The 144,179-nt window shown below is 35.0% G+C and overlaps 5 protein-coding genes across 8 annotated transcripts; 4 read left to right on the top strand and 1 right to left on the bottom strand.

The window, feature by feature from the left end:
- Window positions 1-64,341: 64,341 nt before the first annotated feature.
- On the top strand, window positions 64,342-76,643 carry LOC123551194 (monocarboxylate transporter 9-like). 2 transcript variants are annotated; one of them, XM_045339942.2, is made up of 9 exons: window positions 64,342-65,278; window positions 66,778-66,894; window positions 67,102-67,245; window positions 67,788-67,951; window positions 69,690-69,790; window positions 70,500-71,161; window positions 71,539-71,774; window positions 74,809-74,917; window positions 75,538-76,643. In XM_045339942.2, exons 1-9 carry the CDS (start codon window positions 65,002-65,004, stop codon window positions 75,684-75,686), a joined length of 1,959 nt encoding a protein of 652 aa, XP_045195877.2. In that variant the 5' UTR covers window positions 64,342-65,001; the 3' UTR covers window positions 75,687-76,643. The 2 variants fall into 2 exon arrangements, with proteins under 2 accessions (XP_045195877.2, XP_053380996.1); XM_053525021.1 differs by having other exon boundaries at window positions 64,342-65,331; window positions 66,780-66,894.
- Window positions 76,644-77,317: 674 nt separating this feature from the next.
- Window positions 77,318-108,262, top strand: LOC123555100 (sec1 family domain-containing protein 2-like). Of its 3 annotated transcripts, none has more exons than XM_053525018.1 (16): window positions 77,318-77,405; window positions 93,465-93,656; window positions 94,087-94,191; window positions 94,922-95,047; window positions 95,351-95,500; window positions 95,842-95,919; window positions 96,613-96,744; window positions 97,531-97,703; window positions 100,391-100,484; window positions 101,400-101,527; window positions 102,179-102,385; window positions 103,061-103,160; window positions 103,612-103,675; window positions 105,764-105,869; window positions 107,471-107,626; window positions 107,952-108,262. In XM_053525018.1, the coding sequence occupies exons 1-16, from the start codon at window positions 77,397-77,399 to the stop codon at window positions 108,175-108,177; spliced, it is 2,046 nt and encodes a 681-aa protein (XP_053380993.1). In that variant the 5' UTR covers window positions 77,318-77,396; the 3' UTR covers window positions 108,178-108,262. The 3 variants fall into 3 exon arrangements, with proteins under 3 accessions (XP_053380993.1, XP_053380994.1, XP_053380995.1); XM_053525019.1 differs by lacking the exon at window positions 77,318-77,405 and adding an exon at window positions 88,778-88,882; XM_053525020.1 differs by lacking the exon at window positions 77,318-77,405 and adding an exon at window positions 88,922-89,062.
- Window positions 79,557-83,035, top strand: LOC123551243 (PI-PLC X domain-containing protein 2-like). The gene is made up of 2 exons (XM_045340024.2): window positions 79,557-79,906; window positions 81,440-83,035. The coding sequence occupies exons 1-2, from the start codon at window positions 79,819-79,821 to the stop codon at window positions 82,315-82,317; spliced, it is 966 nt and encodes a 321-aa protein (XP_045195959.2). The 5' UTR covers window positions 79,557-79,818; the 3' UTR covers window positions 82,318-83,035.
- Window positions 108,263-113,118: 4,856 nt separating the features above from the next.
- On the bottom strand, window positions 113,119-133,423 carry LOC123551237 (mitochondrial-processing peptidase subunit alpha-like). Its single transcript, XM_045340012.2, has 12 exons — window positions 133,326-133,423; window positions 127,803-127,950; window positions 126,076-126,225; window positions 124,303-124,385; window positions 121,983-122,085; window positions 120,190-120,282; window positions 119,391-119,669; window positions 118,323-118,534; window positions 117,564-117,654; window positions 115,682-115,744; window positions 115,185-115,329; window positions 113,119-114,500 (listed from the first exon to the last, which is right to left on the bottom strand). Exons 1-12 carry the CDS (start codon window positions 133,379-133,381, stop codon window positions 114,331-114,333), a joined length of 1,593 nt encoding a protein of 530 aa, XP_045195947.2. The 5' UTR covers window positions 133,382-133,423; the 3' UTR covers window positions 113,119-114,330.
- Window positions 133,424-134,524: 1,101 nt separating this feature from the next.
- LOC123555032 (uncharacterized) lies at window positions 134,525-143,538 on the top strand. Its single transcript, XM_053524183.1, has 13 exons — window positions 134,525-134,663; window positions 135,173-135,240; window positions 136,225-136,346; window positions 136,632-136,796; window positions 137,054-137,100; window positions 137,618-137,729; window positions 138,094-138,261; window positions 139,251-139,307; window positions 140,043-140,176; window positions 141,134-141,177; window positions 141,444-141,556; window positions 142,426-142,590; window positions 143,381-143,538. Exons 1-13 carry the CDS (start codon window positions 134,661-134,663, stop codon window positions 143,482-143,484), a joined length of 1,302 nt encoding a protein of 433 aa, XP_053380158.1. The 5' UTR covers window positions 134,525-134,660; the 3' UTR covers window positions 143,485-143,538.
- Window positions 143,539-144,179: the final 641 nt, after the last annotated feature.

Below are 144,179 nucleotides of genomic sequence, written 5' to 3'. Positions count from 1 at the left end.
ATTTAGGCTTCGGCCTCCGTTTTTAATATGCATTTCACACCAATTTCTATTTTTAACATAAATAGATATGGATTATCGTTCTTGATTCGTTAAGTCCAAAGTCAGTATTAGAGAGTTTGAGATTTCAAACTTCGCCTTCCCTTTCAACGTCTCTCATATATATTTTGGGTAAAACGTCACCGATATGCGTGTATTTCATTTATATCACACGTTACTACTAAAGTTTTCCATGTAATATCACGTAAGCCTAAGACTTCCCTTTATTACTATGCGAAATAAAAAGCTTAGTTTCAGGATTTCTGCTTATTAAGTTATTTGGTTATCCATATATATAATTAGACTAAATTTGATGCGAAACACTATCAATAGGTATAAGAATAATGAAGTTTTGTATGGCTAATGATTTTAACTAAATACATTGAATTAAACCTGGAAGTATGAAGTTATCAACTGATTTTGAGGAACTTTGAGATTTTGTTCAAACTTTAACTTCTACGGCATATTTGTGTCCCCAGGCGGTATCGATTATACCAGATGGGCCTTTTTGTCGTATGAAGTGAAGTTTTGAACGTCCGAAGATGTGATATCACGAAAGTCGAAACTTCATTCTTTTTACATCTACTCTGTCCACATACTCGGCACCAAAGACTGAAATCTGGATGGAGGCACATGGCATGACAGTCATTTTACTTGAAAAATGAATAATTAAGCGCGATTATCATTTGGTGGAACATTTTATTTTCACATCCAAATAAAATCAATCTGTTTCTGTCGGACACTTAATACGACAATTGCGTTTTAATCATAAACATAAAATGGTACTAGTAAGACGGAAATTCTTTTGAAGTATCAGACAATTTCAAATAAATGATATCATGATGAGAGACGTTTCCTGTTAGCCGTATGGGATAACTCCATTCTTTAAATGCACGAAACCAGAGCCTGGCAGAGGGACATTGTGGGTTAATTCCCCCTTTGTTTCTTACATTTTACAAAGAAAGTAGGTCTTGAAACTCGGGGTGACCCTACCCTACCCCTCCCCCCTCACCCCCCTGAAATGGGTGACCCCCTCTTTAATGTTGGTGTCCCTCTTACCAAAATTCCTGGATTCGCAGATGCTTTACTTATAAAATAGTATATTAAAATCATATTGTGCTGTCTGAGAGTTTGGCGTTATACAGAGTCATACAGGGTGTCATTATCACTTTGATATGATCATAATAGGTTATCAACTTTGTATGTGGATATATGCACGAGTTCTGCAGCGGTAATATTGCGCGACTTAGGAGCGCAATATTGTCTGCGAAAGAACGAGTGCATATATCCACATACAAAGTTGATAACCTTTTTATTACATATCCACTATCAAATGATTAATATATATCTAAATTATCGTTCTGTCACGAAAGACAGGAAAAAATACGGAAAAAAATTCTCCGAAAACGCAATTAACAAATCAAACTGACGCGCATTAATATTTTCCGCGAAAATGACGTCAACTTTTTGTCGCAACGTGCGCGTGGACGCCATGGACGTCACGCGATTCTTTCCATTACAACGTTAAGAAACCATTCCATATTAGTCCAACTCATGACGTAATTATAACTTTCATTTCATTTCAGTCTGATAAATTACTACATGCCAGTATCTAATAGGTCAGATTAATCAAAGTGTAAAAGTAAACAAAATGTTGCATAAATTACAAATTAAACAAACACACAATAGCAACAAAAAATCTAAAGAAACGAGATCCGCAATGGACGCACCGTCAGGGGAGGTAACTAGAGTCACGGATTGGGACTAGTCCGATATAAAAGCGTTCAACGTCATGATATGGAAAAATATTGCACGATCGCGGTCCATTGAAACCCAATGGAAAATAATTTTAGGTATGTAATAATCATTTTTATTTCCTCTCATGTATTATTTACAATCGTGCATTGTATACTGACTATACTGACATAATTTTATATAAAACCTAAATGTTTGGAGCAACACTAACGATTTTTTACATTGTTCACATTGTTTTATCGTCTGATTTCTTTTTCTTTTTGGTAATCGCTCTAATATCCATGCGATGATTATATTAATTGAAATGTTTTTTTTTATTTAATTTTCATTTTTTCAATTCTAAAGCCGCATGTAAAATTCCTGCCCTTTCGGACAATTAGTATCAAAATGCACGAAAAAAACGATCATAATTACGGATAAATTGAATGGGCGGATTAAAAGAAGTAAGGTTCATTCTAATGTTTGAAATCTCAAGGAATTTTAATCGAACTTCAACTTTATACGTTAACTTCGCAAGAGACGTTGAAGGGGAAGGCGAAGGTTGAAATCTCAAACTCTCTATTAGCTCGATGTAACCTTGATAGGGGGTGGACGATAACACCTAAATACATAAAATAGTGAAGTCGATAGATATCGTCCACTTTAAAGGTAACCTTTCTAAATTAATTAATTGATTGGTTAGTGCAACACGGTCGTAACTCATTTTTTGAAAACTTTACAGGAGAAGCAAAAAATATTTTGTATTCAAATGATGTAATGAAAAACAATACAATCTATATTATTTCTATCAAATAACAATAATAACTACAATACTATGGGAAAAAATGTCAAAAAATGTTCACTGAGGAGTTATTTGAAAGTTTTCCAGTTACGACCATGTTGCGCTGAAATGTGTGGAAATTGTGTCAAAAACTTAGTGCAACAAGGTCGTAACTAAATGTTAACAAAAATTTATTGGAGATAATTCATAACAGAGATGTTTATTCAAAAGACTATTAATTCAATATTTTTAAGCATATCCATTTATCTTTTTCTGTACTTTCATTGACTTGTTTTACTCGCAAAAATATCAGAAAAATCATATAATATGTAGAAATAAAAATGTACTACTACAAAAACACATTTTAAATTATTTAAAAGTATTTTACTGTAAAAAGACAATAAGAGCTTGACCTGGGCTAAGATATTTGCATATTTTACTGAATATTACTGAGAGTTTTAGTATTCAATGTTGTTTCAGTATTTTACAGTAAATGGACATTGTAAGAGCTTGACTGGTCAAAGGTACTTGAATATTTTAATGAATTTAGGCACTGGGAGCCTTTATGATCAAACTTATTTCATTATTTTACAGTAAATGGACAATAGAAGCTTGACTGATTCAAAATATTTACATATTTTACTGAATATAGGCTCTGAGAGCTTTTATGGTCAAAGTTATTTCAGTATTTTACAGTAAATGGACAATAAGTGCTTGACTGGTCCAAGGTACTTGAATATTTTACAGTATGTAGACACTGAGTGTCTTTAAAGTACAAGATATCTGCATATTTCATAGAATATAGGCATTATGAGCCTTTAAGGTCTAAGGTATTTGAATATGTCTGTGGTTAGTTATTAGATTTTCATCAAGAAATATGCACTGGTTCTGCAGCATAAATAATGAATGCAACAGGAGCACAATACTATTCTGCAAAAGAACATGTGCATGCTTCTTGATACAAGTCTAAAAGTCTTTTTATGCCCCCCGAAGGGAGGTATATTAGTTTTCAACTGTCCGTCCATCCGTCCGTTCATTCGTTCGTTAGTTAGTTAGTTCGTCACAATGTTAACTTTCTGCATGAAGGCACATTTTAATCGCGAACCACTGCACCCAGGACCTTCAAACTTCACATGCTGATAGTACTTTTTGAGTACACGACCCCTACTGACTTTGGGGTCACCAGGTCATAAGTCAAGGTCACCAGGTCAAAGGTCAAGGCGCTGCGGGGACATTTGTCGCCATTAGTGACAGCTCTTGTTATTTATAATACATAAAAATCTACACTTAAACAATAATCAATGGTATAAATTTGCTCTTTAGCTTGAGTAAAACTGAAAATGTTATAATTAAAGAACATGATAAACACAACAACACAGTCACATGAAACTAACATCCAAAATGATGCCATACACCAGTCCTGATGTAAAATTTGAATGTCAGTATGGTCTGTTCCTGGAAATTTTGTAATATATGTATGAAATGGCAGCCTCTGATGCATGTTTTTTGTCTAAGTTTTCAGGTATTAAGAGGGTCCCCACCTCCTGTTAGGTTGGTCAGGGGAGTCTCCCTCTGGAATATAGGTGTAAAATGGAAGCCTCTAGTGCCTTTTTGGGTCACAACTTTGACGTACATGATTGGATACCTCCCTCCTGTTAAAGGGATCAGGTGGATCTCTCCCTGGATTTTCTTTTTTAATACAGGTATGAAATGGTGGCCTCAGGTGCAACTGGGTTTAAATGTAAAGGTAGAGAAGGAGATACAAAAATAGAGAAGGGGTTCAGAGGGTTTCCCCCTAGAATTATTTTAAACGTTCTTATAAAACTACATATATTATAAAACGCTTCTTGTGCATTTTTGGGTTTGAATTTTGAGGTACAAGAGGTTAGCCCTCCCTTCTGTTAGTGAGACTCAAGTGAGGAGAGTGGGGAGAGGCTCTCCCCTGGAAATTTCTGTAATTTAGGTATGAAATGGTTGCCTCTTGTGCATTTCTGGGTCTAAATTTTGAAGTAAAGGAGGGGAATCAGGGGATTACTCCTTCCTGTTTGGTATAATACCTCCTTCCTATTTGGGGAGGGGGAGAGGGTGTCCTCTGGAAGTTTTTGAAATTTAGGTATGAAACTAGAGCTGCTTTTGAGAAAAGCGCATGTTTCCCACAACTGCCAAATCATCTGAATAGTAGTATAAGATCGGACGAGAAATGTTCAAGCGTAAACCCTACACCCTATATATTCTTAATTCCCAATCAGACTTCCAGTGCTTTAATTATCAAAAAACAACCCAATCAGACTTTCAGAGCTTTGACACAACCTAATCAGACTTCCAGTGCTTTGATTATCAATACAATCCAATCAGACTTTCAGTGCTTTGTTTATCAAAAACCAATGTTTCAAGGGCCATACTTCCAAAGTGCCTGGACTGATTTGGCTAGTTATCAAACTTGGCTGAGGACTTACTGGCAAACACATTTTTTTCAAGTTTGGTGAAGATCGGATGAGAACTGTTCGACTTAAGAGTGTGGACAAGATTTGTGATAGACGGACGGATGGACAGACAGGAGTAAATCGCTATGTCTTCCACCACACAGTGGTGTTGGAGACATAATAATGGCCTCTAGAGCATTTTTCGGTCTATATGTTGAGGTATAGGAGGGGATACTTCCCTCCTGTTATGGGCTCGGGAGCATCTCCCCTCCTGGAAATTTTGAAATGCAGGCATGAAATGGTGGCCTCTGGTTCAGTTTTGGGTCTATATATTGAGAAAATATTATTTTGTTTGCATGCGACTTCGATGAGTTTAAGTTACTAGGGGGTATAGGGGGAGCACGGGCTCTCTTGGTCATGGCCCTTGATCACCAGGCCTTTATGTTTGTGTTTCGCAACATAAGAATCAAGAAAATCATTCATTAAATTTAAATGTAAATGCTGGTCAATATATTTATGTTTTAGTGGTTTAACGACTTATACAAATATTCGATATACCCAACAAAATCTTCTGTATATCCAAATAAAACTTATCGGAATACGAGCTTCACAGGCACAAGACCACTTATAGCACAGAAAAATTTCCACCTTTAATAATACCATTTTGTATTTTGCACAATTCATGGAAATATGCATACAGTAAGGAAAAATGTTATTTCATTGTTATCCTTTCACAGTTTTACATGAAACTTGCATAAAGGAAAGTTTATTTGATAATTACAAGTATAAAAGGGTGCCTTTTTTCCTCTTAAAATTAAGTCAAGACATTATGAATAGGGCTTCTGATGCTAAAAAATATTGTATTTGGAAGAAGTTTTGCTGAGAAATAGTTAACAGAGTATTTTTAACAGAATAAGTGTTTTGGTAAAATCCTAAACATGTTGGTCAATAAATTCTTAACACCACTTTGCATTGATAAAATATGAAATAAGGTAACAATATTAATTTTGTAGTATAAATACCATTTTTTAAGTTGTTCAAAAACAAAAATCATCCTTATTTATCGTTTAACTATTGTAATATGTTACACTTTGTGAGTTACAACCATGTTGCACAGAAATTTCAAAGTGAAATAGCATACTAACTCTGTGCAACAAAGACGTATGTTGAGTTACGACCATGTTGCACTGACTGGAAGTGTCTTCCTATTATACAACCTTTTGACAATTTTACTTTTTTCACTTTAATTTTAAGAATGTGATGTAGATATTTTAACAAGTGATGTTTTTATGTTAAATAAGGCAAATTATGTAAAAAAATGTATTTGGTAAAAAAAATTAAGTTACGACCATGTTGCACTGACCCATCGACATGTTTGTTATCTATTCCAGGCCTTATCATGTCGCAGCAGTTATCGTTACCAAGAAAAAGTTATTCGCCTGCCAAAGTGGCATTAGCAATAGAAATGGTTAGAAATTGTTCGATGGTCAAGCGAAAGGCGGCTGCAGCATACCATGTTCCAAAGAGCACTCTTCGCTATAAGTTATCAGGAAGAACACCAAAAGAAAGGGTGCAGCCTGGTCCATCAGCTGTTCTTACTGCATTCGATGAGAAAGTGCTTGCTGATTATTGTAAGTAATGGCATCCATTGGCTATCCGCTTAGTCGCCAAGAACTTTTGATTGAAATAAAGAACTTCCTGATCGATGGCCGTAAGACCCCATTCAAAAATAATTTACCAGGAATGGACTGGTTTTATGCATTTAAAAGATGTAACCCAGAATTAACGGAGAGAAAACCTTTGAATTGCGGCCATCAGCGTGCGGTTGTGAACATGGACATGGTTGGTGGTTGGTATAACGGGCTTTTCAAGTTCTTGGGAGACGAGTTCATGATTATGAATCTCTAATAAAGAATCCCCGTAGGCTGTTTAACGCCGATGAAAGTGGATCTCATTTATGTGTGAAGTTCGGTAAAGTTCTCGCAGAATCGGGGGCAAAGCACGTGTACCAAGTTGCTACCAGTAATTAAACTCAGATAACTGTTATGGTGTGCTGCAGTGCTTACGGCAACTTTGTCCCACCTTTAATTGTTTACCCAGAAGAACGTTTCCATGACATTGGTTTGAGCGAATTTCCCGAGGCCATTTATGGTCACACTGCATCTGGATGGATGGATAGTGAGCTATTTGTCTCATTATTGCATCAGTTCCCTGATAATGTTGATGAACATGCCATCCCTATGCCTGACATTCTATTTGTAGATGGACATTCATGGAGTTTTGTGCAGCGAACAATATTGTATAATATTGTTTGTTGCCCAACCCACACATATTCTTCAGTCGTGTGATGTTGGTTTCTTTTCACATATGAATGCGGCTTGGAAACAACAACTTAAAGCTTGGCAGTTAACAAAGAAAAATTTTCCTGGTGTCTTTAAGGCTGCCTGGGACTCTGTTGCAATTCTTGAGAATGCAGCACATAGCTTCAAACGCGCAGGACTCTTCCCGTTAGACCCAGATTGTATAGAGAAGACCGAACTAAAGCCATCTCAAGTAGCTAATCCATGCATTTTATAGGCAGAAAGCAGCTCTCCAGTTCCGGTTGCGTCTGGTGGTGTCAACGTACTTAATATGACGATGATATCCAACAACCGAGTGGCGCAGCTTTGCAATCTGCACACCAGTGTACTGACAGTCAGTGAGATGATCCGCAGCCTGTTAGTCCAATAGTGCATATAGTACAGACAAGTTGCGTGATGTGAAGCCCCAATGCAATTTCTCCTGCGTTTTCAAAGCTGTAACCAAAGAAAAAAAACGCAACTAAAAGAATTAGTCAGAAATTACCTAAAGCAATTTCAGGAAAAGCTGCAATTAAAATGTTTCAAGAAATAGAAGCAAATAAGGCTGCTGACCTGATGAAAAAACTCAAGCGTAAAGAGGAAAGAGAACAAAAAAAGGAAAGGAAAGGAAAGGAAGAAATGAAAGAAAAAAAAAGAAACTCGAGAGAGAAGAACTTAAGTAACTTAACTTTGTCGAGAGTAAGCTGTGCCCTGGTTGTCGCACTGATGACGGTGATGGTGAGGAGTGGGTACACTGTACGGTCTGTCCAAGAATGTGGCATATACTGGAGATGATTAGCTTACAGAGATCCCACTTGAACAAATAGAAAATTACCCATTCCAGTGCGAGTTTCAGTTTAAAATTGTGTTAAGTCTGTGGAAATCGGATGTTTTATTTAAGAAATAATATATCTCAGTTAGTGATTTGTCGCTGAATAAATCATTATTTGAAGTTCAGATGCGAAGGAATTATATCACGAGGGCGCAGCCCGAATGATATAATAATACGCATCTGAACGACAAACAATGATTTTATTCAAGAGCAAATCACTAAATGAGATATATTATTTCGATTCTAACACGTTACCAAGGACTTTAAAGTACATCCTTGACGGCATTTATTAAATATTTGCCCGTTTTCAATCGGTTTCTTTTCCAGCGCGCCGCTATGCCGTTTGACGCTATGACATAATAATTGTGACGTCAGAACAGTAAATTGTTGTATAATAATTCACTGTTTTCAGCCTTCTTTGATTAATAGGAAAATGAATCGGATCGTTTTAGAATTGCTTTTAACATTGCATTCGATAGTATTAAAAGTAAGGTAAACGTTCCGACTTAGCCTTTAGCAATATAAAATATTAAAAACATATATTTTTAAAAAAATCTTTCTGCCGGTCGATAACTGCCGGAGGTGGTCGATAACTACCGACAGTACCGCGAGTGTTGCATAAAACTATTTCTATATACTAGTATAGGTCCGGAAAAGATGGCATTTAGAACCTACAATATAGTGACATTTGACCGTGTAGCTAACATAGGTTAAGTCCACTAAATTTGTGTGAGTAGGCATTTAATGGTCGCACTTCTTATGTTAAACGCTCGATAATACCCGACTATGCATCTGAAGGACAAAGAATGTTTTTTATTAAAAACCATTTTAAGAGCTATTTTATGTAGCTCCTTGACGACATCCATCAAATATTTGCCTGTTTTCTGAATGTTTCTTTTCCAGCGCACCGCTTTGCCATTTAACGCTATGACGTAATAATTGTGACGTCAGAAAAATGTATTGTTGTTATAAAAACACACAGTTTTCAGCCTTCTTTGTTTAACAAGAAAATGATTCGGGTCTTGTTGGAATGTAACATTTATCAAAATTTTAATTTTCATCCACTGTTACACTTTTAATACACCTGTATATCTCATTTATACCTGTTTTCTACTTTTGTTAAATAATTTATTGTGTGGTGTAAATTTTCTTTGTTCGAGCCAGATTATAAGTATGCCTTTGGCAGTCTTTATTTTCATGATATTTTCTTCTTTTGCATCCAGTCCGTGATATAGACATGCTGTGCTTTACCACATCATATTTATAGAAGATGATATGTAATATCTTATCAAATTCTAAGTACAGATACTGGCGTAAGGATATTAACCTTTGGATAAAATAGAATTAAATGTCACACCATAAACCTGGAGGTCTTTTATTATTGGACAACCCACATGAAGCTTTAAATAGCTTATTTATGAATGCAAAAGAAAAGTATTATGTGTTAAACTGAAACCGATTAATTTGATTAAACGCCTATGTCGGTTTTAGGTCGTAATAGATTTACACTGCTATACTTTTGTTAGTTAACTTTCACCACAACTAAAATTGTAGAAGTCATTGCAGCAGTTGTTATATATATCGACGGTTTATTATCACAGATGATTTTTGTAAGAAGTATAGTTAATATAAAGCTGAGCTGCTTTTGAGGTAACTTGATCTTTAATATTCGAGAGCAACATGGTACAACAACGATTCATTCGGTCTAGCTTCAGTCCTTGGACAATCCTTTGTTGGGTTGATTGTAACTTCGGTTAATGTAGGTAAAGTTTTGCTGAACATATTACATTCATTTCTTCACTGTTGTCAGCAACAATGTTTACGTAATTTATGGCCTTTCCAGTATTTGTTTTTGATACACTTTTGTTAGTTTAATACACGGTCCCTTACTTATTACATTGGCTTTTGCGCTTGGACGTTGCGCTTGACGCAACTGCCTTGTTGTAGCCGCGTAAATCTATAATAGCTTATAGATAGAGCCAAGAGGGTTTCAGTTTATTTGTTCTGGTTTTAAATTGTTCACAACCATTCACAATTTGTACTTAAATGTAACGAATAGTATATGTACACTTTCGTCACAAACGTACAAAAGTACTGCTTTTCACGTAGTGTTTCGTAATTTCGGCACAAGATTGTCGGGATTTTATGACACAAAACATTGTCTTCGCTATAGAAAATAATTGGTGTTAGCTGCTGTTTTCATGAATCTTATGTCTATATAAGTGCCTGTTTTTCCAAGAATACATTTCAGTGTACATAAACTTGATACAATGCTGTTTAAAGTCTCTCGTTAATTACCTCGTTCAATACCTCTTTCACCAGTACATGTCAGTAAAATTGTCGCCCATCCTGTGATATTTTCTGGTTTTAATTTATGCCTTTGTCGGCCTCACAATCTTAATATTTGACATCATCATCATCATCATCTTCATCATCATCGTCATCAACAACAACAACAACATCATCATCGTCGTTGTCATCACCACCACCATCAACCTTTTATATTTGGAAGTGCAGAAGCCAAGTAGTGAGTTTGTGCGACATCTAATATCTATAATATAAGTTTTATACATATTGCACATCAATTCAAGTGAATCGTGTTGAGGTTGTGCCAAACTAGCTTCAGTGTAGACAAAAAGATCAAAAAAGCATATTCTTTTCCGAAAAATAGCTGCAACCACGTCTTAATATGTGCTGAATATGTATTGACATATACGGTTATGAAATCCAGTCCTATGCCGCCAAAAAGCGTGCGGAACTAACAGAATAAGCATCGTAATATACAGAAAAAGGCTAACACAGAAACTAGTCAAACACGACTCTGTTAATTATTTTTGAATTACATATGTTGCACTTGATACAGAAGGTGAGGTATTTTGCAATATCTGATAGCACCTGTCCAGACAGTTGTAGTAAACCCAGTGTCTTATCAAATATTTAGCCGCCAAAATACGGAAACATAACCCTTGAAAGGAGATTGCATATATCCGACAAAAACAAAATCTGTAAGACAATATTTACAAAAGATTTTTTTTTATTTGGCACTTGCGGAATTTCTGATGTTTGTACGTTATGGGTATGAACGTTAATCTGGTAAACATTCTACTGTACTAAAATCCTTACATAGCAAAACTGAAACTGATACAAGTTAGTGCGTTAGCGACTGCTAAAACCGTTCCCCGTTGTTGCTTTGTTAATTAAATTTCCATTTGTGACCGTAAGCCATGTCAATTATTCGGTCAGCTGCTTGGCTTACATGAAACATTTGAAAGTACCATACAAATAAGAAAGACTTTCGAACAAAGCTGAATTTTACGACTCAAATGTCAATACTTTTGCCCAGAAAATGATAATTAAGGCGAAACCTGCAGGGAGATATAGCATATTGCTTTAAGAAATAAAATGTTTATTCTTTTATCATAGTAGTTTAACGTTATTACTCATATCTTGACAGACAGCAGAAAACCCGTAGTGCTGTAACGTTCTTTCTATATCGTTTTCCAGACTTGTTACTTGCCGGAAATAGGCACATCTCAATCAATGGCTACCTTATATATATAGGCGTTTAGTAATTTGTAAGACATTGAATCTATTACAACCGTCTGGAGAAAGTGTTATCAATCGTTGCGTTATTAAGTTCATCTTTTACATACTTTGCATAATATGACACACAGCTTTTTTTCTTCATTTCATTTAATTTAGATGCAAGTTTCATGTTTTTTGTCTGTGTTAGATAGGACTAATTCTACTTGTTTGAAAGGATAAGGCCACATAGAATTGGATTCCAAAACAATGTACCAAGACGTAACACATAAATATTTGGACAAAGGTGCACCTATTTTCTACAACAGTATGCAAAATCTATACGTGAGCTATTTGGCACTTTTCATCACGTTTCGACTAGAATTCAACTGTATTATGCATTATCCTTTTAGCAAGTTTCTTGTCTCTCTGGGGCTATTAGATGGCGCTCAAGCATGCTGCTCGACTCTTACAATTCATTTCATCTGTCGAGAAACAAAAAATGCATGTACTTCAGCTTGGTTAAAGATAATGCAAAACATAATAGATATAAATTTTGCGGCAAAACTGAACGAACAAATACCATCAAGGGAATCCTTACAGCTGAAATGTACATTTTTTGGATTGACACCGGCATAACTTAAAGTTTCGCAAAGGCGATAGTAGAGCGGCTATAGATAATGAAATATCGGTTGTAACAATGCTTCTTTAGCTGCTAGTATACGCAATGTCTATCATTATGATGACTTTGCCGACGACGATGAAGACGACGCCAATATTAAGTAATGGTGATCATTCTAATGATGATGATGATGATGATGACGATGACGATGACGATGACGACGACGACGACGATGGTGATGATGATGATGATGATGATTGTGGTGGTGATAATGATGGTGATGATAATGATAATGATGATGATGATGGTGATGATGATGAAAATAAAGATGATGATGATGGAAATATTGATGAAAATGGTGATGATTAAGACAATGCGACAACCTGGATGATGATGAGAATGAGATAAAGACTGGAACAACATCGATGACGATAATGACAATGAAGATGCTCTTCTTGTTTATGTTGATTATTATAACTAAGTATCATCAGAATGTCGACGATCCTTTTATCAAGTATAAACAAAGATGATAAAGATGGAACAAGGCTTAGAAGAAATCTATGAGAATACGGTGGGGAAAATTCACAGATTGTATGATAATTTTTCTTGACATGTAGTCTCTTACCTCTCTTGAACAAACACAATCAAACCGAGTCTTCTTTTCTTTTGCTTGGTTGCATTCTCTGTCTCAAAAGGATCGCATTATAGATCTTATTATACAATTATACATATTACATGTATCTGAGGTCAATTGTTCTCCAACAAAATGTCCGTGTAGACCTTACATTTACCAAGAGTCCAAGACCAATTATCTTCAACACTTAAGGCCCTATCTTATGTAATGATTTGAAAATAGTTGCTTTAATTTCATGATCATTTATACAATTAAGTAAAGGATCGTGCAGTTACACGTAGATGCTCATATGTGCCGTCAATAAATGTCTATTTAATTTTGACAGGAATGATATAAATATATAAATAAAATATCTATTTATGTCTCTGGTTTTGATAATATTTAGTCTCACAGGAAAATAGTGTCGGTGCAGGTGACATTATGTCGGTTGAAATGCATGAAAAACACCAGTACAATCAACACAAATTTGGATAACACATTTGTAGCCTTTAGTGCTAACAGCAGTTATGATCCGAATGTCACGTGATCATCAGAATGATCGTGGCTATTATTTGGACTTAAAATTCAAACTGACCAAGGACTGACTAGAACAAATGAAACATTTAGAATTAATGATTGTTCTATCTGGTACTTTAGAATTAATGTGTTTCATTGTGATATTAATTCAAAAAAGTTAATGGAAGTGGATACCCAACGCTTGTAATCATAATGTCACTTGTATTGGGGTCTTAAAACATCTGAGAACAAATGTCTTTATCACATATGTTTGACGTCGCGGGAGTGACAGTTAACACTAAGGTTAATGTAAAGTTAGTGTAATAAAGTTTTGACGTTGATGTCGTTTAAGTATAAAAGACGTTGGTCGAATTGACTTAGTCTATATAATAGATAAAGAAAGAAGAAATTTTGATATTTAGCAGGATAAGCTAACAAGTGATAAAAATAATATAACATTTGTGTCTTTCCACAATGAGAGTCTCGCATTTGATTATTTTATTCAACCCGTTTAATAAATTCAATATGAAAAGGACACTCATGTAATATCCTCTATGTAGTTAACCGGGAAATAAGATATAAAATGAATAAATGTAACTCTCGCACATAACTACTTTGAATAGATTCAATAACGGTCGTTTAAGTTCATGCTTAATTATGCCAGCGTGTATATATTGATAGTAATATGGTCTATTGTGATAATGTAATATGCATGACGTTAAAACCATTGCATATTGATTTATCGCCTAATCAGTTCTAAAACCTGCCGCAAGAACTGTACCTGTTGGAATGTGCACGACTTTTTCTACGAAACATAGTGTCTGTACCAACACTGTCTTGCATTTGTTCTTATTTAACAATAAACAATGCGTTTTGCATGAGAGTTTGTGACAAAACTGTACTATATTGTGATGGTGTCGGTGCTCTTAAAAGCATCTTCACCTGCAGCCGGCATTGTAAAGTCATCATAAATATTGTATCAGGATATTTATAACTAATGAGAAGGTTGGAATTCAACCTTTTCAGGTTAACAATGGTGTAAATGATGTATACGATGTGTATTATTAAGCATCGGGTCTTTTGAATCAATCAAGTCCAGAAGGGACGATACCGATTCCTGGGTGAGTAACAAGTTTTTATATTAAATATAGATTTGATTCCAGTAAAAAAAAGAAGAAGTTCTAGCTCTGTTTTATATATTCTGCGATAAACAACAGTTAAAGCACTGACAGGTAAGAGAGCATTATGACGTCAACTATTGCGTACAATTGCCACATGACTTCCAGTTTATTACTACTTGGATAAATGAAGCCAATCATAATTTTTATTAAAATATATCAATGAATATGTAAGAATGAAAACAATCAATGCCTTCTCGTGGTTTGTCGACTAATTTCAAAACACAATTCATTGCTCAGATGCTTTGATATTAAAGCATTCAGACTAACATCCTCGTGGTTCAGTCCCTGCGGATCTGAACTCCGAACGTGATAAATTAGACGTCAAACCACTAACATAACGTAAAACGTACATTTTAGAGAGTAATTCGGATGTCGTATTTTGCACGAGAATAAGCGTTTGCAATATTTATTGCTATTTCTATTTAGTTATAAGACTGTCGTATTTCTTGCCGTTGAACTGTGAACAACGTAGTTTATAAAAGGCAAGCTTGAAACAAAATTTCCGACAGCCAACTAGTTTGGATATTTTCAGAATGAAATCTTTTTATCATGACAACTAATGATTTCTAATTTTGGTAGTATGAATATTAAGTAAAGACAAGAAAAAATATATAACTGATATCATAAATGACGAAACATTATTTAAGCAAATAAAACGACGTGTTTCGTACATCCTCGGTAAAATGGATGTTTTTCTTTCAAAGTTTAAATACCGTATACAATCCAGTGTATAAGTTCACAAATTGTCAATTGCTTGTGTCATTCCAAAATTTTCTTCTACCTTTTCCTTTTATGTATATAATACAGTCTTTTAGTCATAAACAGGAAATACTGTAGCCTATTAGTTGCAATATCACTTAAAGTCACAGCTTTTTACGACTGGACTTTGAATTAGTTTTGAGAACAACTGCTGTCTCTTTTGTTACCTTGAAGGTGTCAAGTTTAACTGCATGTATCATTGTGACTGAGTTTGTGTTTTAAGTAAACTTGTTATAAAAGATAAAAATTAAAAGTAAAAAGAATTTTAAGAAAATCGTCAAAGAAATGTGTTGAAAACAAATTGGTGCGTATAGGTTATTACATTAATCTTATGGTTTTATGATCAACCAAAGAGTGTGTTTGTCAGAGGATATATTTCAGTGGACACATTTATTATGCTATAATGACTACACTGTCGTATATAAGTCACTCGTCCAGCAACAGGGTATAAATTTTAAACCTGACATGGCAGAAAATAAGTCTCTTCTGTTGTGTTACAAATATGAGCCGTGCCATGGGAAAACCAACATAGTGGGTGTGCGACCAGTATAGATCCAGACCAGCCTGCGCATCCGCGCAGTCTGGTCAGGATCCATGCTGTTCGCTTTTAAAGCCTATTGGAACTGGAGAAACTGTTAGCGAACAGCATGGATCCTGACCAGACTGCGCGGATGCGCAGGCTGGTCTGGATCCATGCTGGTTGCACACCCACTATGTTGGTTTTCCCATGGCACGGCTCATATACTATTCAGACATTAAAATCGTCATCATGGTCACCATCATTGTCGTCTTAGTCTGCTTTTAAGTTATGTCTTGATATTTTCATTCGTTTTTCCATCAAAATCATCGTTATGACATCAACAACATCATCACCAGCAGCAGCAGCAGCATCAGCATCAGCATCAGCATCATAAACAACAACTGTTACATCAGCAGTATCAGCAGAGGAGTTAAAAAACCCAAAGCTTTAAATCCTCGTTTTCGACTATTTCTGTCACATCTATAAGTCTATCACACACTGGTCTGATACATCTCTAAAATCAAATAAAGGTAGCTTAAGGATAAATGTTACTTGTAATTCTACCCGTTATTGCAGTGATTTTTGTATTCACCATAATCATTTTTGAGCTATTTTTTGTCTTTTTGTGTTATTTTCATCCCTTTTCGTTATGTTGAAGATCATTTGCAACAGACCTAACAGATGAAGTATATTGTGATATTTGAGTAGCGTGCAAGGTTGTGATTTACTTTACTCAAGGGAAGCGTTAATCTTGCTCTAAAGTTAATATGATAAATATTGCAAATACATGTGGTTATTACGTGATAACTTTGGGTCAACCTGCTCTAGTTCAGAATGATTTCCTGCAGAAAACTGGCGCAACTTTTTGTATGGTTAGTTTAGATCAGTAATTTGCATCGAATGTGTGTTATGCTTTGAATAAAAGAGAATACTCTTGACAGGAAATTAAAGAGTTTATCTTGACACAAAATGATACAATATATCAGCTAGGAAATGATAGTTACACTATAAATAGCTCACTTTGACACAATGTGATACAAATATCAGCAGGGAAATGAAAACTACACTATACACAGGTTATCTTGACACAACTAATACAGTCTATCTTGATAAAAATATCAGTGGGGAAATGAAAGCTACATACTACAAATAGCTTATTTTGACACAAAGGAATACAAATATCAGTGGGGGAATGAAAGCTACACTGCAAAAGCTTCTCTTGACACAAAGCGATACAAATATAATATCAGTGGGAAATTGAAAGCTACCCTACAACAAGATACAACAACTACAAAAGCATACAAAAATAACATTTATATATCTATTGCTGTTTCACGAATTGTTTTATTGTGCGTTACTTTTAACGGTTAGACCTAATAAAACAGTTGAAGAAAATTGAACAACAGGTATGGGATACTTTTGTTTGAACGTGTAAATATCATGAAAAGACGGACAATAACTTATAATTATTTCCCCTAGCAGTCACAAAAATTGCCTATACTTAGTTCCTCTTGCAGTGAGAGACAATAACCCATACTTTTTCCACTGAAAGTTACAAACAATATCATATTCTTTGTTTCTCTGGCAGTGACAATAATTATTTTGTTTTTTATTTGTTTTGTTTTTGTTTGGTTTAACGTCGCACCGACACAATTTAGCTCATATGGCTACTTTCTAGCTTTGGGAACCACCGACCTTCCGCAAGGCAAGCCAGCTGGATGGCTTCTTCACATGAATAATTCACCGACCCGAGTGATGCTCGTATCCACATCGGTGAGGGTGACGAAAATTAATCCATACCCAGTAAATCAAAAACCTGTATTTTGTTCCTCTGGCAGTAACAAACAATGCACATTGCATTGGCAGTTCTGACTGTAATTATCCTGGTATTTTCTAACCATCGGACTGAATGATTACGTGTGCATTGTTGAATGCATGCTTGCCGCTGTATCTTAGCAATAAGATAAAAAAAAAGTTTGAACTGTTCACGTGCTAGAAAAAGAAGAAAACCGTGAATCTTATTAATTAAATATTCGTTATTTTAAGTCATAAGGATGCTACAGTGTGCATAAATAAGTAAGCGCGTGCGCACTTGTCTTGACAATAATTGCAAATATGAATTACGCCTAGAAGCATTGTTGGCATGAAAATGAAAAGAGTAACCCCTGCATCTTATAAATGAAAACTTTCTTTATATATGGTAAATAATTTAAGCTTGTTACACTGTGCACGCAACATATCACAGTAAATGTATTGCGATGCTCGGTTCGGTCGGAGCACTTGTTCAGGCGGTTATTGCAGACCGCATTTGTTCATATGAGCTAACTCCTGAGGCTATTCATATTTTGTTAATTGTTTTCCTTCACAAATGTAACAAGAGCTCGAAGAAAATTTGCTGTGATAGTAAAAGCGAAAAAAGAAGAGGATAAATCTAGAAAAACGTTTTTAATTGCAAAAGCTTATTTAGTCGGTTGCCAAACTAGTCACCGCCATACGAATAATTCTTTTCCTTTCCTACTTCGACGATCTGAAATTCTAGAAGACATATATTTTGAGGTAAAGCTTATTTTCTTCTCACCATTGGACTTCTGTTTCTTGTTAAAGTATGAATATGGAAGTCAAATCGACAAAAAATGAAATTAATATCCTTTTACTATGGTAAGCACGCACAAATACCAATTTTACAATAAAACGAACTTCAGCATTCCCAGTGACATGTGAAATACTTCATCTTGCACATGCTGCCTTTATATTAATTTTCATGGCACAGTCATTGTTTTTCTTTCCAATTTATCTTTTTTCAAAGAGAGTATAACGAAACAAATTACTACTAAAAAGATTGCAACAAATTGTGTGTAATTAAGTCTGCATTTTGCATACCTTGCATGAAATTTGGTGTTAACTGACATTTTCTACAACGTTGCATCAAGCAAGGAAAAGTTTCACAAAATGTCATACATTTGTCTGACATGGTATAGTATGAAGCCTATAACATGACCACTAACAGGTATTCTTTCCGTGAATATTATGGAATTTCCGTGAATTTTAAACATTTTACATCTCGATAAAATAATGCAACTGTCTGCATAACTTTTATGAACATTCTTTACACCCTATAAATGCCCACGAAAAAAAGAATAATACTTCTTGTTCTTTCTGTGAAGGAATCTGCATATATCCGACAATCAATATGTCTGTCTGACAACTTGTATAGAACGTTCTTCTATATGAATATTCTATAAAACTGTTTTCTATTAAAAGCTGGCGAATATAAAATGATTTTTGCTTCCCAGGTTTTGCATCAATGATCATTTTCATTCCACCGATAGTAACGTTTATGTTCTAATGAGTATACAAACCTGAATTGTGTGTGTAAGTGCAGACATTTTCCGAAGACAAAGGTGACATATTGCTTTTATTGTTTAATTGAACATTGTGTAACGGTCTCATTTTGAATATGGCATTTCGCTGTGAAAATAAATAATCTTTATAGCTCATTCTATTAATCTAAATGGCTGCATCAAAACTAAAAAGAAAAGAGTCTTTTCTTATGGACGAGTTTCAGCGGACATATTCATTATACACTTTCACTAAAAGGTCAGTCTTTCTATAACTTTTATCATGTACAAGAATGTAGTTCGTCAAACCTAACGAATAAGGTGATATGGATTCAGAAAACACCGCCTCAATCATAAAATAGGATGTAGATCTATAGGTTGGTATTTATATTTTTTGTTAGAAAGGACTGGAAAATGACATTTCAACGGCAATAAATATTGCGGAAGAATTCTGGTCAAACCGTGATGTACCAAATTTCTATAGTTCAGTTCGTTACCTTGCAAAATTTATAAAAATATAAAAAGGTACACAACACACCAGAAAACGTGTAGTCCTGTCAGATTTTCTGTCATATCTAAATAGGTTTAAGACATTACCATGGTTGCCGCGACCATCATTATCATCATTATTAGCATCAACATCATCATCATCAACAACAACAACAATATCTAAATTGTCATTTGCAACGCTGCAATTAACGTAAGTTAAACGCCATTAACATAAACAGTACTGTACAAGTAATAGCAGCAGCAACTTTTACTGCGCTTCTTAAACCACTTTAACTGTTCCCGTAAGTTCATCACTTTTCCAGCACATTAACGTAGGTCTATCTCACGAAGCTCTCAAATTGTCATATACTGAAGTGCATTCCATCAGTAAGGATAATACCCGATGATTGTATAGGTTCACCTACTTTTGCTACAACATTCCTATATTACTAGTAAATATTTCAAGCATAAAACTGCACTGCCAACATGTATTCTCTGCATACAAACTACATGATTTTTTTTATTTCCCGAAGCACCAGATCAAAAAGATGAAAAGTATCATAATAACAAAATAGCGTGATTGGGTATCATCTAGAATGCACCAGTGACACGTGAATCTTGATCAAAGAACCACACATATTGCATAGAAATTCTGTTATTGCCGAGGAGCTTGAGCAGAGACCAAAATATCAATAAAGCTTCTTTTGTATAGAATGGCTGCAACTTCGTCACAATATACACGTGTACTGCATTTCTATTTCTATAATGTTCTGGAACATATATGTTTTGGAATCTAATTCAATATAGCCAATAACGTGTGGAACAAATGAAATACATTTCTTCTAACACATAGAAAATAACTTTCATTGAAATTAAATATACTAGTAGTGAACAAGGTTCAACGCGTTATTTTGGTGTCAAATTAGGCCACAAACAATTAAGCACTTTGCAGTGTCTTGCAAAATTTGAGCTGCTAGCATATGAGCTGCACCATGAGAAAACCAACATAATGCATTTGAGAACAGCATGCGCGCAGTTTGGTCAGGATCCGTGCTGTTCGCTAACGGTTTCTCTTATTGCAATAGGCTTTGAAAGCGAACAGCATGAATCCTGACCGGTCTTCGCAAATGCACTATATTGGGGATACGCGGGCTGGTCTGGATCCATGCTGTTCGCAAATGCACTATGTTGATTTTCTCATGGTGCGGCTCATATGTAATGCTAAGCATTGAAAGGAACGCCACTATTGTCATGACAGCAGGAGCTTCATTAAAGCCGCTTACTTACTTAAAATTATACTCGATTTCATGATTTCATCACGCTTACTATATATTTTTATATTATCCATCTTATTTATAATTTCTAATTCTTTGTCAAAATAACGCAAGCATTTCAGCTATATGAACCCTGACAGTTGTAATAATTTGCTGAATTTGCTGAAAACACAACGGTTTTTCACGGTTTAAACGGTGTTGCAAGTTTGTATTCTTATCGTTCTCTTTCATCAAACAAACAATATGAATTTCCTATTTCCCGAGGCAACAAGGTGTAAATATTTTGATAATGTAAAGTAATTATTGAGTACTTTCCTTGAGCGTCATGAAGGATGCACTAGAGAGATGAAGCTATTGCTCCAATGGCACTACATATAAAATGCTGATCAAAACAAGATGAACTTGTGTCAAGTTTCTTTAATTCATACCAAATTCTTGCAGGAAAAGTGATCATATCTGGTTTATCATTTCATTGACATACTTTCTTCGAACATTTGTCCTCCCCCTCAAACAACCATGTGGCCAAGAATATGTCAGACTATTTAGATTCACATAGAAAGACTTTTCCTTTATTTCTTGATAAATATATCAGCAGTTGAAGTAATACCGCCCTCTCTATTGTATTTACTTTCTAGACAAAAGACTTGCAATAATAGTACCTGAAGAAATTATTAGCCACTGAAATATTAATAATGATCTTAATAAAGAAATGTTTGAAAGATATTCAATGATTTATTGGTCTAGAAGACAATTCTTAGAGGAAAAGATCATATTTATGGTATTTCTGTTTTCCATATCACACTAATGGGAAAATACCAATTTAGTCAATGTTACAGAGGCAGTAGTAAGTAATTTGTAAGTCACATTATGCTGTTTATGCACCAGAAATAGCATCTTATATATAGCACCTTTTTATTTCAGACGATCATAATAAACGATGTATCTACACCAATCTTTGCCATTAACATCAATTATGCTTTTAAAAATCGATAATCCTTGACAACTAACTGCATTCCCAAACAGATTTGATTTTCATTGTGTTTTCTGTTCTTTGTTACAGAATGTGAATGATTGTCAAATTAAATTGAAACATACACATATGCACCATTTATGTACGTTTCCATCTAAGATGTGAATCGATGTACATCTTCGTGTGATATTTGACCTTAAAAATCAGTTTCTTGGTAGGATAATTAATTAGTTTAGCTTTGTTTGAACGAGGTTGTAGTTATAATAACATCATGGACAATTACCATTACCTAATCTGTATCGAAAATGAAGTGTATATCAAAGGTGAAACGTACATAGCATATCAAATGTGAAACATGTATCAAAGGTCAAACGTATGACACGTGCATCGAAAATTATGGAAAATTAAACATGTGTCAAAAGTGAAATATGCCTCGTAGGTGAAACATGAATAGAAGGTGAAACATGTATATGTGTAAAAGATGAAACACATCTCAAAGGTGAAATATGTATGGAAGGTGAAACAATGCAGATTACAGTGCTATATCAAAGAGTGGTATTGTTACGGAAGTGCATATAACTTATTTTGTACAAATTTCCTTATATACAATGAGGAACCAGATGCCACGCAACTCTCTTCTTACAAAACTTAATTAGACTCGATCAATCACATCTAAGCTAGATACAGCTGTTGCGTCGCCTTATAATTGTTGACATATATGTTGTTGTTATTCTATTTATTCATAAAAATGATCTGTCCGAATTAAATTATAGATTCAATCCAAATAAAAAATATAAATACATTTCAGCTGTAAGGATTCTCCCAATGGTAATTTCGCAGTCAATTTTGTTGCAACACGTGTTTTTTTATCCTGTTTCATTTAAATGCATGCACGACAGATGAATTGTATCACGCTTGAGTGTCTAATAAGCAGAAAAAAAATACAACTTGCTCAAAGAATAATGCATATTGCATCAGAGTTCTAGTTAAAACTTTATTTGCTTAGGTCAAATAGCTCTAGAGCAGACTTTAAGCATATTTTCGCATATAACGGCAACAACTTTGTCTCCGTGTCTGTTGTATCTTTACATTTATATAACGTCTTGGCACATCGTTTCATGAATCCAATCCCAAGCGGCCAATAGAGTGTTAAACAATTAGAATTATTTTCAGCTAACACAGACTAAAAGGCTTGCATCTGAATTAAATAAAGGAAAACCGAAGTCAGTAAGTAATTTGGATGTCATATTGTAAGCTGTATATACAAGATGAAGAACTTCGCAATATCTTATAACACATTTCCAGACGATTGTAATAGACGTAATGTTTAAAAAGAATATTAGCCACCGAGTTAGGTTTCTAAGAAAAGTTGGAAGGAAATTGCCTATATCCTATCAGACAATTTACGAGTCTAAAAGATCGAACTTTTTTGTATTGGTACTATGAGTCTTCAATTGTCTGTCAAGGTACTAGTAAGAACGCCAGAACAGTCAAAAGGAAACTGACAGACACTCTACCACCTTCGATACATGTTTCTCTTTTCTCTATACATATATCATTTTCGATACAAACTAGAAAACAGGGAAAATGTTCATATATGTTATTATAACTACAACCTCGTTTAGCCCGCCCGCTTAGCTCAGTAGGTAGAGCGTCGGTCTACGGATCGCGGGGTCGTGAGTTCGATCCTCGGGCGGGGCGTATGTTCTCCGTGACCATTTGATAAACGACATTGTGTCTGAAATCATTAGTCCTCCACCTCTGATTCATGTGGGGAAGTTGGCAGTTACTTGCGGAGAACAGGTTTGTACTGGTACAGAATCCAGGAACACTGGTTAGGTTAACTGCCCGCCGTTACATGACTGAAATACTGTTGAAAAAAACGGCGTTAAACCCAAAACAAACAAACAAACAAACAACCTCGTTTAAACAAACTTAACATTTATCAAAAACATAAATAATTTCGATGGGTATAGTTGGTGAAGATACGTCGTCTATTATAGCCGTCTGAAAAAGTGTTATAGTATGCCTTTTCTGGTGCATAAATAGCACAATATGACTTACCAATTACTTACTACTGTCTCTGGTGTAACATTGACTAAATTAATATTTGCACATATAGTGTGATATGAAAAACAGAGATACTAAAGATATGAACTTTTCTTCTATACGAATTGTCTTCCAGACTCATTTATTATTGGATCCCTTTCAAGTATTTCTGTATTAAGATTACCATTAATATTTCAGAGTCTAATATTTTCTTCAGATACTATTACAAATTAGAAGTCTTTTGTCTGGAGAGTAAATACGAAAGATGGGACCGGTGTTACTTCAACTACTGTTATGTTTATTCTGAAATACAAAATAAAACCTTTGTCTGTGAATCTATATAATCTGACATAATATTGGCCACATGATTACTTGTGGGGGAGGGCAAATGTTCGAAGATAGTATATCAATGAAAAGATTAACCAGATATGGACACTCTTCCTGCAAGATTTCAGTGTGAACTAAAGAAATTTAGCGCAAGTTCATCTTGTTTTGGAAGCATATCATACATATTGCCATTGGAGCAGATGGTGCATCTCTCTAGTGCATACTTCATGACGCTCAAGGAAAGTACTCAACCATTAGGTTACCATATTAAATTATTTATCTCTTGTTGCCTCGGGAAATAGGAAATTCATGTTGTTTGCTTTGGTGAAAGAGTGACAAGAACACAAACGTTTTAACCGTGAAAAAGTCACGATATTAGACATATATTTTCAGCAAATTCAGCAAATAATTACAACCGAAAATATTTCTTAGAGCTGAAATGTTTGCGTTATCTTGGCAAAGAACTAGAAATTATAAAGCTAAAATATTTTGCAAACGTGATTAACATATAAAAGCGATTACTATAATAATGTGTAAGTAAACTGATCCCGAGGTGCTGCTATTATGCTGATAATGTGTGCGTTGATGTTGGCTAGAACCCATGGTACCAAAGCTAAACAAAGGTTTTTTTCTGAAATTATTGTCTACTAGTTATTTGTCTAAACACATTTCTTTCATTGGTTTTCTTTTTGTATATTAGAGCTAAAGTTTTGTTAGACAAGGCAATTTCATTTTTTCATTTTGTTGGGTTTAACGTCGCACCGACACAATGTTAGGACATATGGCGGTTTTCCAGCTTTGATGGTGGAGGAAGACCCTCCGTGCATTATTTTATCACGAGCGGCCACCTGGGTAGAACCACCGACCTTCCGTAAGCCAGCTGAATGGCTTCCTCACATGAAGAATTCAACGCCCCGAGTGAGGCTCGAACCAACATCGATGAGGGGCAAGTGATTTGAAGTCAGCGACCCCCTAGACAAGACAAAGTGCTTCTTTTGTGTACATAGTGCATATCTTGACATATAAATAACTAACTGAATCCTGCTCACTTTGTTTAATTTAGTTGCAAATCTTTTTGTCTATGTTAGGGGAGACTAATGTACTGGTGTTTGTTCCAGACAAGTTGCAGCAATTTTATACAAGATTATGCTTAACTGATATTTTGATCTGTGCGCAAGCAGTTTGGCACTGATTCACCATATTTTGGCCTGAATTTTTATTCCCAATTGGTGGTATTTTGATCAAGATTTACGTCTCACTGGTTCATTCTAAATGATGCTAAATATTATCGAAACAGGCTACTCTGTTTTTACGATACTAGTCTTTTTTTTCATCTGATGTTTCGGGAAGTAAAAATATCATGTACATGTAATTTGTCTTAATACTACAAAATACATGATGACAATACAGTTTTATGCTTAAATATATCAAAATGGAAATGATGTTGCAAAACTGAGCGTACACATGCAATCATCGAGTATTATCCTTACTAATGGAATGCACTTCATTATATGACAATTTGAGAGGTCAGCTATAATGGTTGAGTAAGTCTATTACAGGTAGTGCTTATGTTCATTGCCCTTTACTTATGTTAAGTATAGCGATGCAAATTACAAATATTGTTGTAGATGATGATGATGATGATGATGATGATGATGATGACAATGATGATAATGATGGTAGCGGTAACAATGATAATGCCTAAAATCTCGGAAAGGACGATGCTTTTCTGACGTGCAGCTTTTCACATCTATACATATCCTTCAAGGTTACGGTTTAAACTATAGAAATTTGTCACACTTCTTCACGTTTTAACCAGAATTCCTCTACAATATGTATTGCCATAGAAATGCCAATGTGTAATAAATTTTGACACAATGAATATGTCCGCTGAAACTTATTCATTGAAAAAAGTATCTAAGCATTTAAATTAACAGACTGAGCCACTAACATTAGTTATTTTTCATCGCAAATGGCCATATCTGCTACAAGATCTCACTTTTAGATCAAAATAAACGTAAATTACCTCTTTTAATACTTACCGTGCTAAATTTCTATAATGAACTTGTCCAGCTTTCAATTTCGACAGTACCATTAACTGTTAAAATGGGTGTTTTCCAAAGAGATACTGACTAAATTGTGAATAGTGCAGATCTTGACCAGACTACTGTTGTTTTATATACTCTGTTTTAAGGATGCAGAACCAGGTGAAGGGTCAGGACCACGTGAAATAGAAAACCAGACCAACATTTAAATAGTTTAATATATACCAACAACATTAACATAGACGTTGTTATTAATGGAATGAATATGACTATTAATGCAAAAACTTGCCAGAAGATGCATATCGCTTGTCACTGTGAAAGCAAAATTCATTTTATATTTGCCAGCTTTTTTATTAGAAAAACGTTTTATCAGGATTTTTTAATGAAATTTTCATATACAAGAGTGATCTATACAAGTTGTCTCACAGATTTATTGTTTGTCGAATATATGCAGATTCCTTAATGCGCATTCTTTTCGGGGTATGTGTGTGGGGTGGGGGGCATTATTAGGGGTATGTGTGTGGGGTGGGGGGCATTATTAGGGTGTACATAAAGTTTATTTCGGTTGAGCGAACAATTATTTTATTTTACCGAGATGTAAAAAACAATAAGAAAAATCCATAATATTCACTGAAAGACTACCTATGATCCTGTTATCATGGTGGCTGATTTCTAACATGCCTTGTTGGCGTGTTGGCGAGGCGAAAATGTTATGGATATGGATTTCTGCTATTGTACTAATTCAGTGAATGCATGGCATTCTGTGAAAATTTCTCCTTTATCATGCAACGATGCAGAAGATGTTATTTTCACTTAATTTCATTTGTTTTTGTTTATTTTATAGCTGCTGACATCATGATGTACAGTAGTTGAAGATCTGAAATACAATAAGAAAAGGTAAAGTTTTAGTCGGCGAAAGTCCTACCTGGAATGGATGGATCAACTTATTTCCAGCCTAGACAACGGCAGGCGTAATTTTTACATTCCCAGCATCCAGTCAAGACCGACACTGCTGGAAACAGTACCAATTTAAGTAAATCACCCAGCATTGGACACTAATCGGAATATCAGTCGCGACCGGGAATCGAATCCGGGCCGCTGCCGTTGTAGTCCAACCTGCTAACCACGGTACCACTGACAAAAATGGTGTTATAACGAATTAAAGCAGCAAAGTCTTTTCATTTTCAAGTTGAATATTTTGTTTTTACTTTCTTATATAGAATAAATAGTATTTTTCCAACATGAAAATCTGAAAGTATCATAAATATGTCAACATATCAGTATTTAATATGACTTAAAAATATACATGTCTGACTTTCCAAGTTTTCGCTCTGCTGGTTTACTTTACCATGTTCCAAGGTTACAGAGCAGTGTATTTTTGCCTCGGTCAATATTAACCTTTCCTGGTGAATTTCACATTATACATATTGCCCCAAGTCTCAATAATAATTTATCTTCTATTGATAATGTAGATATCTCTGTAGCTCTTGGCTTTTTTCAAACAAAGGTATCAGGGTCAGTGGTGTGACTATCCTTCCAGGTCTCGTCAGTTTCTTCAGAAGTACCAGTCTTAGATCAAGCACTGAAAAAATACTAAAATTATGTCAAGGAGCGACTACTTGACTTACAACAGAAATTAAGAAAATGCCATAGAATACAGAATGAAAATGATTTATGCATAGCCCCTTTTGAACAAAGATAAATGAAAAAGAAAAATAATGGTTGTACCACGAAAATTGATATAAAGATTAATATGTACCAGATAATGTATTTCGCAAGGTACTGGGGATGTTGAAGCTCATTTTATTGTAAAATTGGTATTTGTGAGCACTTACCATAGTGAAACGATATCAATTTCATTTTTGTCGATTTGACTTTCATGTTCATACTTTAACAAGAAACAGAAATCCCATGTCGAGAAACAAATTAAGCTTTCTTTTTTTTCAGTTAATAAGTGAGATCATGTAGTACAAACTTTATGCTTTGGTTTTTTTGTATGTATATATGTATGTGTGTGTTTTACAAAATAAACGGGCCATATCTTATGGTTCCAAAGAGAGAAAAAAAAAAAACAAATTAAGCTTTCACTTAAAATAATTGTCTTTCAGACTTGTTGATTGCCCGATATAGAAAGGGTTGTTATCTATTACAAAAAAAAATGATTCCTACATCGGCGATTAGTCTGGCTAACGACTAGATAAACATTTTTTGATTAAGAAATAATTCTAAACTTTTTACTTTTTCGCTTTTACTATTTCAGCATATTTCTTTTGAGCTCTGGCTACATTTGAGAATAAAAAATATACAAGTTATAAATAGCCCCATGAGTTATCTCATATGAATAAATGATAAGTCTGAAAACAAATTGGCTTAGTCTGCAATAACCGGCTGGACAATTGCTCCGATCCTGCCGTGCATTGCAATGCATTTACTGTGATATGTTGCGCGCACAGTACAACATGCTTATTTCTTACCACAGCTTAAAGAAACTCCCCATTTAAATGATGCAGGGGTTACCATGCAAGTGAGATATTTATTCTCTTTTCATCTTCATGCCAAGAAAGCTTTTAGACATCATTTAAATTTTGCAATGAAAACTGAGACAAGCTCATATGCACCTACTTATCGTGCACAGTGTAGCATACTTACGACTTACTTCAGGTTTATAAGATTCGCGGGTGTACCATTTGCTCCTTTTGTAGCACATAATTAGTTCAAGCCCTTTTTTTATTGCTAAGATACAATGGAAGCATGCATTCAACAATGCACATGCGATCATTTAGCCCGTTGGTTAGAAAATACTAGTATGATTTATTCTTTCGTTAATTGTGATACTTACTGCGTAATAAATGATGATCATGGTCAGAGCTGGCGGTATAATGTGTATTGTTTGTCACTGCCGGTGGAATTGTTTGTAACTTCAATGGGAACTAAGTATGGATTAATTTTTGTTACTGCCAGAGAAACTAAGAATAGGTTATTGATTGTTACTTTCACAGGAACTAAGTATACGTGATTGTCTGTCACTGCCAGGGGGAACAAAGTACAGGCTATTGTTCCGTCTTTATACTGTATTAACATGTTTAAACAGAAGTATCCAATTCCTGTTGCTCAGTTTTCTGGTGGTCATTACTGTTTGGACTTAAATCGAAAGATCACCCGGGCTCATTGTTTTATCAGGTCTAACTGACGGCTATACTGTATTTAAAAGGTACTTTCTTATGACGCGCAATAAATAAACTTGTAGTGTTTAGTGAAACAGCAACGCATAAAGAAATAGTAAACATGTTTGGTTTTTGCAGTTGTTGCATCTTATTGCAGTACAGCTTTAATTTCCCCACTGATATTGTGTCATCACTTTGTGTCAAGTTAAGCTATTTGAAGTGTAGCTTTCATCTCCCCGCTGATATGTTGTGCCATTCTGTGTCAATATAAGCTATTTGTAGTGTAGCTTTCATTTTGTAATGCTACTTGTATTACTTTACGTCAAGATAAGCTATTTGAAGTGTAGCTTTCATCTCCCCACTGATATGTTGTGTAACTTTGTGTCAAGATAGGCTATCTGTAGTGTAGCTTTTATTTCCCCCGCTTATATTTGTCTCACTTTATGTCAAGATAAGCTATATGTAGTGTAGCTTTCATTTCCCCGCTTATATTTGTCTCACTTTATGTCAAGATAAGCTATATGTAGTGTAGCTTTCATTTCCCCGCTTATATTTGTCTCACTTTATGTCAAGATAAGCTATATGTAGTGTAGCTTTCATTTCCTAACTACTATTTTTATCACTTTGTGTCAAGATAAGCTATTTGTAGTGTAGCTTTCATTTCCCCGATAAGCTATGTGTAATGTAGCTTTCATTTCCCCACTGATATTTGTCTCACTTTGTGTCAAGATAAGCTGTTCGAAGTGAAGGTTTCATTTCCTCGCTGATATTTGCATCATTTTTGTCAAAACAATCTACTTGTAGTGAAGCTTTTGTTTTCCCGTTAGTATTTGTATAATTGTGTTAATACAAGCTTTTTGTAATGTAGCTTTTATTTCCCCACTGCAGCATTTCTCTGCTGATATTTGCATCATTTTATTTTAAGATAAGCCATTCTAATTTCCGCCAAGAATATTCTCTTTTATCTAAAGCAGTATATATATATTTCAACGTAAAACAATTGATTTAGACTATACAAATATAAAGCTGGGCTACTTTTTTTACAGAAAGTCATTCTGAACTAGAGCAGATTGACCCAAGCTTATCACGTATTGAACACATTTCTTTGCAATATTTATTATATCACCGTCAGGGTAAGTTTAATGATTTCCTTGAGAAAAGTAAATCACAATCTTGCACGCTACTCAAATATCACAATACACACAATCTGTTAGGTTTGTTGCAAATTCGTGATGTTCAGCTTAATGAGTAGGAATGAAAATAACACAGAAAGACAAAAATAGCTTAAAATAATTACGTTTAATAGAAAAAAAAACGCTGTTATAATGGGTAGAAATTCCTAGCAACATTAATTCTTAAGCTTACCTGCTTTGACTTGAGAGAATAACGTTGATGTTTTAATAAACCAGTGTATGATTGAATAAATAAATTAGATAGAAACGTCGACAAAAACAGAATTTTAAAAGATGGTTTTAATTCTTATGCTTTACTACACTTAGTAACAATTGTTTTGCAGTTGAGCCATTTATAGAATTACTTTTACACGACGCTTTAGTTTTATCTTTCGTAACAAGTTTACTTTAAACACAAACTCAGTCCCAGTGATACATGCAGTAGACAACTTGACACCTACAAGGTAACGAAAGAGACAGCAGTTGTCAACAAAACACATTTAAAGTCCAGCGACTTAAAGTGTTAGTGTATTGCAACAAGTAAGTTACAGTCTTTCTTGCTCATGACTTGGTTTATAGACTGTAACCCATACATAAAATTGAAAGGTAAAAAAACCCTTAAAAACAAAACCCCACTTTTTATGCGACTTTAATGCATAATTTGCCTAAACTCTGTGATCTTATACATTGGATTGTATACTGTATTAAAACTTTGAAACAAAAGTATCCAATTCCAGTTCTTCTGTTATCACTCCATTAATTAAGCTCTTTATTTTAACAAGTTGTATCAATGATGCAATATGTAATTTCGGGAAATTAATAATGTCTATCGTCGGCGAAATAACAACAAGATCTTATCCCAGTAGTTGCTTTTCTTTATTTTCTTGTTGTACTTTGCCGAGATGAAAGTTTGTACGTTTTGAAACGAGACCACTAATTCCCTGGTTTGATATCCGCCTCCTGTATTTTGATTAGCATGAGCCGTAAAACAGATGATTTTACAGCATCTATGCCATCACAACTTATCCCCAACAGTATCATTTTAGACAGAGCGCTGAACATCTAAAGAAAGTAATCGGCAAATTGCATATTTGCCGTATTCAATTTCGGCATTCTTCGGTTTTACGGAATGTCACGGGCGTGTAAGTTATCTTTAAATCCGAATTGCTGAGCATAATTACTTAATATAAAAAAAGAGAATATCTGATGTATAAAAGACAAAACTATATGAACATATCAATAGAAGTGCCGATAAAATGATGATTAAGATAGAACTCGAAAAATGGTGTATATCTTTTGTTACTGATAAAATAAATGTCACTTTAATAACACGTATGTTATTTACTAGTTTTCAACCTCAGATTGCAATCAATATCATTTTTGCTGAATTGACACTCGCGCTCGCGTCGTCACTGGAAACACCAATCTCACCATGAGGAAAAAGATAAAGTGAATACGCAACCAAGATCGGTTTGTTTTTTATTTTTAAGATCAGTATATTAATAACTTATGATCTAGTGTTTTTGTTGTGTAACAATGACATAGACAATTTGTTTTCGTGGGAAAAGTTTGCCAGTATTGAATATGCAAAAGTAGCCCGTGATGAAATAATACATGGACAAATGGTTAATCACAAGAAGAGTACCAAGAAATGAATGATTAAGGTGAAAGGTGCTAGAACAAGCATACCGCTTGTCACCAAGGATGTACGAAACAAGTAATTTTATTTACACAAAAAATATTATGTGTTTTATCATATTAATATTATTTATCAGTTTTTTTTTTATTTAACATTCATTTTATTCCAAAAACAGAAATCATATATTGTCAAAATTAAAAGATTTCTTTCTGAAAATATCAAGACTTGTTGGTTATAGGAAATAGTCTTTTTTTCAAGGGTTAACAATACCAAACACATACTTCATTAGTCTGTGGCAAGAAGTACTGCCATCTTGAAAAGTGTAGTAAATATTGTTAATGCTTCTTCTTGTGCAAAGTATGACAACCGAATTCCTAACTTTCCTAACTCAATTTTCGCTAACTGTTTTACGAAAACAAGAGTAACTATAAAATTCTGGATGTGTTTTGACATCATTAAAATTATTTCTCGTTCGGGAAATAATTTTACCAGTTTTCGATTTGGTTTATTCAAAGGACCATATACATAACAATACACATCATATCATGTAGACCATTGTGAACCTGAAAAAATCTTAATTCCGAAATTTCTGACTTGTTATAAATACCTTATACTAGCTACTAGTCTGATAGTTTATTTTGACATATTCATATTTCCTATTCAGTAAGCTTTCGGCAGCAGGAGATAACTAGGAAGGAAAGAAATTTAATATAAAATGTAAGAAGAGACCATGATTAGCAATATCCTTATACGATTAATTATGTACATAAAATGACTTTACAATGCTGTTTGAAGGTGAAGATGCTATTATTACAAGAGTACCGTCACCATCTCCATATAGCACAGTTCTGTCACAAACTTTCATAAAAAATACTGCATATTATCTAATAAGAAGAAATGCAATACAGTGTTTGTACAGACCTTATTTTTCTGCAAAGTCCTGCACATTCCAAGCTACAACCAGGTACAGTGCTTGCGGCAGGTTTTAGAACTGATTAGGTGATAAATCAATATGCAATGGTTTTAACGACATGCTTATTACATTATCACAATAGGCCATATTACTATCATTATAACATTATATGCACGCTGGTATAATTAAGCATGGGCTGGAATGATCGTAATTGAATCTATTCAAAGTTACCATGTATATGTTCTCTAAATAAAATATCTGAATGAACATTATTGACAGGTCTGTAATTAGGGAGAGTGACATTTATTTATCTGGACTGTGTTGTCCGAAACTTTTAACAGTCGGATAAGTTAACGATCGGTAAACATTTAAAGCTATATGTCGACATTTTAGAAGCCTTTGAAAAACAAACGTATGAGTTAAAGACAATGGACAATAACAATCCTTCACTGTAAAATGAAAAATCGTATTTGTCTTTCCCATCAAGACAAATATTGTGAACCAAAATTTAACCGGCGGTTAAAGTTTGGAAAAACAGGGCCCTTATTGTCCAGTTAACTACAGATATTTATACTCATATGTTTTACGGCCCAAATACAAATTTCAGTTTGGTTACAAACGCTGGGTATTCACTTCAATCAACTATTTTAAATTAATATCACTGTAAAACACATTACTTTTAATGTATTAGGAATGTTTAGAATATACAACAAATAATAATTCTAAATGTATCAGCCAGTTCTTGATTGCTTTGAGTTTTAAGTATAAATAGTAGCCATGGACAATATGTGTTAAGTGCTGATAATCACGTTATATTCAATTCTTAACTGTTATTAGCACAAGTCGATATGTGTCTTATTTAAATTTGCATTAATTGTGCTGATATGTTTCATGCATTCCGCCCCACCCACTGTCAGCTGCAGCGGCACTCTTTCCTTGTAAGACTAAACATTACCAAAATTAAAAAGACATTTATTGACGGCACATATAAGCATTTACGTGTAAACTGCACGATCCTTTGCTTAACTGTATGAATTGAAGTTACACTAAAGCAACTATCTTACTGCAGCCACGTATATCTTAAAATATAACTCCTTTTACACAGTGTTTTAATTATTACATGAAATAGTGCCTCAAATGTTGGAGATGATTGGTATTGATAAACGTAAAGTCTACATGGACACTGTGTAAGATTATATCGTTAAAGATTCGCTCGTTCGCTATGAGCCCAGATACACGTTATAGGTATAATTGTATAATAAAATCAAAAAGGGATCCTTTGGAAACATGGAATGCGACCAAGCAAAATAATAGTAGACTCCGTCAGATTGAGTTTGTTCAAGAGAGGTAAGTGACTACATGTAAAGAACAAATCTTTGCACAGCCTGTGAATTTTCTCTACCATTCACTCATAAATTCTTCCTAAGCCTTGTTTCTTTTCCTTCAGTCATCCTCATCATCTTTTTTTTTTACTTGATATAGGAATCGCAGCCATTCTGATGATATTAAATAATCAAAATAAACAAGAAGAGCATCATCATTGTCATTATCGTCATCGATGACGTTTCACTCATTATCTCATTCTCATCATCGAGGTTGTCTTATTGTCTTCATCATCATCTTCTTCATCATAATAATCATCATCATCAGTATTATTATTATCATTATTATTATTATCATGATCATGATCATCATCATAGTCATAATCAACATCCTCATCTATATTATTATTATTGTTATCATCATCATCATCAACACCACCACCATCAGCATCATCATCATTACCATGATCATTATTACTTAATATTGGCATCGTCTTCATCGTCATCGGCAAAGTCCTCACAATAATTGACATTGCGTGTAATAGCAACTGCAATAGAAACCGCATAACAACTGATTGCCGCTCTCACATCACCTTTGCGAAACATTTAAGTTATGCTAGTGTCTATCCAAAATAATGTACATTTCAGCTTTAAGGATTCCCTTGATGGTATTTGTTCGCTCAATTCTGACGCAAAACTTATTCATAATATTTTGCATTCTCTTTTACTAAGATGAAGTACATGCATTTTATTTTATTTCTTGGCAGATGAATTGAATCGTAACAGTCGAGTAGCATGCTTGAGCGCCATCAAATAGACCCCAGAGAGACGCGAAACTTGCTAAAAGTATAATGAATTTTAGTCAAAACGTGATGAAGTTGTGCCAGATAGTATAGATTATGCAAACTATTGCGGAAAATAGCTGCACCTTTGTCTAACTATATTTCTGTTACATCTTGGTACATTGTTAATCCAATTTCATCTGGCCACAACCTGTCAAACAATAAGAATAAGTCGCATCTGACACAGACAAAAAAACAAACTTGCAACTTACATCTAAATTAAATGAAGTAAAAAAAGAGCTGTGTGTCATATTATGCACTGATTATTAAAAAATGAACTGATTGATAACACTTCTCCAGACGACTGTGATAGATTCAGTGTCTCACAATTACTAAACGCCAAAACATGAATAATGCTTACTAGAAAAGATACCAATTGACAGGACTTTGCCTTTTTGTAGGACCTTTTTGGCACTACGGGTTTTCTGTAATCTGTCAAGATATAAGTAATAACATAACCGTACTATGGTAAAAGCATAAACATTTCATTTCTGAAAACATCCCGTATGCAAGCAATATCTTCATGCAAGTTTTGGCCTAAGTTATTATTTTCGTGGCAAAATTATTGACATTAGTATAGTAAAATTCAGCTTTGTCTGAAAGTATTTCTTCATTTGTACGGTACTTTCAAATTTATATTGTAAGCTGTCTGAATATTCATGACATGGCTTACGGTCACAGATATAAATTTAATTAAAAAAACAAATACGGGGAACAGTATTATCATGGTTGAAGTAGCTAACGATCTAATCTGTATCAGTTTCAGTTTTGTTAAGTAAGGATTCTACCACAGCAGAATGTGCACCAGTATAACGTCGTTACCCATAACGTATAAACATCAGAAGAATATGTACATATTCAATTTCTGTAACTAAAATGAAAATCAACTGCATATCCTACATGTCAAGCGATATACACCTTCCAGTAAGGTTCGGTCTCAATTATCATTTTCTTGACAAAACTACTGATATGTGTTCCGTGTAATTTTGACTTCGATGGTACTGTTCAAATTTTCACTGTATGCCAAGCAGCGGAATGAATGATTATTCATTGCATTATACAAACATGTAGAAATGATACTGTTGTAGTCGCCCTGGTGGAATTACGTTATTGTTATCCCTACGGTCACAGATGGAAAATATTGTATTTAAAATAAAACAACGAAATAAACGAGAAGATTCTTTGGAAACATAACAATAATGTAATAACAGACTCGGCTTCACAAATGCATACATCTCGCTTAAATTAAACAATCATTTTAAGTTTACTACTGAAAACCTGAAAGCACTACAGCTAGCTATGCGCAGACTCCATAGTGTATTTTTTTCGACCCAAAATATGCCACTACACTTTTATATTATTACTTATCATTAATATATTATCAGTTTACAACTGTTACGAGGGCGAAGAACAAGAATAATCATTATATTTTTCCAAGAGGTTTTAAGTATCGTTATAGTTGAGTAACATGCTTCATTGCACAAGTGATTTAAACTAGGACAAATATCCAATAGAAATAGCCTTGTTCCAAGAACGCAGTCCCAACCCTACCCACCCCCTCCCCCCAACTAAATTATACATCATTGTATGTATGGATGCATATATGATTGACATTTACACATAAACATGTGGACAATAAAACAAATTAGATAAAAATGTACAATGAACAGTGGAATAAACAGTGGACTAAAACTAATTTGACGAGTCCAAAACTAGATCAACAGCAGAAATGTGAAAAATTTGAAACATTATAATGTTTTTGATAATCCACGAAAAGTTCCGTCCCTTCTTTTACATAAGAAAAGAAAAACGTTACCTCCGAGTTTCAATCAATTAGACAAAGAATTTATTAGCATCCCGAGGGATTCTGCAGAGGTTATGACACAAAACAAACAAGTGTTACACTGTGTTCCTTTGTTTGGTCGTGTTGTCCTCGTGTGTTGGCTTTGTGTGTATGTATGTGTGTGTTTGTGTTGTGCACGTCTGCGTGCTGTAGGTTTCGTTTTGGGGAGGCTGCGATTTTGGTACGTGGCATTCCCTGTTTGATATTTGTCTTTGTTTTTAAGGCTATTGTAGCATAGCATAAAACGATGACAACAGTTTTATGCCAGTATTCTAGCTTACTCTAGTTAGAATCCTGCAAGTCATATAACACGATAAAACATACGCTATCAACACAATAAAATTGAAAATAAAAAAAAAATGATATATATTCGATTAATGTTTTAAAACGTAAACTCAGCGAGAAATAAACTTTTAATACTTGCAACATTTTCTGCTGTCTCAGCGTAATACTACATTTGTTATAACAAGACACTCCTAGGTCATGATTAATGGCACTTTATAATAGACCATATGGTCTGTAGTGTTAAAGATAACCGGCATTGGTAGTGTATTACATTAATTATATAGTTAGCACTTATTTCTTTCCTCATGATAGGATTTCTGTTTTCAAGTTCCAATGTAAGAAAAACAAAACTGATAGCAAGCAAACATGATAACGGCGCTGTCCCAGAATATCATATGTGTAAATAGAATGAAATATTGACCCATGGTGACAAATGATATACACCATTCTGCAAGCTGGTGTTTAAATGTCATTTTCTATATTGATTTAGCTTCTGTTAATAAAACAACTGTAAGATAATATCATAGACTTCCATAAGTTTTATCTGAGTTTATTTTATAAGCCAGGCAACCGTTCCTATGAAATATAGACCTACATTACTCTAGCTTTTGTTGCGGAACATGAATAAAAGTAATAAATAAATAATGATCTTACGGTATGTATTGATTAAGACATTCAAAACTAATATTGAGATCATGTTGAAAGTGGTTGCATAGCTATAAATCACTAGAAGGGAAGATTGCTTTTCAAGAAAGTTTTAAACAAACGTTTATTTTTTGTTTATCCTGTCATTTATTGCAGGTCCTAAAAGTGACATCTTACACTTTTAATTTAGATATTACATTCCTTTATTCTTTTCGTAGAAATGCAAAAGATACGAAGTACTTGTTCGTAGTTAGGGAATAAAAAAGAATGCAATGTATAAAATAAATGTACAGTATTTCGTAATATTTGGACTTCTGGCAAAGACATCCCCAAATACTGCTGTAGTTTATACTTGTCTAAATCTACAAAGCTAGCATTCAATCTTTAAATGACCATCATGAACAACTTCGCTGTTTTAAGTACGTCCAAACGTCCGTGTATTTATCATCGTAGCCATTGTTATCGTCACTTTGAATCATCTTCACATCTTAAAATTTGCCTCACTGTAAAAATCACCGTCATAACATCTTTATCATCATCCGTTATAGATAACACCTGTAACATCAACAATAACGACACTAATACTTTAAATGCTCATTCGACCATCATTTCAGCCACATGTATATGCCTGTTACATATTTGATACCTTCCTCAAGTAATTATGTGTTAGAAGCAAAACTAGCTGAAGGGATAACCATTGGAAGCATTTTCCGCTCGTAATTGAAACATATTTATTCATCATAATTACTTTTTTTCAAGCTTGCCTAATCTAATTCATCTAGGTGAACAATATGACATGTCTATCTCTCATAATGCCAACCGTGTATATAAAATGTATTGCGATATTCGAGTAGCATGCTAGATCGTCATCTACTCCGAGGTCAAAATACTACACAGAGTAAAGGAATCTGGACAAAGCATAGAATGCTTGGGTCAACACGCTCTGGAAAGAAAACCATCTGACAAAAATGTGTGTAGCGTAATATTATAGTCTTGGATTTTTATATAGGAGTCTAAACTAGTTACCTACTGAAGAAATATTAATTACGTCTTTAATAAATATTACTTTTAACGCACCAAATTCAAAACGTCGCTAGAATTAGACACAGAAATAGTAAAAGAAATTAGACATCATTTCTTCTGATATCCTTTACGATACAAAAGGGAAATGTAGGTCTAAACCTAAGTTGACAATAAAATAAAATAGTACGTATTTTGCACGTGCTAAAACAGATAAAACGTACAAGAATGTTACACTATGCACATATCGGTCACACTTTTTCAGACGGCTATACAAAACTAAGCCAATTATTCATCATCGAGTGAGGTAAATTGGCCTGAATGCTACTATTAATTGGGCTCCGGTTTTTACAGATCAAATATTCAGCAATTAAAACGTAAGGGTAAAATTCCCGGAAGCATAGAAACAAAAAGACATATTAAGCATCACATAAATCTCGTAAGATTTGATTACTCTATCCTTTGTGTTAAAGTGTCTGTGATTCCGCCGCAGTCCGCTGCAACTAAACGCATCCATAATTATAGTATTTTATAATTTCAGTATTTTAGGCAACGAATTAGATGATTTTAAAACTGGTATAAGTGTATAATGAGATACATTTCTGTCTGGAGCTCATAATGTCAACAGCAAATCAAATCAGAGGTTTTAAATCTCATACCGAAGACAAATATGCTACTGAATTACATAAGGTAATAGTTACGTAAATTATAGTGCATACTGTACACTTAATAGAGCAGGTAAGTATTACTTTGCTATATCTAAAGGTACTTTTCGTCCAGACTATGATATTAGACAGTTAAGCCAACGAAATATGAAATAGAAAATCTACGCATTTAATAAGAGAGAACCCTTGGAAGGAATTTGGCTATATCAGACAATAAGAGAGTGTGGATGTCAATCTGTCACGTTTCTATTCTAATTATGGGTGTAACTGAAAACACTCGTCTACAGAAAAACACCACAGATATCATGGGCCCATTGTACGAGTTTGACAATCGCACTGCTTAGCTTACTAACCACCCAGATTGTAACGGATGCTTGTTACCGAGTGTTTGGTTCGTATACTTAGCAACTGTAAAATATCTCATGTCCCTATGGGCCCCATGTGGTTCTGGGACAATCTATGTATGAAAAGAATTGGAACCACTATCTTACCCTTGCATGGTCGTAAGAGGCGACTAAAAGGGTTCTTAACACTTGGTTTTGCTGTAACTGTGATTCCAGCAGGTATGCAAATTTTGGTTCCATACCTTATGTTTTTATTTCGATGTAAATTAGATGTGAAACCAAAATTTGTAGTCCTGTTTGGCGCCATATAACCTATACTGTGTTGGTGCGCCGAAAAACAAATTAAGAAAGACTTGATATAAATAATTTTGCCGAGAAATGATGTATTGTGCGGTGATATGGAACGTAAAGCGATTTCCGTTTACCAATATGGAATATGTATGTGTTTGCTTAGTAGACTGTTTAGCAGTCTCACTTGTGCTTTTAAAAGACATATACATCTCATAACAGATAGAAATCACCTACTGCGAGATAGAAAATAAAAATACACATATTGTCGTCCGGTGGATGCAGACAAATTCATTTTAACAGTTATCGTTTTTTAGGAAAATCCATTTTTGTCGGCGGGAGGTAATTTGTTTATACACAAGGTCTTATACAACTGTCTGGAGAGGTGCTAGCAGATATTGCAGAACACTTCATCTTGTATACACAGCACACAATATGACATCCAAATTACTTACGAAATCCTGTTTTACTCTATCAAATTGAGAATCAAGGGTTTAAGATGAGACTCAGTCTATTTGTTTAATTCACTATTGGCCGCATGAGACTTGATTCAGAAAACACGTGTGCGATTACGTTACATAAATGTCAAGATGCAATACATACTGAGACAAAGTTGCTACCAATGCACAAAGGATCGTTTTTGTCTGTATTAGCGCTACTTGAAATAAGTTCATCAACTTTCACCAGAAGGTCTTATTTATGATCACTAGAACAAGTTTTACGTCTCACTTGTGCATACGTTACGATACCAAAGCACGCTTATCAACTATTACAATACAATTCATCTGTTGGATCAGTTGCTACAGGAGAGATAAAATTCATTAATTGTAAGCTTGAAAAAAAAACGTCATCGTAGACAGAAATTATGCGCCAAAAGCTGTTCGAACAAATACAACCAATCGTTGTCTTTACAAATAAAATGTACTTTGTACAGTATATGCACTGTTTTGACAGACACTAGCGTGATTTAGATGTATAACAGAATATGATGATGTGAACATATAAGAGCGACAATAATGAGTGAATTCACATGTAAAGCGTTGGTTGTTACTCTGCCACTGCTACTGTTGTTGCTGTTTTTCTTCTTGCTGCTGCTGCTGTTACAATAGGTACTATAATTGTATAGTTAAAGCTATATGTAAGAAGATCCTTTTGAAACATAGTATGCAACCAAGCGAAATAACAGAAGACTCGGTTAGACTGAGTTTGTTCAAGAAAGGTAAGAGACTACATGTCAAGAAAAAATCATCATACAGTCTGTGAATTTTCTCCAACGTATTCTCATAAATTCCTTCTACGCTTTTTGCTAAAAGGATAATGCATATTACAGTTGAATTCTAGTCGAAACGTGATGAAGCTGTGCCAAATAGCTCGAGTATAAATTTTGCATAGTATTGAGAAAATAGCTGCACCTTTGTCTAAATATATTTCTGTTACATCTTGGTAGATTGTGTTTGGAATCCAATTCCATCTGGCCATAGCCTGTCAAACAAATAGGATGAGTCTCATCTGACACAGACAAAAAATTGCAACTTGCATCTAAATTAAATGAAGTAGAAAAACTATGTGTCATATTATGCACTGTATGTTAAAGATGAACTTAATAACGCAACGATTGATAACACTTTTCCAGACGATTGTGATAGATTCAGTGCCTTACAAATTACTTAACTCCGAAATCTGAATTATGCTGACGAGGAAAGGTAACTATTGACAAGAAAATATCCCATATGACAAGCAATATTCTGTATCGTCCTGCAGGTTTTGGCCTTCGATATCTGTTTCGGTGTAAAATTATTGACTTTTGTATCATTAAGTTCAGCTTTGTCCGTAAGTCTTTCTTAATTTGTATGGTATGGTACTTTTCATTGTATGCCAAACAGCTGACGGAATGTTCACGACATGACTTACGGTCATAGATAGAAATTTAATTAATAAAGCAACAATATATAATTTGCGACTACTGACAAAGCTACTGATATGTGTTTCGTGTAATAATGAGCATAAAATCACATCGCAGTCTTTCGCGGTACTAATCAAATTTCATTGTACAGCGGAATGAATAAATATACATTGCATTATACACATATGTAGAAATGGTTCTGGTCCGGTGTGATCTATCCTAGCAAAATCCACGAGAGCCGAATACAAAATCCCAGATCTAGCTACTGTTGTAATGACCCTTTAATTATATACCTTCACTTTTTTGTTTTTCTAGCTTACTCTAGTTGGAATCCTGCAGGGCATATAAAATGATAAAATCCGACATAAAAAGCAAATGATATATATTTGATCAATGTTTTAAAACGTAAACTCAATACTTGCAGAATTTTCTGCTGTTTCAGCGTTTACACTACCTTCGTTATAACAAGACACTCCTAGTTAATGATTAATGAAATTTTATAATAGAGCGTTGAAAATAACCGGTATTGGTAATCTATTACATTTATTATTATATTTATTATAATTATTTTCTCATGAGTGGATTTCTGTTTTTAGGTTTCAATGTAAGAAAAACAAAACTGATAGCAAGCAAACATGGTAGGAGCACTGGAAAATTATATGTGTAAATAGAATGAAATTTTGACCCATGGTGACAAACGATATACAACATTCTGCAAGTTGATGCATTAAATATCATTTTCTGGGCAACTCTTTTGACATTTCTATATTGATTTAGCTTCCGTTAAACAACTGTGTGATTATATCATTGATTTCAATGAATTTTATCTGAGGTTATATTATAGGCCAGGCAACCGTTTCTATGAAATATGGACCTACAGTACTCTAGTTTCTGTTGCGGAACATAAATAAAAGTAATAAATAAATAATGATCTTACGGTTTGTGTTGATTAAGACATTAAAACTAATAGAAACACATTGCAATTGAGATCCTGTTGAAAGTGGTTGCATATCTATAAATCACTAGAAAGGAAGATTGCTTTTCAAGAAAGACTTAAACAAACGTTTATTTTTGTTTATCCTTTCAGATATTGCAAGTTCTAAAAGTGACATCTTACACTTTTATTTTAAATATTAATTCTTTTATTCTTTTCGTAGAAACGCTATAGATACGAAGTATTTGTTCGTAGTTAGAAAATAAAAAAAGAACGTAATGTATAAAAGGAAAGTACAGAATTTCGTAATAGTTGAACTTCTGGCAAAGCCATCCCTATATACTGCAGTAGTTTATACCTGTCTAAATCTACAAAGATAGCATTCAGTCTTTATATGATCATCATGAACAAGCTTGTTGTTTCAGGTCAGGTACATCCAACCGTACACGACAGAACGTCCGTGTATTTATCATCGTAGCCATTGTCATATCTTCACGTCGTCTTGAAAATTGCCTCACTGTAAACATCATCGTCAAAACATCATAATCATCATCCATCATAGATAATACCTGTAAAATGAACAATAACGACTGCTCATTCGACCATCATTTCAGCCACTTGTACATGCCTGTTATACATGTGCTCTGTACCTCTCTCAGACAACATGGTGTAAGAAGTTAAATTAGCTGAAGTGATAACGATTAGAAGCATTTTTATCCATCATTATAACTTTTTCAAGCTTCTTTTTGTCAGTTAATCTTATTCATCAAGATTAACAATATGACTTGTCTATTTCCCAAAGCCATAAAGCCGACCGTGTAGATAAAAAAGTATTGCGATATTCGAGAAGCATTGTAAATTGTCATCTACTAGCATTCACTTACTTCCAGGTCAAAATAATACACAAAGCAAAGGAATCTGGTCAAAAATTTAGCTTCAGTCAACACGCTCTGGTAAGAAAACAATCTGATAAAAACGTGTGAGTGACCGTAATATTATAGTCTTGGCTTTTCACATAGAAGCAGTCTAAATTAGTTACATACTGAAGAAATACTAATTACGCCTTTAATAAAGATAACTAAAGGAATTTGCTCAACTCATCCTGATACCAAAGTGTTTTGGGATTTGTTGCATTATATGAATGGGAACTTTAACTCATCAACTTCAGAACGTCGCAAAATCAGATTAAAAATAACAAAAGCAATAAGACAACATTTCTGTAAAAAAAATGTTGTTAACTTTCTAAATGACAAATGATACATTCTGTTCGTAGTATTTATTTTTCACAGTGATACAGTGATTCTTGCATCAGTGGAATTTTTATTGTAAAACTGCGGGATGCTCATACAATATTGCATACACCTATGTCACCACTCCGATCTCCTCTATACTACTAAAGATAAATGTAGGTCTAAACCAAAGTTGGCAATAAGACAAAAAACTGTATGAATATTTTGCACGTGCTAAAACATATAGCAGTAAGCATGCTACACTGTGCACGTAGCGATCGAACATTTCCAGACGGCTGCAGCAAACTAAGCCAATTACTCATCATCGATATATGAAATATTCTTTTTGATAAAAAATAACCCTTTTCAATATCCAACAATCAACAAGTCTGGGAGACAATTATATTAAGAAGGAACTTTTTTTATTTTCTTATCATGGGATTTCTGGTTCTTGTGAACGTCAGTTCGACAAAAATGAAATGGATCACATTTTACAATGATAAATGCACATCATACGATTTTTTTCTAAAAAGAGTAATCTTTAACATTCCTAGTAAGATAAAATGTACACGTTTTGAATTAAGTTATGTTTGATGGAACAATAATTGTTTGCTTGTTTTTAGATTTCATCGTTGTACAAGTAAATATATAATCATAAAATGTCCTCTTTTTATTTGTATAATTGTAGGTCCTATATGATGCATAGATCTACAGTGATATATCTAAGACGACGTGTACTGTTGAGGAAGGTAAGTTGACCTGAATGCTACGATGGATTGGGCACCGGCTTTTACAGATCGAATACTAAGCAATTAAAGAGTTAGGGTAAAACTTCCAGAAGCATGGACACACCAAGACATATTAAGTAATACATAAATATCGTAAGATCTGATTAATATATCCTTTGTATTAAAGTGTCTGTAATTCCGCCGCAACTAAACGCATCCATAATAATCTTTTCTCATTTTAGTATTTTAGGCAAAGGATTGGATGATATTGCAGCTGGTAATAATGTATAATTGAATATATTTCTGTCTGGAGCCCATGATGTCAACAGCAACTCAAATCTGAGGTTTTAAATCTCATACCGAAGACAAACATGCTACTGAATTACATAAGGTAATAGTTAAGTAAATTATAGTGCATACTGTACACTTAATAGAGCAGGTAAGTATTACTTTGCTATATCTAAAGGTACTTTTCGTCCAGACTATGACTTTAGATGCAGTGTCTAAGACAGTTATGCCCCCTAAATGTGAAATAGAGAATCTATGCATTTAATAAGAGAGAATCCTTGGAAGGAATTTGGCTATATCAGACAATAAGACAGTCTGGATGGCAATCTATCACGTTTCATATCTAATTATGGGTAAACTGTTCCCATTTGAATAAAACTGAAAACACTCGTCTACAGAAAAGCATCACAAATAGCATTGGCATGTTGTATGACTATGACAAAGGCATTGCTTAGTTTCAGAATCATTCAGGTTGCAATGGGTGGTACATATACTTAAAAGCTGTAAAAGATCTCATGTCTTAAATGGCCTTTTGAATGATGCTTTTAATATGTTCTACATCAAAAATGCAAAACAGTACTGATACAGACGCTGTTTTAAGTGTGTGAATTTCTGTATATTGCAAGATTTACAATCATGTTGAGCCTTAAAGCCGGCCTCAACAGTACAGCTGTAGAATTGTATATTACAGTACAAAACGATGTACACATCTATATACATTCAGTTAACTTCTTGACCTACCATAAAAAATTGGAATTTACTTCACAAATTTAGAAAGACTTAGTATAGACAATTTTGCTGAGAAACGGATGATTAAGCCGAAATTTATAGGACGACATATATTGCGGTCATATCAAACATAAAGAAGTTTCATTTACCCAAATAGAATGTGTATGCGTTTCCTTAGTAGATTGTATATCAATTTTACTTGTGCTTTAAAAGACATACATCTAATAACCTTAGGACGGCCAGCACATATTTATGCAATCTCGCCAGGCATATGTATGTTTTTGACAACACAGAAAATGACGTCACTCGACCTTCGGCTATTTCCGGAAGTAACTAAAATGAAAGTAGAAATGCTAAACTTGAAAACGAAAGCCGCATTTTGATTCGTAGATAGTCAGGGGTCACGCGCAGGGGTCACCTGGTCTAAATGTATGCGCGTGGACTTCTTCTTTTTTTTTTTTGGCCATTGGGGAGCCAATTTTCAGCATTTAATTACGAATTGAAATTACCTGGGCTTTAGTACAGCATGTCAGCTTTTAATCTATGAAAAAATATTTGAGCTCTGGATAAACACAAATCCCACAGGGGTCCGTAACGGACCAAGGGTACATTGATAATTTTGGAACTTCACCAAATCGCTCAAAATGTCATTTTTGATGTTGTCTGAGAGTGTCAGTGTATGCCTCAGATGTAAGACATAACTGTATTTGAGAGTTGCAGACCTAGACATTTCAGAAATATTTTCAAAATAAGTTTCATATAATAAATGTTGTTTCTACGGAAGCGTGAAAGGGCCATCAGACGCTAATACGTTTTAGTACGTTAAGGCTGCGGAAAGGATAACAGACAGAAATCACCTACTGCCAGAAAGAAAAAAAAATACACATATTGACTTCGATGTAGACAAATTCATTTCAACAGTTATCATTTTTAGACATAATCCATTTTTGCCGTTGGCCAGTAATTTGTTTAGACACCGGGTCTAAGACGACTGTCTGGAGAAGATCTAGCAGACATTACATAGTACTTCATCTTGTATACACAATACACAATATGACATCCAAATTACTTACTGAACCTTGTTTCACTTTATTAAATTGAGAAACAAGATTTTTTTTTCGTTTTAGATGGGACCCAGTCTATTTGTTTAATTCGCTGCTACTGATTGTATGGATTCAGAAAACATACATGAGGATACGGTACATAAATGTCAAGATGCAATGGATATTGAGACAAATCTGTTGCCAATTTCTGCAAGAGAATGCACAATTGATCGTTTTTGTCTGTACTAGCGCTACTTGGTATAAGTTCATTACATTTTACCAAAAAGTCTTATGCAGTATTTATGACCACTATAGCATGTTTTAAGTCTCACTAATACATACTTTATGAAACCCAAGCACGCTAATCAACTATTACGGTACAATTCATCTGTATTATCAGTTGCTTCAGGATAAACAAAAACCATATGGGTTTAAACTTGAAAAAATGGTAGACAGAAATTATGCGCCAAAAACTATTCTAACAAATACATCCGACCAAAAGTTGTCCTTATAAATGAAGTATACTTTGAACGATATTTGCACTGTTTTGACAGACACTATCGTAATTTAGATTTATAATAGAATCTGATGTGATGAACATATATGGGAACGGCAGTAATTAGTGAATAAGAGCAGGTGAGCTGTTACTCTGCAGCTGCACGTGCTGCTGTTGTTTCTGTGATGATGCTGCTGTTGCTGTTGCAATCAAAGGTACTATGCATTATTAAGCTCTGGTGATATTAAGACGATGCTTATACCTTGTAATGATGATGATGATGATGATAATGATGGTAATGACGAAGATGTTTATATTAAATGTTGATAATGTTGAGGCTGTTGACTGTGTTGTTGTTGTTGTTGTTGTTGTTGATGATGATGATGATGATGATGATGATGGTAGTGGTGGGGATGGTTGTGGCGGCGACGCAAACGGCAGTTCTTAAAGGCTTTTTAGATTTGTCAGAAAGAAATACACACGACAATAGTTGTTTCTCATTTATACTCATTAATTGAATATTGGGCGAGATTGTATTCAACTATTACAAAACGAAAGATTTGCTATTAGTTTGTTTTGTAATGCTAGAAACATGTAAATAAGTGGTTTGTATTTATAATTGATTACATTCGTCTAAGCTGAATATATGCACCTTCAATTTTCTTGAATATACCTTTTAGAACCTATTATTACAAATCAAAATGTTTTGGTAAACAAATGTGTTTTATCAAAGACATATAGAGGTAAGCAGTCCCCTTTTCTATTGTTTCTTAACTGTCAGTGTTGAACTGTGACAGTAACATGTACGCTTTTTTTTCAACTTTCATTCAGAAAATAGGAAAACAGGCAAGTGCAAATGTCCGTATAAAACAGTAAAAATGTTAATTAAATGTATGACACATTGTACTCTAAAACGACCCAATTTTATGTCCTGCCAAACAGAATAGACAGAAACGGTGAGGTAATTGTGCAACAATATCACTGTTTGCAACTCTACTCGTAACGTCAAACGTCATATCAGCGCGCTGGAAAAGAAAACCAAGCAATTTATGGCAAATATTTGGAGGATATCGTCAAGGATGAACATTATTATCCTTAATCTCGTGTTAGAGTCGAAATGATATATATCTAAAACGGTCATTTTCTCTTGAATAAAGTAATTTTTCTCGGGCATGCGCATTCGTGATGTAAATCCTGCGCATCTGAACTCAAAACAACGATTTTTGTTCAATGACAAAACACTGTTTGGGATAAACTATTTCTTAAGTAGATATTGTTTTCATATAATTTCTTGATGAATTTCACCTAAAACCATATATGTTACAGCCACATTTTCAAAAATAGTAAACAAAAAATATTAATGTCGAATATTTTTGTGTTGATTAATAAAGAGCATATATATATATATATATATATATATATATATATATATATATATATATATATATATATATATGTTCTGTAATGATAGGTTCAAAAATGTACAGTTTGCACATGCGATCAAAAGGCGGCTGTGAACATGCAACAAAAAACAAATATAATTACTTGTCTTATTATTCCATTGAGCTAGCGGCAGAATGGACACTATATAATGTTTTCCCAGGGATATATTCATTGTATTATTATGTAATTAACTGTCGCCCGAAAGTCAGACGAACTATTATAAATGTGAAAAGCTTTAAGCAGAAATATTTTTTTCTCTGTCTTATGTTAATAGCGAGCGTAGCTCGCGAGCAATTGCGCGAAGCGCAATTGCGAGCGCGTAGCTCGCCTTACGGCAATGTGTAGGCGAATATAACAAAGGTGTGCCGAATGGGGCAAAAGTGATGTAGCTGAAAATTTTTCCTCTCGTCTGGGCGCCGCCATTTTGGGTGCCGCCATTTTGTTCTACTTCCGTCAAAGTCGGGAAAATTGTTTTTGTTTTTTTTTAATTTTATATTTGAGTTACAATCTCTATGTTCATTAGGTGTCTTTATTTTTTAAAAAGTTATGTTATGGAAATAATTTCAGTTTTGCTTTTATTTTACAAAGTGCGTGTCCTTAGAGGACAGGTGCTCACAAGAAATGCTTTGTTGGCAGTGAATACAGAAGTTCATTTGATTGCTGAATATTATCCATCACTCAAAAATAATGCAAGAAGGATTTCCAGTTGGTAGAAAAAAATATGATTTTCTTTAAAAAGATTAAGCATTGACCAGAAAATGGGATAAAATGTCATAAATAAGCATAAAACCATAAGAACGCCACAAACAGGTAATGACGTCACCGTGACACCGGCTTTCCATAAATTTTGCAACGTATGATATTCACTGTTATAGGTATAATGACACTAAATTTTTGTTTTCTTTTCAAGTGAATAGGTTCTCGGAATTGTTTTAAGCAGTGAATAGTTTTTTTGTCGTTTAAGCTACGCTCGCTCAGAGGCTTTGCCTTTTTCATATTAACTCTAAGGCATTGTCAAGGTCGACGCTATTTAAAAATCATCTGTATTATTTCATGTTAACCTTGTCATAATGATAATACTAATGATTATAATAATATGCAACAGCAATAACAACAACAACAGCAGTAGCAGCAACAACAATAACTGCAGCATCATTATCATCATAATTACTTCATATAAATATAGTTATCATCATAAACATAATCATCATAATCATTATAATTATCAGCATTTTTTCTCGTTATTTCAACTTCATCAAAAAACATCATCATCACAAACCGACTTTAATTGCAGAAGCAGCTATAGAAACAGTTTAACAACTTGCGCAATAAACGCTCTTATATTACAATTACTATGCTTTCATTATGTTCATCACAACTGTAACTTGTATTCATAGCAGAGCTTCCGGCGCCGCAAAGCGGCGCCGACAGCGTCGCATTACGGTTAGACGTATGAAAAAGAAAATGAACAGAGAGATCTAACTGTGTATACTATCGAGTTGAAAATTCGTGGTACTTTTTGGAATCGGTGTTGTTCGGATTTTTTCAAGTACACTACGCACATAGTAATTAATCAGTAAACACGTCAGTAGACGCTTACTGTTTACGGTTGACAAAAGCGTCTCGCTTCCTGCTTTGAATATTGAATAAAAATGCAAATGAGCGTTTGATAATAAGAAATAAGTGGTAAATACGTTTTCTACGGAGAAAAAACGAAATGAAACACAATATTTTCATTTTGAAACGACTTTCGTCACGCTGCCATTACTGAACTTTATTATATATACTTATGTTTGTCTTCTTACGTCATAACTCCACGATGGTGTAGTGGTTAGCGAGTTCGCGTTGTAATCCAGAGGTCGTGAGTTCGAATCTCACCTGGACCTGATTTTTTTTTTTTTAATTTTTATTTTTTAATTTCATTTTTTTTTTGTATTATTATGAGTTTTGAAAATATTGTATAACTAAAGCCATTCATGTGAAATTCAACACGTGTTTAGTTTTGATGTCAGGTTCAACTGTAGTGCCTGTGTAGTAGTCAGTAGACATATCTTAAAAAAGAAAAGCTTTAGGATCAAAATATACAGGCATTTAACTGTGAAAAGCAAATAATGCTCTTCTCCCTGTTCGCATATGTTTCATTCATTAGCTTTAAAATCACTGACCAGAGTTTATCAAAAAAAAAAAAAAATTGGCGATGAATTATCAACAAACATCAAAAAGGTTCTTACTACCATCCCTATTCTATAGTGCTAAAAGATTAACCACTTTTGGGTTTAAAACAAGCTTTGTACAGTCATGTAAATGATTGTAATTTTCTCATATCAGGCGTCTGTTATAGCAGTATTTTTGACTGAAAGTTGGACACATTCTTCCTTCCAAAAAGAACCAAAATTTGACAATAATGACATTTAAAAGAATTACAATAGTCATTTCCAGGATTACGTTAATTCTAATTTCTATTAACTTTGGAATTGGAACATTAACTTTTTACATTAAGTCCTCATTGCCCAACATTCACACGCAAAGACACAGAATTCCTTTGGCTATTGGCCTAATGAGATTCTGTTAGGTTTGAAATTTTCAAAGTTCAAGCTTTTCAATTTGAAGCAGTTATCATTTTGGGACTGGTTTCCAGTATGATAATAAGTTATGTAAAATTGTTGATGCAGTACTGTTGTAATAAGAATGATAATAAGTTATGTAAAATTGTTGATGCATTACTGTTGTAATAAGAATAACAGAAATTATTCAAATACGTTTGTTTCTTTATCTTGGTGCAGATGTTAATCTATACCGAACTTTTTTTTGATTATATACAGAATATTTGTGGAGTTTTCACATGTCGAGAATTAATCTTGATGCAGTCTAAAACATGCATTCAGAAATCATGAATTATCATTAATAATTTTAATAGATCTAAAGAACATAAACTTCCTAAACGAATCCATAATTCCAGATAATTCCAGCACCACTCCTTTAATTTTTAACGGGCACTGGTGATTTTTCATGAGAGCTCTGCTTTTTAGGTAGCACCTAATTTCATATTATCTAAACCTTACTAGTATCCGTCAAAATATTGCGGCATATACTCAAGCACGTTTACTCATCAGGATTACCTTGGGTTGTTTTTGTACTGTTTTTACGAAAACATACTATTCATTATTTCATTATATCTGCTCTGCATTCACTTAAACCAAGGCGAACTGCATACATTTTCTCTTTCCCGACAGATGAATTGTATCGTTATAGTCGATTAGCGTGCTTGGGCGTCATCTAGTATGCACCAAGGAGATGTAAAACTTGCTCAAACGAGCATGCATATTGCATAAGAGTTCTGGTCAAAACGTGACGAACTTGTGCCAAATAGCGTAGACAAAAAAAAATCAATCAAGCACACTCTGGTAACTTTGTCTATACACATGTTACATATATTTATTTGTTTTTGTAGCGTATTGGCACTTGCGTTTTTACAATAAAATCCCATGTGGTCAATTGCGTGTGTATAATAACGGAAATGCTTGCATCTAAATTAAATAAAGTAAAACAATCGATGGGAAGTGAGCAGAATTCAGTAAGTGTTGTGCACTGTATGCAAGAAATGAGGTACTTTGTTATTTTGATAGCACCTTTTCCAGACGTTATAGTAACAGGCCCAGCATTCAAAGCCAAACTATAAATTAACCTTGAACGAAAATATAGCCATTGAAAACATATTGCCTATATCCGACAAGTCTGGAAGTATTTAGGTTTAGAAAGATCTGTTTTTATTTGGCACATTGAGATATCTGCTGTATGTAAATAGTATGAACTTTAAAAAAAGCAAATATAAACTGGTAGACACTCTGTTATGATATACATCCCATTTCCGTAAATTGATTAAACTTTATTTCCTAATATAATACACGTATATCTTCCTGTATTACTTACATTTTCTTCGTGCTATTCAGCTTCCTCCGAAAGAGGAATATTTTGGAGGTTGAACTGTATGAGTATACATGATTATTCAACTGGAATACCATATGACATGATGTAAATGATGTTATCCTTGCGGTTACAGATGCAAATACCGTTTATTTAAAAGATAACGCAACGCAATATAATTTGTGAATTCCGTTCTAAAGTAACGTGATATGAATTGCGAACGGGATACTCTTTTGTCAGGTTGGATATGAATTGATATAATTTGATCGGAAGTAAAGCGATATAATTTTCAAACGGAAGACTTGTCTGAAATAAGGCGATGTATTACACATCTATGTATTTTTTATCTGAAATACAGCATGTATTTCACTAACAATAACAATATCCTGTGTTTAACTCCCATCGGATACGAAAAAATATTCGATGGTGGATCTACTTGCTTTAGTTGTCTCTTCAAACTACTTTTTTCTTTATTATTTGGTCAATTGTGACTGATAAATCTCTAGAAATATGTATATAACAGGAGGATCATTAAAACAGTACCTTGATCTACAGTGATACATTCGACTGCGGTCGAATCAGGCCGGATCACACACGGAAAAAGCGTCCAATTGGATCAAGGTCTGACAAGATCCGCTCAAGCCACACCAAAGTACTGTTATAACAACCTTATTATATTTTGCGAACGGGAAATGGCGTTTCCAGTCCGTAGAGACGCGAGACCACGTCTGCACATATTCTTACGATACTGTGACGAAAAAGAAATTGCATACAGTTTTGTCAACCAACCCATCCAAAATGTTTATTCTACGTTAAAACAATTGTAATGTTTCCAGAATTATGGGGTGTACAAAGTATGCGTGGATGCTTGCACATCGCAGAACATCCCTCCACATGAAATACATTGTTTTGCATATAGTTGTATGAAACACATCCAATGCACCATTTATGACAGTGTGTGACAGAAACTGTTATATGGTGTTAAAAATAATTGATGTTGGAGTTGTTCTCATTAGTGAAATGGCCATATGGACACTGTACATGTGAGATGCAATTGTTTTCATAGCGCTTATAACCCTTGTGTTAATCGTTTACAGCTGCAACATTGTCGTAAAATGTTCATTGCTTATAAGCCTAAGTACAACCGTCTGTGTTTGTACATAATAGTCAACATAATAGTCAATATCATCCAGCGACAGAATTATCATCAATATTATCATCATCATCATTATCATCATCATCATCATCATCATCATCATTATAAATTTCCTTATCATCATACAGCAGTGACAGCAACCTCACATACGACATATAATCAACTACATGAAGCATTATGCTCTAATTATTCATTTCTCTCACATTTACAATAACATTTATGATGTCTAAATCTAAAGCGATGTACACGACTGCAAACAGGTGTTAATATACTTCGGGGCTGTATTTTTTCTCGCTCTACACTTCTACATCATAACGTGTCATAGATATAATATCAGTTTATTATTGAGGTGTAGATCTAATTATATATTTTTTGCATTCTCTTCAATCAATGAGGAAAACAAAAATGTTCTATTTCCAGAAGCATCCCACCCAACAGATAATTTGTATCACAAAAGTCAGTTGCATGAGGCGTATGACATGCTCTAAGGAAAATACATTTTGTATAAGTTCTGTGGTCAAATCGTGACAAACTTTTGCTATAGTTCATAAAATACTGTGGCAAAAAAGGGGCTGCAACTGTTCTATCTTTTTATTTGCATACTGTTTTTAAAGAACACCCTGACACCAATAATAGAGCTGATCTTTAACACAAAACTACCCCTCGATATTATAGAGTAAAAATACTATGTTTTAGTGTGTTATTCGCATTTTTCAATTATATTCGATAACACTTTTCATGACAGCTGTAACAGAGCCAGTGTCTACGCCGAAATACAGAAATTTAACACATTTATAAGTGCACGCGTAATTACAAGTGTATACATGTGCATGTATTTTCGCGTGCACGTCCATATGTGCGTGCAACGCATAAGTACGCGTACACGTTTACTTTTATACGGCGTGCACGTATAGCTTGAAAAGTGTGCGCACGTTAAGTAGACTTTCAATCCAAATTGTACATTATAACCAAGAAGCGTATGCTTACAATGCCATCGCCAATGATTGCATATTTGAAACGAAATTTTGTTTTGGGCATATATTTCTATGTTAGAAACTTACTTAATGACATACTGGATCAAAAATATGTGCCCGACTTCATGTTAGCATCCTTTTAAATGTTGCTTCGTGTTGATTTATCAATCTGCTTTAAACATGTTAAAACACGACCTTTCCAGATATAAATATGTCTTGGATAAAACCTTCTAAAAGCGTAGTCAGTAATGTTTGTAGATTTTTCACCGAAACAAGTCGTCTGCGTCAGCGAGTTACAACATTTTTTGTCTAAAAATACTTCCACTGCATGATTTATGAACTTTTATAATAGATCATATGATCTTTAGTGAAGAAAATAACTGACCTTTGTGGCTTACTCCATTAATGTAATTGCTATCTGGACACTAGAGGTATGTCTGTATTCTAGGCTAAATCTTACTGGCGTTTTCCAATTAAAAGGTTAGCTGAACGTATTTTCTACGCTTTGAAGAGTACATTTGGCAATGCTTATGTTCAGATTTATTAGAATGCACTATTGTAGATAGTTCGATAATATTATACCGAAAATTTTGAGCTTTTAAAACACGCCTCTTTATTTTTCACGCAAGACGTATATTATTATTATATTATTATACCATATTTATATAGCGCCCTTTTCATGATCAATTTCACGTTCAAAGGCGCTTTACATAGTTCAAATGCAGCCACACAGGGCGCATAATTCATCCTCTACTAGTACAGACACAGAGCGATCTGACCAGAGGGACAGAGTGACACAGAACCCCCACGACAGAGAGATCAGAAATCAGATACAGGCTTGTCCGGCTAACTTAGCCTAGCTCGTTGCGAATAGACAGCCTGGTTCTTTAACGTGTCCAGTGTATAGCACTGATACACGCAAGGATTGCCTGGGTTCCTGACCTGTACACCTCTATTTGGGTGTGAAACACTGAAAAGCGTTTCTGAAAATTCCCGAGTAGCTGCCGGGGATCAAACCCCCGACCTCAGGATTGGAAGGCCAGTGTGCAAACCACTGAGCTATCCGTCCACTCGTGATATGATATATCTTTTATATTTTCGTGATATGATATATCTTTTAAAGGGGAATATATACCATGCCAAAATCAAAATCATGTTAAATACGATTTAAATGTAGAACTCCAAGATTCAGAGTATCTAAAATTCATCGGTTATTTTTAAAGCAAACCATTTTTCGTGATATGATATTTTACTAATAAATATGCTATAGCTGATAGAGCTTGGCTCTATTTCAGTTACCTTGAATGAGCTTGTAAATAACAAAATATAGAGGATTACATTCAAGGGTCAGGTATACGGATTTAAAGCTAACAAGAAATGACGGATACATATATCATCCGCACACGTGTTACTACAATAACATATGTCATTAATGCAATTTACACATTAGGTCTGTGTCCATTATACATCCCACATATATAACCATAATGACAAATAAGAAAGATGAAAAAAAGTAACAATATTTGTCTAACATTCATATGAAAAATGTTTTGGTGTCATAAACTGGTTAAAGTTTGGTTGAATGTTTTAAGCGATAATTTTGAATCGACTATAAATATGTCGCCCAGCATACAGTACAGCTGACCGTTTTCATTCAAATATAGAATGAGCAGACATCCCAAAAACCACAGCTAAATCCTGGATCCCTTTTGAATTTCTATAAGTTACATTTTCGAGGAGAACAACTGCGAAAATACTGAACATCAACATCACATAAATTGTATTTAGTTACACTGTCGCTTAGAAACAGAAACTTTATTCATGGTTTATGATCAAAGCATCCCAGTGTAATCATATTATGGAAATGTTCTAAAATATTTCTGCCGCGGGAGTTCCGTATATGACACTGGAATAACAATGAAATGCTCGAAATGCTGGGAACTGTTTAGTGCATGTCAGTCTACTGTATGAGGTAACAGCTTTTTGGCAAACTATGCCGGTTCATTTTGTGCCAACGAGATTTTACTTTGAAATGAACGCAATGATTCCTACCGGCCAGATTACATCCTACTCGACTTAACACGTATAGGTAAAAATAACAAATGATTTATAAAAATCAAGATTCTGTTAATTTGACCACAGTCGTCATATAAGTATGAGACCATTTTATATGGGTGTGTACGTACAAAGGAGGCGTATCCGCGTTTAGTGTAATAATTTGAAGACATTTTTGCTCTGTCTGACACACACTCGCGAGCAGTTCAATGGCCAGCCTCATGTACTTGCTATGAAATGTGGGTGGACTTGTTTTTGACTAGGTCTATAATTCATCTGTCAGCATGTACGTTCGTTGTTTAAGAAACACATTTGCTGTACTCCCGCCCGAGGACGCGTTACTCATTATTGCTAATAGGGTCATTAATCAGGGTCCTACAAGTTCAAAGTGAAAATAAAATGTATGATACGTAAGCACATAAATAGTACAAATACTTCGCATTTTCTATTTCCTTTTTGTCTTTTTTCAAACAAATACTTCAACCTGCAATCCAATTTGCACACCCTTCCAAATCTATTTTTTTATACAATTTATATATTATTATCATTTTTGTCCTTAACTGTACAACATTTATTCTAAAGCGTGTTGTATATTTAAAATATGTTGAGAACTACATTTCTTGCAAAGGCAGGCTGCCATAAAAGTCAATATTCCTTCCGCTGGTTATATCAAATATCTCGTTCATTCTCTCATAGGAAACTGGTTCTCGCATAGTGATACATATTTCGGATATAAAAACTCTGGATTTATGGAGAACAAATCGCTCGAGTGAAGTTTTTAGGTGCTCTAGAATTACTGGAAGATTGCTGGACCAATATTTCATTTACAGAAAACAGAGACTCGGTACCTTAATCACATAAATGGTAGTTTTGCCAAATAAAAAAGCGTCTCGATCAATTTCCTATCGCCCGAAGTACATACAATATCTATAATTAACTTGAAAAGGTGCCCTAGACTGGTCAGCAGAACGTCTGGGAAATAAGTTATTGTTGGGTTGCCAAAACGAGTACCAGTCCGCTCGGCATTGTATATGTAATAGAATTTGTTGAACATTGATCGGGAAATGAATTAAATATCTCTATATCTGGCACATAGTTCCACTGTTTCTGTCCTAATTATAAACGAAGATGCTCTTGATTGTACTTTTGAGAATGACCGAATGCGTCAATGCTTTCTTTTTCATTGTTATGTAGGTATTATGCCCAGTCGTCATGGTGAAAAGAAATGTCTTCAGTAGAAAATTTAGCACTTCCACGTTAGATTAGGTAATAATGTGCAGTATATAGGGACGATTTGCCAGATAAATGTCGAGGGGATTTAAAAATACTATATTCATTTAATTATTGTAGTATAGGAATTAATACATTATTTTCCATTTTGCCATCATCTCACACGGGAAATCTGTTCCTTAAGAATTTTATTTCTGCTCTTCTATTTTTCCGCCAAGAGCCACGCTTGAATATTGATGACAAGATGCATTCCCTGTAATTACCAATAATACGGTTTCTTTCAAAACGGCGACATGCATAATAACTCGCAGCTCATTTTTGAAAATTTCACGAAGTTGCCTCGTATACGTCCGTCTTGTTTGATTGCACCAATTTACATACATCGATTTTTCCTAACAAATATGAACTAAATGAATGGTTGGGTCTAGGAGAGGGTTTGTGGGTTATTGTACAATTTTTGACAGCTTTCTCGTCTGCGACAGGAGTTTCGTGTTATGCAGACAGAGATGCACAGCCGTGTATGAAGAAACTTCTGTTTGAATTTGCAATTTACAATATAAACTGCGTCCCCACTAGATTTAAATATTCCGAACTCTAAGCAATTAGTTCGGGGATGACGATGAAAGCGGAACTATCCTGTTCCAACAGGAAATAACGCAGATAAATGTTATGAAACTGTAGCTAAAACAATACCGTTTGATCACAAAGATCTTTAAAATAACAAATTGCTCGTAACACTGAGAGGATCAAGATGTAAAACTATGCATAAGAGATGGACGATTAAACCGTTTATTTTCAAAGCCCCTCAAAATGACACAAACAATGGTAAGATCTAAGAAAAATATATGCATTAACGCTGTCTTAAGTTGTTTATCAAAATATACTAAATGTATGTTGAAAAATACTGCCTTTTGTTTACTACTAGAATACAACCACAAAATAAAAATGTTTATAAATGAGTGTCTTCAACAATTAAAGTGATGTCATAGCTACATTGTTGCCCGGGGCAACGTAACTACTAATGACAGCTGTCTTCTAGGCGTGGTTTTAGTTGATGATGTTGCTGTGGAATAAGCACTTTGTGACTTTACCTTAGTCACCTTAGAAACACATAAACAACTCTTCGTAGATTACACAATACACGTACTCATTACTAATGGACCAGGTCAACGTTATTTATATATACATGTATAATTTATATAGCATGAATCTTTTCGCATGACTAATACGTGAAAAAAATGACAAGAGATAGAATTGAAGAACAAGAATATTATTTATACCTGAATATTTACTGTCAACCAAACAGTATGTAAAAGTATGGCGGGTAAACGGGACCATTTCGGTAAATTCTACTACGACCAGTTTTTTTTTAGAACAATCGCGGCAGCATTAATATTTTCCTTTGTTTTAGTAAAACTACAAATTTACACTTTGAATTAACATTTTTTAAACCACTATTGTCTTAACTTATGCCCTTAATCATTCTTATTCGACATTTGGAAAGATCCACCTGTGCTTCTTACAAAGTATATACTTCACATAAATGGTCATTCTGATGATCAATTGAAGTTCGTTTCTTCGATAAAATCAGTATCTAACTGATTGCTCTCGAGGTATTTGTACCGCAGTATAAGATATGTTAGCTGCAGAATGTCTGAAGGATGGAATCCACTTTATACAAGGTGTTAGTGGCCCAGTGTTTGGAGGTTAAATAAAATAGTGATATCAATTCTGCGTTAATTATTACTTAAATTTGTATTTAACAGTTTCGTCCTACACTGGGTGCAGAGAAGCTAAGGTGGACCTTTCGCTGACTACCCACATTAAATTATACTAGTATAATTTACCTTCTTTCTATGAGGCTCATAAAGAATGGCCAGCATCTGCGTGACAAAATTTGTTTGGATCTGAGATATCATGATTCAAATGTCATTAACTTTGATGTTTTTGTTGATATTATGAGTATTATTACTGAGCTAATCAGAGGCCTATATTTACCAAGCTCATAAATGGATATCGAGTTTATCTTGAAAGCATGTATACGGCCGAAATAGTGTTACCTTGTCCAACGCGAAGCTTTTCAAAGGACGCACTTTACTATGATATGTGTGTACTATGAGTTAAAAGCACTGTCCACTACCATTGAAGTATTTTCTCTTTTAGCATCAAGGCAAATATACCTTTACAAAATCTTCACTGAAACAATAGTGTACGTTTCGAAGCAAATAAGGGGATATTTGTGAAGAATACTTTTATCTTGCTTTTTACGTTACAATTTACGTATACCGTGAACTAAAACACATTAACTATACTGGTATATATGATCCAAAAACAACGTCATGACATCCGCTTTCTGTTGTAAAATTAATATCTCATATTTGACATTTTACAAGCCGGTTGTTTGTTCTCAGAATATGATATTCTAAGAATGTTAACTGACAGTGCCATAACGTATGGACTTTATTAGGACAATTATTTTTATTTGTCACAGATGGCTTTTACTTAATTATAACGCTATACAGTGAGTATAGTCAACCTGAGAAAAAAATACATAATTATAAACTAAACATAATTGCTTCGGAGACATATATATATATTACACCTAAACATTCTTTGGGCCTATTCTCCTTCATCTGAAGGTGGTATTTGGGTAATTAATTGGACAAGTCAAATGGTTTATCGCGGCCAGAAATTTGTACAAACCGGACAGAAGTTGCGAAATCGTCATTTGTGCAGAAATGAAGCGTTTACCATAATGTCCAGTACTGGACAGGTATAGTGACCATGCACGGACACAGCCAATTTTCTCAGAGGGGGTCCGATCCCCTGCCCCCACCCCCCACCCGCCCTGGAAATTTTGCAATTTGGCACTTCATTTTTTGCATTCTGGGACAGTTTTATGGACTAACCTGTTAAATTTGCGAAAATGATAAAATCAAGCTTTCTTGAAGGTAAAATTCTTAGTTTCTTTTAGATAAATAATATGAATTATGTCGGGGTCGTATGTAGCAGCAGCCGCATATACTTTACATGCAGTCCTAATGTTGCCTTTTTCGAAAAACATTTTCTTTCCTTCTTGTCTTCTTTCCTTTTTTAAAGATTTTCCAGAGGGGGTCCGGACCCCCGGTCCCCACCCCTCATCTGGATCCGCGCATGGTGACATATCATGCTTTCTGTTTATGCAGGTAAACTTGTGTTTGGCTTAATTTCAACAGAGCACAATTGTCTGAACAGTGTACAAACTCATTACTGTTTTTTCAGGCAAGGGTGGAAAAAAGTGGTAGGCAATGAAAGCAGTAACATTTTTATTTAAAAAAAAATAAACAATGAGACAAACATTTCCAACATCTTTGGACGGTTCAAAAATCCCATGTTAAACATACGAAAAAGCCCGAAACGCGTGAAAATGTTCCGAATGTAAATCGGATGAAGTAAACGCTCTATGTAGATTATCATTATGCGTCTAGATTGATTTAACTGGGTGAGTCTACTTACTTATTACTTGAGGATGAAAAAAAAAACGTGTTTTTTAAATGTTGCTCTTAAACAAGGGTGGCGGTTGAACTACTAAAAGTACAACAAAAGTTGATTCACAACAAATCGTACGGTATGTTTTATAATCAGTAGAAGCTAGTCGTATTTACGCTTATGAGACTTGTTTCACCCATAAGTAAAGAACTGACAGGTCCATCATGAAATATTTTCCCCATCGTGCAAATACTTGTCCTATTCAATATGATCGCGGCCTCGCATTCTCTAGTCTTTGCCAACCAGACGTCTGGCGTTTAAGCCGATGAAGCTGTTTATATTGTAGATAAGTCTAGATATTAAGTCATTTTTGTAAAACCTCTAAAATAGAAATTTATTTATGTTACAGTATTGCCTGGCATTGCCGCTTCTTTCCATTATACAGAATAGTGTGCCATATATGACTGATTGTATCAAGTTTTATTTGAGTATAAACAATTTTTTCATAGTACCTATGGAAACATAAATATTGGTATTTGTATGCATAAATGGCTGTGTGTTAGGTTTAGAATAGTACAATCCCTAATACATGTATAGCTTAGCACAGGATAAATAAAATGTATACCTTTTTGGGAAAAAAATGGTATATTTTATAACATATTGCTAGGAGTTCCTTTTCTTTTCCAAACATTTTCCTTACTGTATCCTGTATTATTACCTTAAATTAAGAACACGCTTCAATTTTGTGTCATTTTTTGCAGATGCAATAGTCCAATGCTAGTATCTAGTCTATGTTTTAATTTCAGAAGTATTTCAATGTGTATTGTTTCGGTTATTGTAATCATGCCTTTAGGAATGACCAAACTTATAACCGATACCCTTGCCGGGAATTGTTGACCGCACATAGGTTTGTTGGGCAGGCGGTACTCGAGCCTCTGTTTTGGTTGAAAAAAAAACAACGTATGATCAATGATTTATTATCTAGGACAGTGTTCATAATGCATATATTTCACAAGGCGAGACAACTCAACTCATTTTGTTATGTATAATCTAGTTGAGGTTATACTTCTTTTGGTTCAACTATATCATATTTTTGTTTAGCCTAATTTTCAAGTTTTCTTTAAAAAAAAATTGTTCATGACAAAAATAGGTAGACTCAAAGCTCGGGATAATTTATCAACTAAGGTTGCAGCAGTTCTAATTTAACTCAACGCCATAAAATATGGTAAACTATAAACAGTAACAATTAATCAAAACAGACATGTCAGATGCACAATACTTAAAACGGGTGGAAATGGCCGCTGGATAGAATAAAAAGCAATAAAATCCCATGGGAGGAAATACTCCATAATATACACTCATCTCAAGCGATACCCCATTTGGTTTCCTAACCAGTGTCGAACCACAACATCTTGCACCGACTCTCGTGAGAAACTGATGACGTCATGCAAAGTTAATAACACAGTGGCTATTTGTGAAAATCAAGATCAATGTTTTGTATATTTTTTAATTTTATTGAATTATAAATATAACCATTTTCACACAAAGTTCATGAAAAAAATACCTTAGAAGGTTTGAATTCACAGAATAGATCAATAAATAACGATTTATACGACCTGTTTATTTTCAAAATGAAGAGTACCCTGATTAGTCACAACATGCAATGGCGGCCAAAATATTGCAGACAGCGGTACCCATTTGAAACGTGTGTGTATAATTTGTGTTCAGAATTTGCTGCATGGATTATGTCAGATCAAAAGAAAAAAGGATAAGAAACGTTTTGAAGTAAAAGGTGAGTCCATTGTATTTCATTTGAGGAAATTCGGCACGATTTCTGGTTAGGTTTCAATACGGGATTCGTACAAACATCTCTGAGCTAGCACAAATGTATAATAAGCGATAATCAGCAAAATTTGCACCTGCCAAAAAATGTGCACCTGTATAAAAGCAAATTTGTCATCATTTGAACCAAAACTTACGTACTAGGTTTTGTTCTGTGCTGTGTAGGACCCAGGGCGATTTGGGCATATCACATAGGAAATTAAAAAAAGCTATGTGTTATTAATGTTATTTTGCAGCATGTTGCAGTATATACATCAAGAGATCTATAGGATGAACCTTGAAACATGTTGGATTTTTGCTGTGAATATCACCTATCCTGGGTCAGATTGAATCAATATCGAATATTTACACTTTAAATAAAGCTGTTGCGCTATGTTCAATACACTAAGAAATGATAACATGAATTTAAAATATGTGTTTTAAAAGTTAAAAATAAACTTGTTGGTTCATTCATATGTCCAGCTTCTAATTTTACCAAGAACATTATATGATTATTGTTCGCAGTTTTTGAGAAAGTATCTCATGCAACATGGAAACAATACATTACTTACACTATACTGTGACATAAAATGCACTACACTGAATTTCATGTGCTGTAGTAAATGCATAGGCAATGCATTTTTGTAAACTGAACGCTGAATATATCCATGCGTAATTAACCTGTTTGTACTTTCAGTTAATGTGATTGTTCTTAATTATGACTCATTGTGGATTTAGTTTCCGTTTAGATATATAGAAAATGGAAAATTTAAAGGTTATTTGTAGGACAATGTCACAACATTATCTGTACTATGAAGATAAAATCACATATCATAGTATGTGACCGGAGTAGTTAAATGTTTCTATTTTTACAAATTTAAAAATTGTGTAATAATGGTCAACTGGTTTTATCTTTACACGTGTTTAATCAGCAGTAATTATAAGTAAATAACACATGACATGCCTGATGTAATAGTTAAATTTACATCTATCTAGATACAGTGGAATTACGTTAAAAGCTTTGTCAAGTTACGATAAATAAACTTTAAACAAAACAAAGTGTTAGATATGGCGCCAGTTATTTCTACTACTTCTGAAGATAGTTCTAATAAAGCAAAAGAGTGTGTTCACGCGAACGAAATAGACACAGATTTTATAAGAACGCATGACGCCGAAACAAAATCTCTAGTGGAAGATGGTGCAAAAGAGGACATAACTTTCAGAAGAAAATTTCCTACGAAAGAAACACTCGAGCAGTCAAATGAAAGTGAAACTGATGCCGATCAGCTTGAAGACGATGCTGCCAATACTATCACTGTAGATGAACAGAGGGCACCTGATGGAGGTTGGGGATGGTTTATCGTTATTGGGGCTCTCCTTCTTCGTACAGTCGTAGGAAAGTATTGTAGTAAGGCAGAATTAGACAGGATATCGTAATTGCTCTTTAGTCAGCGCCCCCTTCGACGTCGATGTTTGGTTTAGGTAAAAGGTCTCAAGTACAGTTATCAGTTTCGTTGTATCTTCCTTACTACTGCTCCTTTTATCATCAATACTCTTATTTTGAGTGGCCTTAGTATGGGGGCAGATTTGGTTTGGTTAAGGACCAGGTGTCCAAGTCTTCAATGTAGCTGTGTTCGAAAATGTAATTAAGACCTCAGGGTTAATTTTATATCAACGTTCTCGATTTGACTGTAATATTTTAATCATTATCGATGACTTAGTAGATCTTCTCGTGTAACAGGTCCAAAAATTGAATCTGAAGTCTTCTTTTGACTTAAGTACACAAAACGTCAACGTCACTGAAGATAACTCTCCTCTATAACTCTTATATAGCCATTTAGTCATTCTTCTTCATCTCTTTCTTATTTTATTCTATACTAATTCTTATATAGTGTCCCGCTTAAACATCACGTCTACGGTCACCCCAAATACACACCATCCGCTTCTGAAAGTTTTGTTTAACATAGTCGTATTTCCTTGAATTTCATGTGTTTTTCCCAGTAGCAATTCCCCCATATAAAGCATGCCCTTATACACCACTATTCGTTCTACCTCGAGCCTTATTTCCCTGTTTGCTAGTGTTCTCTTAAATTGTTTCTTATAGAATATTTTCAAATTACACAAATACATCATATATCCACCCTGTAGCTAAATTTCTATTTTGTCATGCAAGCATGTATCGTTCAGCATTACACTAACGCTGACGTGCCACAGTCCCATACCACATTCATACTTACACAAAAACGTATTACATAGTAGGAAAATGTTGAAGATAAACTAAATATATTCTTAGTTTTAATAATACTTAAAACAACCCTGAACCTTCCTGTCTACATTCACTGTGCAAAACCTTTTCAAATACTGTTCTCCAAACAACTCTTGTTTTATTCCACTATAAATGATAGTATGTCATTCCAGGCACAGTAAGAACTGTAAATTTCAATTTGTATTTATACAGTCAAGGTTAAACCACTGACCTTTTTGCAAATACCATATTATCAACTCAAGATAATTAATATGAGCAAAACAGAAAAGCTGTTATGTACTTCAACTACACATCTAGTCAATATCTTTGGGTGAACAAAACATATCACGTTCACAATTTATCGCTCTTATTATAACTGAATGGAGGTATTTGAAATATTCTTAAATTCAATAAAAAAAAAAGTACTCATAAATAGACTTCAACTGTTTTTTCAATTCATTATTAATTGTTGGGTAGGTTATGGGGTTGGCAGAATACTTTTACTGTCTTTAGTAACTGTTTCTATTTTACTAAGTGTGTCTGTTATTCAATATCTTCTTGTGCTATATAATTCGATGTCCGATGATTTTCATATTTAGGAGGTCTTGGCAGATCACATGGGTTATTCTACATTAAGTTTAAGGAAAGATTTAATGGGACCGCAACCTCCACTGCCCTCGTTACGTCTCTGACTGGTTTTATGAGACTCTCTGCAGGTAATAAAAACATTATTAATTTTCCTGATGCTATATTGTTCGACATCGATCTATATTTTTCTTGTTTAAAATTGTTGTAGCTTTTAGTCTGAAGTAAACATAACTTGCTTATCTCAAAACTGGATTTATTAAAAAAAAAACAATTGCTGAAACGTTTATGACTTGTTGTATGAAGTTCAATATTCAATTATTGTTTATCTATTTTAGGTCCAGCAGTGAGTATATTAAGTGGGCGGTTTCGTTGCCGACTGCTGACATTATTTGGGACAGTTATATTATTTTTGGGTCTTATTCTTACTGGGTTTGGCCCAAACCTGCAATTTTTGTATTTCAGCTATGGAGTTGTAGCAGGCAAGTTATTTTGAATTATTTCGTTCTTTATGCTTCTGAAACTGAAGTCGTCGAACACTTGCTGTCGAAATGACAAGTATATGATATGCAAAGGTATCAATAAAATGTCAACCATTTTGACAGGACCAGCATTATTTTACTTTCGAGACTCCATTGCCTTGTACATATCTACCGTCCGAATCATTTACTTTATTGCTAAGGTAGGCAATCTGTAACAATTCTTTCATTACCTTATGGATGACCAACCGGTCACATCGTAACGTATTCTACGGGGCTCGAATCTTAAATTTGACCTTCCGTTCCTGAAACGGATGCCTAAGCCAAAAGACCACGGTGTACAGTAAAATAGATTATGTTGAGAAAAGAAACGAGTCTTTTGAATCAATTTCCGGTAACAGGAGAATCTAAGTTAGTGTACAACTTTGACAAGAGCAAAAAGAAAAATTGAAAGACTGACTAGTTTTGGAGGGTTACTAATAACAATAGTTGATTTAATAGTGTTGCGAAGATTCTGGCAAAGCTATTATTGTTAATAATTTTAGGCTTAGGTCGTGCCTTTACGCTTTCACCAGTGCCTATTTTATTAGGTTACTATTTTAACAAGAGAAGAAGTTTAGCATTTGGCCTGGCCTCGGCTGGATTTAGTATCGGAGGGTTCGCGATCACACCAATGGTGGAGCTGCTCTTTCAACACTATGGCTTTCAGGTTTGTGCGTTAAACTTAATAGAAGTTCCTTCTCTCAAACAAGAGGACCTTGATGGTCCTGAATCGCTCACCTATTCCCACATGACCCAGTGTTGAATTGAGTATGACGTCGTTATTTCTATTATTTGACATAGTGACCTAGTTTTTGAGCACATGTGACCTAGATATCATCAAGATAAAAATTCTGACCAATTTTCATGAAGATCCATTGAAAAATATTACCTCTAGAGGTCACAAGGTTTTTCTATTATTTGACCTAATGACCTACTTTTTGAAGGCACGTGACCCACTTTTGAACTTGACCTAGATATCATCAAGGTGAACATTCTCACCAATTTTCAAGAAGATCTCGTGAAAAATATGGCCTCTAGAGAAGTCACAAGGTTTTTCTATTTTTCGACCTACTGACCTAGTTTTTGACCGCACATGACCAAGTTTCGAACTTGATCTAGATATCATCAAGCTGAACACTCTCACCAGTTTTCATGAAGATCCATTGAGAAATATGGCCTCTAGAGAGGTCACAAGGTTTTTCTATATTTAGACCTACTGACCTAGATTTTGATCGCACGTGACCCAGTTTCGAACCTGACCTAGATATCATCAAGATGAACATTCTGATCAATTTTCATGAAGATCTCTTGAAAAATATGGCCTCTAGAGAGGTCACAAGGTTTTACTATTTTTAGATCTACTGACCTAGTTATTGATCGCACGTGACCCAGTTTCGAACTTAACCTAGATATCATCAAGATGAACATTCTGACTAATTTTCATAAAGATTCCATGAAAAATATGGCCTCTAGAGAGGTCACAAGGTTTTTCTATTTTCAGATCTACTGATCTAGTTTTTGACCACACATAACCCAGTTTCAAACCTGACCTAGATATCATCAAGGTAAACATTCTGACCAATTTTCATGAAGATCCATTGAGAAATATGGCCTTTAGAGAGGTCACAAGGTTTTTCTATTTTTTGACCTACTGACCTAGTTTTTAATCCCACGTAACCCAGTTTTGAACTTGACTTAGGTATTATTAAGATAAATATTCTGATTAATTTTCATGAAGATCTATTGAGAAGTATGGCCTCTAGAGAGGTCACAAGGTTTTTCTATTTTAAGACCTACTGATCTAGTTTTTGACCCCATGTAACTCAGTTTCAAACTTGACCTAGATATCATCAAAGTGAACATTCTGACCAATTTTCATGAAGATCTCATGAAAAATATGGCCTCTAGAGAGGTCACAAGGTTTTTCTATTTTTAGACCTACTGACCTAGTTTTTGACCGCATGTGACCCAGTTTCGAACTCGATCTAGATATCATCAAGATGAACATTCTGACCAACTTTCATAAAGATCCCATGAAAAATGTGACCTCTAGCGTGGTCACAAGCAAACGTTTATGCACGCACGGACGGACGGACGACGGACGCCGCGCGATCACAAAAGCTCACCTTGTCACTTTGTGACAGGTGAGCTAAAAACAGTGAAACATGATATTTAAAAGACAATATAGTAATTGATATGGCAAAGTTAAAAAGGGATTAGGCACATCAAATTTAATCAGAACCAAGTATGATATATTGCGCCAGCCACCAATTTATTAGTAGCATTCTTCGTCGGGTAGCTGGGTAAAGAAGTGACTGTTTATGTGTATTTAATTTAAATATAGTAGATTTTATGGAAAAAGAAAATGATTTATTAATTTTTCTTTTGTGTTTCTTTTGAATCAGGGAACATTTCTAATACTAAGCGGATTTGCATTGAACATCCTCGTGTCGTCTGCACTGTTCCGACCTATAGAATTACACAGAAAACTCACATCTCCAAACAGGTTTTATGTTTTGGATCTTCTACTTTTTTTGTCTTTTTTTCAGATTCGATCTTTCTCATATTTAAGAATTTGTATTTATTTGATTTATTTTAGCAAGACTTTGACATAAGCTTGAATAAGCACTCTTGAATCAATCTTGAGAGTTGTATTTGGTATTTGTAAATGAATCAAATTTGAAATATCCGCCACAACATTTTCTTTATTCTTACAGTGAGTTTAAATGATTTTATCGGCTTCTAACTTCTAAACGGAATAATATTATATGTAAACTTATCATTTTGATAACATATCATCCCTTTTAAAAAAATGTACTGCCAAATTTCTAGTTTATTACATTTATTTTCTGTGAATTGTTGAAATATTACAGTAAAATATATTTGATATTGTCACAGTGAAAAAATATCAGATATTTTTCAGTGTTAAGAAACTATACAATGGTTGATTTTAGTCAAAACATGAACATGATGAAATAAAATTTGTTTTTTACTCATGAACACCACATCTTACATTTGCACACGTGACTATGCCACTTGTGAATATATTGTATCTGGTGTTTATGAGCGGAAGGTTTTCAATATTTACACTGGAACAAGTTAACGTCGTCTATATCTTCATAGAATTATCATGCGAAGCATGCTTTTATATCAGAATGGTGGTGCGGTGAGACATTTTAGCACGTGTAAATCAGATAATGTAAATATGTTTACAGAAATTTCAAAAAGACCGACAGCAGTTCAGACGTTAATTCATTGGTATTTAAAAGTTTGGAACAAATAGAATCGGGGACAGTTCTCGGTTCTTCCACAATTTCCATAAATCGCCTGCATGTGAAATCGAATGGAGCAAATTATTCTTCAACGTCATCTTTGAATAAACCAAAATCTCCGCCCGGCTTTTCAGGGAGACAAATTACGGACCATAGTCAAAGTGTGAATTCACAGAATATTTTCCTGGGTGAAATGCAAAATACATCGGCGGACTCTAAGGAAACTAATGGAAATGGAGTTGAAATGTCCATTCTATCAAAAACACATACTAAATCTAAAAACGGTACAGTTGATATCCATGATGGTTCTCTATGTAGAGACGAACAAGAACACGGTGAAAATAAAGACAAACTTCTACATACAAACAATGATGAAGATACGGGTATTGAGGATTCTGATATAGCACGCAATAACATATGTAAATGGTGTTGCTTCAAACGAAGGACAATGAAAGACCTTGAGAAGAAGAAGAAAACGAAGCTGATATCGTGGTCTGTATTAAAAGACACACGTTTTCAGTGTTTCGTTTTTGCAACTTTTTGTTTTACTCTTCCGAGCAGTGGTTTATTTTTGCCTGCTTTAGCAAAGTCAAAAGGAGTATCAGGTATCTATTTTATTTTTTCATTGCGGAAGTTCTGTAAAAAAAACTGTACACATGCGAAGGTTTTAATTAATTGTAACCGGTTGAAAACGCAAGCGGATTTAAAGTTTGCACTATGCGAGACAGAAAAGCTTGTATTGCTTTTCTCTCAGTTCATGTGTCATAGGTCATGTTTTTTTTCTAGATTATTTTTTTCTAACAAAGAATCAGGCATAATTGTAACGTCATTTACACAAAACTTGTGTTCTGTTTACTTTTCTTTATTTCGCTTACACGCTAAAGTCCTGCCTATTCTATATAAGTATTAGTTATGACAATATACATCTCAACGAAAATATCGGGACAGTACGTTACCCTTTGTTTTTATGGATTGTTTTTAGAAATTCAAGCCGCTACACTTCTGTCTATATCTGCTGGTTGTGACACTGTTTTCCGTGTTCTCTCGGGCATTGTGCTAGATCTCAAAGTTTTCCGATCCATCCGACCTCTCATCTACAATGGTGTCACTTTTTTGCAAGGAATTGTAGCTGCATTATATCCCTTGATGACAAACTATAGCGAGTTCCTGGCTGTTAGTGCGGTAGATGGCGCTATTCAGGGTGTAAAAAATGCTCAGGTATAGAACAATACTTTTTCACGTTTCTACGGATCTATTATGAATCTCATATCAATTAAAAGATAATAGGTAAGGGTAGATTTCTCGGAAGCACAGAGCACCAAAAACACAGCCCCAGTGCCACGCATTTTCTTAGTAGGCCCACAACAAAGAGAAGCTGTAATGGAAAAATATTTCAGACGGGTCGCTTCAAACATCCAACAAGTACATATTAATTTATGCTAAATATAGATGGAGGGGAAGGAAATGGTAAGGGGCAAAATGGAGTCGGGGTGAAGGGGGGTGCGTAGGGGAAAGGAACCTGAAGGGGGAACAAGGACGAATTTACAAGGGAATGCCATGTTCTTTAAAAACAGTCGCACTACAACGTAAACCACACTAGCGCAGACACTCATGTACCAAAGATAAACACACAACTACGATCAACTGAATAACATAAAACACGAACAAGCAACACATAAGAAAACAGTAGGGCACCGTAATAGACTCACAAGCATACAAACGCACCCACATAAGTAGGAATAAACAGTCAAGTACCGTCGTAGGATTCGGCTGCTAAAGCAAGGGGGAGCCAAGAAAACTTACTAAAAGTAAAGGGGGAGGGGATGCAAAAAGTAGCGTAAATGCAAGGGAAAGGAGAGGGCAATAGGGGGAGTGATGCGGAGTAAAAACGCTTACAACAAACAAGAAAACATGCGCAACAGACAATACAAGACAGACAAAACAACCAGCTGAAAATAGGGACACCGCCTTGGAACGGTCAGTAACATATATAAAGGAAACTGGGGGTTTAAACGCGTTTAGGGCATGCCAACCTCGCACTTACCCTATTTTCAACAAGTTAAACAACACAATGTACATGTAAATAGAATCCCCGCTGAGAAAGGCTCTAACATTAGTACAAAAATAACAGATAAATAAAGCAAAACATAAAATTAAGGTAAATTTAAGGTATAATTACAACAATGTACTCAACAACTTGTCTGAAGTCAGAGCAACAAGAGCCTAACTTTTAAGGGCACGACTAAGAAAACTGTAAGACAAAGATCAACTCCCTCCGCGCGTTGTTTGTAGGATTTAGGAGAAAAGCATCATGGAGTCCTACACTTTATTAGTCATCGCACCATTAAATAGGAAAGCGTATCAATTAACTGTAGAGGGGTCAATCACTAAACATGCACTGTGCTTCACGATTTTCGCATCTTATCCTCTTTTGATAAACTTTTTAACCAATTTTACAAATATTTGATTAAAATAAGGGGTATGTTTAATTTTCCGAATTTTATAAACTACATCTCCATAGTATCTGGGTGTGTAAGTCCAGAGAATCAATAATAAGATCGTTTTCATATAATCTAGTCAATCAAACTAACAGCAGACTACGTAAAAAGTAAAGGAGTGTGCAACACTAACGATCTCTGGCAGAGGCTTAAGCGTGATTCTGTCTCACCAATATTGAATGGACTCCGTATTCCAAACGGACCAGAAAATATTCACGACTTCTGTTTATAATTTAACATTTGTTGTAATAGACCAAAAGTCCATTGAGGTATCATAGATTAGAGATGACAGGACAAATCTAACAATATTTTAAAATAAAACAAAGTGTACTGAAGTATCGAATAGATAGCACGAACAATCCATATACATCTGTGTATAATAGATTTTATGCAAGCTCCGTAGCATTAGCTCCATATAACCAAGGTACATATCTTACACCCACTTTATGAGCTCTGTTTGATGATGTAGTAAATCAAATCAAAACCCAACACGTATCTTTGATTGAAATCTGTCATTTAATATCTAAATGACGAATTTGAAAACACAATTAACAATAAATGGTTCTGTTACAGCATCATACATAATATTATGTGATAGGTGACTAATTTTATCAAGAAAAGACAAATATTAACAGTTGATATGCATCATCAAAGATGGGGATCTAACCTTTATGCCAATAAGCAAAGAATGATAGTCTTACATCTAGGAAAATACTGAAATACATATCCATTAATTAACAATGATCAGTATAATATTATGTTGAATGTCAGTCCTATAGTCAAAAAGTAATGGCACAATAACTAGCATAATAATAATAGCACGCTGAATGTCAGCCTTATAGTTAAAAGTAATGATATCAATATATTTATATTTACATGTGAAGTATCAATACAGCATTTATAAATGTATGTTGAATGTCATGCTATGAGAAATATCTATTATAACAATGACTACCTTATGTTGAACATCATTTTTACAATGAAACTGTAATGACATATCTATCAAGACAACAAAAAATGACTGGCACATGTTGAACTATCTACAACTATAGGTATACTGAGCATACCAGGGATGGGAGGCAGGGTTTGAACTTCTTGATAATTTGCGCGTAAGCTTTTCGTGCTCCGCAATTGAATAATATTAAAACCCGTACCGTCCCGTACTTGCATAAATATATTTATTTTTCAATAAATCTGTATTTATGCAAGCTCCGTAGCATTAGCTCCATATAACCAAGGTACATATCTTACACCCACTTTATGAGCTCTGTTTGATGATGTAGTAAATCAAATCAAAACCCAACACGTATCTTTGATTGAAATCTGTCATTTAATATCTAAATGACGAATTTGAAAACACAATTAACAATAAATGGTTCTGTTACAGCATCATACATAATATGTGATAGGTGACTAATTTTACCAAGAAAAGACAGATATTAACAGTTGATATGCATCATCAAAGGTGGGGATCTAACCCTTATGCCACATATTGCAAAAACATAATAAATGGATTTCATTTATTAAGTTATTAGCAATTGTGATAAACCAAAAGTTCGTTGAAGTATCAAAGAAATGGCAGGTACAAATCTTTACTTCTGTAAAAAATAGAAAATTGTCATAAAACAAAAGTCCATTGGCGTGTCAAAGAGATGGAAAGATCATTTAGATATGACACCTGAAATAAGATAGCTCAGAAAGAATTAGCTTTTGACCTGTATTAATATAGCTACTTGAAAGTTGATAATTGACAGGGAGCTGTGGTAATGATGGACTTACTTGGTGTGGATAAATTAGCCAGTTCAATGGCGGTAACCATGGCAGTACAGTGCATTGCTATATTCTTAGGGCCAACAGTCTCAGGTAAGCATTGCTATTAAGCGCATGCGCGCTTTAATTTTCATAACTGACCTTCGGCAACAAAATGTAGGGGAAACGATATGTTATTGTTCAGAGACTACAGTTGAGCATCTAGCCATCACATACACTTATAACACAATAATCTTTCAAAAGAAAATGTTTATTGTATTATTTCCAAGAGTCAGAAATGCATGGTATTTTGCTCTATAATACTGAAAATAATTTACGATTAAAGAATTTACTATTGACTTCTAAGTACCAATTGTTTTCTTTGAAGTAGTATCTGTGACATTTTGTACATAGAATCTATTTGAGCCGTGCCATGGGAAAACCAACATAGTGGCTTTGCGACCAGCATGGATCCAGACCAGCCTGCGCATCCGCGCAGTCTGGTCAGGATCCATGCTGTTCGCTAACAGTTTCTCCAATTCCAATAGGCTTTAAAAGCGAACAGCATGGAGCCTGACCAGACTGCGCGGATGCGCAGGCTGGTCTGGATCCATGCTGGTCGCAAACCCACTATGTTGTTTTTCCCATGGCACGGCTCATTTATACATTTGTATAAAAAGAAATAAATTTCATGTTTTCGCCATTCAATACATAGAGTCTTTGATATATTACAGGGCAATTAATAGACAGGTATGGAAGTTATGACGGGGCCTTCTATTTCGGGGCCGGGGCAATACTGCTTGGCGGACTAGTGATGGCAGCTGGTAACCTAGCAAAACACTGCAGAGACAGAAAAGCAAAGGACATTTTAGACAGCGACTGAAAAAGATAAAATTGACATATTCGCCATTGATCCTTCTAGAGAAAAACATTATCACGTTTTAATATGTGCTTTAATAAAAAATATTAAAAACAAAGTATTTATAATCATTCCAATTTTTGCACACTGCTGACGCCGACTTAGTAACGCTTCATTATTATTATTGAAATTATTTTCTGAAATGTTTTATTAGAGTTAAGGAATAAGAAAGGAAGTGTAGATGTAAGATTTTCAAACGCAGTTCCTTATATATTCTATGTGGCAAATTTCACTGACTTATATTGTGACTTCGCATCATTTGTTACCCTGTCTTTTAAAGATAACAATCCACGGTGGTCTATATCGTCCAGGGATTTCTGACCGCTCTTAAGTAAGAGAGAGAAATGATATCGGTAGTTTTCCCGAAAAACAGGTCAGTTCTCCTTAAATATCATACTTTGCATCCAAAGAAACTATTAAGTGCGAAAATTAACTCGATGTACGCAGTAAAAAAAAAGTGAAAAGCCAGGCGAAAGCGGGTAAGTATCATTAAGGGCTTAAGAAAAGGTCATAAACGTTTATTTCGGGATAGCCTTATAAAAAAGTTGCCCATACTGTGAAATGGTGCTAAAAGCATTGTTTTCTATGAATTTTTAACTTCATATATGACCTAAAATTTCGACTGACCAGGAATATTTCGTATGAAAATGGTATTCTACATATGATTTCACTTTTGAACTCATTTTGTCAGTGGTTTATTTAAATATAACCATAAACTGATAAACTACTGTACCTTTCAAACAGTGATATTATCAATTGCCGTAACTTCACTTAAATGCGAAAGAATATCAGTTGTAAAGAAACGGGAAAAAAAGGAATTGAACATTCTATTACTTGTGTTATTAATCTGCTAACAATTGCTAAATATAAGTATCTGTGAATACATGAAAGTAATTGTGTATAATAAACCTTTCAATAATTCGTGTCTAGTTTACATTGTTGAAGTATAAGAGAAAACAACATGACCACTCTTTCAACAATTAAACCAGTTCACCGAAGAAAAAAACAACAATTTACAATGTCAGTTGTTTAAAAGGAGACGTTTCAGTTGTTGCTTTTTTATCGGTAATATTCTTATCGAAACTGCAAACGCCCCTTTGATATTTTTGATAATATCTGTCATATCTATATATGAGAACATTTATCAATTTTCCTACACGTTTAGAAAATTTCAACATGATCGAGCAGTGCAAAGATATCATTTCATTTACTAGGTTTACGACCTTATCCATTTTTAACCTTTACCCTTATAAATTCCTAAAATGGACTAGCCCACAGTACCACTTATTCTTGCATAAAAACTACTTTCCTCACTGGATCCTCCCATGTATTAAGGGGAGAGAACTCGTGAGCAAACAAGGCAATTCGCGTGCTGTTAATGCTTTCCCTGGGACGTATATGTATTTCTGCGCAGATTGACATCTGGTATATATGTCTTGTTTGTTTCATAAAATCCTCTTTTTGTAGCATAAAAGATGCAATCTAAACCATAGAATGTTTTGCTGTATCACCTACCAACGCCAAATGCGCTGCCCCCAACAATGTTTGTACTCGTTTCTTCCCTTGTTTACTCCCCTTTTAGAACTCTTCGTCGTGTCAGTTTTTGTAGATAGCCGTGAATATTAAAGAATCGCGAGTAATTTGTACGACTGTTTGTTTTCAGGAATCATATTTATGATTTTGGTAAGTATCAGTCGATATGTTTTTATCTAATTTCTGGAAGAATTTATGTAAACAGCGTGAAAGTTTGTCATTACGTTCGTACTCATCCGTACTCTTAATGTATCCGTACTCAAAATAACTCGAATGTAAAGTTATTACTGAAATTGACCTCCTGTTTACCAATTGTTGAAGTTATATGAATATTGTTTTTGGTAATTTCATGTTTGTAATAACTGGAGATTAAAAATTCGTTTAAAAACCTTCAGGATGCACTTCTGATGGTGTTGTTTATTTATAGGCCCTGGCTACGGATATTATTATACATGTTTACCGTTTCCAAGAACAACAGAATGTTAAACAGAAAATGTACCGGAATCGTAAAGTCATCACATATGAAAACAATACATTTAGTCGGCCTCGGTCACAAACAGTCCCGCGGGCTTCTGCAGATGTTAATACACACAAAAAACGTGTATTATCCCTACATTATTCAAAGGGATGTTGACTGAAAATTTACTGACTGGATAGCGAACAGTGCAGACCATGTGCAGGCTGATCTTGATCTGCACTGGTCGCAAAGGAAAATTCATTTGCCACCAACAGGCTAAAGGTTAAGCAGTGAAAAAAATACACATACAAGCAGTGTGTTTATCAAATGAGCGAATATCATTTATACTGATATAGAGATCACATATGAGCCGTGCCACAGGATAACCAACATAGTGGGTTTGCGACCAGCATGGATCCAGACCAGCCTGCGCATCCGCGCAGTCTGGTCAGGCTCCATGCTGTTCGCTAACAGTTTCTCCAATTCCAATAGGCTTTAAAAGCGAACAGCATGGAGCCTGACCAGACTGCGCGGATGCGCAGGCTGGTCTGGCTCCATGCTGGTCGCAAACTATGTCGCAAACCCACTATGTTGGTTTTTTCATGGCACGGCTCATATAATATAAACTATTCATTGATAAATGGCCAACAATAAAATAAAATAACACATGCAAGTGTGTTTATAAAACTAGCATATTATCATTCATACGGATATATAATTAAATATCAAAATTTGAATGAATTAATTCCCAGGATACGGCAGGAAAAATATGTTATTTTGTTTTTGTCACGATTGTTCTGCCCTAAAACGAATTTCGCTCGTTTCCAAATTACATTACTTAATGTGTATTTTTGTGACTTTTTAATTAAAAATGGCCCACCCCCTCCAAAGAAAAAGTAAGATCACTCACAATTTTCACAGAGAAATAAGGTCGGTTTGTGTGAAGTAACGATCCAATGCTTAACAGCTTTACGGTTTTTAAGAATGTGATTGGAGAGAAAATGATCCAACATTGCTGAACTTTGGATAAACTAAGCATGCGTAACCATAAACTAAGCACACAACGGAAAACTTTGTATGTATTCATTGAGGACTTTTTATTAGAGATATTTTTCGACCATATTACAACTATTGTGTCAAAACGTAGGCTGACATGAATTTCAGTCGCATCCTATACCTCGATCACTTAATTCTCATTAACCCAAAACATCCCATTTGACTGAACAGCTACCATAGAGAGATTTCACAGAAGCGGTGATACCGCCACCGTTGACACAGAAACTGTCATCGGCATTTTCTAATGAGTTTGCTATAGCTCTTAACTAGAAACAACAAGTGAGACAGGAGCCTAAATGTTGTCTCACTTCACAAAATCACTTCTGCACTATTAATATAACACTCTTCAATCTGTATAGTTGGACGAGTTAAAAGTTTTCGTAGACTTTCGAATAAATATGATATAATTTTGTACAATGAAAAAAACCATCATAGCATAAGGATGACACAATCAAACGTCCCACTCCCGCCCCCACACACACAAAGAAAAGGAAAAACTGAACGGAATGAAACAAATGTAAGCTCTTGTCTCACTTTTTTCCATAGTAGTGTTCATTTAAAGCGAAAAACATATTGAAAACAATATAAACCACGAAAGGGTGAAAATTTTAGCACTTTGCGGTACTTTTACCGAATGAATTAGTGAATCTATTGCTACGGTTTACATCCTGGTAGGAAAATATTTCCAATTTAAATAAGTTTTAAGTATTTCCGAATGTGAATATATACAGGCGTACTTGAAGCTTTCGTCCGTGGTTTAACCTACTTTTCGCGTTTTTATAATTGTGTAGTGGCTTCTCTTAACAAAATCCTTGAAATAGTACTTCTTTCTAGGATTTAAATAAGCTGTGCAAAAATGCTGCTTTCAGTTATGGATTTCAGCTGTCCTATCAAAATCTGCCTTGGGGTATATGAGTCTCCCTTGACATGATTGATGTGCTGTAAATATCTTATCATGATTCATGGGGTCATCCTATAAATGAATGTTAGATATGAAAGTGTGTCCAGTATAAAAGTGGAATAATTCGGTACTAGTAGTTTAAAATCAAAATGGAATCGATCATGAAATACAGTCGTTGGATGTCAGATTTACCGCAATGGGTAACAAATGTACCGATCAGCTGTTTAGCCATACCAGGTAAGTCTCGTTCTTTATTACTAGTTACATATTTCGTAATTTATTACTAATTACATATTCAATATAAGCATGTATTTACTAATTTCATTACACATTATTTATGTTATTAAAAGTGTTCATAATAGATGACAGATTTTAAAATGTGATGTACACATACACAAATTTTATGCTTGATTCCTTTTATCAAAAAATGATATTTTACATAAATGGGTGTCAACATTGTATGACTCAAGAAATGCTAAATGTGAGAATATTTTAAATAAGCGAAGGACTAGCACACTTTGAAAATAAATTCGGACATTGCATGCAGTCTCGACAACACGCGCTTTTATTATATACCTATATAAATTCTGTAAAAAAATCAGCTTGTATGTCACAATTAAATATGAACAGTCAGACAAAAATTCCGTATTGTACCTTTTAAATGCCGTATTGTACCTTCCGTATTGTATGCTGCCGGACTATTTTCATTAATATGCATGACCTAACACATTTCTATAAATAGCGCACATAAAAACTTCACTAAGTTCCATTTAATATCGATAAACATTGAAGATTTCGTTCAAGAACAAAACAAGAATCAAAATGGTAAAGGTATATAATAAAAGGGTCATTATAACAGTAGCTAGATCTGGGACTTTGTATTCGGCTCGAGTGGATTTTGCAAGGTCGGATCACACTCGGCGCTTGCACGCCTCGTGAGATCCGATTTGGCAAAATCCACTCGAGCCGAATACTGCATCCCAGATCAAGCTACTGTTATAATAACCCTATTGTCCACTCCGTGATGATAATGAATACCAAGTTTCATTTGAATTCGATTGAAACTGGAAATGTTGTCAGAGTAAATAAGGTACACATTTAGTTGTAGTTTCGCCAGGAGCATAAATCATGAAAAACAACAGCCGCAACAACATGCGCGTGTCCAACTTAATAACGTACCAGTATACAGAGTTCCATTTGAATTGGATTGCAACTGAAGGAGAAAATGAGTACACAATGTAAAACTGTAGTTGTAGCAAAGAGAACAAAAATTGAATGTCCACTTTATGTTCTAGCAGTAAGAGAAGTTTAGTACACAAGGTATAGGTGTAATTGTGATATTATTAAATTAAAAAGTAGCATAACTCAAGAGAGAAAATGGGACATGAAAGTCATGTAGGCTTTATGTTGAAGATTAATTTGCAGGATAATTCTCTAGATACATATTTTAAAATCGAACATATTGTAACTCTATAAAGCTAGGAATCCGGCGCCGTACTTTGGAATTGTACTATCGATAAAACGTTGATGTTGTTGAAATCTATATGCACTAAAAGTGCGTAAAATTTAGAAAAAAAAAATATACTTGACTTATCGTACTTGAGATTGGCAAAATATCTCGAGTTTGGTAACACGGCTTTTAGAGATGAAGAGCTCTACTAATACGGTCGCATGCAAATGACTTATCTATAACATTTCTTATGTCAAGATTATTCTGGTATATCTTTTTAATTTAATGGATTATTAAAAAAAAGTTTTCTGTTTTGATAGGGTCTCACAATTCCGGCACCAGAGACCTTGACCCTGCTTTGGGCACTGCCGTGGACCAAACGCCCAGTATACGGAGGCTGGGAAACTCGTGTTGTGGTCAAAGAGTCGTACACAGATGGTCAAAGACACAAAATTTGAGTATTAGCGAGCAGCTGCATGCAGGTGTGCGGTACTTTGACTTTAGAGTGGCGGTACATCCGGACACAATGGAGTTTAGATTCGTGCATGGATTATATGGCGGTCTTGTACCCCTGGCTTTACGGGATATAAACACATTTCTTAATCAAAATCCATACGAAGTAGTCATTTTAGATTTCAATCATTTCTACAACATGAACCAGACTGCACACCACATGCTTCTAGCTGAGGTACGAAATGTATTTGGCCATAAAAGTGTACCTCCGCCCTTCTCTACCCCAAACTATAAGATGTGGGGAACAAGCCTCAGAGCCTTGTGGCAGACACCATACAGGGTTATAACTATATACCATGATGATAATATTGTTCAGTATCCAGAAATATGGGCTGCAAGTACAATAGAATCTCCTTGGGCAAACACGGGTGACCTTGCAGCTCTTATCAGGTTCCTTGAAACGAATTACTCTAATAAACTCAGGTACAAAAATGACTGTCTATACTCGTGGCAAGGTATACTCACTCCGAGTCATAAACACATTGCCTTTAACCTCGGTTCGAGTCTAGAAGGAAACATGGCCTCCAAAGCAACACGTGAGTTTGTCAAATGGTTGAAAAGCGGGAAAGTTCCAGGTCCGCAAGGAATAAATATATGTATCGCCGATTTTATTGAGAAACATGACTTTATACAGACAGTGGTAGGACTAAATCAGACCATTACGGAAATACCGACAACATTTTAAAAAAAATTGTTTATTCAAAGTGCAATATAAATAGTTTCCTTGTTGTGTATTCATGTTAACCTGTGTATATACACCACGGACACATAAAGATCACTATGTTATTGAATGAAAGCTGATTGATATTATTGACTTTCTAAGCATGGTCTTTACATTCAAATCTGTGCAAAACAGCATCAGTGACCTCTAAGGACTACTAGTTTCATATGGAAATGAAACATTTCAGTTTCTTTTATTTTTATAGCTCTTTGGGATAAATAAGAGGAAATATGACTATTTTAAGAGCATCCATTGAACAGTGAAGAATTTCAGTAATCTATCTTGTAGCATGTAAATATAGTACAAGTTACTTTAAAAGATGATGGACACTAACCTAAGGGAGTATAAGCATGAATGGGTCAGTTGTGAAGTTATTTGATAAGAACTTGGAAACAGTACTTGAACACTTGAACGCCTGATTTAACATGCCAGTTTCCCCAATAGTCAAACATTTGTATGCTTTATACAGATAGAAACGCTTAAGACTGCTTTAGCTTTTATTAGAAGTTTAGACATTAAGTTAGTCAATAATGTATACTTATCTTCTTTGCAATGGTAAAGCAAGAAATATTTCATACGTCAAATGCCATTCACAAAGAATTGTTATATTAAAGAGAATGGACAATTTTCTTTTATATGCCGCGGGTTGAGACAGTAGAATAAATAAAATGACACTATAGTATCACTCAGTTGTGTTTAAATTTTATATGTCATTAACAATGTATGTTTCCTAAAAGTATGAAATTTTTCAAAACTATATCGTCAGTAATACGAAAGATATCAAACATATCGAGGGACGTCGTAAGTTTCGTTTTTTAAGGTGTATAAAAATCTCGCAGCTGTATATAAAGAAACCCGGATTAAGAGATCTGTGAAAGACACCATTCTGAGCATAAAAGGAAGTCAGTGGATGTAATTTACAATTCAAATATTTCCTGTAACAGCATGAAAACGCCCAATTCAAAAATCAGCAGATTCAGAGGATTTTCTGCAAAACCATAGAAGGAAAACTTAATACGCTCTCTAGTGGCCGTTATTTCTGACAAATCAAGATGCTGCGAATAGTATAGGGCAAAGAACCCTTCTCTGTTGTGGTCGTGTTTACGACGAATCGAAATAATATTTTTGATGAATTGCGATAATTTGAACAGATGTTGCACAGGCTCTTGCAAGGAACATCTGTGTGAAATTATCTCAAACTAGGACCAGCGATTTAATTTTTACCTCACCTGAGCACGAAATTTTAGAATTATTCCCAGATATCCGTCGTCCTCCTGTTGTCCAAAATTTATTTAAAGTACATCTTCTCATAAACCGCCATGCGAAATACAATTAGGAAATGACATGATTTTTTTCGGTGTTAATGCAAAATGAACGACGGAATAGTATCGGCAAATCCATGAATCGCGCTAGCGATTCATGTTCAATTTGCCGATCCTATTCTGTCGTTCATTTCGCATGAATACCGAAAAAAATAGTTTCATTTCTTATATTTATAGTTCAACCATCGTTTTTATCCAATGACAAGCGAGGGATTTTCAAAAAAGTAACCAATTTATTTTCATCTTGTTTCATAACTGAAGAATCTGATCCACTTAATCATGAAGTAGTTCAAAATTAATGAGTATTCATTGTTCCGCCTATTATGGATTTCCCACATTCTAGGAAGCGGAGCAATTACCAAAGCACGGACTGCATACAAGTAATGTGTCTATGTAATAAACGGACCAAACAGATAAATGAGCTGTGCCATGTGAAAACCAACATAGTGGGTTAGCGACCAGCATGGTTCCAGACCAGCCTGCGCATCCGCACAGTCTGGTCAGGATCCATGATGTTCGCTAACAGTTTCTCTAATTACAATAGGCTTTGAAAGCGAACAGCATGGATCCTGACCAGACGTCTGGCGCGGCTCAAATATTTTAATGCAAGCTGTACTTTCATAGTTCAAGTTTGACCTTTCTGCACATTTCACTACCTCTACTGGTCTAAAAATAAACCAGGGTGCACTTAAATTCTACTTTGTCTCGTTTTATTTATACATGTAGTTGTCTGAATTGTACTGTTAGATCATTACGAGTTAAACCTGCATATTAAATTTCCATTGAATAAGAATATAAAATTGTGTTCCACAAACTACTCGATAAGACTGATGTATTTATGATATAAACTAAATCAAAATCAAGCACTGGATCAACCGCTGTTTTACTAAAGGTTGGCACTAAAATGACATTGTATAAAGTTGTAGTAAACGTGTACTTCTCCACCATGAGTGAAGATAAGACTAGCCAATGAATTAACAGAAGGCGTGGTTAGTTTCCTTCAGAGAACTTTTTACGGTTTTGACCCGTCAGTTAAATTAAACGGGGCGTTAAACTATAAGCCGGTTATAGATACACTTATTGAACTTCTAAATGCATTAAAAGTTCAATAAATGATCTATAACCTATACTAACATTATATTTCCTTTCCATCTGCAAACAAGATAATATTATAAAGTGCACATATTTTGTGGCATTTAACATTAAAATCAGCTTCCCGGCCATTCTGTTCAACACACGGAATAACTGCGAAGTCATCTAAGGAACGTTCTCCCTAACTATAAGCGGACGTCGACAAAACAGCGGTCGGTTATCAATAAGCAGATATGACGTAAATTTCGCGCCTTTCCTTTTGCTGTTCATACGAAATGATGGTCATAATTTTCAATGGAAAAAAATAGGGCGAATGTAAATATTCAAATTTAACAGGAATAATTCTGCGACGTTTCTCTTTCAGATTCTTTAAAAAAAAAGGACGTACTTAGTAGCGATGGAAAAACAAAGGAAAACTTTTCCTTGGAAACCGCTGGCCCTATTGCAAATAAATTAAATTTCCCCTTGTTGTGCTTCAAACCACGTGTTTTGTTTAAAGACATGACCTCTAATAAGCGGGGCTAGTTTCCTCTGTATGGTTTTGTGAAAAACTTCAAGAAATCTTTTTTTCTGAAACTGTTTTTTGCTCAGGTGAGTTTTTGTGATTGTTCGGTGTCCGGCGTCTGTCTCTGTCTGTCGTCTGTCTGTCTGTCTGTCCGTCTGTCCGTCTGTCAACATTTAGCTTGTGTATGCGATAGAGGCTGTATTTTTGAATTGATCTTCATGAATTTTGGTCAGAATGATAACCTTGATGAAATCTAGGCCAAGATTGAAAATGGGTCATCTGGAGTCAAAAACTAGGTCACTAGGTCAAATCAAAGAAAAACCTTGTGATGCAATAGAGGCTGTTTTTTTTTCAATTGATCTTCATGAATTCTGGTCAGAATAATGGACTTGATGAAATCTGGCCATAATCGAAAATGGATCATCTGGGGTCAAAAACTAGGTCACTAAGTCAAATTGTAGAAAACCCTTGTGTATGCGATAGAGGCTGTATTTTTCAACTGATCTTCATGACATTTTGTCAGAATAATTGCCTTGGTAAAATCTAGGTGAAATTTCAATATGGGTCATCTGAGGTCAAAAAGTAGGTCACTAGGTCAAATTGTAGAAAAATCTTGTGTATGCTATAGAGACTGTGTTTTCAATTGATTTTCATGAAATTTGGTAAGAATGATTGCCTTGATGAAATCTAAGTCGAATTTGAATATGGGTCATCTAGGGTCAAAAACTAGGTTACTAGGGCAAATTATAGGAAAATCTTGTGTATGCGATAGAGACTGTATTTTTCAATTGATTTTCATGAAATTTGGTCAGAATGATTGCCTTTATGAAATCTAGGTCAGATTTGAATCTGGGTTATCTGAGGTCAAAAACTAGGTCACTAGGTCAAATTGTAGAAAAATCTTGTGTATGCTATAGAGACTGTATTTTCAATTGATTTTCATGAAATTTGGTTAGAATGATTGCCTTGATGAAATCTAAGTCGAATTTGAATATGAGTCATCTAGGGTCAAAAACTAGGTTACTAGGGCAAATTATAGAAAAATCTTGTGTATGCGATAGAGACTGTATTTTTCAATTGATCTTTATGAAATTTGGTCAGAATGATTGCCTTTATAAAATCTAGGAAAAATTTGAATATGGGTCATCTTGGGTCAAAAACAAGGTCACCAGGATATATTTAAGAAAATACTTATTTAAATTCAAGAGACCACATATTCTTTTCCATTGAAAATTATGACGTTTATTTCGTATGAACAGCAAAAGGAAAGGCGCGAATCTTAATGAAAATTGGCCAGAATATTTGTTTCTATGAAATCACTAGGTCAAACCAGCTTACACTGTTATGGTGTGTTTCTCAGGTGAGCGACCTAGGGCCATCTTGGCCGTCTTGTTACAATTTTATAAAAAACATTTGCGCAAGTTGTCCATGGGAGATCTCTACCAGATAAATTAAAATCATTCCGCTATGTTAAAAACGATGGCCATAAGGGGTCAGGGCTCTTTTTCATATGGTTATATTGTTGTTACTTGTCAAAGATTGCTAACATAAATGTTTTTTTTCGGCTGACCCTACAAGAACTGTTTAAATCAACAACGAAACTTAAGTGAATGAACTAGGGTCAGCATGGACGTCTTGATTTCTAGTTCTAGCTCTTGTGATCCCTATATGCAGCGAAGGTTTTTGAGAGGAGCTGTCGTTCGAGGAACGTTGGATAATCAAACACATCACCTTAAGCATGCTGCACTCTTTTTAGCTAGAATAAGACATTTTATAAAGTAGTTTATATTTAGAAGCCATATTTAAACACCAATAATATTATAAGATTTTGCACTGGTTGTAGGTGCAGATGGGAGTTTCCGGTCTCGAGTGTAACTGTTTAGGCGGTAACGAGGCTCCTGTCGAGTTACCGCATAGATAGTTACCTGAGAGCCGGATATTCCCATCTGCACCTACAGCCAGTGATAGAATCTTTTTCTTGCATGCCTATTCAACAAATGATAGTAAAAAATAAATTCAAAGAAATAATTTTCTCATAGCACTTTTTTCTTATAGAAGTGTATTAACAAAGAGCGGGAACTTTACGTCCGTAAACAGGAAGTACGTCACGACGTTACAAAGACGAAACAACGTAATAGTTCCGGTTTTGTTTTATCATCTGCAGTCATACGTCATGTTTTCTCTGTAAAATGACATTTTTTTTTAATCGAGAAATATGTTATAAGGAACAAAGTGGAACTATCAAGGTATTTGATTTTCAACCCGTTCTAAGTAAAAAATTATTATTACTACAAACATCTGTACATATGTAGTTCGTTATACGTCATTTACAGCACGAGAATCATCCCGGGGTGTAAGATGGAGTTTTCCAGCACCGGTGAAATCACCAGATATCCAAGTCTGGTATGTGGGGAAGTTGGCAGTTACTTGCAGAGAACAGGTTTGTACTGGTACAGAATCCAGAAACACTGGTTGATTAACTGCCTGCCGTCACATGATTGAAATACAGTTGAAAAAACGGCGTTAAACCCAAAACAAACAAACAAACAAGAAAATCAAGGGATTCACTGAAGTCCTTAATACAACTTATGATCAAATTAATATGCAAAAGTGTATTACTTATCCGCTGAGAACCATTCATTGGTTGTTTTTTAGCCCGGGACACTCTCCGGATGAAGGATCGGCTGTGTCGGACATTCACTGCACCTCTGGCTTCTTTCTTTTTGCTTGTCTGTTCTGCCATTCCCGCAGACCTTCCTATAGTCTTCGAACAGCAGCTGTCTGAGGGAACTGAACAGTGTCCATAGTGACTTTATGAGGAAATAACGGATCCCGACTTCAAGAGGATAGGGTACATCCATTCTTTTTATCGGAGCTCCTGGCAAAGCTCCTGCACGAGCTCTGTATACACATTTTGTTTCGTGGGAAGACTGGCATTTCTTCCCAGTGCTTTGTGAATGCTGTCATTATAACAGATTTGTCTTCATTGGCAGTGCGACGATGTCGAGCCAGAATGTTGTCTATAATCCGAAGGTAGCTCATTAATCAAGACGTTAAAGCATAAATACATATCCCCATGGATGCAACAATTAAGTCTTGACAATTGCAGGAAATACAATTGATGCTTTCAAAGTACCGTGAGCCTTATCAAATTGCAAATGTTCGAAGGGAAAACTACATATGCTATGTTTCCGTGGCCGGTTGATTAGGAACAAATTTCTCTGATTTCAAACCATCATGAATTAATGTACGTTTTACATAGGGCAGTGTTTGGAGAAACGGAATCGAATATTGTCTCGTGCAATGAAAGGATCTAGTTGAGCAGATCATGTGCCTGTTTGTGCTGGAGAGAGTATCAGTAAAAGCACCTGGGTCGAGTCTCTTAAATACAGTTAAAGCCTAAATTTTAGAATAAGAAGAATCTAGGTTCTCAGTTGAGATTGAGAAAGGCCAAAAATACAAAAGTCGATTAGATAAGGGAACTCCAGCGTTTTAGAACTTATTCATGAATTAAAAATCAAGCAGGCCAATTATCGACGAAACTACTTAAAAAACAGTTTTTTTATGAAAATCTGGATTAAATATGTATTGAATCGAAGAGATTTTAAAAGTAAAAAGATCACAAACATGTTATCTTTTTAGTAATGTCATATTCCAAAATATGACAAGTTGGGCATTTAAGAAATTAATGTGCTCGTGAACTAGATAGTTTTCGGATAAAAGCCAATTCGGATGTCATTGAGTCTCATTAGGTCAAAGGGAACTAACAGTTTTCCCATAGACTTACATTGTAATGTTTTGGGTTATAGCCCTTGTCTAACACTTTTTATTCAATCTGATTTTTTACCATTGATAATTTATTGTACAAAATTTGCAAATATTTATATATTTCTTTACTGTGATGTAAATTATTTGATAGCAGCTTTTAGCAATGTATTTTTTATGTCACAACCCTGTTAATTGATAGCAAACTTTCAAACCTTGAACAACAAGGCTAATTTTAACATCAATAAAATATTTTACTTTGTAGTTATTATTATCAAAAGTACTTTTATTTTTTCAATCACTGAACATAAACATAGGGATTAAGATATTTTTTTTTAGTTTTGTAACTATTATCAAAAGTACCTTTAATCATCAAAGTCACATTTTCCGTCATTGAACAAACAAATGGATTAAAAGATAACATTGTAAATAACTTATGTTTAAAGTTTATGGTCATCTCTACTAACAAACATCATAAAATATTTTTTAAATGTATTAACCTAATTATAATACATAAGAAATTATTCATACAGCCCCCTCCCCACCACCCTAAAGAAACAAAAACAATATAATCATATTAATAATAAATACAAATAGGGGGTGAAAAGTCTTCATATGCTAAAAAACACCAAAAAGTCTTGGGAGGAAACGTCTTGGGAGGAACAGTCTTGGGGGTGAAACGTCTGACACCCTATTTCACCAATCATCTTAAATATTTGTCTCTGAATACCATATACTTTTTCAACCAATCAAAGGCCCTGTTAGTTATTTCCCTTTGACCTTAATGTGTTCCATGAGTATTAGGTTATTAACTACAAAACACAATGTTGGGCGGTTAAAACTACCCCTGGTTTTAACAGGCAGTTAAAACCGCCCCGGTCAATACTCCCTGAAGTGGCCAATACCGGTCGATTGGTCAGTACTAGTCAATTAGTCAATACTGACTGTTGGGATATTTTGCAAAGTTTATGAACAATAAAATAATGACTATTTAAGAGCATTTGCATGAGGCTTGAATATGGTGAATGCAGGCATTATTATTTAGTTAGAGCAACCTATATAATCAGTACTCCTAAATTGGTCAGAAGTTGATTGATAATACTGGTTGAATTTTTACTGTCATTGAACATTTTCTGTTAGATCATAGATTACACAGACAGATAATATATAAGTAGAAAAACTTTATTTTAAAAATAAGTAATGCAATCAAAGAATTCAATTGAACAGTATTGACCACTACATGTGCTCATAATTTTATCTTTACATAAGGGGTTCTAACTGACCAAAGAAATATAAAATACACAGAATGGCAACTGGCTGTAATCTCACGTGAGCTCGTGTCAGAGCTTGATTCGACGTTATCTTACTAAAAACAAACATCGGCGAGCATGGAGTTACAATTTGTACCTTTAAAACTACATTTAAAATACATGTTAGCTTCTAAAACAAAATTAGTTTAATTTGAAATGGCCTTAAGACACGAAGTACACATTTTTTTTTTTGCCATCGAAAGAAGCGTGGTCATACGGTGATAATTATTTTACCGATGAATAATTGCTTTCGCATACAAAATGGCGCGTGGAGGAAGCGCCACTTCCGGTAAACGAGATCTCGTTTTTTTGTCACAGGAGGTTGGCGAGATTTGCTCTATATGCCTTTCAAGTTGCCAATCTATTTATTTTTATAGCTCTTTGAACTGACCAATCAGAGAGCTGCATTTTCGAGTACCTGCCAGTTTCCACTTGGGTATAACGAAGTATATTTACAATGAACATATAGTGACTTTAGAAATAAATATCATACTATTTTAGAAATCAAATTAAGATTTTTCACTGCACAAGTCCAAGACAGTGCTACTAACAACAAAACTTTAAAGTTTCTTTGAATTAATATATGGATTTAAAACCTTTATTTTAGTTTAAATTTTGAGATTTTACACAGGGAGTCTATGAAAAAGTCCGAGTAAAATGTAATCATTACCCAAGTGAAATTAGTATCATAACGCAATGTTTTGGACATGTTAAAATTATGATAGGGATATTGCATTAAACCACAATTTGAATTGACCAGCACTGTCCAAATTCCAATTGATGAGTGTTATTTATAGAAATTTATTTAATTAATTTAAAATAAAGGCTAAGTATTGTACGGAGATAAAAGCATTGAATAAACTAGCATTGACCAGTCATAAGTATATTGTCCAAAATGGAGCCTGACCAGGACACATTGCCAAGGACCAAAATTGAATTGACCAGTATTGACCGCCGGCCCGGTCAATACTCATATTGACCGGCTTTTTGCTAACATTGACAAAACATGAATAAAGGAAACAAAGTTCTTTTGGAATTATAGCAATTCATTTGACAGTTAACACAATGATCTTGGTCAGCATAATCGAAATGATTAGATAAATTTCAAAGTAAACTAAACCATGGTAGAGAAAATACCAAGGTACCCACTAAGGCTCAAAACCCGGGACCTCATGATCCATAAGCAGACACTCAAACCACATTGCTGAAGCATAATCATGGAAATGACCTATTAACCAACTGTCTTTACACTTCTCCACATTTTACTTTTCAGAGTTTACAGACTCACCAGAATGGCCATCAGGCCATGCTCACTGCATGAGTCTGTCAAATATCCTCATTGCCATTAAATTAAACCTGTGTAAGATAATACCAAGGGCCCCACTGTGGCTCGAACCCCCTACCTTGTGATCCGTAAGCAAACACCACGTCGCTAAGGGGATAACCCAATAGCAAGGCTGTTGGAGGTGGCCAGGCCTATAAACCTACTAAAACTGCTATTTAATGGGGAATAGTTTGTGATACTTGCAGAGAACTACAAGTTTGGATCTGTACATTATGTACATACTCTTGCAGTTGTTTTGGTTTTAAGGGTGTGCATAAGGTTTAAGAAGTACATTGGCAACCTGAACCTACTTAGTAAACCCCAGAAGATTCATCCTCCAAACACCCCACCACTCAATAAATAGACAGTAATTTTAAAATCATTTTATACAGCATCCAAAATTATCTGACTTTCATATTCATTGCTGTTATTAAACCATAGTGACTGGCAATTATTGATCATTTAGCTTTAATAAATGAGCCGCGCCATGAGAAAACCAACATAGTGGCTTTGCGACCAGCATTGATCCAGACCAGCCTGCGCATCTGCACAGTCTGTTCAGGATCCATGCTGTTCGCTAACAGTTTCTCTAATTGCAATAGACTTTGAAAGCGAACAGCATAGATCCTGACCAGACTGCGCGGATGCGCAGGCTGGTCTGGATTCATGCTGGTCGCAAACACACTATGTTGGTTTTCTCATGGCGCAGTTCAAATGTTACCAAAGTAAATTCATTGCCTTTACTACAAATGTATTATAGTATGTGCTTATCAATTAAATGGGTCTTTGATAATAATGTGTCTTTTTACTTGTAGTTTCTGCTTGTAAAATTAAGTTTGGTTCAGCTGTATTTCAAATAAATTCCTTTAAAGGGTTTGATTAATGCTTACTGTTTTTTCAGCATGCATTTTGTTTCATAACCAAGATTAATCAGCACATGTTACAGGAGTTGTGTAATGTGGCACATTTATTTAATTTGATCTTGTAATTGCTCATTGTGTAGCCACTGAAAGTGCAGAAAACATAATTGCCCTGATCTTACAGTCTGAAGTAGTTGAAAACTAAAGAAGTGTTTGTTATAATATATATAACATCAAGTGATTGGAAAAACTGATTTCATTTTAATATTATTAAAATGAAATCAGTTTTTCCAATCACTTGATGCTCATTAGATTTCATGTGCTATATTTGGTGTTCCTCAGTTTATTTATGTTTAAGAAGAAATGCTAGCAATGCGTGAATGCTGGAACAATTTAGATTCAAGTTTTAGGTTAAAACTAAATAATATTTGATTTTTATTTGCCTTCACAAATCAAAGGAGAAAGATTCAAGTACTTCCTGGTTTCATTGTCAACACTTTTTATCCTACAAGTTATTGTTACCTGTTAGGCGTAAAAAAAAAATTGTTTGTTTCCGGTATCCCGACCTACCCTAAATTTTTGGCCCGACCCTAAATATTTTTATGGCCTTGGAGAATATTTTTTTCAACTTTTTAACAAAAAGATGCAAAACTGCACTTTTTATGCTTTAAACATGGCCAGTGATGTTAGAAATAAATTTTCTGATGCTCTAAAGGCATAATCCCCTTATTTTTAATCATTTTTTGACAAAAAAAATAATTTCCGAAAAGTCTCTCTTAATAAAAAAAATGTCCAAAAAAAAATATTTTCCGACCTACCTACCCTAATTTTTTTGAGCATGTTACCAGAAACAAAGAATTTTTTTTTTTAGGCCTTAGTGCTTATGAGCATTCTAGTAGCAGTTTTTGATGACAATTTGATCTCATTTTTCAGGGACACAATATGGCCAATTTAAAAACTATAACAGCTAGTCAACATAGACATTTGGAAACCATCTGCAGTCATGCCAACAGGGCAGTTGTCTTCATTGATACAATATCTGCTGAACTTCTCCACTGGCAAGGGGGTCTGCTTAAACTTATCAATGCTGGAGCAACTGATGTTAAGGAGTTCTCTTCTTTTGAGGTGTGAATCACTCAATATTGTGTGCAAATGAATTAAAATAAATAAAGCTTTGAAAGAAAAACATATTTGCGCCGGCTCCATAGAGGATGTTGCGTTAACTTCTCTGAGGTTGTTCCAAAGGCTGTTTAGCAGAATTGTACACATTGTTGTAGACTGCTTAATGCATTTTGTCAGAGTTAACTGATTTTTTTAGCATTGAGCCATTCTTGCATTCTTATTTATTTTTATGTCTGTTGTTTCAAACAGTGTTTTCTAGACTTTATAACAGAAAAGGGCATGTATCTTGTAATTCCATTACTTCTTATTACCACTTTGATAGATTTTTATTGAACATTGTCAGTAGTATTCTCATATCAGTCGAAAGGTTTGCATTTCTTTCTTCAATAATTGCTGAGTCCAGTTTCCTGTCATATATATTTTGTTTTAACAGAGTGGTTCAGAGGATCAGAAAAAAGGTGTGTTCATAGTCAGCAGCTTACTGGAAGGTGTGACAAGACAAATTTTGCAAGATATAATACAAGAGAGCAACTTCCAGGTGAGATTTGTGAAAACATGAGGCCGTAAAAATGGTTTATACCTGAAATTTCTGATTTGCTCACCTTTTATGTGGGCCAATATTTTTTTTTTTAAAGGGTCCTACTTCATTGCAAAGACCAACTTTTTCCAGTAATCAATTGTCTCTTAACAATGCCATACCCAACACAACTGCAGTCTTCAAATGACAAGTATCAAAGAGAAATTAGAAATTTGAGTATCCTGCTAATTTTGCTGATTGGTTTTTGACTGCTACCGGTATGTCATTTTTGAGCCAAGGAAATTAGGACCACAGGAATTTTGTGCATCCCTTTCACTACAGTTAAACCTGTGTTAAGCAGCAAGTCGAGGGGAGTATCCCAGTCTTGCTGCTTAAGACAGGTTGGAATTTGAACCAGGAAGTTAGCTGACTGACTGCTTAAGGTAGCGGACCCAAAATGACGCTCGACAATTTCCGTGTGATTACGTATTCTTGTTAGATAAGTCGGAATTCTTTGGACATAAAGTAGCTCAGCACGCATATAACTTTTCCGTAAAAGAACTGAAAATGCAGAAATCGCATACGGGAAATATGTAATTTGCTGATAGTCATTACGGGTCCACTACTTTAAGACAAGAGGTTGCATAATACAGGCGGCTGCTAAGGCATGTTCAACTGTAGATACCTAGGTTTTATTAGAAAAATGCCATCAATCTTTTTTTTTTTCAAGTTTAATTTTGATTACTTTCAGTATGTTGTGGTTATAACAAGTGAGAGTGCTGCTGTACATATATTCAGTAGATCAGGTGTTGTTGAGGAAGACTCACACTTCTTTGATCAAGTGGAAGAAAGACTTCTAGAATGGATGGGAAATATGGTATACTTAAATATGTCTTTGTCTTTACCACCATTCCTGCACATTGAAAGGTTACAGTAAGTTCTCTTTCAAATGATTTCCTAGACTTGTATTTATTTATCATTATTTCCAAATACTCACCTGTTTTAAGATAATATAAGAGGGAAGTGGTCTGTGGCAGTGTGGTTTTCATCAATTAATTTACATCAGTATGGATGTGAATAGATTAGCCGTCACTGTTTCTGCATATTTGATAAATACTCTACTTTTTCAGGCAGTCTTAATCAAACTTAGTAAGAAAATATAATTATGTTTATTTTACAGAACTTCACTGCAGAGGTGTTTCATATTCCATTCTGTTCTGTCAGTTTGGGTAACTCTGTATTTCTGACACCAGGATACACCAAGTTGTTTCCCTTGGTTGGCTCAGACCTTCACCAGATTGAACTTCAATACAACAGTAAGCATGGAAAGGTAAGAGTTGTTGTTATAAAAGTTTGTAGGAAGCTTAACTGTTAGCCTGCCGGCGGCAAGTGATTCTGCCTTTGCAACCAGTGCAGACCAAGATCAGCCTGCACATCTGTGCAGTCTGATCATGGTCTGCACTGTTCGCTATGCAGTCAGTATCTTTTTGGTAAGCACCCCTTTTAACAGTTAATGGTACTGTCCAAATTGAAAGATGGACCAGTCCATTATAGAAATTTAGCAGGGTAAGGGTTAAAAAGATTTCTGATAAGAGTTTTATTCTACATAGACTTTTCATTATTTCCATTTGAAAATTGTTGTTTAAATATTGTATATCAATTTACTTTCAGTCAGAGATGAAAGACTTTGGGAGTTTAAAAGATGTTGATTTTGCTTCATTGCCAAAGGATTTACAAATGTTTTACAAGGTAAGAAATAGAATTTTTTCAACAGACACTAATTACTCTTGGACTGTTACTTAAGTTGTTGTCGAATATTTTTGTTTGTTGGGATCAAATCTGTATGACTGTGTACAGTATAGCAGCAATATAGCAACCTGTAATATAACATTACCTCAGTGTAAAAAGTGAATAATTGTATTGATTTAAAAAAGCAGTTTTTGAATTGAAGCCATGAATTAAGTTAGCTTTGTACAGTGTTTTTAGTACTATTAACCTTTAGCCTGCTAAATTTTTAAAATGGACTGGTCTATCATTCAACTTGGGCAGTACCATTTAACATTTGAAGGGGTTTTTACTGAAAATTTACTTACTGAATAACGAACCGTGCAGTCCAAGATCAGACTGCATGGACATGCAGGCTGATCTTGGTCTGCACTGGTTGCAGAGGCAGAATCACTTGCTGCCAGCAGGCTAAAGGTTAAGTATTATGAGGGATTTAACAACAGGTTTTACAAGAGGTGTGTGGGAACTTCTCTTTTTAATTTTTTTGTAAAAGAGTAAAGAGTTACTTTGCATAATTTCTATGAAATTGGGTAAAATAATTGAATCCTTTGAAAATCTTTGTAGAAAATGTAACAGTTTTATTATGTACAAGCCTGTATTGAAGTATGCTTCTTGTATTCACATCATATATACTATCCATTGTTTTATATATTTCAGTGTTTTGTGTCAAGTGTCGATTCGCTGTTAACAGACCTTGGTGTAAAAGAGGACATTTATTCTGTTGGATATACAAGTGCCATTCTAGCAACAGAGCTAGAGGCTTACCCTCCCGCTAAAACTAGGAGAAAAGTAAGACCTGCATACTGAATAATCATATATTTTTGCATCGTAAAAATTTTGCAAATGTCAGATGGTTTATAATAATTGCTAGTTTATCATCAGGTGATTAGATCAAGCTGTCATAAAAACTTTTATGATGTCAGTGCTTACTGATAAAATGTTTTATTTGCTTTGTCAGGGTTTGAGAAATTGTCTCAAACTAAATGTTTTCTTGTTTGATTATAACACTGATTATGAGTAACTGTGCAAAATGACAGTGGTCTGTGCAATGCAGGCACATAGAAATATATCATTTCACTTTCAAAGTAGCACTTTGCTTTAACTTTTGGCATGATTTTAATTTTCCGAACATTTCAAATTAAAAAATCGCGGACATTTCCATGTTGCCAGATTAACCATTTATACAGAAGATTATATGAAATGCTTATTTATAGCATGATTCTGAGGAATTTAAGGGACATGTGTTACATATTTTGGACATCAAAATTCGGCTGCTATTGAAAACTTTGAATTTTGATATTGTTTAATTTGTAAAGTGATGATGACCTTTTACCTTAATTGTTATAATCAGAAATTTTCTTAAGGGATTGTTTGCATTTTTGTGAAAGTAAATATTAATGAAAGGGATTTTATTTATATAATTAACCTTGTTTCACAAGGTGACCATGTATCCCAATTGTTCTACCTCGCAAACAAAATTTAATGCCAGTTTTGAATATAGTCAGCCTGTATGCCTTTGCAGAAGTATAATGGGAGGCCTAGAGAACAGTTTATAGTAAATATTGTTTATTTTAGGCTTTAACAGACAGAGCTTCAGTGGTGTTTATAGATCGTACACTAGATTTAGGCTCAGTGACCTCACACAATACAGAGTGTCTATTGGACAGAATACAGCAGGTGTTGCCAAGGTTACCAGGTCACATGATTGATGTCAAGGTCAACATGTCACCCTTGTGTAAAGTTCACAGGTACTTAGTATGCCTTTAATTTCTTAGCCTGCTAACTGTTGTAAATTAAGTTACAGCAAATTTCTAGCTACATTAGTTTCATAATTTTAATAAAATTTCCTTTTTACCTACTTTTTAGATAGACAGGTAAAAACAAAATAATGTTTTTAAAGTCATAAAGGCAGTATTCAAGTGAAATATGTTCAGATTTAATGCTGCTGCCATCATTTTCTTTCAGTGAATTTATCAACATTTAAATATCAGTATGGTTACTTTGCATTCCATATTTTGAAAAATACCTCAAAAGTCTTTCATCCTTCGCTTCATTTGGTGAAGTTTTGAGCAACTTTTTTAGAACAGGTTACTTGTTTAATTTAGATTTGACATTGTTTTTCAACAGTATTTCAGTTATGTAACAGCAGTTATTTAAACCTAACCAGTGTTCCTGCATTCTGTACCAGTACTAACTTGTTCTCTGCATGTAACTGACAACTTCCCCCACATGTATCAGAGGACAAATAAGGTCTTCTGTCAGATTGTTGTCGAGAACATTCACCTGACTGGAAGATCAAACAAATGTGACTGCTATATTAATTCATAGCCATGTGCCATGTATTATACCTACTGGGCTTACCTGACAGCTTTTTGACATTTTAATATGTGGCCATCTACATGGCTTAGATTTTTCCCCTTGTCACCATTTTTTGGGCAGTCCTCATATAACCTCTTCAGTAGATTAGAGTTTCTCAAATTGCTTTGAACTTCTTTTCTCTGATAAGAATGCTTTCTTTTATTGGTGTTGCCATTGTAATGTTGACATTTGTATGTGAGTATTACAAGTGTCTTTACAATTTTCGAGGAGGAGCTGATTATCTTAACTATCTGTATTACTTATGTAGTATTTGGTCTCTAAAAGTGCTGATATTTATGTCATGGGAGACAAATTTTACAAAATCTGGTACTTTCAAATGTGTAGAAACATTAGATTAAATGATTCTTGTACAAAATTGAAATAAAGTGGAAATATTGTGTAAACCATTACAAATAATAGTACAATATTTTGTTATTGAAATGAAAACAAAATGAAAATACGCTTGTTTTTTAGCTCACCTGTCACAAATTGACAAGGTGAGCTTTTGTGATCGCGTAGCGTCCGTTGTCCATCCGTGCGTAAACTTTTGCTTGTGACCACTCTAGAGGTCACATTTTTCATGGGGTCATTATGAAAATTAGTCAGAATGTTCACCTTGATGTTATCTAGGTCAAGTTCGAAACTGGGTCACATGCGGTCAAAAACTAGATCAGTAGGTCTAAAAATAGAAAAACCTTGTGACCTCTCTAAAGCCCATATTTTTCACAAGATCTTCATGAAAATTGGTCAAACTGTTCACCTTGATGATGTCTAGGTCAAGTTCGAAACTGGGTCACGTGCCATCAAAAACTAGGTCAGTAGGTCAAATAATAGAAAAACCTTGTGACCTCTCTAGAGGCCATATTTTTCATGAGATCTATATGAAAATTGGTCTGAATGTTCATCTTGATAATATCTAGGCCAAGTTCGAAACTGGGTCATGTGCGGTCCAAAACTAGGTCAGTAGGTCTAAAAATAGAAAAACGTGACCTCTCTAGAGGCTATACTTATGAATGGATCTTCATAAAAATTGGTCAGAATGTTCAACTTGATGATATCTAGGTCTATTTCGAAACTGGGTCAACTGCGGTCAAAAACTAGGTCAGTAGGTCTAAAAATAGAAAAACCTTGTGACCTCTCTAGAGGCCATACTTTTAAATGGATCTTCATAAAAATTGGTCAGAATGTTCACCTTGATGATATCTAGGTCGAGTTCGAAACTGGGTCACGTGCCGTCAGTAACTAGGTCAGTAGGTCAAATAATAAAATAACCTTGTCACCTCTCTAGAGGCCATATTTTTCATGGGATCTGTATGAAGATTGGTCTGAATGTTCATCTTGATGATATCTAGTTCAGATTCGAAACTGGGTCATCTGTGGTCAAAAACTAGGTCAGTAGGTCTAAAAAAAGAAAAACCTTGTGACCTCTCTAGAGGCCATACTTTCGAATGGATCTTCATGAAAATTGGTCAGAATGTTCATCTCGATGATATCTAGATCAAATTGGAAACTGGGTCACATGCCTTCAATAACTAGGTCAGTAGGTCAAATAATAAAAAACCTTGTGACCTCTCTAGAGCCATATTTTTCATGGGATCTGTATGAAAGTTGGTCTGAATGTTCATCTTGATGATATCTAGATCAAATAAGGAACTGGGTCAACTGTGGTCAAAGACTAGGTCAGTAGGTCTAAAAATAGAAAAACCTGGTGACCTCTCTAGAGGCCATACTTTCGATTGGGTCTTCATGAAAATTGGTCAGAATGTTCACCCTGGTTATATCTATTTCAAGTTCGAAACTGGGTCACGTGCCATCAATAACTAGGTCAGTAGGTCAAATAATAAAAAACCTTGTGACCTCTCTAGAGGCCATATTTTTCATGGGATCTGTATGAAAGTTTATCTGAATGTTCATCTTGATGATATCTAGGTCAGGTTCAAAACTGGGTCACATGAGCTCAAAAACTAGGTCACTATGTCAAATAATAGAAAATACGACGTCATACGCAGTTCAAAACTGGGTCATGTGGGGACAGGTGAGCGATTCAGGACCATCATGGTCCTCTTGTTTCCTTTAGAGAGTCAGGAGGGGACACTATTTCACCAGGATGCCTAGCAACCCAGTCTGGTTCTCAGTCTCATTTACAGACACTGATCACAGGAAAAAACAAGGTAAACTGTTGAATCTTTAATATCTGGTTGCTAGGAAACATAGTCTGCTTCTCAGTCAGATTTAGAGACACTGATCTCAGGAAAAACAAGATAAAATGATAAGTAAGGATGTGGTTGTTAGCAATATTAACCCGTTTATCTGTGAAGTAATATTGGCAACAGGCAATAAGCAATTTAGTCAGGTTACTGAGATACATCTGAATACTGTGAAATCAGTGTCATTAATATTCGTGGGGGACTAATTTTCGTGGATTTCGTGGTTCAAGTAATCCACCAAATTTAATCCCAACGAACAAGTAAAATTCCCGTTCATTTTTTATTCAAAAGTTGAAATCCACGAATTCATATCCCCACGAAATTACCGTTTTGACCAAAACCATGAAATTTCATGCCCATGAAATTAAATGATTTCACAGTATGTGCTATTGCCAAACCAATCTTTTCAGTAATTATAGTGTAACCAAACCATGTGTTTGGTTGGAACAAGCCCTGAATATTAAAGTCCTGGGTGTGAGGTTATAAAACCTTGTTTTGAGACCAGTGTCAAAATGCAGCTTTGTCATTTTAGCTCAAAATCGGCCAGTTAGATGCTGAAGTTGTGACACTTGTTTACAATTTAAATTTTATAGCCTTGAACCCTAAAATCTTGCCTTTGTGTAGGTTCTTCTCTTGATCTGTTTCTGTTTTCATAAATAAGCAAGTGCTTAGTCTATTTACATGTATTTATTTGTCGTGTGAAGCATGCATGCAATAACTGCCACAGTAGCTCAGTAGTGTCTGCTTTTGATGACAGAAATGTCTCTTGTTATACCTGTTTGAGCTGTGAAAGTCTGCTGAGCAATATAGGACCATAATGGCCCTCTTGTTTAAATGTTATTTTTTATTGTAAATTATTTCCTGTTATAATATATCTAGGAAGCATTAATGGAAGTGAACAGACAGTTAATTGAGGCCGCCTCAGCATGTGGTCTACCAATTAGTCTGACAGGAAAACCCACACGCATCTCTGCTGAGCAGCTGAACTCAACACTTACCCTGTTCAGGTAAGAAATAAATCTGAATAAATTTTACCCTTAAAGCAGTGTTTATGTGTACTATCATTTTGAGTGCAGCTTGATGTAATGACTTTTCATGAACAGATAGTGCACTTTATTTAAATGATATTTTTCACATCTCAGTGTTAGTACTTTTTACATCAAGAAAATCATGCCAAATACTCACAAGCAATTTCATATATGTGTAACAGCCATTTCTTATTAAGACTTCTACTTATTTCAGTTAAAGAAAGTTTTCTTACTGTGTTTACTTATTTGTGGCATTTTAAACCTACCACAAGGTACTGTTTATACACACAAACATGTCTATTTTATGCTAACTTAGATACTGTATCTTTAAACATTGGGGCCTCAGTGGCAGAATGGTTAAGGTCACTGACTAAGAATCACTTGCCCCTCACCGATGTGGGTTTGAGCCTCACTTGGGGTGTTGAATTCTTCATGCGAGGAAGCCATCCAGCTGGCTTACAGAAGGTCAGTGGTTCTACCCAGCAAACCGCCCGTTATGAAATAATGCATAGAGGGGTGCCTGGGCCTTTCACCTACCATCAGTTGGAAAGTCGCCATATGACCTATGAATGGGTTGGTGCAACATAAAACCCAACAAAAAACAATTTTTTTTAAAAATATTTGTTCCAGAGGAAGGTATAAGGAGATATCCAAACATCTTGATTGGTTACAAGTTTCTATGGCAACTTATCAGACTTTGAGTAATCCCACAATGCATCACTGTGATGACATGATCAGTGTTGAGAAAGGCTTGCTGCAGTCTCTGGCTGATCCAGATGGTCCAGGAGCTTTATCACAAGCCTTACAGATGCTACAGAGAAAAACTGAAGATAAATGGTATCTTAATTTGAGCCGTGCCATGGGAAAACCAACATAGTGGGTGTGCGACCAGCATGGATCCAGACCAGCCTGCGCATCCGCGCAGTCTGGTCAGGATCCATGCTGTTCGCTAACAGTTTCTCTAATTGCAGTAGGCTTTAAAAGCGAACAGCATGGATCCTGACCAGACTGCGCGGATGCGCAGGCTGGTCTGGATCCATGCTGGTCGCAAACCCACTATGTTGGTTTTCCCATGGCACGGCTCATTTCTGTGTTATCAAAAACATTCCAAAAGCTGTAATCATATTTCAGTTTTCCCCTCTCTCTACCAATTGCTAGGAGACAAGGTGAAAAACAACTCTTTCAACATCAGTTTCCTAGGATTCTTATGTGCCACATATTTATCGTTTAAAACGGAACATCTCATTGATATTTCAGATTTTGCTGATTGATATATGTTTTTTCTGCTTTAATTGTTTTACTGGATTTCTTTCCATTTTTACTGCTTTTATAAATATATATTGCACATGCAGTGGCTGAAAAGTAAAGAATTGATTGATTAGAAGGTTGTCATAAATCTTCAAACAAGATAACTAAAAACTAGTTTATGTGGGCAGAATTGGCCTATGTACACCTATCTGAACCCTCCTGAAATTTTATTCATTGATTATTGTAAGTTTGTGTATTGAACAGGACATACAGTGTAGATGACATGTTGTGTATTCTGGTATATGTGTACTCACTGGGAGGTACAAGTTTACTATCGCAGATAGATGAAGAAACAGCTTTACAGGTGTGCCTCTTACTATATACTTTCAATGTAGGACTGCCATCCTGCTCAGTTTTACCAAGGTGGGCAGCCACCTGACCCACCTTTGTTTTTGATAGATAGTCTTAAAAATTAAAATAATTAATATTAACATAAATTGGAGGGAAAAAAACAGTTTCTAAGGTTTTAATTATCCATTTTTAAATGGAATAAATTAAATATTGGGATATATTTGAAAACTTTAAGAGTCAGATGGGGGTGGGGGATTGTCTGCTGTGGTTAGATTTAGTACAGGAAATTTTGTTCATATTAATACCTATAGTGTGGATTGGGTAAATTTACAAATGTTCTATTTTTGGCTGTGAATTGAGTGATACCCTAATTCATAAACACAAAGTTATGATTGGTAAAGCAAGTAATAATTCACATGTTTTAATTATTTTATTATGTAGATTAATTATCATGCTTCTTTTAGGAAATGTTGTTAGACAGAATTTTTGAAGAAAAGTCTGAACTGCCACCACTGATCAGATCTATAGGTAAATTATTATTTTTATTTAGTATATTTATTTGTTCTGTCAGGCCTAAGAGCTACAAAATTAAATAGATTCACAACTTGAAAGGCATATGTAGAGCAGATCTCGCCAACATCACATGGGATCTTGTTTTACCAGTGTATGAAACAGACAACAGAAGGATAAAAATTTGCGTCATGAAAAATATTCTAAAATGTTAATGGTGTTTTTTTTAATGCTGTTAGTATTTTTGTATGAGGAGGAAACGAATTTATGATTGGAAATCTGAGAAATCAACAGTGGTCATTTGAAAACAAGAGCTGTCTCCATAGGATGACACATGCCCCCGATGGCACTTTGAATGAATAGTTATGGCCGATGTTAGAGTTTAGGACCTTTGACCTACGGAGCTGGGTCTTGCGCGCGACACGTTGTCTTACTGTGTCACACATTCATGCGTAGTTATTTTAAAATCCATGCATGAATGACAAAGATATGGACCGGACACGCCCATCAATGCACTATCATGAAAAATGACCTTTAACGTCTAAGTGTGACCTTGACCTTTAAGCTACGGACCTGGGTCTTGTGCACGACACGTCGTCTTACTGTGGTACACATTCATGCCAAGTTATTTGAAAATCCATCCATGGATGACAAAGATATGGACCGGACACGCCCATCAATGCACTATCCTTTAACGTCTAAGTATGACCTTGACCTTAGAGCTATGGACCTGGGTCTTGCGCGTGACACGTCGTCTTACTGTGGTACACATTCATGCCAAGTTATTTGAAAATCCATCCATGGATGACAAAGATATGGACCGGACACGCCCATCAATGCACTATCCTTTAATGTCTAAGTGTGACCTTGACCTTTGAGCTACGGACCTGGGTCTTGCGCGCGACACGTCGTCTTACTTTGGTTCACATTCATGCCAAATTATTTGAAAATCCATCCATCGATGACAAAGATATGGACCGGACACGAAAATTGCGGACAGACTGACAGACTGACAGACCGATGGACCGACAGACGGTTCAAAAACTATATGCCTCCCTTCGGGGGCATAAAAAAATGGACCCGATTAGGTTTATTACTTGCCAGCCGAATTTCCAGTGTAATACTTTAATATGCTTCTGTTGATTTGATCACAAGTGATCAAGGCAGCAAATGCTTCAATAAGATAACGCTGGTTAACGGTGATACGTGCTTATGGGAGATTATCTCCAGTTGTGATTCTATGTATCAATACTTCATTGATCAGGCTTAAAATCACACCAGTATCTGGTTTTAATTATTTGCAGAAGCAAGGACATGAAAACTTTCACTTGTATTATTGCAAAGCAAAGAAAAAAAGTAATTTTCATAACATTTGCTGCAGACCTGCCCGAGTTTCTGTCAGGAATGGCATAATCTTACTTCAACATCAGTTACATTTGTGACTTAGTCTGTTTATAGAGGGATGACACTGTCTCTGTTTTGAGGGATGATACAAGTGTATATATTGAGGTATCACATAGTCTATATATTTAGGGATAACTCAGTCTATGTATTGAGGGATAACACAGTCTATATATTGAGGTATCACATAGTCTGTGTATTTAAGGATAACACAGTCTGTGTTGAGGGATGACACAGTCTGTGTATTGAGGGATGATAAGTCTATGTTGAGGGATGACCCAGTCTATGTATTGAGGGATGACACAGTCTATATATTGAGGGATGACAAGTCTATGTATTGAGGGATGACAAGTCTATGTTGAGGGATGACACAGTCTATGTATTGAGGGATGACCCAGTCTATGTATTGAGGGATGACACAGTCTATGTATTGAGGGATGACCCAGTCTGTGTATTGAGGGATGACCCAGTCTGTGTATTGAGGAATGACCCAGTCTATGTATTGAGGGATGACACAGTCTATGTATTGAGGGATGACCCAGTCTATGTATTGAGGGATGACCCAGTCTATGTATTGAGGGATGACACAGTCTATGTTTTGAGGGATGACCCAGTCTATGTATTGAGGGATGACAAGTCTGTGTATTGAAGGATGACCCAGTCTATGTATTGAGGGCTATTACTCTGTAGTTTTCTGTGTTTCAGTGGGTGAAGTTATCACAGACAGATCTATAGTCTCAGATATCTTGGAAGATTTATGGGAAAAACTATCAGCCATTGCTGTGTCAAGGGAGCACCTCAGCCAATTTAAGTTAGTATACACTTATTTTTAGCTCGACTATACAAAGTATGGAGAGCTATCCTACTCCACCTGGTGTCGGCGTCCTTCCGCGTTCACACTTTGGTTAAAGTTTTGATGCACTTTCTCTTTATCTTTGTCATTACTTGATGTAATTACTTCAAACTTAAAATAGTTGTTCCTCATCATCACCATCATATGGCACAAGGGTCATAACTCTGGCACCAATATTTCATGAATTATCCACCTTTTAGTTTTGGTGCACTTTCACTTTATCTCAGTTATTACTAAATGAATTTGATTCATACTTAAAAGTAGTTGTTCAACATCATCACCCACATCATATGGCACAAGGGTCATAACTCTGGCACCAATATTTTATGAATTATCCACCCTTTTTACTTACAATTTCAGTTAAAGTTTTGGTGCACTTTCACTTGATATCAGTTATTACTAAATGGATTTGAGTCAGACTAAAAATAGTTGTTTAACATCATCACTCACATCATATGACACAAGGGCCATACCTCTTGCACGATTATTCCATGAATTATTCCCCCTTTTACATACAATTTCAGGTTAAAGCTTTGATGCACTTTCACTCTAACTCAGTTATTACTGAATGGATTTGATTCAAACTTAAAATAGTTGTTCTGCCTTATCACCCACATCATATGACACAAGGTCCATAACTCTGGCACCAATTTTTCATGAATTATACCCCTTTTACTTAGAGTTAAAGGTTAATTTTGCATTTTCACTATATCTCAAGTTATTACAAAATGGATTTGATTCAACATGACACAAGGTGCATCACCATTCCACCAATATTTCATGAATTATGCCCCCTTTTTGCTAAGAGTTATACTTATTATTTAATGTTTTGATACACTTTATCCTTAATTTTCTTATTACTTAATACTTTTGGCACAGACTCAAGCTGTTATCCAATATTTCATCCATGTTGGAGTCATTAAACACCCAAGTGACAGCTCCAGCTTTGTCAAATGTGCCCAGTTTCACTATCCAGCATAGAAATAGTCGAGCGCACTGTGTCCTGTGACAGCTCTTGTTCAATATTCCTGTGTAAAACTATAACACAAGTCTTAGACTTTAAGGGAATCAAATTTAAAAATGGTCAATTATTTTTTTCATCATTATAACAACCTGTTCAGTTATAATGTGCTGATTTATTAGTGTTTAGGAAACATGAATAATTTTATGGATCACGGTATGATCATGAACAAAATATTATTGATGAATTCTGACATAACATAGACTAAGTTACCTAGAAATTTCTTTTTAAGAATGGCCATTCAGATTAATTAATGTGCATGTAAAATTTTTATCAGGAAAACTTTACTAGGCGTGGGTGTCACGTTAAAAGTCAGAAATTCTTTTGGTCCAAAATCTTTAAAGGTAACCATTTGGACTAAAATTAGTCGTCTGTGATAAACCTGGATTAAAATTCAGAAAGTTTGATAAACTGAAATATCTTTAGGCAATTCCCTTTGAGAGGAAAATATGAAAATAATTAAGCAGAAAACATAATCATTGTAATAACAGCATTCTGCCTTTAGTTCATACAATTAAGTTCTAAATTCTAATTTTAGAAGTGTCATTGACCCTGGCTCAGCTGTTAGTCCAGCTTCCCAGAATTCCCTCCTGAAACAACTTGTAGCTGCCATTTTGGATCCAGACAAACAGGAACTGGTTGATATCGAATTCAAATCTTCAGGACTAAGAGATAAATTGAAATCTGGCTTTGGGTAAGTAACTGATTTTCATAATATCATGCAGAAACCATAATAATCACAAAGTATCGCTACATTGTATACTAGCTTGGACTATAGAGTCAGTAATTCAGTTACATATCACAAAAAAAATAAGATGGCTGTTCTAGAAAGAATGAAAAACAGGTATCCTACAATCCTCAAGATTTTGGTAGGCAATTGCTTTGTGGATGATTTCAGTATTTTGGTGTCTAAGGGGGTGTTCCTGTTAGAGTAAGTTTTTTGTATTGTTTCCTTTAGCATTTTACACATACATTTAGGTTCTGTCTTAGTTGTTATACTCCATTTCATATACTTTCAGATTATTTCGAGGTGTTTCTAAACCACGCCCTAGTGATCATCCTTTGATGATACTCTTCGTGATTGGAGGTGTAAATTGTACAGAGGTGAAACAAATAAAAGACCTTGTAAATCAATACAAACCTGGTACCCAGGTTGTGGTGGGAAGTACAAGACTTTTGACACCGCATGAAACTGTGAAGTCATTGTTGTGTCAAAATAACATCAACCCTTTGGAAGTCACTTAAAGAAACGTTAGAAAGTGAATTGACAAAATATTTATGTTCATTATATTATGATAATATATAATAATAAAGGGTGACTCTCGTGCAATTTCAGAAGTGTTGTTTCAGCTCATGTTTTACTGAGCAGTTGTTCACTTAACACTGTTTAGGTGGAGCAATACTGTGAACTCATCAGTGGATTTTTAACAGACTATGAAATGAATGGGAATTTTACTTGTTAGTTGGGATTTTATTACCAGTATGCAGACTGACTCAATCATGAAATCCACAAAAATTTGTCCCCCTGGAATATTAATGATTTTGCAGTACCATTGTAATGGACGGAAAGGCTTCTAAATCTTCTAATTATGTTATTTCAAAAGAAGTGTGATGTGTGTAAAAATATGTCTTCTTTCAGACTGTTTTTTCAAGAAATTATGATTTAGGTTTGGAAATTGCATTTTTTTCATTCAATTCTTGATCAGTTCTACTAAAGAAATAAATTTGAGTGACATTTAGACTGTAGAGATCCACTTTCTCTTATTACCTGGTACTGTGAAATAACTCATATTCTGGGTGGACTTATTTTTGTGAATTTCATGGTTGGGTCAAGCCACATGAACAAGTTATGTTCTTGTCATTTCCTCTCCACATTAAATTGAAATCCATGAATTCACATCACCCACAAAATAGCCAGTTTGGCTAAAACCATGAAAATTTCATTCCCACAAAATTAAATGATTTTACTGTATTCTAACAACATATTACTTTAAATTCCAAAAACAGAATTTCAAAACATTTTACCAGATTAGATATTGGAAAAGTATGTGCTTGTAAATGAATAAACACCAGGTCCTTTAATAAAATACTTATAGTAAGGGTATTACCACATATCTGGGAACTGTGAGTAGATCCAGAATGTGATACACATCTGAGCCACACCATGAGAAAACCAATATAGTGGCTTTGCGACCAGCACGGATCCGCGCAGTCTGGTCAGGATCCATGCTGTTCGCTTTCAAAGCCTATTGCTATTAGAGAAACTGTTAGCGAACAGCATGGATCCTGACCAGACTGCACGGATGCGGATGCGGATCCATGCTGGTCACAAATTCACTATGTTGGTTTTCTCATGGTGCAGCTCATTTTACATACATGTAAGGACTGGTTTTATGTCATTTGGATCCATGCTGGTCGCAAAGCCACTATGTTGGTTTTCCCATGGCATGGCTCATCTGTCAGTTTTGGACAGGAAACTTCAGATTGAAAAGTTACCACAAACTGACAGAAGTACTGGAGACAAAAAAAGGGGGTCAGGTGACCTGCCACTGTGCATTGCTGAAATACTTGCAGGATCGATAGAAGAATAAATTTATACATCATGCCATTATTGCTTCATTTATGAAGACCATGTATTTAAGAAGTGATGGAAACTGGGAGCCTTAAAACATAATTTCAAGATCTTCATCAGTAAACAGTGAAATTATGTGGAAACATGCAAAATTATAATCTTAATGCATAACAAAAACTAATTGATTCAAAACAGATAACATTAAGAATAACAAGGCAGTCTGAAAGACAGCTGTATCCCCCGCCGCTATTATGGATAGTGGAAGTGTTGATGGTATTGGGTGGAAGCATTGACGTTGATTATATTTTACAGTAAATGTATGTTGACATCAATGAATTTGAAAATTCTTCAAGGGGTATGGAAGGCTCAAACCTTTGACCTCAAACTGTGACCTTGACCTTGAGCCAACATGGCTGACTCGGAGTTCTGCACATTGTCTTGATGAAGTGATCATTTGGCCCATATATCATGAAAATCCCTCAAGGGGTTTAGGAGATACAGAGCTCAAACCTTTGACCTTGAGTTGTGTCCTTGACCTTGAGCCGACACTCTCCACTTGTATTTTAAGAAAATAAGAATGGACATACATTTAAAAGGTGCAACACCCTGCTAATATAAGCAACAAATACAGAAACTGAATATCTGGTAGTTTTTATGTGCTCAATTATAGTATTTTGATCCTTAAAAAAATTCTACATGTAATTTGACTGTTATTCGAAAATTATTTATAAATAATGTTTAATTTATAAAGAAATTGATTAAATTGTGCAGAGGAAGAAATTTATAAAAAAGAATTAATTCCAATTATGAAAGAGTTCCTTTATATATTTTTCGCTTATCACGTCAGCTTTTCAAAATCATTAAGCATATAAATGTCCCTTTGTGTTTAAATGACTGCAAGTGTTTATTTTGACAATGAACATATTCAGTGACCTTACACCAACTTTTTTTTAAACAAGGCTATCCTGTTACATTCATTCATGCATTCATTCATTCATTTAGTTTTTTTATAATGGTTTAAATTGACTTGTCAAATTAGACATAGCTTCATTTTTCAAAACCAAAACTGAAATGATTTTTATCTGCATTTTCACAATCTGATCTGTCGTATTAATTATGACTCTTACAGCAAAAATATCAGGAATACTGATTTGTCATTTAAATATGTTTAAAGGAATATGAGTTTAGAAACTGTCATGGAATGATGTAAATAGGGTGGAATTAAATGTTTATTTTATTTCTGCAGAAAGTTATAAAAAATGTTTTCCTGGACTTCAACGAAACACATATTATAGATATAACCAATGAGTTACAAAGACTCTGAAACTTCATAAATAAAAACTTCCAAGAGTATTATTGGAGTATTTGCCCATTAATTCAACAACTGCGTATATATCAAGAAATTTGTTCATTACAATTTGATTGGTCGATCCAGTTGTATTAACCTTTAATCATGTCACTGTCGTCACGATCTGTGAAGACTCCTAGTGTAAAGAAAGTGTCCTTCCAAGATACAGTACAACATAGTTTTGTTAAAGAGTCAAGAAAGGATGGAAGCAGTGTCGAAATATCAGAACTTTTTCCTAAAATGGAAGTTAAATCGATTTTAAGGAGAGCAACTCTCGCACCAATGTCAGAAGAAGCGAGGAAGTTCTTGAATAAAAGACGTCGGAGAAGGGAAAACATGAAAACAGAAAATCCTGAAGTTAAAATTAGAAATTTATCATTTTCTCCACCAAAGCAACCTACAGAAACATTAGCACATGCTATGTTCAGATCTATGACCCACAAACTACCTAGTAAAAAATCGAAAGTCATTCTGCCGAGAATTGCTCTAGTTACTGAAGCGGATGAGCAGATGCGTTACGAAACTCCTCAAAGTCTTTCTACAGCCAGGTCACACCACTCATTGCAACGTTTTTCATCCCTTCAATTACTTACACCAAGAAACTCTTCAGTACAAACATCTTTCGATATGAGTTTGCCATATCCCGAAATAATGACCAGTTCTGCCGAAACTAATGTGATAAACTTTGACAGAGAATGTGGACTGTGCCGACATAATTGGAGACATCGCCGTCAACCCGCATCTGGCTTCTGTAAATTCTGTGATGAGTTCCTGTGTGCAGACTGTGTCCACAACCACCGTGGGCGACTGACGCGCCTTCATCCGATGGTCGTGTTTTACTGCGAAACATGTAAAGAAATGAATATACTTAACAAGAAAGGATCGGGTTACTGTATAAAGTGTAAAAAGTTTTTCTGCTCCATTTGTGTTGTCCTTCATTGTTCAATGAACAGTCATGATGTGCTGGAAGGAAAAGATTTGCTGGATGTAACTGATGTAATGATAGGAAAATAATCTGTTAAAATTTGCAGAATTGGTTAATACCATGATTTATGTCTCGATAGCAAAAGGCTTAACATTACTTTTCCATCAGATAACTGAAGTGCTATAGACAAATGACAGAAACAGCTTCTTTTAATAAATACACATTCTGTTACTTTATAACAGCATGTTTTAGCAATAAATATTTGACCAATAAAGACTATTCAAAGGTTTGAACTTAAGACAAAAACAGGCATATAATTAAATGCTCTAACTTCAGTGGAGCTGGACAGGTTATAGGGCAAGACACCTTGGTGCCGATCATTAAAAAGCTGTTGTCACCTCAATGGTAAAAATGAAGATATGCTTCAGGTTTTTTTCCTTTCTTCCACAGGAGTTGACACATTCCATGCTCGATTTTCATCCCAAAATCATAGATACAAGGATTTAAATTGTGTTCTTTGCAATCTTTTTGTCTTGTAAGTCACGAGTCCGAAACATAGAAATGGGTAGTAATAACGAAATGGTTGGTCATCTATCCCAGACTATTATTGCCTTTAGAAAGATCAAATTCTTTAACCTCCTGGTGGCAAGTGATTCTTCCCTTGCGACCAGTACAGACCATGATCAGCCTGCACATCCATGCAGGTTGATCTTGGTCTGTAACAGTTCACTATTTAGTCAGTAAATTTTCAGTGAACACCCCTTCAAATGTTAAATGGCACTGCCCAAATTGAATTATGGACCAGCCCATTTTAGAAATGTTAAACAGAATCATGGAGGTCATTGGTTCTATCCAGCCGGCAGCCTTTGATCAAAATAAAACTTGGGAGGGACTATCATTTAAGTACAGACAACCACTAACCAACAGCTTGGTTATACAAATAGGCATAAGTGTATCCCATACTACAGTAAAGATTAAGCTTTGTAGGGTACAGGCCCTTTGGAAGGACAAAATTATCATCTATCTTCAATAGATAGTCAAAATACGACCAGCTGCCTCTACAGAAATTAAAAACCATGCACTCATTGTAGCCAGGATCCTAGGTTATAAACTCCCCCTCCCCCACCCCCACCCTCCGAGACTGAAGGCCGATATGAAAACCTAAAAGTCTGGTCAGTTGAATTAGAGTTCAATCTAGAAATTGACTAAAGATAAAATTGTCTTCCTTGACTGGTCTCAAAACTTTATATCCTTGGACTATGACAGCAACACAATAGTGAGACATTTATAGATTTTGGATTGTATTCATTAATTTAATTAGATCATAAATATAACAAAATCTTTTAACAGTAGATTTATTTATTTTGTATACTTTCATCACAGATATGCAACTCTGTTTCATATACCTCAACACAGTATTTGTTCTATCCTTTTGTGAATCCTTGCAAAACTATGCAAAAAGGATTTAAAAAATTGACCACTCTCTTGAGTTGCGAATAAAGAAATCAAATCAGAGATTGAGTATTGTCCAGAAGGTTCAACTGATTTTTTTTGACAGATCTCAAAGAATGTGATCTCCTTTTGACAGCTAAGTTCAGTTATTTTCATGATTTTGTGGCAAAAATCCTGCTTCCTGTTAATCATCATTTCAATAAAGTAGTCAATGATCATTGGTAGACAATGATTATAATATAGTGTGCTTATCTCGAACTCAATTTTGTTTGGAATACTCTGTCTCACTGGTGAAAAAAGTTTTATACAATAGTCAAACATGTACCAAACACCTCTGAACAGAAACCAACTGGTTTTAAACATAGTTCAAATACAGACCAACTGCAAGGAAAAGAATGGTTTTGGGGTCTTTTTAGTATGTTTTTATACAAAAGTTTGACTAAATTACCATGAACTATTCAGTGATAAATATACATTATCTTAGGAAATTAAAAGTCCAGAACATTTTCAAGACATTAAGTTTTCCAGCTATAAGCCTGAATTCTTCTTCCCTATAAGGTCCATGGTACTGAGCTAACTGCTAGTAGTATGGCATCCATATCTTCACAAAATCAAACATTTAACTTGAAAAAAATTTTTTTCTACATTTTATTAGATTTCAATGTTTAATGTGACCTTGACCGTTAAAGATTCAAACCTCTGTTTAGTATTTTTATTGCTTTGTCATCTGTGTTGTGAAACTAAAGAAAACTTAACAAAATGTCTAAAACTGCAGCAGTTTTTACCTTCTACAGAACTATATCTAAATTTCTGTTATAAATCTCGCAGTATTTTGCACATTGTTAGAACATGAGGACCAAATTTAGTAATTTTACTACTAAGCAAGATCGTACCCTGACAGTGGGTGATCTATTCCTTCAGTGATCTAAGGGAAGTAACTCTATACAGTACTACCTGACAGAGTATCATTTCCTTACAGTTTTTGAAGTCTGTCGAGTCACAAAAGCAGAGGACAGGTAAACGTACTACTATTACAGCACACAAGTCAACAAGCATCATTTCACTGACAATATCATTACAACAGTGTCCTTTTTGTTTTTCTCATCTTCCAAACAAGGAAAATCTTCTCTTGGTTTTGCTCTTATTTAAAAGCATGTTTTGGATATTATCTAAGTCAGGTAATTTTTTCAAAGTTCCATATCCAGCAACAGCTGGTTTTGTTTTCAACATTCTTTCTGCCACTCTGTGTATATCCTCTGATGTTATTTTCCCTAAAAAGTGAGAAACATAAGTAATGTTAATTACACTGTTATAGTAATATATCTGTAACACTACTCCATTTTAACATATACTTTGTACACTTATTACATCAAATTATGATTTAAGGTTACCGATTTTTAATAAAGGCTGCTACCCCAAAAAGCCTGCTTCCAGAGATGTGCACTTAGCACCAGCAAAACTTCACTTGGTACACCAGAGACAAGCCCAATTCACTGATTTCATATACATATTAAAATACAGTTTGTCAGAACCTGCTTTAACTGACATGACAAAATTTCTTACTGCTACGAGCTTATACCATGATGCGACTGACAACTTACCACATGCACTAAAGACGGAAGATAGAGTAGGAACATTCTATTTTGTTAGGTTTAAAGTCACACCAACACAATTTCAGGTCATATGATATCTTTCAGGCTCTTCATGGTGGAGGAAGACTCTAGGTGCCCTTATGACCTTTGAGGCAAAAGCATGCCACTGAGCAGAACCACTGACCTGTGAACCAGCTGGATGCCTTTCTCCCTTAAATGAATTCTACACCCAGAGTGAGGTTCTAAACCAACAGCGGTTAGGGGCAAGTGGTTTGAGCGCCGTCTTTGGTATGTACTGATCCTAATATGAAAACAGAGCAGGTTCTAATTTGTTTTTGTAAATGTCTCAAACCAGACACCTACCTATAAGATCATAATAATGTTCTGGTTGTTTTCTATGGCCACTAGCTAGCACCTGTCTCCCTACATCCTCAAACACCACAGGTCTCTGTTCCAAGTTCATCATCAACATTGACTGCAGCTGGGTCTTGGCTCGATTTAATTCGACCTGTAATTGAATTAAAATTTGTGTGGCTACAGCCAATGAATTAGTATGGACCTAAGGCTGCTAGAATAACATGTTAGGTTCTTTAACATCATCTGTTGTCTAGTAGTGTATTTTTGTTAATGTTAATAATGTAGCAGAGGCAAGTAATGGAAACTTTCGATTAAATAATAACGCAAGAGCTTTATCATCCCCATCATTAAACAGTCAATTTCTTTTCATACATTAACAGAATAACAATATAATTTTGCAGTGAATTGATCTTACCCTATCTTCTTTGTCTATAAACATTTTAACTTGCATGAAATTTTGTTCCATCACCATCACCTAAATCAATATATGTGCATGTACTTACATCATGTATAGTTCCTGCGGTCTGTGCAAGCTCATGTGAAATTACCTCTGCTAATTCTCCAAGCTGTGATATAAACAAAATATGATATGAGCCGTGCCATGAGAAAACCAACATAGTGGGTGTGCGACCAGCATGGATCCAAACCAGCCTGCGCATCCACGCAGTCTGGTCAGGCTCCATGCTGTTCGCTTTTAAAGCCTACTGGAACTGGAGAAACTGTTAGCGAACAGCATGGATCCTGACCAGACTGCGCGGATGCGCAGGCTGGTCTGGATCCATGCTGGTCGCAAAGCCACTATGTTGGTTTTCCCATGGCATGGCTCATATACAGTATAAAAGCAAAAACATGATAAAAGTGTCAATCTACTATTTGGTGACCTTTCCATGTATCATACTAGCTTACACATAATAGTTTAACCAAAATATAGAAAGGGGTATAATTTTTTATGCTGTAAGTCACAGGTATAGGACCTTCTCCAGAATACTCATTAATGAAACTGATGCCAAGAATTAAGAACAGCAGTTCTTCACAAACCTGATTATATGTGAAACTTTCATCAAAATTTCTAACTATAAAGGTGCATAAGCTTGCCAAAATGTAAGACCTGCCATGTATGGTCAGTCACCCAATGACACCAAAGACGTGTGAAGAGTTTGAAAACATTTGGTTAGGTAGCTTCTGAAAAAAAGTTTGCATGCAAAACTTTTGTAAAATTTCCATATTAGAAAGAGGGATAATTTTGATAAAATGTAAGCCAGAGTTATAAAACCAGTCCTGTGTGATCATCTCATGAACCCAAAGAATTGTGATGAGGCTGAAAGCATTCAGTCATGTAGTTTCTGAGAAACCTGCTTACAAACAATACTTACACAAAATTACTATTTTAAAATTTTGAAAAACTACAGAGTTATGCAACTTGAGCTGTGAGGTCATTTCAGGATGCCAAAGGGATTGTGAAGTTTGAACCATTGGCAAAGTAATTTTTGTTTTGTTTGTTTGTTTTGGGTTTAACGCCGTTTTTCAACAGTATTTCAGTCATGTAACGGCGGGCAGTTAACCTAACCAGTTTTCCTGGATTCTGTACCAGTACAAACCTGTTCTCCACAAGTAACTGCCAACTTCCCCACATGAATGATCAGAGGTGGAGGACTAATGATTTCAGACACAATGTCGTTTATCAAATAGTCACGGAGAACATACGCCCCGCCCGAGGATCGAACTCGCGACCCCGCGATCCGTAGACCAATGCTCTTACCTACTGAGCTAAGCGGGCGTGCTAAGTAATTTTTGAGAAACATGCAAAACTTCTATGTTAAAAAGGGGCACAATTTTGACAAAATATAAGGGTAGAGTTGAGTTGCCTTTGAGATTATTCAATGAATATATTGATACTGAAGACATGTGTGAAATCTGAAAGCATTCAATTTCGTCTGGTAGTTTTCCGAGATGAAAAACTTTGACCACGATAGTTAAATTTGACAAAGAATAAGCTAGAGTTATGTAACTTGTATTGTCGAGTTATACTGGGATACCAAAGTCATGTTTTAAGTTTGAAAGTATTTGACTTGTAGTTTTTGAGAATGACATGCAAAAAATTCCTGATAATGATGCTGACAAAAGGCTGATTAAAACAGTTGTAACAGTCGAGTTAAAAGCGTGTCAAAAATTTCTTCGAAAGGTTTTGCAGCTAGCACATTTAGACGGCAATTAAGGGGCAGAGTACTATACCCCTAACAGTAAGGTCAATAGTTCAAGTCCCATCAAAAGCAAACAAAAGAATCTGACAGTGGTCACAGCAATCATTAACTACTGTACATGGGATGAAGTCAAAGAAGCACTGAAATAGATGTGAACATGTTTTCTAACTAATCACAGATTTACCTTGCTGGGATGTGAACTAGCCTGTATCACAAACAGACCAGTGTCCTCAAAGGCATGGTTCATTGCTGTGGCACTTTCTATCCAATGGTGCCTGCAGAAAAAATGTATCTAATTTACAAGAAACATCTAGTTGTAATTGACAGGAATGAGTCATAAAAATGCTATATATATATCCATTTCCATTAACTAATTGTTGTATCCATTTTCAATAACTGGATATATAAATTAAATTTTGTTTACGTACACCTGGAAAGCACCAACAGATTGTAAGGATCTTACATGCCTGTCTGTGTATGACAGGGAATTCTCTACCCGAGGGGCAGTATGAAATGAAAGCCAAGCATTAGAAAGGTTTTCAATCCATGATGTCCCCAAGGGATGAGATTTTTATTCACATGCAGTCATGTAAGATCATACATTCAAACAGATCATGAAGACAAATAGATCTGGGTATTTCCTGACACAATGTATATAGTTTATGTCATTATAGCATTAGTCTTATATGACATCTTTTCTATTTCAGACAAGGTTTTTCCGTATGGAAAGACAGACATATCTTTCCCGTGCAAGTGATCTGCCAAATGTATACTTTTCCCTTCAGATAGGCAAGAATATTTCATTCCATTTCTACAACAGTTGGAGGTCACCTTTTCACTAAAAATAACTTTTTTTTTTCTGTTTGATATTCAGATGTGACCAAATGCTCGAAGTATTATACAGAAAAAGTTTGAATGCACAAGAAAAAGACAGACAACTTACTGATTAAGGACATTCAAGTAAAGTCGAGTATACATCCCCTTTCCTGGTCCACCAGCAGAGAACGATCCGCCCCCTCCTAGTAACATGTTTAATACACAATATCCTACAAAATCATCGTCTTTATGTGAGCAACTTTCTAGTCCAATCACTAAATGTGCAAGCTCTGGCATTGGAGTTGGTCCAAGACTTACTGACGATAAATCTACTTCTTCCTGTAATATAGACAATAAAATTACAATGTAGTTAAAAAAATATTTTTAGGGAAAACAAGAAGATAGCAGAATACAAGAAATGTAAAATTTGCACAAATAAACAGTTGAAAAATTTTGAGTTACAAGGACAGTATTTCATAGGTCATACTGTCTTCACTTTTCATAACTGTGATTAACCATGTGTTGTAACTAATAGAGTGTTTAACTAACTTTCCAATGAAGATATCATACAGACAAGTAATGTTTACTTAAAATTTCAATTCCTTATATTTTTTTTCTGCATAAAACAGTGACAGGTTTGTTAAAATTACCTTGACCTTGACATTATCATTTTAATTCTTCTATTTTAATAAAAAAAGTTTGAAGGCGAAGGTCATATGAGAGTCATAGTGGGTTTGCGACCAGCATGGATCCAGACCAGCCTGCGTTTCCGTGCAGTCTGGTCAGGATCCATGCTGTTCGCTAACAGTTTCTCTCATTGCAATAGGCTTTGAAAGTGAACAGCATGGATCCTGACCAGACTGCGTGGATGCGCAGGCTGGTCTGGATCCATGATGGCCGCAAACCCACTACATTGGTTTTCTCATGGCTCTCTTAAGGTAGCCAAATTCCTCGTCATCTAATTAGTGACGCGCATGAATGGATTAAAGAGATTCCCACTGTCCCTATCTACTATCTAGCGAAACCACAGCTTGTTTAGATCAGTTTGTAGGTTTTGCCACAAGGATTGTTGAGTGTCATAAATCGGGTTATAAATGTGGGTTGTAGGTAATCTGGTTCATACAGATGGACAAACAGTTCATTGACAATCACTACAATCATGCACAGGGGCATAAAAATTGAACATCAAACTTACAGTAACTAATCCTCCTGTGTACTGTGCTATGGAATCGTCCATGCCTTTAGATGGATCTATTACAGTTTTGTTCTCTGTCCAGATTGGTGATTTAGGGGTGAAATATTTTTCTGCCATACTGACTAGCATGTCATGATCCATACCCACACCAGCCAGTACTATTCTCTTTGGATCATAGAAACTGTTCATGTAGGTATAGAGGATATTGGGGTCTATTTTGGTGATGTTATCAGCAGGACAGATCTTTGGTAGGCCGAGAGTATTACTTCTGTAACCAGCCTGAAATGTTGTACACAGTCATACAATTTATATAAATCAACAAAAATACTCTGAAACACAGTGCATTTTTTCTCTGAAGTTTATAAAGATTTCATCTGGAATAACAGCAAACAATTTAACATTTTTATCAAATATTATGCGGTAATGTATACTGTTACCACATAACAGAGGTTGTCAGGTAACACAGGTTATCAGATAAAGGAGGTTGTATTAGCTATTCTTCCACTCAAAATACTTTCATTCAAGGCCTAGTGTCTGCTGTCGAACACAGTTTTTTTAAAAATTCGTTATATAAATCTTGATAATAAAATAAGTATATTATAAATCTTGTGTTTTCCAACTTTTTTACCAATGGTCAGTATCTGGAGAATAAATTATTTGTCTGAAAGGGCTAATCCAGGAATTTCTTGAAATTAGAATTAAAGGAAAGGATGCTTTGATATGACCACTTTCCTCCCATTATAATTATGGTACAAACCTGCAGCCAACAATTAAAGATCTATTGAAAAAAAAGACTTACTGCAAATATCTTTTCTGTAACAAGAATATCTGGAATTGGATTCATCTTGTGTGACTGTAGTTCAAATCCTATTGTTTGTCGAGCCATCTCCATCTAAATTACAAAGAAGAAAGAACAGTCTTTAACCCTTACCTTGCTAAATTTCTATAATGCACTTGTCCATCTATTAATTAAGACAGTACCATTTCCTGCTTAAAGGGATGCTTACAAAAAAGATACTGACTGAATGGTGAACAGTGCAGATCTTGATCAGACTGCACGGATGTGCAGGCTGATCATGATCTACACTGGTTGCAAAGGCAGAGACAATCTTATCAAGCAAGATAAGGGTTAACAATAAGTGAAAGAATATCAGTTTTGTATGCTTGATCAACAACAAATAAGTATTACAAACTTATGTTCATGGGTGGTACAATTTGTTCAACTCTTGTTTCTAGGACTGTTATTTACATACAGCAGAAATTTGAGAAGCAAAGTTCTATTTTTTGTTTCGTTTTTGTTGGGGTTTTACGTTGCTCTGACACAATTATAGGTCATATGGCGACTTTCCAGCTTTGATGGCAGAGGAAGACCCAGGTGCCCCTTCATGCATTATTCCATCACAAGCAGGCACCTGAACAGAAACATCGACCTTCTGTAAGCCAGATGGATGGCTTCCTCACGCCCCAAGTGAGGCTTGAACCCACATTGGTGAGGGGCAAGTGATTCAAAGTCAGTGACCTTAACCACTCAGCACAGAGGCCCCTGTGAAGTTCTGTAAATTGGACCATTTTCACATATGCTTTATAACTTAGCAAGTTCATAGTTTACAGCCTTATTCATGGCTTTTGGACTTCACGAAATACGTATGTTTGTATTTTTGGACATGATCATATTAATAGTCACAAATAATTTGAATTCCGAGTTGGCATTACTCGTGAATATATGCAAAAATAAAACAACTGTGAATACTAAACAACCTACAGTATTTGCAAGACTTAGTTCAAGTCATAAATTTTGTAGGTTTCAACAAAAAAAACATCTGTCAACTAGAGCTGCTTTTGAGAAAAGCGCATGACTCCCACAACTGCCTAATCATCTGAGTAAGTCTGTCTTTATATACTGTTTACTCACAGAACATATACCTTTGATAGTTTTGGAGTCAGTTTTGGAGTAAATGGCCTTACATTATGTATCTGAGTCAACCATGCTGTTTCACTGGCATCAGTATTTTCGGTAATTCAAGGGCCATAATTCCGAAGTGCCTGGGCCGATTTGGCAAGTTATCAAACTTGGCTGAGAACTTATTGTCAAACACATTTTGTTCAAGTTTCGTGAAGATCGGATGAGAACTGTTCAACTTACAGTGTGGACAAGATTTGTGACAGACAGACACACACACACAGACAGGAGTAAATCAATGTCTCCCACATCACTGGGTGGTGAAAGACATAATTAATAGTTCTGTAACAGGTCCAAAGGAAAAAATCATGAATGAGTAACTTTATTTCTTTTATTATGCATTCAGGAAACTCCTTCTCAAATGTTCTTGGAAATTCATATGCCTATTTCCTTTTTTCTTAAAAAATTATTATTCTGAATAAACTGCATCCATTTCTCCTGCCATGACCTAGAGTCGATATTGGTAGAGAAGCTCTGAAATCTTTTCACTCATTACTCATTATTAAACACAGGAATGGTGAAGTGTATACATGTAGCCACAGAATCAGGAAAATGCATGGGTCAAACTCATAATCTAGCTAAAAAAATCTTAGAATAAACTAAAATCTATATAAAAATCCAGATGTACAAACCTCTGGATCATCTATAACAGGTCTGAATACTACATCTGAGAGAATATCTAGCACTTCTGGTAGTCCTGTGGTCTCTGCCGACATCGCATATATCATTGTATCTCTGTGTTCAACAAGAACTAATTAAAAGCTTTTTCACAACACCTAGAGTAAAACCCTTAATATTCATGACAGCTTCATTTTCACTAAAACATGTAATTTTCATCCCTAAGGTACACTGTCAGAATGTTAAGTGAATCAAAATGTGTGTCTGTTCAAAAAAAGATATATTTCAAATGATTGTAAGTTCTGTTTAGGCTTTATCTGTATACATCAAAAGTTGCATGTTCAAGAAATAGATCATAACTGTATGCTAGAAGACGTGAGAATGAATATTTCTTCTTACATGATTCATGTATTAGTTAAAGCAATAATTTATTTAAGGATTGAATGTTATTTTCCTGTTTTTTATGGATAATAATCACATTGGGACTTTTGTCAAGTCCATGAAACTTCTAGCAGATAATTTACAGGTTTTGTATTATCATAAGACATAAAATGAGCCGCACCATGAGAAAACCAACATAGTGGGTTTGCCACCAGCACGGATCCAGACCAGCCTGCGCATCCGCGCAGTCTGGTCAGGATCCATGCTGTTCGCTAACAGTTTCTCCAATTCCAATAGGCTTTAAGTGAACAGCATGGATCCTGATCAGACTGCACGGATGCGCAGGCTGGTCTGGATCCATGCTGGTCGCAAACCCATTATGTTGGTTTTCTCATGGCATGGCTCAAAATATCAGTCATGAGATCAAAACATAAATAGATTATATGAATTTAACTACATGAAATCCCTCGACATTTTACAATATACTTTTTTCAAAAATAATCAATTGCTCAAAATGCTAGGGGAAAATCAAAGCAATAGAAAACCTGATGACTACTTATAAATTGTGCCGAAACAAGTTATTTCACTTTCTATGGCAAGCGGTGTTTACTGATATACCTAATTTGTATATCCATTGCGGTGGTTAAGAATTTCATTTTCCTTGCAGAAGTGCAGTTATGGAATCTTATGTTGATGCAATGCAGACATTTATTAATATAAACAAAATATACGAGACTCTTTAAACAAGAGCACCGCCTTGCGGGTGCTGACGCTCATCTGATTTTTTTTGTGTAATAGAAATATTGTCCTACCCATGATTTTCTAAGTCTAAAAAGGGCCATCGTTCTTGCAAAAAGCAGGTTAGAGTTATGTTTCTTGATGTTCAGTGTCCACTTATGATGGTGAAAAACTGTTGCAAGTTTTAAAGCAATAGCTTTGATAGTTTATGAGAAAAGTTGACTTAAACATAATACTCAACCAAGAAAATTATTTTCTAAGTTCAAAAAGGGCAATAATTATTGCAAAAAGCAGGATGGAGTTATGTTGCTTGCTGTACAGGGTCAGCTTATGATGGTGAACAAGTGTTGCAAGTTTCAAAGCAATAGCTTTGATAGTTTAAGAGAAAAAGTTGACCTAAACATAAAACTTAACCAAGAAATCTGATATTTTCTAAGTCCAAAAGGGGCCATAAATCTTGCAAAAAGCAGGATGGAGTTATGTTTCTTGCTGTACAGGGTCAACTTATGATGGTGAACAAGAGTTGCAAGTTTTAAAGCAATAGCTTTGATAGTTTAGGATAAAAGCTGACCTAAACATAAAACTTAACCAAGAAAACTGATTTTCTAAGTCCAAAAGGGGCAATAAATCTTGCAAAAAGCAAGATGGAGTTATGTTTCTTGATGTACAGGGTCTGCTTATGATGGTGAACAAGTATTCCAAGTTTCAAAGCAATAGCTTTGATAGTTTAGGAGAAAAGTTGACCTAAACATAAAACTTAACCAAGAAATCTGATATTTTCTAAGTACAAAAGGGGCCATAAATCTTGCAAAAAGCAAGATGGAGTTATGTTTCTTGCTATACAGGGTCAGCTTATGATGGTGAACAAGTATTCCAAGTTTCAAAGCAATAGCTTTGATAGTTTAGGAGAAAAGGTGACCTAAACATAAAACTTAACCAGGCAACGCCGACGCAGACGCCGACAACCTCTCAAGTGATGACAATAACTCATCATTTTTTTTCAAAAAATCAGATGAGCTAAAAAAGAAAAGACATTCCTTTTCTATAACAAATCTATCAAAACAAAGACGCGCTTGTTTTTACCTGATTTGTTGTTGTTGTTGTTGAAAACATACCCTTAAGGTATCCATCTCTAGAGTTACGGAAAATGAAGAAAGTACAGTAAAGTTTAGCGCTCAGTCATAATACCATTTAAATGCGAGTCAAAAATCAAACCTTGAACTCTGGCAGTCACAAATTCCTCCAACCTTCTCCAGTACTTGATTAATTTTGTCACGATCAGCATAATTTGTTGTTTTCTGAAATGACATAAAATCAATCCTTAAATGTATGTAAAATGAGCTGCGCCATGAGAAAACCAACATAAAGCATTTGCGACCAGCACAGATCCACACCAGCCAGCCTGCGCATCCGCGCAGTCTGGCCAGGATCCATGCTATTCGCTAACAATTTTTCTAATTGCAATAGGCTTTGAAAGCGAACAGCATGGATCCTGACAAGACTGCGCGGATGCGCAGGCTGGTCTGGATCCATGCTGGTCGCAAATACACTATGTTGGTTTTCTCATGGTGCGGCTCAAATATTCTAACACAGGAAAACACTACTCACTGCAGCATTGATGGCTCAAGCATCAAGGATGACTCTAGCAATTTATCTGGTGCCCAGCTTTTTTCCTTATATTTTCCACGTTTGGATCTCTCAGTACTCTGTATAAGTGGAGTATTTTTCTCATCTACAATCAGTGTACTTGACATACACAAATAATCTCCTACAGACAATTACATATACTAGTAAATCTCATGTACAATTTGTTTTCCATTCTTAAACTGCTATTACAGCCAAAACCACATGGTGACTAATGAGTTAATAAATTAATGGATAAGACACCAGCACCAACCTTAAAGCTAGATGGCATCCTATAGTTAACATAATAATTCCATCAAAGTAATGCTCAAACTAGCTAAAGGTTGGGTCTGTTATGGGGTTTGTTTTGGTTTGTTGTGTTTTTTTAAGTTACGCCCTCACAATTTCGGTCATTTATAAGGCACCTCAGCTTTTAATGGTCGAGAAGAGTGGATGTTGTGGTCCAATGGTAATACTGTCTGACTACAAAACCAAGGGTTGTGAGTTCCTGCCCCCGCTCCTCCAACTAAAAACTACTAATACTAAGATAAGAGTCCCGTGTATGGGTGTTTTACGCCTGGCATGCTAAAGAACCAGGGAAGCTGCTGGAATTGGAGCGTCTTCTGTATCTTGCACTATCCTCCTACTATCATTACTAACAGTCTTCTGGAGGAGTCGCTTATATGGATTACTGGTGGTGACTAAAAATAAGCTTATATACAAACAAACAATGGTCGAGATTAATGCTCTGAGCAGCATTTCAGGCATTCCCAGATTCTTTGGTCCAACCACTGATTTTCTTCAAGACATTTAAATTGTTTCTCAAGTGTTGACCCAAACTAGACTCGACTCCCACAGTGGTCAACAACCAGAATCACTCACCCACAGAGCAGCCAACAATGGTTTGATCAATATTGGATAAAAAATGAGCCATGCCATGGGAAAACCAACATAGTGGGTGTGCGACCAGCATGGATCCAGACCAGCCTGCGCATCAGCGCAGTCTGGTCAGGATCCATGCTGTTCGCTAACAGTTTCTCCAATTCCAATAGGCTTTAAAAGGGAACAGCATGGAGCCTGACCAGACTGGGCGGATGCGCAGGCTGGTCTGGATCCATGCTGGTCGCAAAGCCACTATGTTGGTTTTCCCATGGCGCGGCTCAAATGCTTTTACCAAGAATAAATTCTCAAGAACAGAATTACTCACAATGTAAAATTCTGTTAACTGATATGATAATTTTGTTTAGAATTCTTCAGATTTTTTTTGCTAATCTCTGTTCATATCGACCATTTAGGCGTAGTCAGTACAAAATCTAGCAAATATCTATAATATAGCTCAAATAAGGAAATTTCAAGGACACTTACACTGAAAGCGAGCTTCTCAAGGAAATGGTTGATACCACTGGGATAATTCACCTCGTACCTGGAACCAGAGTCGATTAATACCCCAACTGTAGAAAACTCTCCAAATTTGTTCTCAGAGGCAACTCTCATACCATTGTCTAAAGTTGTCACCTAAAATTAAAGATTTACTATTAACACACACAATAAAGTTATGAAATTCACTGGTTACAATGTAAAGCTACTGCTCAACTCAAGTTCATGTCAATTGTCAGTCCTGTCCTAGTACTAACTTAATTATAAGAAGTTAAGCAGAACTAAATAATGTTTTTCTTATTTCACCTATTTAAACAAGAGCTGTCTCCATAGGATGACATATGCCCCAGATGGCACTTTGAATGAGTAGTTATGGCCGATGTTAGAGTTTAGGACCTTTGACCTACGGAGCTGGGTCTTGCGCGCAACACATCGTCTTACTGAGTCACACATTCATGGGTAGTTATTTTAAAATCCATGCATGAATGACAAAGATATGGACCAGACACGCCCATCAATGCACTATCATGAAAAATTACCTTTAACGTCTAAGTGTGACCTTGACCTTTGAGCTACGGACCTGGGTCTTGCGCGCGACACGTCGTCTTACTGTGGTACACATTCATGCCAAGTTATTTGAAAATCCATCCATCGATGACAAAGATATGGACCGGACACACCCATCAATGTACTACCCTTTAATGTCTAAGTGTGACCTTGACCTTTGAGCTACGGACCTGGGTCTTGCGCGCGACACGTCGTCTTACTGTGGTACACATTCATGCTAAGTTATTTGAAAATCCATCCATCGATGACAAAGATATGAACCGGACACGCCCATCAATGCACTATCCTTTAATGTCTAAGTGTGACCTTGACCTTTGAGCTACGGACCTGGGTCTTGTGCGCGACACGTCGTCTTACTGTGGTACACAATCATGCCAAGTTATTTGAAAATCCGTCCATCGATGACAAAGATATGGACCGGACACGAAAATTGCAGACAGACTGACAGACCGACAGCCTGACAGACGACGGTTCAAAACATGCCTCCCTTCTGGGGATAAAATCAACAAGTATTGAAAATGTAAGTTTATGGTAAACACAAAATGTTGTACAGTCACATGACGTAACTGAAACCATTAGGTTAATAACTATGAATCATAATATTGGGGGATAATTTACATGATTGTTGGTATGTTTAGTAATCCACATGTTCCATCCAAAGGAACTGAAAACTCCTATTATGTTTATGTATCATTATTATAGTGGAAATCAAATTTTCATCGATTTTTGGTCATGGGGGTTTTGATCAAATCCACGAATTCAATGCCCACGAACAATAAATGATTTACCATTATTTTATGTTACATTAAGTGAAAACTAATAATCCCAGAAATTGCTTTGTACCAAAACACGATTAATGATCGAAATAAATATTTTAAGTAAAACTTTTCAATTAAAGAATAAAACTTAACAATAAAAATAAAATCTTCATTTAATTCATAAAGTAAGAAATCATTTAAATCAATTTAAACGCTTATCACAAAAAAAAAGACTCTTTAGGTATGGCTAAGCGAACTCTCTGGGAAGTTCATACCATGGTTATTGACAACTGGAGTTGATAATGATGGTTCCTAAATTCATATGTACATTTTTTGCTCGCCTGTATTTTGTTTCAACGCATAATTACTATACAATGAAAATACAAAAACCTGTGTCTCGTGTTGCTTTCTGTCAACAACAGCATATTTTGGTGGTGGGAAGTTTGGTGGTGGGGAACTCAGAGATACACTGTTTATTCCACTTTCAATGCTACTTCCACCCTCATTGCTACTGCTAAGATTCCTACGACCACATCGCCTATAACAAACACCAAACATATTAGGTTGTTTACCTGCATTGTTCAGTATACCCCTGTCTGACATAACAAAAAATAAATCTGAAAAGACTGGTCAGAGTGACAACAAGAACTAGCAGGTGTGACTAAGGCCTTTCTCAATGCCCTTATTATTCCACTATTTCTGGTTCCAAGAACTGTCAGAGGAAAAAATGTGCCCAACTATGTGACCCCCAGGGCGGGGCTATATTTGATACTAGGGGGATAATTTGAACAATCTTGGTAGAGGACCTCTAGATGATGCTACATACCAAATATCAAAGCCCTAGGCTGTGTGGTTTTGGCAAGAAGATTTTCAAAGTTTTCATTTATAGAAATCTATATAAACAATGTGACACCCAGGGCAGGGCCATATTTGACCCTAGGGGGACAATTTGAATAATCTTCGTAGAGGACCACTAGATGATGCTACATACCAAATATCAAAGCCCTAGGACCTGACGTTTTGGATATTTTTAATATATAATGCATAATGCAGGCTGATTCTGACCATGGCTGATTCCGCCCAGGCTGATTCGGAACAAATATTTTGGCTGATTCGGACCAAATCCTTTAAATAAAAGTAGAAAATGACCACATATTTCAGCTGATTTGGACCACAAACTTTGATTTACGAGTCAATAAGGACCATATATTTCAGATGATTCAGCAATGTTCAGGAAATAATGTTGATTATAGGGATTTAACTTGAAGTAGGGACGTTTATGTTATAAAATATACACCGTACAAGCAGTTAAGAAGTTTTGACTGGCTAAAATGCATCAGTTATGCATTTAAAAAGCATTTTAATTATTCTTTGCATCTGATATTAAAATTAATACTCATAGCAGAGCTACCGGCGCCGCTTCAGCGTCGCATAACGGTTAAAAGTGTGAAAAACAAAATGAATAAAACCGTGTAAAGAATTACTATCAAGTTGAAAATTCGTGGTACTTTTTTGGAATCAGTGTTGTTCGGGTTTCTTCCAGCACACAATGCTCATAGTAATTAATCAGTAAGACGTCAGTAGACGCTTGCTGTTTACGGTTGACAAAAGCGTTTCGCTTACTGCTTTGAACGTTGAATAAAAATGTAAATGAGCGTCTGATAATAAGAATTTAGTGCTAAATACATTTTCTACGATGAAAAAAAAAGATAAAATACAATATTTTCAATGCGAAACGATTTTCGTCACGCTTCCGTAACTGAAATTTATTACATATACTTATATGTATTTGAGTTGATGACGTCATACTTCAACACTGGTTAGCGAGTTCGCGTTGAAAACCAGAAGTCGGGAGTTCAATTCTCACCAAATGCATTTTTTTATTTCAGTGTTTTTTTTCCATCTCAGTTCTTTTTGTATTTATTCATTTATTATGAGTTTTGAAAGCATTGTAAACAAGAGCTGTCGGAGGACAGCAACGCTCGACTATTCAACAGCCTTGTCGATTGAATGAATACGAAAGTCGAAAAAGGGGCATAATTTAAAAAAAGCAAAATAGGGTTATGGAACCTGCATAGTGCTTATCAGCTCATGACAGTGGACAAGTGTGTGAAGTTTCAATCCATTCCCATTAGAGGGTACTGAGATACCAGCTTACATATAAGAATTTTACCCAAAACTCCTAAGTTTAAAAAGGTGCATAATTTTGTAAAATGCAAAGTTGAGTTATTGACCCTTTGCACTGCATGTCATATCATGACAGTGAACAAGTGTGAACAAGTGTGTGAAGTTTCAATCCTTTCCCATTAGTGGATACTGAGATACCAGCTTACATACAAAACCTTAACCAAAAAATTCTAAGTCGAAAAAGGGGCATAATTTTGTAAAAAAGCAAAATAGAGTTATGGACCTGTGCAATGTAAGTCAGTTTATCACAGTGAATAAGTGTGTGAAGTTTCAATCCATTCCCACAAGTGGTTACTGAGATACCAGCTTACATACAAAACCTTAACCAAAAATTTGTAAGTCAAACAAGGGGCATAATTTTGTAAAAAAGCAAAATAGGGTTATGGGACCTGTGCAGTGTAAGTCAGTTTATCACAGTGAATAAGTGTGTGAAGTTTCAATCCATTCCCACATGTGGTTGCTGAGATACCAGCTTACATACAAAACTTAACCAAATCGGGACGCGGACGCGGACGCAGACGCCGACGCCGACGCATGGGCGAGTCCAATAGCTCTACTATTCTATGAATAGTCGAGCTAAAAATAAAGTCATTCATGTGAAATTTAACAAGTGTTTTGTTAGTGGTGTCAGGTTCCAATATACTGTCTGTAAATAAAAGTTATTTTTAAAAAAGGTTTTGGGATCAGAATATACAGGCATTGAACTGTGAAAAGCACATAATGCTCTTCTCCCCGTTCACATATATTTCATCCACAAGCTTAAAAATCACTGACCAGAGTTTATTACTAGGAAAAAAAACTATTGCCTATGAATTATCAATAAACATCAAAAAGGCTCCTACAACCATTCATATTCTATACCAGTAGTGCTAAAAGATTAACCCTAAAATGTCATAGACTTTTAACTTAGCAGATTGGTAAATAAAACAGGAGTTTTTGAGAATTTTGGCAAACAGTGATTTTCTCTGGGTAACATTCTCATCAACAACTTTTAAAGATGGCTAGTCTTTTGGATTTTAAACAAGCTTTTTACATGTAGATGATTTTCATTTTCCCATACCAGACGTCTATCATAGCAGTATTTTTGCCTTAAAGTTGGACACATTCTTCCTTCTAAAAAGAACCGTAACTTTCTTTAGTTCGTATATAGCATATTTGTAGAGTTTTCGCATGTCAAGATTAAATCATAATGCATTCTAAGACATTCATTCAGAAATCATGAATTATCATCAATTCTTAAAAATTTAATAGATCTTAATGAACATAAACTGCCTAAAACAGATCCAGATAATTCCAGCAGCACTCCTTTAATTTTCAAGGGGCACTGGTGATTTTTCAAGGGAGCTCTGCCTTCTAGGTAGCACCTAAGTTCATATTAAATGTTATTTTTACTCATGATATTACTGATATTACTGTCAGGAACACCTTGGACCGAATAAGCCAAGTAAATTTAGGCTGAATCAGCCATGGTCCGAATCAGCCTGTATTGATTGTATACGAGCACTAAGCAAATATTGCCAAATAAATAAATAAAATGGTTATTGTCAAGTAAATCAAAATGTTTGGTGGGAACCCTCGAATATGTAAAGTGCGAACAAATGCTTTCAAGTAACTTCCGTTTTTATTCGAAATGAACTTGCAAAACTCAGATTTCCGGATAATAACCATATACACTAGTCTAAATAATGAGACCTCGGGCAGACCGATTTTACATTTTGATATTTTACGTTGTCTACCTAGAGGTCTCAACCAGAAACAATCAAAACTGTGGTGAAAACTGTGGTCAATTGAAATTACGATTTATCAGTAGTCACGATTTTTCTTTAGCCCTAACTGCTTACCTGTTGTTTTAAATCATAAATAGTAAATAAAAACATAAGAACAGGACATATTTATCAAGAATTTCTGTTGTAAAAAATTTAAACCTCTAACGTTTCAATCGTCTTCATGTAATGGCGGTCGGAGGCGTGACCAATGAAAACGCTTCGTGTAGTAATGTGTTTACCGGTGATCGGCCATTTTCCGATATGTAGTACACTCGTGTTAAACCTTGGCATTTTTTTAACTGTCATAGTTTGAATTTTTCTCAAGAAATCTCGGTAATATATACATCACTGAAAAGGAAAAATTACAGGCTTTCTGTGTATGTATTTCTTTTTTTTATCCGTTGCATTATCATAACATAATTCCCGCCTAGTTCAATAACATTAAACTTGCACAGGGCGCCTTTAAATATTTGGACGTTCAACATGTCCATGTGTCAAGTTTAATCGAATGTCAGCCATTTGCATAGCACAGATTACGACTTTATTTTATTGAAGTGTAATGTAGAAAAACTCTCATACACATGAAACCTTGGTTTACCGTAACTAAAACTGCACCAACAATCACTTCCCCGACGCATTTCACAGAAACTTCTAGCGTAATTTATTGAAATATCACGGACAATACAACACCGAATAAATATATAGAATCAATTATACATGCTTAGACGAAAACAAATACGTTTAGCCTACGACACTTGTAAAAAATCTGCGGCCATTATTTAACGCATGGGTACAGCCGAACGCATGTGGACTAGCCTTTTAAACTGCTTTGATAGGACTTTACAACTAATTTAAGTAACTTTTAATAAAATTACAACCAATAAATGCTGATTACACCCATCGATTATAAACATATGCATACTACATAGACAATACGTTAGTAACGGGCCGCATTTTTTTTTCAAATCCGACCGTGAGAATATTTTTTCGTCTAAAATTAATCGTTATAATAAAGAAGATTTGACAGTTCGTGTTGTGTTATGAAAGTGAATGGATGTAAATTTCATTTTCAAAGTGCGGACTGATCTTCAATATCTTCAGTAAGACAAGTATGTTCAATGGATGTGTAAATTAGGTTTCTTTGCCCGTTGTTGGTATTTAGCTATCGCTTTCAAGACACTTCTACCGTGAACTTGTAAAACCTTCCGCAAGAACTTTTGCGGAAAGCTCTACCGGGAAATTCATACTTTCGATAAAACGTCGGACTATATGAAATGTCAAAATCGTAAAATATTGAAGTCCGACGTTTATTTATAGAACTAAATTCCCGCCCAACGGATTCCATTGGGTGTTACTTAGGAGAGGACAGTGCTACCACATTTTTTACCTTTTCTGGTTTGTACTCGGAGGCGGATATCGACAAGTCAAAATAATATAACGATATTCAACTCTCGAGTACAATTATTTGGACTACCATATACACAAAGTGAAGGTCTTGTATTGTTCTGTCACTTGACAAGTAGGCAATTTAATTATTCTCCTTTCCTATTTTTGGCAATCATTTGATTCCTTATGTAGTCAAAAACCGATGTCACGGAAATGGGTGTCAGCTCTTTCACTCCCAAGTCTTTTCACTCCAAGGTCTTAATATTTAAACATTACGGAAATGTAAAGGCCGCCAAGTTTCTGTATGCATGTTAACACACTTCCTGTCACCCGTTTGTTTACAAACAAAAGGATTGCAGTATACAAGATATATTAAAGGATAAATCTCCATTCTATACAGTACCTTAATTTTTATTAATTTACCGGATAATCACGAAAATGCATGTCAAATTGGTATTGCATCAGATTTGCAATGATATTACAGTATATTTATTTAAAATGCTGACATATACTTCTTTTTGTATTTTTTTCATTGCAAAATATGGAATGTCAACATAATTTGTTGCCGTTAAACCTGTTAATTTTCCTGCAACCTTGGCCGAGAAAATTTCGGAGCATGCGAGTCGCCATTTTATGCTTGACTAAATTCCTTTCTTGTACCGTTCCTTAATTCCGCAGTTTGGCTATCGTTATTTTATGTAGTAATAAACCTTCATTTTTTTTCTGGTAGCAGATAATCACAAAATAAAAAATAAATTAAAAGCTATCCTAATTTCACAAATTTCCCTATATTACCTGAGTGAGACATAAACACGATTTTCTAACGTATATGGCCCAAAATGTGCGCCCCTGCACAAATGTGTCCATCATTGGCTCTGTGTATTTCTGCACCTTTAAAAAAGAGTAACCACAGTAGTAGAGTAAGTAACCTCAGTAAGCAAATGTATACAGTAGGTTACAAATGGACGCACTTTTGCTGGGGTGCACATTTTGGGCCATATCTAATTTCTAAACTCAGACAGATTCTCAGACTTCATTCCCTGAGTAACATAAGTACCAAAAGGTAGCATTTCTACATATATATAGTAACAAGAAAGTCCGCCGCTTTATGTGATGTTCTTCATGGTTACTAGAGTTAATAACCTTAATAGGCTTCTGGCGGCAAGTGATTTTGCCTTTGCAACCAGTGCAGACCAAGATCAGCTTGCACCTCCGTGTAGGCTGACCATGGTCTGCACTGTTCGCTATTCAGTCAGTGAAATTTCAGTGAACACCTATTTGAACTATGTAAAGCGCCTTTGAAAGTGAAATTGGTCATGAAAAGGGCGCTATATAGATCTGGTATAATAATAATAATAATAAATAATAAGTGATGCTGCCCAAATCGAATGATGGACCAGTCCATTTTAGAAATTTAGCAGGGTAAAGGTTAAGGACTGTTGCCCTTTACTACAGTATTTATTATAATAAAACAAGTTTGTGACAGTCTTTGAACTTTCTGTTACTAGAAATCTGAACGTTTGTTACTAGTAACGAATATATATGCATCTATAGAAAAAACGGGTCAGTATGTTGCACCATGTTAAGAAACGGGAAATTCCGGCCGTGCTTACGATTTAACTAAATCTGAAATATTGAATAAAGAAGTAATGTTGGCTTTTATGAATTTTAAGAGGACAAAATACTGTATAACTGATGGTAACATATATCGTGACGAATCTCAAGTTTACCTAAAGCGATATTTGTACATTACAGTGAAACTATACAAAATCAACTTGATGTGGTCACAGAGTAGAACAATGTGGTAGTATTTGGAAAGATAAGAAATAAATTAAGATAACAAGGTATTCGAACTTTCAAGTTTCGAATACACTCTATCTTTAGTTCAAGTCCGAACGTTCTTACAAATATGGTAAGTCTATACATCTTTAATTGTTAAGACAGTTTCAGTTAATTATCTCGATATATTTCAACGACCAATTATAATTATATGCTAATTTGTAAATGTAATTAAGTGTTTACTTTACAAATGCATAGCTTATAACTTATTAATAAGATTTCTAAATTCCATGTTGTACATTGTATTCTAGCTCGATTGTGATGAAAGTTTCAAGTTTATTTGAACTATTTTTGGGTCCGCTTCCTTGAAAAAATCAGTACTTGTGTCATGAGAAGGCGTTGTCTTGACACCAGTTGGGCTCGAACCCATGACTCCCGGGATCTTTCCAAAACGAAATACAAGGTCAATTTATGAGCATTAGTGAAACGCGACCGGGTTTATTCCTACGGGACTATTGTCCTTGATTTTACGTAATATATCATCTATCTCGTTACATTAAAAAATATTCTTGCGATACTTGTAGCATACATTATTTCACTTTACAGAAAGAAAAGGTCATGAAATAATTATGGTATTTTCAGGTCACACTTTGCCTTTTACTTCTGTTTGCGGGAATCCAAGCACAAACCACTCAACAACCCACTCACAAGTGAGTATACTAACTAACACTTTTATAAATACGGCGCATGATTACCTTATATGACACTGATATACATTTCCAACGCTAGTCTTATCTCTAATCATTCTGAATCTAGTTAAATTATACGAACATGTTGATATCAGCTATAACAGAGACACACATTCAGATACTATAAGCGTTCTTTTCAGATCCCTTTTTTTCTATTGAATAGTAAACATTTTTAGGCACAGAGTCCTTACTTTTGATAAATATTTCATAGGTTTAATCCGACAGACAGCTGCGCTTATTTACTGTTGTACCCATGTAATATTCACGTAATAAAGTGTAACAGTCAATATCGAGAAATATAAGGCTTTGGAAATAAGTAATGTTTGTTGTGGTAATAAGAGTGTATGTTAATATAATATTTATGTGATAACTAAGGAATTGATAATATGTACTGTTCTTGTTGCGCCTGCTAAAGTAAGAAACGCACCAGTATCATTAATAAAACCTAGACAGTGGAAAACCAACAAGTGCTTTATTTTGTAGTATACTGACTTATAACTACAAACAGAATTTACAGCCTGTCATCTTTATAAACTAATTTGTAAATATTGAGATACGCATTTGAGCATGTTCAGTTATATAAATTTATTATATTTATTAAAATATGCACCCATTCTTCACTATTTCACATTATAAGACATTGAGGCGCCCGAAATAAGCATATTCAACCGCCATACGTCACTATTGAATAGTTAGCACTAGAAAAGAAATTTATGAACTCGCGGAGGAGGATGTATGTGGCTTCCTCCGTGCAACTGGTTACTATATTGTATAATTGTTCTTAAATTTTTCTGTTCCTCATTAGGAAGTATATAAATAAAAGCTGTTCTTACAATATTGCAAACGTGTACAATTTAATCACTAGAAATGTTATGTGGCTAATGAAACGAAACATAGTCATATATAGCTTGATGATACTGTAAGTCGTGTATCGTAATGTTTCAGCCCATCCCGCCCAGACATATATGGATTAATCAATTTGTTGTACCTAAAGGCGGACGCTAATCTGGACAGTCATATAACAGAAGACGAATTGTCTGATGTATTCAAGGGATTTGACAAAAATGGTATTCTAATCCTTCACAGTTTGGATGAAAGATTTGAACTTGTTTATTTATATAGAATAATTTTAAAAGATGTCTGACACAGATAACAAAAGAAAATATTTTTTTATACTGAATGTTCATGAATACTGAATGTCGTTGAAAATGATTCAACGCGAAAGGATAGTGATTTTTTTGTCATGCATACTTTTACATGTAATACAACATTGTTTATCGAGCTATGTAACCTATAGTCGTAACAAACTTGGCTCATCTACTATGTATTTAACACTTTCATTATTGTTTCAGGTGACGGGACAGTAACAAATGCAGAATTTGTTGAACTCTGGATGCAGCTTACGTCCCAAACTAGTGCTCTTGCTAACGCATATTTTCATTTGGCTGACCTTAATGACGACAAGATCATAAATCTACACGATTTCGGTCCAATTTATCACGTGTTTGACCTTAACCGTGAGTATGTGCTTTCGCTGTTATCACAGAGCGCTGGAAATACGTGATACCAAGCATACCGGATTGTCCTAGAAACACTTGTACTAATTTCAATATACATGTAGTTTGCTTGATATCTGATTTGGCAAAACTTTTTCAGCTAGAGGTGCTGTTTGAATTATGTGTCTCGTTTATATGTCCAGGTAAGAATTTTGACCCAGTAAACTATGTAATATACCTTCAAGCACACAATAATTTTTGCACATTGAATTCTTCAGATGATGGTTCAGTATCAGGGAGAGAATTTGCAACAAAATGGGAAGACGTGAGTTTTTCTTTGATGATACTCTGTGTGTTATGTTGCTGTAGAGAATGTCGAGTAAAGGAATAAAGAAACAGAAATTGAATGTGGTTTGCTAGATGTACACGCATCAATAACAAGATAATTCTAATGACTGTAAGACGCAATGTTGATGGTGTACTAATAAAAGCAACGAGTTTGGAAATTTGATTGAATGTTGATTTGCTTAGTGTGTATATGGCTTTAATATTATGCTGGAATTGTTCCTATATGACCTTTTTGAGAGAGGTCAGTTTAATGATAGATACGGACTTCCTGCTCTCTGGTATTGAAGGATAAGATTTGGACAGTAAATATCCATGATAAAAGTTTCTCTTAAGATAGAACAACTGGCCCTTCAAACAGAAGTAAAAGTAAAATTAATAAACACATTGACTATAACATTATTTTCTTATAGTCGTGAATTTACTCCTATTCCTCTCTAAAGCTGAAAATATTGTCCATCTCTGCGAATTTACCTTTGTATTAAACTTATTTGCAGATTATCCGAGAGACACCATTTGCTGTTCTGTTTGAGAGGGCAGACACGGATAAAGATGAGTTTCTTAGTCATAACGAATTTAGAAACTTATTTTCATCCTTCGATTCAAACTGTAAGTACTTTGGTCATTTAGTTACAGAGAGCAATTAATTAAAGTAGTAAGTTCAAATACTAACATGTAGAATGCAGTGGTCTCCATCGATTCATAACCCGAACATAGCATTTAGATATTATCATTTGTTGTAATCTAATTCTGAATAGTAAAGAATAATGTGTTCTCCGCTTTCTGGTACATCTCAAACACTACCACACTGCTTAAAATACCTATAAGGTTCATCGATACTAAGCGTAATGATTTTTATTTGTTTGGATTTCCAAGGCTATGTTTAAGTGTTACAGGTCATAGAGCAAGGAGTTTATCGAGATTCACAGTAGTTTACAATTTATAATTTCATCACCTGAATTTATTTTTCAAGCTGACGGATTGGTGAATAACCAAGAATTTGATAATGGCTGGTCTCATGCTGATTTTGCTCTTATGTCGGATGCCGATATGTTATTTGCCGACATTGACAAGAATGGTGACGGCAACATAACGGGACATTCTGATATGGACAAACTCTTCACAACATATGATTCCAACGGTAAAACAAAATATGTTCTTTAACGAGATAAGCATGTTACATTGCTTTTTCCCCAGATTTTTTTCTCATTATATTAGATACATGTATATCGAATATTGATTAGACAAGCATTAACTAAATTTTGAACTTATCCTTCCTGTGATAGTATTGTTAGACAGTTTGTGTATAATTTTAGCTCGACTTTTCAAAGAACATGTAAAGCTTTTGGACTCACCCATGCGTTGGCGTCGGCGTCGGCTTCGGCGTCCCGATTGGTTAAGTTATTATATGTAAGCTGGTATTTCAGTAACCACTTGTGGAAATATACAGGCTTCATAACCCTGTCTTTTCAATTTTACAAATTATGCCTCATTTTGGACTTTGATATTCATTCAGTTGACAAGGGTGTTGAAAAGTCGAGCGCTGCTGTCCTCCGACAGCTCTTATTATAATTTTTATTCGCCCGTTTTAAGAAAAGGGAAGGGGTGGGGGCGGCGAACTCACAAAGTATTATTGCCATAGCTCTCAAATTTACAGAATGACTAAGCACTGCTATAGGTTGAACGTCTTTTCCTTTTTGAGTGTGTGTGTGTGTGTGGGGGGGGGGGGGGGTCCGCAGGTCAAGGTCACAGTTTCTTGCTACTATATCTACTATATCTTGGTTTCCCTTACCCACACTACCCACCCCTTAACGCCCCAATATATTTTTACTATCAGGTAATCAGGTAGGTTTCTAGATGTATTATCATGTGCTCCCTCATCCACAACTGCATCCCTTCCACACACATATACCCCAGTCCCCTTCTCTGTGCTTTTATCTTGGTATTCAAATACCCCGCCCCAACACATATCCCTCTTCGAAAAAAAAATACTGCCAAGTCCGCCGAGTATGCACGGGAACGTTAGTATTACGTTAGTATTGTACGCTTGTTGCTGTCAAGCGATGCATGGTGATGAGGGAATTCACCAATTTCTATAAAATGTATACTGTTATTTGTTTCATCCTCCAGGTGACGGCAAATTGGCTCTACAAGAAGTGATCCAGGTAACTTCGATTTTGTTCAACAGCAAAAAAGAGATATTCAGAAAAACATAAAAAAAAGTTTTCCTTCTTTTTGCAAATACTTCCTAGTTTTGTTAAATTGTTAACATTCGTTTATATTTTATGTTTTTAAGATCCATTTATATTTCGTGTTTTTGACATTCATTTATATTTGATACTTTTGACATACATTTAAAATTCATATTGATGATATGTAGAGTTGCTCATCAGGATTTTTATCTTATCTGACCTGAACGGTTAAAATATAGTGTCGTTTTCTCGCAGACAAATACGTTTGCTTTTGTTACACATTTTACTAGTGTGTGGTATGCAATTCAATTTGAAAAGGGCAATAAAATATAAGACAACCTTGTAGTTATCTGAAATTATTCTTTCTTTCAGATGAAATCACTCTTGAAGTTGACTCAAAACAGCCAACCTGGAACTGTCGGCTAAGTCAATTTGATTTAAAAGATGCCATATACACCGTCGCCGTACATTTTGTTTGGCTTTTGCTAATAAATAAATCAGTTTACTACTTTTTAGTTGTTATTACTTTTTATTTAATGACGTCAAAATGATCATTCAGTCTCCTAAAAAACAAATCCCGGAATATATAGTAGTACTAAATACAGGTCAACAGGGAGTAAATATTTTATAACAAAGATCGAAATGTAAATTGCTCGTATCTCTTACATTCGTTACATCTTCTGTGTAACACTTTTCAATGCCCAGTTTAGATTAAGTGCAGTGACATAAGTTCTGATAAGGTCTGTAATACGGGTCAGACTATGCGTATGTCCTGATGTTAGGATCTCATTGATAAGGAAGAGACATTGCCATTTTTGTCAGTTTTTGTCAAGGAGCGTGTTAAGGTCATTAGACAGAAAAATGGTAAGTAAGTTTTTATCAAATTCGTTCCTTTAATTGTTCGTAATTATATATAAAACAATCTTCTAAAAACATCTCTTAATCGTTCCTGTAGCAACTTGGTGTTGTATAATTAGTGTTGTAACAGTTATACTCAAAGAATGCATTTTAAACTGGTAGATATGCGGAAATTATCATATTAGGTTTCTATTTGTTTGAATCATTTTGGCCAAAAAAAAAAACAACCCATTTTCAAGTCAACCTAGAGTTTAGTTTTATATTTTCCCCATACTTAGTTAGTTAAGATGAGTCGCATCTCAGTAGTGAACAGATGTACATAAAACTGCCTATATTGATAATATCTATAAAATACTTGGCATAGAACGCAGCCGGCCAAAACATGTACACTAGGTTTGATTAAGGGTTGTCATGACAGACAATGTATCAAGGTAACCGACCGGAAATGTGCATACTATATGCACACTACGTTTGATTAAGGGTGTCCACAAGAGGTAATGATTTTTTCCTAATCCTTCACATTCCTATAATTGCATTAAAGGTCGAACTTCTATAATGAAATATCAGTGAGTAGATTCTATGATCCCGAAGTTGACAATGACATGGAAGCCACGTCGCTCGCTCTTTCTCTCTCGATATATTTTCTTGATGTTTATATTGTGTTCAGTTCTCTATGAGGGTTAAAAGTAATCCACAGGCTTTGATAACTTATTTCGAAGTGAATTTTTCTTTCATTTCCATTTTCCATTCCTGGACTATCTAACAGTATACCTTTACGAATTGTGGTCAACCATCATGACTAACATTTGTAGAAGCAATAAGATTCAATAAAAACACACTAAAAACACACAATATAGATTAAATAATCAAAACTTGAATTGACTTTTTTTCCACCACTCTCTAACGTTATAACATATAGTCTAGGATTACACTGAATATTATATTATATTATTGTTATTTCAGATCTCATATTTGTTACTTGGTTGCCTTTTCACTGTCTCCGTTCTGTAAGTGTATTGAGATTTCTTATTCATTTTTTAAAAAATCAGTCGATTTTGTATTTACAATGCAAGAAACAATATATTCAGTTAAAAACAATCTATTACAAATAAAATTCAACAAGATCAATAAAGTTTAAACCCATTTGCTTTCCGAAACACAAGTTTGTTATGTAGTAGTTTAGAAAAGCAAACTGACGATTGTGATAACATGTATTTAGATACGATATAGACGTATAGATGATTATATTTTCTAAATTTGGTGTATTATCAAGTGGCGACGAAGGCCTCAATGCAGTCAATTTGTTTCACACAGTGGATATAAACAAAGATGATAAGCTGACAAGGACCGAGCTTGATGCTGTTTTTCTTCTTTTCGACACCGACAGTAAGTATTTTAACACGTTGAAAATCATAAAAAAAAACTATTTCAGAGCTCTGATAAGTCTTATTGTTGCAGATTACATTCGAGGTGCTAGTTGATACTTGATTTATGCTTTCCCGATTCAAAATTATTTGTACGTGGGTATGGTATGGGTGGATGCAGGTTTACTAATGTCCTTACTAGAGATTGGGACATATGTTTCATCAAAGCCATTTTAATGATTTTTTTTTGTTTTTCTTGAATGTAATAACGTTTGTTATCTGTTCTACTGGGGACATTTCATGTTCAAATCGACTGTACATAAAAAGACCCGATGTTTCTATCAATACACTAAGAGGTAAATATATGTTATGAAACCGACAAACTGGAATGAACGTAACATTATTGAATGAATCAGACATTTTTGTGGATGTACATAAGGACATTGAAGAACTTCAGAAGAAGAGATTTATAAATTTACCTAAAAGCAAACATTTTTTGGTTGCGGGTTTATCCCGCTACCAAAGTTAAGTGCATTTCTGACAATCATGTAGTATCTTTATTTGATTCCAAATCACATCCGAAGAATGTTCATGTGCTACACAAAGTAGTCCCATTCATTAACAATGCGGATGAATTATCAATGATCAAGCAGTTGTTATTCAACCTTTGTCCATTCACACTGACCATTTAGATGTTTCTTATAATATATGTATATTTATAGATTGGCATTAAACAGAAAATAAATCTAGCAAAACCCGCAACCATCAGACATCTCAAGGCTTTGATTTTTTGTGTTGTTGTCTTTGTGGAAAAAGAAAATCAATGTTTTCGCAATTGTCATTTATATCTTCCTTATACTAGTATATGATTTTCGAGAGCTATGATTGTAGACAATACAGAAGTGACACCGACTGAGTTTGTGGCTGACTGGCTGAAATTCAACCTTGGTGGAACACCGCAAGCCCAGACCCTTTTCACAAGAGCTGATACAAATGACGATGGTGTGCTTGATGTAAAAGACGTTCCCGCCATCTTTGCTTACTTCGATCAAGATGGTAATGTTTTTATTACAAAATAAATCTGCAATGTAAAAATAGCAATAAGAATATTTTATATGAATTTAAATATATGTGTACATGATGATTGTTTTAAGACAATGTTAATATTTCAATAAATATCGATAAATCTAAAACAGTTAAGAAAGAGTGTTACTATGCATTACCCAATGCCGCTCACCTGAATACTTTTTACATGCAGAGGCGTTCCAATAATTGTTACTTTTTATACCAACTTAATGTTACAAGGATCCAATGAAAAACCTATGAACTAAGTTTTCAGCGGTTAAGGACCATTGAAACTAGGTTTGACACATGATTCAGTGGTTAAGTACATAAAGTTTAAAGTCACATGAATATCAAATTCATAGTTAGTCTAACAAATCATATTGTGTAGAAATATATAAATTCTAACTTAGACAAATTTCCTCCTTTTCTTAAATCCACGATCCTTATATTTAGGTCTGATTGGTCATATTTTCAATACATCTTTCTATTGCAAAGACATATAGGCCCTTCCAGTGATCATAACTTACCACAGAGGGATGCAATCGCAGTGTAGTTATTGAGACCGACACAAGGATGAAAATACTTGGCCAAATACAATGAGAGTTCTTGTCTCATTCCAGAACAAACTTTACGCATGCTTTCCTGGTGAAGATGACAGGTTGATCATTTGCGTGAAATCTGATATAAGAAATTTTTAAGTCAACGACTATAGCTTAGTCTCTTGAATCTTAGGAAAAGCTAATTGAACCTCTTTTGCATAATGATATGTTATGTTTTAAAGGAAATGGATCTGTCGATATAAGTGAGTTTTTAACTCAGTGGGGAGAACTAATGCTTCATCCAGCTGGTGTTGACAACGCTGTTGTTGATATAGCGACAGGATAAATAGAATGTTTGGATTGTAAATTCTGAAGCAGTAATAAAATTTAAGATACCATCTGTAAATGTTGTTGTTTTTATAAGAGTCCGGCTTGCACGAAACTTTGAAAATTCTGCATTGCAATGGTGTAATGAAAGATCTTACACTATAACGAGCTAAAAGAAATAAAAATATCATATTCTACTCTCTTTGATATTTCGCTTTTCCTGTTTTTATTTGTGTCTTTGTTGCCCTTGTATTGTTTAGTTTCCCATAAAATATACACTGTTACGTACAAACTGCCTGTCTATTTTGTTAAAAAAATCACCCTCATCTAGAAGGTCCTTTGTTTTGCTTTGATCTGTTTTGCTTGCTTGTTACGTCGTTTTGTTGACTTCAAACCGTTTGTCTGTTTATAATGTCCAGACTTCTCGGTTGTGTTACTTGAACTTTCAGTGTGTTGTAAATATATTTATTTCTTCTTGCTTTTTTTGTTCGTGCTTTCAGTGTGCCTTGCTTGTGCATTTGAAATGAATGCAAGACGCCTGCATATGTTGCTGAACAACTTGATATTCTATTTATTTATGCTTTGCTTGCAGGCAGTGGGTTGGTAGACATCAGTGAATTTCTAACTCAGTGGGCAGCTTTGCAACAAGAACCAACTGACGAATCTAACGTTAGTGTCGATATCACTGGTTGAACAGAATGCTTTGCTTTTGTG

Source organism: Mercenaria mercenaria, chromosome 15 (genome assembly GCF_021730395.1).
Source record: "Mercenaria mercenaria strain notata chromosome 15, MADL_Memer_1, whole genome shotgun sequence".
In the NCBI taxonomy this organism is placed as follows: domain Eukaryota; kingdom Metazoa; phylum Mollusca; class Bivalvia; order Venerida; family Veneridae; genus Mercenaria; species Mercenaria mercenaria.
This window is presented reverse-complemented; position numbering and strand designations above follow the sequence as displayed.

Excerpts from the sequence above, each read along its gene's own strand:
- LOC123555032 (XM_053524183.1), top strand. Across the intron at positions 139,308-140,042 it reads AACTTCGATTTTGTTCAACA|TTCTGATAAGGTCTGTAATA; the intron begins GCAAAAAAGAGA and ends CAGTGACATAAG. Across the intron at positions 141,178-141,443 it reads CTTTTCACTGTCTCCGTTCT|TGGCGACGAAGGCCTCAATG; the intron begins GTAAGTGTATTG and ends TGTATTATCAAG.
- LOC123551194 (XM_053525021.1), top strand. The coding sequence starts at position 65,002 with ATGGCGCCAGTTATTTCTACTACTTCTGAAGATAGTTCTAATAAAGCA. Across the intron at positions 66,895-67,101 it reads TTTTATGAGACTCTCTGCAG|GTCCAGCAGTGAGTATATTA; the intron begins GTAATAAAAACA and ends TATCTATTTTAG. Across the intron at positions 71,162-71,538 it reads AAAGTCAAAAGGAGTATCAG|AAATTCAAGCCGCTACACTT; the intron begins GTATCTATTTTA and ends GATTGTTTTTAG.
- LOC123551243 (XM_045340024.2), top strand. The coding sequence starts at position 79,819 with ATGGAATCGATCATGAAATACAGTCGTTGGATGTCAGATTTACCGCAA. Across the intron at positions 79,907-81,439 it reads CAGCTGTTTAGCCATACCAG|GGTCTCACAATTCCGGCACC; the intron begins GTAAGTCTCGTT and ends CTGTTTTGATAG.
- LOC123555100 (XM_053525018.1), top strand. Across the intron at positions 96,745-97,530 it reads CCGCTAAAACTAGGAGAAAA|GCTTTAACAGACAGAGCTTC; the intron begins GTAAGACCTGCA and ends TGTTTATTTTAG. Across the intron at positions 105,870-107,470 it reads GAGCACCTCAGCCAATTTAA|AAGTGTCATTGACCCTGGCT; the intron begins GTTAGTATACAC and ends TTCTAATTTTAG.
- LOC123551237 (XM_045340012.2), bottom strand. The coding sequence starts at position 133,381 with ATGGCGACTCGCATGCTCCGAAATTTTCTCGGCCAAGGTTGCAGGAAA. Across the intron at positions 127,951-133,325 it reads GGTTGCAGGAAAATTAACAG|GCGATGTGGTCGTAGGAATC; the intron begins GTTTAACGGCAA and ends TGTTTGTTATAG. Across the intron at positions 118,535-119,390 it reads ACACAGGAGGATTAGTTACT|GAAGAAGTAGATTTATCGTC; the intron begins GTAAGTTTGATG and ends TCTATATTACAG.